This window comes from Protomyctophum bolini (genome assembly GCF_963924005.1).
Source record: "Protomyctophum bolini genome assembly, chromosome: 14".
Lineage (NCBI taxonomy): Eukaryota > Metazoa > Chordata > Actinopteri > Myctophiformes > Myctophidae > Protomyctophum > Protomyctophum bolini.
In genome coordinates, this window is record NC_137875.1 from 28,006,001 (window position 1) to 28,150,179 (window position 144,179).

The window sequence follows — 144,179 nt, forward strand, 5'->3', positions numbered from 1 at the left end:
CTGTGGGTGCCTAGAAGTTGAGAACCACTGAAGAAGTTGTTATTATATGATAAAGCTGATTATTTTAACACAATTCTGACCTTGGACGTGTCTTTAGGTCTTTTTTTATTTTAACAGTACTCCTTGCTGATTTGCGCATGCGCACTGCCGTTCAACTTCCTTGTTTGCGGCTCCAACAGAATCGCTCGTATCTCCTAGGGAACTCTCTGTGGTTTTGACCAGATGGGCAATATTCTGTCTTAATTTATCACTTCATGATGCCTCTTGTTTGGAATATAAACGCTTCTAGAGAGACTTTAGCGTGACCACCGTGAGGTAAGAATGAAATATTATGCTTCCCGGTTTTGGTGGGGAAAAGAAGGCAGGGCTTTTCAGAGGAAAATCTGACATATCTGCTGGCACTCGCTTAGTGTGAAAGATGCTGGCAGCATCCGATGTGTTAATAAATACATAGACTATGTTAATACAATATATTTAGGCATATGTGGCTGGAGGTGGCCTCCCAACTCTTCTACTGAGAAATATAGACCCTGGTGACGAGTAGGACACCTGCTGGTTGACAAGTAATAATGTTTAAAAATCATAAGTGCTTAGTGCAATATCACCTTTGGACAAGCAGGGGTTCGCTCTTGGAAGAGTGCTAGAAGTTGGGTCTCCCACACAGAAGACCCAGGTTCAAATCCCAGGCAAGGACATTAACCTTACAGATTGCAACTTTAACTTGAATCATAAGCATACACATATGTGAATTATTTTCCTATGAATTATTAAGCCTCTTAATTAAAACCTAAATGCACATGAGCTGGTATGTCATGTGGAACTGCTGAGCACTGTGCTGAGGCATTATGAATATCAGAGAGTCTGAGAGATAATTATCAGACAAAAGCTTGACTGTCCCCACTCAGCACACACACACAATTGCACACGCATGAGTACTAGTACTTCCTAGAGTTTGTGACTTTTGTTTTATTATGTAGGTTTTCTTTTGTTATAACTTATAAGGGCTTTAGTGTGCTCAAAGAACAGTTTAACACACATCCCCCTATCAACTAACGCCACCCTTGGCCCTCTCTCTCTCTCTCGCTGCCTTGCTCTCTCCCACACCTATTTCCTGTTAATAACCTGGGTAAAATGTGCGGCATTGAGAGTAATGGCTGTGCACGATATAGAACAGTCCCAAACTATTTGTATCAATACGGCTGTATCAACAGAATATGTGATAGATGGGGCCTCATATTTGATCTTGAAACGGGCCTCCAGATTCCTAAGGGTCCCTTAGTGTCCTGTCCCTGGTCCTTGGTTTCATTACAGATATAGATGAGTGTAGGGTGGGCGCCATAGTTACATGTTGTGGTGTAGATAGGTTAGGTGTGTGTGGTGAGTGTGAATGGAAACTGAAATATGTAATGTATTGAGAAACCATTCCCTCATTCCTCCTTGATTTTGATTTTTGCGGGAGTGAATTGTCAAGAATGTGTTCACATACTCAATCACCCTGTTTCATTACAGCTCAAGACCTGATTCACAGTGCTGAAGCTGCCAGAGCAGCAAAATGATTCATCAAGTGCTGGGCATATAGTTAAATTTAGTCAATAAGATTGCTTACTCACCAGGTTTGATGCAAAGCTAGGCACAATCAGTGGCTGCTTTCTCTCACCAGCATATACCTGTCACAACAGAGGAGCACTCCATCAAAGCAACTTCTTAAAAACCAATAACCTCATATTATAGCAAGAATTCTTGAGGGGTGCTAGCCCCTCCTATATACAGCTTTTCGTCAACTCATGTCACATTTGCCATTGATAATGAAAGGAGAATTTACGTCATGTGTCTGAACAAATCGGCTTTTTGTGTCAACACAAACATTAAATGCCATTGGCAATGAAAGGATAATTTACGTCATACGACACCGGTATGTCTGAGCAAATCAGATTTGTTAAACACAGTGCGCTCCTCACTTCACACCGGTGTGATTTTTCCCCCTTGAACTCCCCTTGTTGGCTTGGGGAGGGTGTACACATCCACATGCCTCCTCTGATACACATGGTACACACCAGCCCCTTCTTTTCGCCTGACAGCAAGGTGTTTCCAGTGTACGGTCCAGTGTTGTTTTTGGCAGCAAATTTCTATTTTAGTTTTAGTCATAGTCTCTTGAATAGTTTTCACTTAGTTTTAGTCACATTTTAGTCACCTGGAATGTTCTAGTGTTTAGTCTAGTTTTAGTCGACTAAATGTCATATGATTTTAGTTGACTAAATATACAGTAGATATAGTCGACTAAAATGTGTTTTGACAGGCCTTGATGTCGTTGTAATGACATATTTTACACTTTGGTTGCATGCTGAAAATAGCAGATATACAATCTCTTGTGAGATTGTATATCTGCTATTTTCAGCATGCAACACAGCATAAAACTGGATCTCTTGTCCACTAGTCCCTTCCTAACATTTTAGTCTAGTTTTTATTTGTTGACGAAATTTTCAGTATATTTAGTCTTAGTTTTAGTCATCAGAGATTCATTTTTATTTAGTTTAAGTCAGTGAAAAAAGGTAGTCGACGAACATTTTTCGTCTTAGTTTTAGTCGACGAAAACAACACTGGTACGGTCTACTGTAATAAACCGTTTATATGTTGCATACAACTTACAATGTTCCTGGTGTCAACGCCCAGGCATCTGAGTAGAGTCCTGTTACTATGGGAACCACCCCACTGGAACTTGAGGGCCAGAGCGCTATGGATGTCCTGATGTTGACACACGCCCGATTGTGCCCTGGGAAATGAAGGAATTGGGTTAATTCCTTCATTTAAGGTTAATAAACAAGTGTTTAATGTTAAATGGGCACTCAGGCATAGTTGTGGCTGCACTGTGACTGCATAGATTTTGATTGAATGTCAATTTCGCTCAGATCTTAATTAATACTCAGACTGCTGCTGTGTGTGTCCCCTGACCTGCTCCGCTGAGTCTGCTCCTCATCTTCAGGCTGGCTGTCATGGGTCTGCAGCAGGATGCTGAGGCTGGGAACATCCTCCACACCCCCACCCTCCTCTCCCACCAGGTCCAGTGACTCTGGGAAACTGGCCTGTAGAAGTTTCTGTACACGACTGGACAGAGAGCCCTTGGTAGAGATCAGACAAGAGCAGCAGTAGTACAAAATAATAATAATAATGAAAGGTTTGGATAGTAGTGCAGTACACAATTAGTAGCAATAGTCATAGGGCTGTATTTTGCGTGTATTAAGTACCAGGTCTTATTACCTAACTTGAGTAAACTAAATACCTGGAGGCGTGATCAATGCTCTTTGGCCACTCAGAATAGCCAAATGGTATTGATCACGCCTCCAGGTCTTTAGTTTACTCAAGTTAGGTAATAAGACCTGGTACTTAAGACACTCAAAATACAGCCCATAGACTCATAGTTAGCATGATGTAGCATCAGTATTACTGACATTTCCCAGACAAGCTTTTCCCACCTGCAAGCTATTCCTCCTAGAGGAGTCCCCTCCTCCCGGTCCATCCTGCTCCAACTCAGTGGTCCTCTCCGACAGCCTGGGGCTGCCAACCTCCCCAAAGTGTGCCCACGTCGTCCCCTCCGTCTGAGCCCTCGGGTCTCTGAACTCTGCCCAGCATGACTCTCCATCGTCATCTATGGGTGCAGAGCAGAAGTCTGCAAAGCTGTCGCTTGGCGGGAGGTTTGCCTGAATCTGTTTCCCTGCACCAGTTATTTCCATACACTCCTGGTCCATGCAACCCCCAGAAGAGCCCTCTTTGTCAGTTATGACTGCCTCCTCATCTGGCCCAGTCTCTGATTGGTTGGGGTTGGCAGGGGTCTCCTGTCCCATGGATTCTGATTGTTCCAAATGAGAAAGATCCTTCACTGCCTCTGACTGGCTGGGTTTTGATGATCCGTGGCTGGAAAAGGATTTAATGTTTCTTGCATCTTCGTCGTCATCATCTTCATTTTCACCTTCTTCTCCATCAGTCTCCTGTGCGAGTGCCTCACTCACCTGGAGAACACAATCGGGGGACGAGAGGCCTGGGTGAAAATCATCCGGAAGACCCTCAGGTGACACAACATCACAGAACGAGGCAAAGTCTTCACTAACCGACTCAGACAGGCTGGCTGCGGGAGGAAGGGTAGAGACACTCTCCTCTTCCTCCCCTGACTCAGTCTCTCCCTCCTCCTCCTGTGGACGACTTGCAGTTAGGCTGTGGCTAGGCCTCCTCTCTCTGCTACTATCTCCTGGTTCACCTAGCTCCTCCTCTTCCATGGGTGGCGTGAGAACGGCAGTGGGGTCCAGAGGCTGGTGATCCTGAGATGATTGAATGGGCACGATATCCCTTTGCTCACAGTGCTTGGCCTTAGTGCAATCTTCTTCTTCCCTTCCTTCTTCTGTACCCGCACAAAGAGACCCAGGGTCCTTTGCGACCTCCTGTCCTGTGCTCCTTGGCAACTCACCACCCACGTCTCCAGTGAGGTTTGTCCCTCCTGACCTGCTGTCCCAAGGCTCTGTGCCACCAGCAGGAGAGAAGCCACAGCACCAGGGGTTCACCGCTTGCTCAGCAAAAGCAGTGAAGTCAGCGAAACCCGGATCTCCCTCCCCAGAGGAGCAGCCGTCTGGGAAAGAAGCTGTATCGCTCCCACCGGTTGAGTCGTCAGAGGAGCAGTCCCTCTCAGGATGAGGATACCCGTTAGCGAGGCAGGGAGGAGGCTCTGCACAGTGCTGCACTCCAGTCCCCATCTGACCCCTGCCAATCGCTGAGACCACCGTGGATGCAGGTTGCGATTGTTCGACTGGGTGATTAAAGCTAGCATTGGGTGGATGGGTAGCTGGGATTGTGGTCGATGGGCGAGGTTGGCTGAGGCTGGAGGGAGAATTGGGTGAATCAACGAAGCAGGAAACCCCCAGAGAGAACCCCCCAAAGTCCCCAAACTCGTCCTCCTCTGCCCCAACATTCTCATCCTCGCCATTCAGTGGAGGGGGAGAAGTGGAGTGCAGGGGCATGACATCAGGCTCCATGGGCTTTCCTCGCAGGGCACTGGGGCTTCAAGCACCTGGCAGAAGAAAACAACAGTCAAAAAGACACAATCAGAATGCTACAGTAACTTCCCATAACAGCTGCTAAGGAATGCAGACCAATTGTCATGAATGGAATGAAAGGAAGTGAAGATTCAAAAAAGGAAAGAAAAAAAGATTTTATATATATATATATATATATATATATATATATATATATATATATATATACACACACATACATACACACGGGTAGTTAGCACTGGACTGGATAGTGAGGCACCTTGGAATGGAAAAAGGGCCCGGCGCTGCCCTACACGGTACACCCCCAGTAAACCGATCCAAGAAACATTATCTGCCCGCATTGTGCAGTTCAGGTAGAGAACCCAGCAAAGTCCAAGCCATTTAAGAAGACACTAGAATAACAGAACACCAACCAGTGACAAATGACGCATTGGATGCTGTCAATCCGCATGTGTAGATATGATTATTCATGCATTATTACACAACAAAGCTGCATATTTCATGACATGATCAATCGGCAAGACTGTCAAACACAACAGCTCAGCTGAGGTCATGATCGCAGGTGACATGCTGGAATGTAAAGTAGAGTTCAGCCTTGTCTTTTGGTTTTTTTAGACTCCCGAGTCCACGCCAGCCGATAAAGTAAACACGTCAACGGCAACGTGACATTCAACCTGGCTACCTATAAGAGTAGTTTAAGTTGATTCATGATCATTAAAAAACAATACGTTATCTTGCGTTTTTTTAGAGCACTTGGATAACGTTAGCTAATGGTATTAGCTACTATGGCTAGCTAGCTAAAATAGCAGCACACATACATTATAGGCGATTATTCTTCAACGGAAAAAAGGTCATTTAAAAAGGGCTGGCAAAACTTTACTAACACACATTGAGCTCGGCCGGCCGTCACCTCTTTGTCACCACCGCTACAGTAGCTGGTCTTGCTTTCCATCACCTCACCTCATCCTCCAGCTGGCGTTGGTACAGTTAGGGTTGACAAACAGCAGCAAGCACGTCACTAGGTTACAGCAAGCTACTTACATCCCATAGGCCGGCCGGAAGAACAGTCACGCTGCGATTGTTGTCTGTTGGTATGCTGGGCGTGCGACACAGTCACAGTGAGTCACTGCGTGTACGCGTACATTTATTTTATTTTATTTACTTATTTATTTTTGTTAAACTAAATGTTAAATAAATCTATATAATATTCTATTAGCATTGCAATCAAGCAGCCAGTGGTTCTCTCAGGGTTCCTCACAGTCCCTGGGGTGGTTCTAATCTAAATGGACTGTAGGTTTGTAATCGTAACAGTGTTATTTATGGCATTTCTTTAATTAAAAAAGAGAAACCACTAAAGGGTTTGTTCAGTAATAGTAATACATATGATTTTCAGGTCAGGATTCCAATACATTTTAATTTGATCCAATCAGGACAGAAAACTCATATTAGGCCTACATGATACATTAAATAGATGAAATAGGAAATTATGTAACAAAAAGAAAAAAATAAGACAAAATTGGAAATGGTAACTGGTAAGCCGATAATATTGTCCTGACGAGAAAATGTAAATGTACTGTAACAAAGACAAACATGTACTTTTGGTCTAAGGAAGGTCAGATGAGGCCAGCTGTGGATGTAGTATGTGGCTCACTATGATATTGGTGCGTTATTAAAGTAAGTAAAGCTAGGAAAGTGTAATACATTTGTTATGTAAATGTTTACCTGGTTGGGAAAGTGTTAACTGTTATTAACAGTTAACACTTTCCCAACCAGGTAAACATTTACAAAAAAATTACAAAAAATTACAAAAAATAAAGGGAGAAATCACATCAAGTAGGACTTAAAAGTCCTACTTGATGTGATTTCTCCCTTTATTTTTTTTAGAATTACGATCACTAACAGTTATATAATGAATAAACAATTTAGTTTATGATTTATTAATAACTTGTTAAATGTTAATAGTTTAAACTATGCATAAATAGAGAATAGATCTAACAACTATCTAACTAGTAACAACTTGCAGTAAGTAAAACCTCTTGCCTCCTTAACATCAGTAGTGGAACACCACTAGTGGAATACCAGGCAGAGCCCACTTTTCTCTAATCATTTTCATGTTGAGAATTTTCAAACCTTTAGAAAAATAGTGGAAATAGCCGATCTAAAAGCGTGTTGAGCTTGTAGATCCGCTAAGTATATAAAAAGTTATTAAATTATGTAAGTTATTTGTCCTATGTACGCAGTGCAACTTTTGTTTATGAAACCTAAAAGCAAACCAAAATGTACTAATTTCTATTCTTACAGTATGTTCAACATGCTAATTGCAATTATTTGAGCGACAATTAAACATCAAGTAAAATGTCATAATCGTGACAGCCCTAATAATGACATTACCGAAGTGCGATGCTAGAGCTAATGTGATTAAAGAGATTTCATTTTTTAATGTTAAAGATCATATTTTATTCGGCCAATTATTTAAATTGCAAGTACATAAGAATATCTTCCGCTTTAGATAACAACAGACTTTATATGTGGAGTCGGACATCGTAGATGACTGATGTCGTCAGTCGTCTTGGATGCATCGGTTTCAGCATGATCACAGACCTCATATAATATTCAAGTTAAATATTTCAAAAAGTTGTATATTTATGTTGCCAAATAATTTACGTGTGCTTTTTATGATTATTTTGTATTTGTTGTTAAATGAGGTGAGATTAACTTTATAAACCACACAATCTCACCTGCCAATATTATACTGTTGTTTCAAATGAGTTGAAGAAAAAAAAAGAAGAAATCTCACAAAGCCATTTGTGAGATTATCTCTAGCAGCGCGCGCACGCGCACACGCACACACACACACACACACACACACACACACACACAGCTGTACCCGTCCATTAGTTTAGTTTTCTTGTGTGTCCCCTCATGTGAACCTTAAGGTTTGAGGTGTTAGAAAAACATTTCCCACAGACAAGGCAAGGGTGAGGTTTGACACCTGTGTGCAATCGCATGTGAACATTGCGGTTTGAGCGATCAGAAAACAATTTTCCGCAAACAGGGCAGGAGTGAGGTTTGGCACCAGTGTGAATTTTCATGTGAGCAGTAAGGCTGTGGCTATGAGTAAACAATTTACCACAGACAGCACAAGAGTGGGGTTTTACGCCAGTGTGAATTCTATAGTGCACAGTCCACTGGTCTCTACGAGCAAATTCTCTGTCACATTTAGGACATTTGAAGGGTTTCTCTCCTATGTGACTCTCCTCCACATGCTTTTTCAGGTCTGAGTCTCTGTGAAACTGCTTTCGGCAAAAACGGCAAATCTTTTGCTCCATGCTGAAAATATCACCGTCAAATATCATCAAACTCCGTCCTTCACTCTCATTACTTTTGTGCGCAACATCATGGTTTGTGGCCATAGTTACATTGGTATAAGGCAGGAACCGCTCACTGTCACCGTTTGTTTCTGATCTAGGAAATCCATTTCTCACACAGTTGGAAAGACTGGCCACAAACTCTGGAATGATGCTGAAGTCCACCTGTTCCTCTTTTACTTGTGGGGACTGTTGAACAACCGTATCATCATCCTGACTGGACATCAGCTCCTGCCAAGGGTTGTTGAGCTGTTGTAAAGGAAGCAGCTCCTCAGCAACTGGCTGGGAATCTGACAGAGAGAGCAAACAATTACTGACAATGAAGATGTAATGTAACAATCAACAAAAACCTGAGAACGACATTATAATAGTTCAATGCACCAACTCATTTCAGTGATCTGTTAAAAAAATAAAAAAACTAGAACTGCACACTAGTAGGCCATTTATGGCCTACTAGTGCGCAAGCAGAGCGTACTTTCGACCGCTACAAACTGTCAAATCTCAGTTTCTCTGTGAAGGAACGTTTGAAATGTTGAATTATTAGGTTTAACTATTTGATACCTACCTACTTTATGCATGTAAAAGATTACTTTGCGCCACGTTTCATGCGCCGTATGCACCGTCCCAGCAAATGGCGTAATGACTAGTTGTGCCTGATAAAACCAATGGTTTTCGATGGTGGTGACGTAATGACGATATGTTTTAGTGCTGGGTGGATTAAAGGAACTGCCTCTATGTATATGTATATGTAATTTGTAAGTTGATTAGCGGTATACTGTGGTTACTTTGCGCTGTATGCACCGTCCCAGCATTTTCGATGCATATGCACCGTCCCAGCATTTTCGATGCGTATGCACCGTCCCAGCAAATGACGTAGTGACTAGTTGTGCCTGATAAAAAACAATGGTTTTCGATGGCGGTGACGTAATGACAATATGTTTTTGTGTCGGGAGGATTAAAGGTAATGCTCCTATGTATACATGTATGTAATCTGGCACCACTGCCATATCAGGCACAAGTAGTCATTACGTCATTTGCTGGGACGGTGCATACGCATCAAAAGTGCTGGGACAGTGCATACGCAACAAAAGTGCTGGGACGGTGCATACGCGCCCTGGGCGAAACTAGTACTTGCACGCTCTGCTTGCGCAAGTAATAAGAGAGAAATGCTTTAAATCGGCAATCCGTAACTTGTCAACCTACGGGTTGACCTATTAGTCCATAACACTAACAGGACCTAGACAAGTCTTCTAGTTTGCCAGAAAGTATCAGCAGCAAGTTGAGCCCCAACACGTTGTAATGATCGTGGTATTGATGATGATTTGTAATGTATTTTGTCTTGTATGTCCTGATTATGAATCGAATACATAAATAGGAACAAAGTGGAAACAAGCCCTCGTGGTTTTTTGTGTTATGCTTTTAGCATTACTTGTACTTGCTGACTGTACAGTTTGATAATAAAGTATTCAATCACTCAAACAATCAAACCACAACTCATTCCAGTGATCTGATAGGGAAAAGATGTGGCTGTTAAATGCTTGTTTTACCTGTTACCTGCTCCTCTTTAACCTGTTGTTGAAGAGCCTCGTCCTCATAACTGGGCATCAGCTGCTGCCTAGGGTTCAGCTGTTGTAAAGGATGCACGTCCACAGAGACGGGTGGAGACTGGATATCTGATGGAGAAAGAAAACATTACTGACTTTTATGTACTGTAATGCAGTAATTTACCAACAAAAAAGACAATAGACAAACATCCTATTATTAGTCCATGAAAAACAACTAATTCCAGTGATCTAGTAGAATTCCATATGTTAAACATCAAGCAAACTGACAAGGGTGTAACGATTACAATTAGAGAGCCTTCCTTAACACTTCTGGGTGGAAGCAAGGAAGTCTTTCATCTAACTGTCAATCTATCAGGCTACTGTCACAGATTCCTCATTTTAGGCATTTAGCAGATACTCTTAATCCAGAGCGATTTACAGTAAGCAAGAACAACGAAAACATGGTAATACATCAAATACATAAAAATAGTCATCATCATGAATCATACATAAACTAGCGCTGGTCCATAGCTCTAAGTCTAATGCCTTCATTAGAGCTATGGGACTTATGTGTTCCTGCCTTCGCATGAAATGCAGCCCAGCCTCTCCTCTGCTGCGGAAATATAAAGAACGTTTTACCTACTCACCATCACCAATGCAATGGCGGCTTGTGTTATTAGAAAGCCTACTTTCCTTAGTGGACGCACTCCACCACACATAAAATGCACTTTTTGGCCCGGAAGGAAAAATCTTGCCTAGAGATTTTCTCTTGGCAATATCTGTAGAGGGCGCAATGGAGTAACTAAAATATTAAATGGAGTAAAAGAAATCCCTTTCTGGCCCTTTCTGTGCATTTTATACGTGAGGTGGGGGGCTCTGAGGCCCCTTTTCCACCGGTTGGTTCCCAGTGGGAACCGGTTCAGTTCTTTTTGGTTTTTAGTCCATGAGCCAGAGCTCCAAAATTGAAACGTTAATTATGAATTGAGTGGGCAAAACCATACCTATATTAGATTGTTATCACCATTAAACTTCCCCAATTGTGTACTTACACGAACACAATGATTTATTGTATTACAATTTTTACATTTTTAAATATGCAAATGGAGCATTATGTAGGAAAATATGCAAAATAATCAAAAATATGAAAAAGCTACTACTGTGGAAGGGTTATCGTGTATTAATTTACTTGTATTGATCCTATAAACAATTAATATAGGGTATAGTTTGCCCACCAATTTTGGAGCTCTGGCCCATGGACTAAAAACCAAAAAGAACTGAACCGGTTCCCATTGGGAACCAACCGGTGGAAAAGGGGTCTGAGTGCGTCCACCAAGGAAAGTAGGTTTTTGAAACTATGCGTAGGCTATACAGCATAGAATTTCTGCATAAGGTGAGCCTATTTTCTTTTGGTATGTTCTGTATGGGTGTGTCACATATATTGTAAGTACATTATTTGATTTACTGTAGGCCTATACCCTGAAAACTTGAATAAACAAAAGATTTGAGGAAAAAAGGATTCCTCTGGGCCCTGGGAAACTGATTTTCAGTCTTTGTGAAATGTGTTACTACACACCATTACAAACACATGGTGAAGAAATGTAATGGATTAAAGAATTTATTCAAACAGATTTGTTTTTTATCCCTTGACTATGATATATTGAAGTCCTCTCTCTACCTAGCTCTGGGTCCATAGCTCTAAATGCAACGCATTAGAGCTATGGACCAGAGCTACTCTCTACCCTGAGCCATCCCAGATCCCATCCTAGCATAATTGATTGATTGAGTGAAATATTTATTAACAGTTTGCAGAATTACAGTACATTTCAAGCACAACTCAATACAAAGACTTAACTGTGAGTGAACGACCCAATTAAGCATTACACTTGTTTAGAAGAGGGTCCACCTTGTTTAGAAGAGGGTCCAAAACATTTAGACAAAGACACTTCTATAGTAAGGGAAAAAAAGAGAACAGGAATTCATCATAAAGGAGGTAAAAAGGGAAAAGGGAAAAGAAACATATACTGTATATGTATTTTTTCCCTTTTTGCTTCCTATATGATGAATTCCTGTTCTGTGTTTATTTGTTTGTCTCTAAATGTTTTGATGAATTGAACAATGTGGTCCCTGTTGTAAACAAGTGTAAGGCTTAATTGGGTCGTCCACTCACAGTTAACAGTCTTTGTATTGAGTTTGTGCTTGAAATGTACTGTAATTCTGCAAACTGTTAATAAATATTTCAATCAATCAATCAAAAGGGTGGTGGGGGGGGGGGCAGATTTTACGGGAGCCAGTTTCGAATTACAGCCGTCCGTAGGTGCCCTTTGAGAGCTGTTTTGAAGGAGTCAATGGATTCGCGTGTCTTAACTGTTGGTAGGGCGTTCCACATTTTGGTGGCATAGGAGCGAAAATAATTTAGTCCCTTGTTTGTGCCGAATAATGAGCAGTTTTAGGTGTGAACGGATGAATAATCATTCATACCTGTTCTGCATATCTGTACGTGAGGCTGTAATGTGCTCAACTGTTTTATCTCTTGTTTCAGCACGGCGACCTCCCTCTTCGACTGAACAACTTCGTCCTGATATTCAGAGATGGTTTTCTCAACCAGAACCAGAACCTCCTCAACGGCTGCTGTCAGTCGTTCCTCCATGAGCAACCTAAGCAGTTGTGTTCCTGACATCGCTCTCAAATCAAATCTCGATCGGTGTATTGCACACAAAACAACACAATATCGAAAACAAATAGACTGACACCTGAATAAGCCGGATGAATACTTTGAATTGTTTTTGCTTCCGGGGTATGCGAACCTAAAACGTTGTCGCTATCGCCATCTGCTGGAATAGATGATTGTTCCTGGGGGGAAGCATAGACCTTATACTCTAAGCTAAGGCATAGACGAAGCAGGGAAGAACCGAAGAAGAAGCTGTGGGGGAGGAGGAGGGGGAAGCTGTGGATCAAAAGGTCACCAGTTCGATTCCCTACCAGAACAGGTTCGCTGGCATGGGGGGTCAGATCAACATATAGGCCTATGGAATGAATGAATTCTGAACTGGTCATGGAGTGTGTCAGTACAGGTCAGCTCCATATATGGAGATCTGGTGGCAGCAAGGCAGTGTCCTGAGTGTACAGGGTTTGATGAGGTCTGGCCATATACAGTAGCCTATGGAGTGTCTTGAGTGTACAGGGATTGATGAGGAGGTGAGGTCGGATCAACAAATGGAACGTCAGAACAGGTCAGCTCCATATAGGCTATGGGTGGCAGCGGGTGGGGGCAGTGTCTTGAGTGTACAGGGTTTGATCAGGTCAGATGATCATATGGAATTAATTCTGTGTTGGCCATATATGGAGTGTGTCACGATCCGTGATGGACAGACTGATGGACGGACGGACTGACTGACATTTGCAGGTTTTCATAGTAGGTCGCAATAAAAGTGTCTTCCCAGGTGTCACGGTGTGACCAGCAGTGGTGGAAAATAACTAAGTACATTTACTTAGTACTGTACTTATTTATTTGTACTTTACTTGAGTATTTCCAATTTCCATTACTTTTATTTCTACTCCACTACATCTCAGATGCAAATGTGTTTTCTGGGAACCAATAATTCTATACAAATATTGTACTGGTGCACTACATGTATAGAAAAATGTAGTTACTAGTTACATTGTAGATTTGGATTATTATTACTTGTAAAACATACAGAAACCACTTCAGCGCTATACATTTCGGCCATTTGAAAATAGCCGAACGACAAGCTCACAATGCGTAACAATGCGACACATTGTGAGCTTGTAGATCAGCTATTTTCAAAATTTTGTACACATTTTGAACATTCAAAATGTGAGTACATTTTGAGGCCGATACTTTTGTACTTTTACTTGAGTACATTCTGAATACGGGACTTCTACTTGCGGAGTACATCTACAATGCAGTATTGATACCTCTACTTAAGTAAAACATTTGAGTACTGGACTGTTAGGCTGGCCTAGGCCAGTTCATGCCACTTCAGGCTTCTTCTGGCGTGGTGCTGGCCTCAGAGGGCCGGACCCCTGAAGCAAACATATTCAGGCGGGACATCCACTCCTCGGGGCCCATAGAGCACCGAAGTCTGACATCACTTTCAGTAGAGGGCGCCAATAATACACAGGTTCATGTATTTTTTTATTTGCATTGTAATCCCCATAGGGCGATTTTAGGTCGCTTCATATAAGAACTGTGTTTGAAAAATAATCTGACCTTCCTGTCAGAGTGGCTGTGCGTCGTTAATGATGTCCATTCATATTTGATACAGCCAGTTTCTGGATAAAATGGAATTAATGTGACCGCAAAAGCCTTGAAACTAAAAGATTAACATAATTAACATTCAGTTTCTGTTGTGCGATGGGCAGATGCAGCCACCCGCCCACCCGGAAATGTAGTCTCTGGGTTGTTTGACTCGATTCTAACGCTTATTTTGTTACTCTTTGGGTATATTTGTACATTTCCACCTTCAGTCGATGCTTCATATCCATATGAGTGAAAAGGCCGGGGTGATCGGTTTATTTTTCAAACACAGTTCTTATATGAGGCAATCTAAAATCCCCCCCTATGGAGATTACAATGCAAATAAAAAGTACACGAACATGTGGATTGACGCCCTCTACTGACAGTGACGTCAGGACTTCGGTGCTCTATAGTCTTGTACTTCTTTTGTTTGGAAGCCATCTGCCATAATAGAGACATTTACAACAAACCACACACACCCCTCCCAACTGGTACTCCAATCATCAGGTGCACCCCAGGCGATCCATACTTCCAGAATACACTGCTGGCTGCTGCACACATTTTTTTTTTCACACACATTTTTGAAGCAAATCCACGTAATTATGACGTCATCTTGACTTTGAGCTATAACCGTAAGTAATGGCTTATGTTATGTTGTTTGTCACCAAATATGAATGGACTGGGGGTGTTACATAATACAGGTTGATTCAATTGTGGCAATGACAATTTAGGGATCCTTTGTATAAAACCATGAAAACAAAACAATGAGCAATTAGCCTTATTTGTCTATGGCCCAAACACTAAACACCTATTGTAGACTAACCAAATGTTTTCATATTGCTTAAAAAGCAGACTTTTTGCCATAACTGTCAGCTTTAATTTGTGGTGTATACTGTTTCCGTCAAGGATCTTAAAACTGTCCATATTTTGTATATGGTTATTGTGTTGTACATTTTATTTTCTTGTTTTGATACAAAGCAGTCCCTGGCTGGCTGGGACTGTCTGTCTGAGTACGAAATAGCGTTTGGTTGGTTTTCACAACCAAATGTCACTGTTGCGCAGCCTAACACACACACACACATATGATTTGGGGTGTTGAAGTACAGTACAGTACAGTAGAGGGACCCCCGCACAGTAACTGTCATTTCTCAATCACTTAGGACGTGGGGCGGCTCGCCGGCGCCCCTGGGAACCACCACACAGTAACTCTGTCATTCCTCAATCACTTCAGACGCGGGGCAGCCCCCACACGGAGTTGCACCACTCACTTCACACAGGTGTGATTTTTACTCTTTGATTACTCTTTCTTGCACTTTTTTTCTATCTCTTTGTTTGCTGTGCTTGCTGTGTTTTTGTTTTGAATGTTATCTATGCTGCTGCATTGTCTGAAGGAAGCCAAACAAAATATGTTTTACACTTAAATATGGACCTGTACACAAGAAGTAAAGTTCAACATTATTTATTGGCAGAAATGTAAACGGTACCGACTCCAACAGAAATAAAGTTGAGTGAAAGGGTGGGGGGGTGATGATGGTGCTTGCCTTCAACTCAACTGTTTGGGTTGGATTGGAATTCTCAGGCCTGTTGAAAAAAAAATAGTGGTCCTCAAACATTTTCATGTCAAGTATTCTGCAGACCCCCACCTGAAATTGTAATCTGCTAGGGAAATGTTTTGAATATTTATCAAAATATTTCAGAAATAGCCGAGCTCAAAATGGGAAGTAATGGGACGTGTTGTGAGTTTGTAGATTGGCTATTTTCAATAATATAAAATGGGTTAAAGTGGTAAAATGTTTCATATTTTGCTGTGGACTGCCTTGAACTTCCTCAAACTTTGAGCATCATGCAGAGGGCGCTGTTTTTCCTTTGTTTTCATATTGAACAAAAAAGGCCCTCATTTATCACTTCAGTGTAAAATCTGCCCCAAATTCGAGCGTGGGTTTCGTAGTACAACCACGTCGCCACGGCATTTATAAAGTGATCGCAAACAGCTGATCCTTCCTTAATTTCATTCTGACGTTAATAAATGTGACAGCTGAAATCTATCTGGCACACCCTATGAAATCAAGCCTCAACCTCGTTTTTGCGACATGAACAACTGCCTATACGACCTGGAAACCGTGGTTACTGCCCGCCTCACCCCGCTCTCTCATACACACACAGACGCACACACGCACGCACACGCAACTTGCCCAACTAACTGGTGTATTGTTAAATAAATAAAGAACGAACACCTGCATGAATTAAATAAAGTTGTAGGCCTACCCTATCTGTTCCCCTCTCACCTCGCTTGCCTTGCTGTCATGTCCACGCACGCACGCACCTACATGACACATCGACATCGCAACGCCATGAATGGAATACGTTTGTAGGCTTACCCATTCTTGCGCAGTGCACGGCAAAGGCGTGAGACTGCGCACTGCTGTGATAAGTTCTGTGGGTGAGTGATGCCTGCATGAGAGATAGGCTATCATGTCGTCAAGGCAGTCATAATCAACGTTTATGTAGTGATTTGATCATTGATGAACGAATCATAAACATATGGATGATTTTAATTACTTGTAAATTTGGAAATCTCTCCTTTTCTTTTTCTTTTACATGTAGGCCTACACATAACGTTTTATATTAACATTTTAGGAGTGAAAACATATGTTTAGATGCCTGTGCAGCAGACAATGCTACTCCGCTTGTGTACGACAGAAAAACAGCCGAGGACAAAGCGTACGACAGCTCCCGACCAGACGTGACTTTTTGTCCTACTAAAGTTCAATTTCAAGCTTTGGTGGAAATGGTAAATGCCGAAAATGTTGGCGTACGCATGATAAGAACTTCATAAGAACGGTTGGCGCATGAGGCCCATTGTTCTCGCTCCCTCTAGTATTGTGGCTGTGGGTGTCACTCACTGAGGTAGTTAGTCAGGTATGCATGTACTGACTACTGAGGGCATAGAGGGCAAAGCTGCATTTACAATTTTAAATGTCAATCCCAATATCATTACTTCACTCTGTTTTCTACCCAGAGCCAACCTACACCATCAATGGGTTGCAAAGAGATGGGAGGTTTGGAGCTTAGTTTTTAGTGACATTGTCTCAATGTCTCTTTCTGTTCATACTAGTAGGTGACAGTGGCCGACAGGATGCTCTGAAATACAAGTCATAGCAGCTACAGCAGTAACCGTGACACATGGATAGCAGATAGGCAGGTATGTATTGGCACAGGTAAGAAGTAAGGTAAAGAAATAATATCAATATAACCTATAAAAGCAATGTTGTTCCACAATACCTCCAGCTACATGCCATTTCTACTTCTGTGCTCTTGCAAACAATTATTTGCACCTGCGCTTTTGCTATAACATTTACCACACACTGTACAACGATATGGCCTGTTTTCACCAGTGTGGATTCTCTTATGTATGGCAAGATATGAGCTTTGAGCAAATGATTTCCCACAGAAAGGACACCCAAAGGGCTTTTCTCCTGTGTGAACCCGTAGGTGCATAACCAAGTTGTCTCTGCGCAAAAATGCCTTGCCACATTCGTGGCACTGGAACGGTTTCTCCCCCTCATGTTTCCCCTCCATGTGTCTTATGAGCTCAACGTCCTTCATAAAACAAGCACAGCACACATGGCAGAACTTGACTTCTGGGTGTGTTTGTTGTAGATGACCAGTTAAAACATTTTTGGACCCACAACGCTTTCCACACACGTTACAAATGGTATCCACGGACACGTTGGCGGATATATGATATTCAAAAGACACAGGAACAGAACTGTCAGCTTCATAAGAGCCAGTTTGACTTTGATGCAGTGGACTCGAAACCAGCTGATATCCAAGTACAGTGTTGGAATAGTCTGAAGAGAGGGCCTGATTGTCAGCAGTTACTACTGACTGGTCATAATGAATATTCATGCTAGGGTATGCCTCATCTTCAATTCTTGAGATGGTGACTTCCTTTACTTCCTCTTTGATCTGTTCTTGGAGTATGTGACCTCTTACCACCTGATGCTCTTCCAAGCAGGAATTCCACTTATCGGCTTCTTTGTTAATAAGTGTGACGATGGGACAGGCCGAAGATGGTGCCTGATTGTCAGCAGTTACTACTGGTTGGTCATGAGGACTATGCATGCTATGTGATGCCTCATCCTCAAGTGTTGAGGTGATGACTTCCATTACATCTTCTTTGATCTGCGATTGGCATTGGTGACGTTTGCTCTTGTTTTGAAGTGGAAACAGGCCATCTGCGGTGCAGTCTTGCTTTGGCTCTGATAAGAAATAGAATTATTGGCATTAGTTTATCATCGTTTTTATTGGCATAATCTTGTCACCCTTAACCCTCATTTAAACTTTGTTGTGGGATTTCGTTGATTGGCAATTTGGCAAGAATAGCAGTTATTCAGAATAGCAGTTGTTCAACTAGCTTGGCATTGCATTTTTAGTTGCAAATGTGTGATTTTGGGTCTTATACGTTGTCATTTTTGGTCATGACAAAGTATAAATAAGGCTTCCGACTTCTGTCTCCTTACTTTTACACTATGTTTCTACCTCTTACCATAGGTAGTTTTTAATTACAATTTCCTCTTTGTGCCATTCTGAAACTAAATGTGTAGCCCCTCTCGGACCCCCCCGGTTGAGCTCTTTTCATCGCTAAATCGCTAACCCGTGGGGTCCCTTGCCATCAGTTGAAATCCTCAATTGAAATTATGGAATACCATTACCGACGAACATAAGCGGTATGTTCGTCGGTATGTCGGTATGTTCGTCGCCAGCTAGGCGGTACAATGGGATGTCAATAAGGAAGTCAAGGAAGGAAGGAAGAGAGAATTTCAGACCTAACAAAACGGTCAAACACAGATAAAAAATACTTAACGGCTTCTGCGCCAAAGGAAAATTCGCGGCCATTTGTTGTCTCCTATAGCTCCTATATGCTTATTTTGGACGATCGGACCCGCTAGCCCCACAAGCAGAACCCAATGGTAGTAAAGTTTCTGACATTTTTAAGACTTTATACCATGGGGTCCTGGTCCACCGCCGGCTGCCACCTGGTATGCACACATAAATACATGTACACACGTTCGGAGAAATGAATCTGCGCAGTTTTACGACGTTTTTTCCTGTGATGGCTTCTGAATGTGCGAACTATAAGTACCTATACATACCTCTGAGAATATCTCCTGTGTCGCGGAAGCCGTTAAGTATTTTTAATCTATGTTTGATTAAAAATGTTGCTTCTTCCTACCTTGTTTATTGACACCTCATTGTACCGCCTATCTGGCTAGTGGCGCTATAGCTATGACGGAGCAGATCAGAGGCAGGGACGTAGCCGGCAAAGCCAACCGCACATCGGGAGGCGGTACAATAAATGGTAAATAAACAAGAAGAATCAAAGTGACATTTTTAATCAAACATGGATTAAAAATACAAAGAGACACAGGAGATATTCTCAGAGGTATGTATAGGTACTTATAGTTCGCACATTCAGAAGCCATCACAAGAAAAAACATCGTCAGAGTGCGCAGATCGACTTAATGCGGAGTTTGTTTATGTCCGCGTTCCAACAATCGCATTCGAAAATGTAGTAATGTCTAGGAACCCTACATAAAGCTTAAAGTCCAAATTTCATAAAAGCTTTATGGAGGGTTCCGAGAGGGGCTACGGACCCGCGTGAGGAAACCTCAGGAAAGACGTTTCCGAAGTTATTTATGTCTGTGTACCATGTAGTAGGTTATTGCTGGGAGTCTGGGACAGGACCCTATGGGGTAAAGTTATCCAAATAAAGAAACTTTACGTACCATTGGGTTCTAACGGGGCTACTAAATGTGTAGCCCCTTTCGGAACCCTCCGAAAGCTTTTATGATTGGACCTAGCTTTGCGTAGGGTTCCTGGACATTACAACATTTTCTAATGCGATTGTTGGAACGCGGATTGTTGAAACTCCTCGTTTAGTCGATCTGCGCGGTATTACGACATTTTTTCCTGTTATGGCTAACGAATGTGCGAACTATAAGTACCTGACATACCTCTGAGAATATCTCCTGTGTCGCGGAAGCCGTTAAGTATTTTTAATCCATGTTTGATTAAAAATGTCGCTTTGATTTCTTCTTGTTTATTTACCGTTTATTGTACCGCCTCCCGTTGTGCGGTTGGCTTTGCGGGCTACGTCCCTGCCTCTGATATGCTCCGTCATAGCTGTAGCACCACTAGCTAGCCAGATAGGCGGTACAATGAGGTGTCAATAAACAAGGTAGGAAGAAGCGACATTTTTAATCAATCATGGATAAAAAATACTTAACGGCTTCCGCGACACAGGAGATGTGTCGGTATGGTATGTAAGGTACTTATAGTTCGCACATTCGTAAGTCAACACATGAAAAAACATCGTAAAAGCGCGCAGAAGCTTTTCTCATGGCGTGTTTACATTGTATTTGTGTGTGCGTAACTGGCGGCAGCCCAGCGTGAAACAGGACCCAATGGGTAAGTAATCAAAGTGTCAGAAACTTTACTACATTTGGGTTCTGCTTGCGGGGCTACTAAATGTGCTGCTGCTATCTTACCCACCCAGGTTTGCCTTGCAAAAATCCTTTGTCTGACAAGTAATGGTTGCTAGACTGAGAGGGATATGGGTTCAGTCTTTAGTCTTACAACTGAAATTTAATACATAGTATCCCAAAAAGTTATTTATGAATGTGTGTGTGTGTGTGTGTGTGTGTGTGTGTGTGTGTGTGTGTGTGTGTGTGTGTGTGTGTGTGAATACAAACCTGCTGTGCGCATATCAGTTTTCAGTGAATTCAGTTCCTCTCGTAACTCGATTATCTCACTCTTCGACCGAACAACTTCCTCTCGAAACTCCGCGATGGTTTGTTCAACAAGCCCAAAGATCTCATCAGCAGCCACGGCAAGTCGTTCAGTGACGAGCGCTCTTAGCAGCTGTATCTCAGACATTATATCTGGAGGATCAACTACTACACGCCAGAGTACAGACCTTTCTTCCCTGGTTGGAAGTGGTTGCTTCCAAGAAAAGGTGCTTTACCTCGTCCAAGTTGTAAATCAATGGCAGCATTTATATTCCAGATTGATTGCCGTTTCGGAATAACAGTTTGGAATGGATGAAAATCTTCTGCTTGCTTGCTTGCTTGGTTGTTTGTTCCATAGCCATACAAACAAAACAACCACATAACATCTGAGCCTCCTTCTTCTTCTGATCTCTTCCCTAGTGGCCTTTCCTTTTCCCACGTTGGACGTCCACCAATATTCCACCACTGACACCTGCTGGATAGGATGTCCACTGCTCAAGAAAAGTAATGAAATCGCAATAGAAAATATTAAATATACCGGTATTGTCAAATGCAACATTATTCTCACGACTTTTGGACCCTCTCCCACCTAGCCTAATCCTCCTTTGTCACCGCTGAGATCACTGGTTGAATTGGAACATTATTAAAATCTGCCTTTAAAGTGAAGGCCGTGTTTTTATTTTATTTTCTATATTCTATTTGGTTGATACCTTAAAATAGGCATAATTAAAGTAAACTCATCAAACTCAAACTCATCAAATCATTTGAATTGTCCATTGTTAATTGTTATCTCGACTACAAATGACCTGGCCACTTAATTTGTGTTGATGTAAGAGCATGCTTTAACTTTCATGCCAAGGATTTGGCATTGACAGGGTTTTCAGATGGAAAGGCGTTGAACACAAACCCATTCCAAGATGAAAAGTTTATTGGTCTGCAAAGTAGCCATACAAAAGCACAAGGATTAGAAAATGTTTTAGAATGGACTGCCTCACTGCCTTCATTTAAACATCACATTAGTCAATGAGACTAAAACTAAAAAAGTATAAGACTTTTCTCTCTTCACAGGATGCCTACAATTTGCAGTGATTGGAAAGAACTGTTAAAATAGACCCATCTCACACCAATGAAACCAATAGAACACAACATCTTTTTTTAAACTTTATTGTTTAAAGTTGGTACAAAACCCCCCAAAACATTTAGTCCTACTTGAAACATTCTCAGCTTTTTGCCTTTGAAAAGGAAACTGCAGCATCATGGGAGCGGAGCTCTAGAGGAGGAGGAAAGGTTAATTTATATTTCATCGTACAAATGTATCGCTTATCAAAAATCAGTTATTTAGGGCAAGCAACGTCATGACTGTATGATGAAGTATGAATTAAGCATCAATGTCTTTGTGAAGCAAGATCACATAGAGGCAACAAGAGTAAAGCCCTTTCTCACACTGTAGAGTGCTAGACATGCTTAAAAAATCTCTCTGGTTAGCTCAGAGTGGAGTTAAAACACACAAATTTAAAAGACAGACCTTTACTGGTGAGGTATTGTCAGAAGACCATAGCTGTGTGTGTGTGTGTGTGTGTGTGTGTGTGTGTGTGTGTGTGTGTGTGTGTGTGTGTGTGTGTGAACATAACAGGCTGATAGGTGGCTGTTTGTTTGCAAGTCTTTTTCTTTTGTCTCCCTGAGGTTTTAGTGTGTTGCAGACAGTCAGAACATTGGTGGGGTTATTATTTATTATCAATGATAATGTATGTGTATTTATTTAGTAGAGAGAACTCATAGACAGTAGAGATGGACGGTGAACACACACACACAGAATACTGTATACATTCATTTCATAGAGTAGGCTATACTTAAAAACTAAAAAAACACATAAATTAGAAAGATACATGTTACGCACAGCGCACACACACACACGCACACCTACAGTATAAGATTTAGAACCAAAACTCATACATGATCCTTGAACAATGCTTTCTCGAGTCGCTACTTGAACATCTGAACTGCATGGCTTTCAAAAGGTCATATCATATTTTGACTTACTTGGTTGTATATGTGGTCATTAGTGGATATACCATAACTATTGTGAAGAATATGTTGCGGGAATAGGGTAGCGGGACTCTGAATTCTGCACAAGACAAGATGACCAATTTAACCACAGTCTGTGCACAGTAAAATCCCAAGTGCTCTTTTGAATTCAACATTCAGGATTTTGCAGTCTTATTTATTGCTGCTATATGGATGGTGTTACCAAGTCCCCCTCCCTACATACAGTACAGAATGAGGTGCCATTTCATAGTTATAGTGTTTTATACTTAAATCATTTTCTGTTCCGTTTCCATTGCTTCTTGTAGTTTTAGTTGTAGTTTATTTTTCTGTGTGCACTTTATTTACCATACTAGCGCTTTTGAAAATATATTAGTCTCCACACAACACTACACTGAAAACAAGACAAGAAAATCACAGTACTTTATTGAAGTTTAGATCTCTTTTAGGTGTTTGTCAGAAACAAAATGTTACGTGGACCCTGATATATTTTCACCCATTGTTGCACTGCAGGTGTGCATTTAATGTTTGTGTTAAACACACTTTGGAATAACTGACATGTTTTCCTCTTGTACAATATATTCATATCTAAACTGTCTTTAAATAGTTTTAATGGTGAATGCTTTTTGGTGTGCCAATAAAAATAAATGGAAATGTGAGTACCTTGTCCCCCGCTTGTTTAATTTTTGGATGTGCTATTATTATTATTATTTAATTCCTATTTTTTGATTTGGGTTTGGCACTCCACTGAAAACCATTGATAATGCGCAGCCTCTTTCTCATTTAGTTTTAATGGGGTTAGTATGTTTCATGGGTAGGGTTTCAAGTTTTCCTCTTCTGAATGTCACATCTTCATGCCAGATATGGATTTAATATGTGAGGGCAAAGAGCTTGACTTAGGTCAGTATAATTCCCAGAAACAAAATGCAGGGGAAATACTGTAGAAGCAATTGGCCATGAAATCACAAAATTAAATAAGCATATTGGACATTCAACAAATCAACAGCCTGCATGTTATGAGTATGAATTAACAATTGTCCACACATATTTGTTTGTACTTGACTGTGTTTTAACCTTCCGGGAGAACCAAATGGGTGAGGTCTGTCGTTATGGGGTCCGTCAGTTCAGACAGTTAGCCATGAAGTAAATCACAATTCACAATAATAATAATTATATTTTGAATTTGTTATTCTTTCCTGCTTTCGTCTAAACATTCTGGAATTAATTGTACTATAGCACTGCATCTCACATCCCTACCTGTCTGAAACCTTAGAAGGCTAAAATAAACACACACTTGGAAGTACAACTGAAGAGTGCATTTTGTACAAAGGTATAACTTACAAGCCACAGGTTGGGTGAACTCCAAGATACACATTACACATTATCATAGGAACAGAACCTAGCCACGCAGGACTGTGGAGTGTGTTGCAAGGACATTTACTATCCAACCGAGGTCTGTGTGTGTGTGTTTGTGTGACATTAGGTGCAAATCTAATCTTAGAGCTGAGAGAAAGTAAGCTGCACGTCCACACAAACCTCATACTTGGCCTTGTAGGTGTCAGACATGCACCTAAATGGAGGGAACATACTCCCAATTTCCCATGCCAGAGGGCATCTCCTTTTTAAATTCTATTGCTTTGAATGTGTGAGGTTGATTTCCCATAATGAGAGGGCATCTCCTTTTTAAATTCTATTGCTTTGAATGTGTGAGGTTGATTTCCCATAATGAGAGGGCATCTCCTTTTTAAATTCTATTGCTTTGAATGTGTGAGGATGCAGTAATGCGTTATGGAGAGAAAAGAGTGGAACTTGTTAATACACACATTACAGCTACGCAAAGTGAGAGCACACCAGACAGTTTCTAGGATTTAGAAACAACAGCTATTAAACTACTTCCCACAAATGTCTGTTTAGTGCTGGTAGCATAGGAAATAGGTGCCAAGTAGACACAGAACCCGAGAGTATTAGGCATATTTGAATGACAAAGATGGGAAAAATAAAGGATGAGACGATGATTTAATTTGTGGGCCATAAATAAACATAATTGTTTAAGTTAGCTCTTATTAGATGAACTGTATACACAGTATATTGCAACAATAAGGGTGAATAAAACCGTAGTTTTGTATTACGGTATATGTTAGTAGTATAGATAAATACTGTTTGTCAAATGTCCGTTGTCAACAACACAAAAAAACAACAAAATCTTCACCCAGTCAGCAGTGTTCTTTGTATTTTGTTGAAGCCTTTTTTTTGTGTCTCTGGTTTTCACATGAAAATATAGAAATCTTTTGTTCTTTTCATTTGTGAAAAAACAATATAAAGGTCACTTAAAAATGAGAATCAGAAAGAGAGAGAACAGTAAAAAATAATGCTTACAAAAGAACAGAAAAGTAAAAGGGAGAGAATAATCAAAATAAAACTGGGAGCGACATTCCTCTGCTTGGTCATGACCATCCCCCCTCCCCACCCAAAGTTGTTCCCCTCCCCTCCTGGACCTGTCCTAGTCCTAGTCTAGGGGTCCCTGGAAGATGAGTCTGACAAAGCCCTGCTCCCCACTCAGCTGCTGGGCACAGAAGGGGCAGGCTGCATGGAAGGTGTGCGTGCCATGCGGCAGAGGGATCTGGCTCCAGAAGCCCGCCGTCTTCTCTGAGCACACGTGGCCGCATGGGCTGAAGGCGTGTGTGGGTGGCGCGGCGTCCAGGTAGAAGCCGGCCTCGCAGCCCAGCCACAGCGGCACATACGGTCCCTTGGTGCGACACATGGGGCACTCGCGGTGGCGGCCCTCGCGGCCCTCCCGCTCCTCCCTGTGGTTGCCCCAGTTGTGGTAGCCGTGCACGTGGCCACAGTACAGGTACACCCAGGGCTGCTTCTCGTCGGGCGTGTCCTTGCGGCGCATGGAGGGGAAGGCCAGCGTGTTGAAGCCCACGGGGCACTGGGGCCGGGCCGCGTTGATCTCCTGGCGCAGGGCCTCCAGGTGCTTCAGGGTGGGCGTGCGGGACAGGCCCTCGGCCGTGCGCCACAGCAGCGTGGCCCCGCACAGGTCGATGAGCGAGCCGTCCACCAGCTCCTGGCTCTCCGCCTCCACCTGGACAGACAGAGAGAGATAAAGAGACTTGTTAGAAGGATGGTTTTGCAGTAGCTAGGCGATTAGATAGATATTAGCGATATATACACAGCATAAAACAAGAATAAATGTAATTGAACTGAACAACAATGAGTTCTTAGAACAACCACAGCCCAGTTAATCAGAATCTTGTAAAAAATTAAGAAATAAAAAAGGTCTCTTTTGGATATGCACTATGCAGCTCACATTCCTTTGTACTATTACTATAGATGATATACTTACTGCTAGTTTGTGCATGGCCATGTCTCCCTATGACAGTGATGCATTATCCACTTTTTCCCAGTAGGTGGCAGTCTAAGTCATAGAATAAAGGCTGAGCACAGAGAGTGTACTTCATTGCGTGTGTGTGTGTGTGTGTGTGTGTGTGTGTGTGTGCGTGTGTGTGTGTGTGTGTGTGTGTGTGTGTGTGTGTGTGTGTGTGTGTAAATCAGAGACATTTTAGCAGCAATGGGAAACTCCGGTATTGTGGCGTGGCAGTAGCGTGAACCCCAGCCTTGTCACCATGCACTCAGAATGAGTTTAAAAGAGGAGCAAAGACAGAGAGAGATAAAAGGAAGACAACAAAGAAAATATTATACTGAAGGTACTTTGTTGTTGTTGGTACAGTGCCGACAACAAACAGGACATGACAATGTATATACACACTAGCTGGTACCCACACTAACTACTGGACTACTGTAAGCTTTTAACAGTTACACAATGACGGGGGGGACAGGTTAGATCAGCAACTGTTATTTGTAGAGCACTTGTCAAAACTGAATTACAATGTGAGTTTTACAACCAGTAAAAGACTAATAAACTGCAGGCTTACTCCCTTATTGGGATTACTCATGGTTAGAGCTGAGGTCACTGATGCTGGGGGGGGGGGCACGCACACACACACACACACACACACACACACACACACACACACACACACACACGGCGCAGCGACGCAGCACAGGCATTGCCGCACGGCAACGCCTGGAAAATAACGGAGACGGCTGTTTTGACGCATGGTGTTCGCAGACGGTGTGTGTAGGGCTTCTGTCTCTCGAGACAGTCTGTTGACTAACATCAAATTCAAAGGAAAAGAGGGCACTGTTTTTCATTTGTTTTGTCGATGGGTTCTCAGATTGCCTCTATATTAACCCATTAAGACCTGAGGCCGATTTTACAAATGCCTTCTAAATCCTAACCTAAGAGTTTTATTAAAAACGTATATTGCTACAGTAACAGTGGTTCTCAATCTTTTTCATGTCATGGATCCCCAAAATGATAGGTATTTGTCCATGGACCCCATCTCAAAATATTTTGTTCCAGAGACCCAGAAGCAAAGATTTGAGTTAAACATATTTGCTTATCGATCATAGTGTTTTGCCAATTATTTGGGGGCCCACTTGCAATATGCTCACGGCCCACAGGTTGAGAATCACTGCAGTGTTGTTGTTGTTGTTGTTGTATGTGATCGATAAGATTTGCACAAATTTTTTTTCTCCCAAAAAAATTGCAGATTTACAAGCTTGCAGTGCAGTGATGCTTTCCCAGTTTTAATGACTTAACCGTCTCAGTGAGGAACGAGACTTCAATCACAAGCCAATGCTCAACGTGTTACACCCAGGCCCAGCATACTGATCCATCATGCTCCATAGCCCTGCTTAATAGGAAATAGGTGCTCTTCCATTAACGGCCATTTAAATGGCCAACCAACAGTGAAATATGGAGCCGTCTAATGTCGGCTACTGCAGAGGCAGTTAACCCACAGATATTAAAGGCCAGGTGGAGATAAGAGCAAGGCTAATTGTGTGCTGCGCTGGGAGACTTGGAGAGATAGAGAGACAGAGAGAGAGAGACACTTGTAATTACTTAGCATCAAGCAGAAACCTACTGTCTCCATATTTCAACTTCTTATGATTTTCATTAATGAATGCCCTACTTCGTCATACAAGAGCGTCACATAAGAGTAGTGAAACGAGCAGACCTGCAAGCTTGTAGATAGGCTATTCTCACTATTTTTCCTTTTTTCATTAATGGAATAAAAGGAATGGTTTTGGACATACAAGGATTTCACCCCGGCAGCGACAAAATGCTGATGTAAAGACTATGCATGTGTGCTTTACTGATGGGAGACTAGAACAGGATAGAATAGAAATAAAATACTGTGATGCTGCTCACACACACACATGCTCTCAGGCACATGCACATACACACACACATACTACAAATCCTACAGTAGATGTCAGGACTAGAGGCTCCGATTGGACGGTGTGTGAATGTGGGCTATGATTGGTAGACAAGTCCTGACGTCAGTTGGAGGATCCTTTTACTAGGTCCTGTTTCACACAGATCAACACCCGGACCCGTTCCCATGGAGACGGCATCCCCCTAACCCCAGGTGGCAATGGGTGTAAAGAACTGACTGAACTTCAAGCCTGGGTGAGAGGACTGGTGTGTGAGTGTGTGTGTGTGTGTGTGTGTGTGTGTGTGTGTGTGTGTGTGTGTGTGTGTGTGTGTGTGTGTGTGTGTGTGTGTGTGTGTGCGTGTGTAAGAGGGTGTGCAATTGATTGGTACTAGAGAGAAAGATGGAAAGAAACCACAGGCAAATTGGCAACCTACATTAACACTAAATGCCGGTAAATGGTGCATTTACATTCACCCATTCACACACCAATGCCTGAGGAAACCATGCAAGGCACCAACCTGCACATCGGGAGCAATTTCAGAGTCTTGCTCAAGGACACGACACTAACTCTGGGGGAGCCCGGGTTTGAACTGGGAACCTTGCGGTTCCTGGCATCCGGTCACTCTACCCCTGTGCCACTGCCGCCTACATCACTGATAGTTATTACATGGCTATATGTGAGAACAAAATCAATGATTTCAAATGAAATTATTGATACAAAATTATAATAATTAAGATTTGCTTAAACTGCCAAAAGTATTTCATTAGATTCCATGGTTAGAACTGCAGATTGGCCAACTAGCATGTTCAACAAATCCATGTAATCAATAGATTTGCACGTGCATGGTGTCTGTGTGTGTGTGTGTGTGTGTGTGTGTGTGTGTGTGTGTGTGTGTGTGTACTGCATTCTGTAGGTAGATGCTGTGTTGAGTGTAGGTAGATAAGACGAGACAGATGGACGACAGACCGACAGACAGACAGACAGACAGACCGACAGACAGACAGACAGACCGACAGACACCCCATTTCAGGTCTGTTGTACTGTGTACTGTGTACGGTGTACTGCAGCTGTCAATGCAATCCCTATGAGAGGCATCAAAAATACCCTTATTTCACTGGTTCATTACTGAGGCTGTAGCGATTTATTTTGTGTTCTAATAAAGTGTCCCTGCTGTGCCATATGTTTGATTTATTTGTCCTTTTCAATGTTACATACCTGCCATCTCAATATACAGCCCACAATGTACTATAATATACTCCATCAGTGTCTCAAAACTGCTAGCATTGTAAAAATTAAAAGTTAAAGTACATCACGGTCGCATCCCTTGAGGTTTTCAATACCTTCAATTTGTTGTCTCCACCAGGCCGAAGGCATAGGGAGAGAGTATGTTTTGCGCTCCGTCCGTGTGTGCGTGTGTCCGTCCGTGTTGGCTAACATTGGCTTTCAAAGTTTGCAGGATTGGCCCGTTTTTAACAAAAAGCCTCAAATGATGAACGCAGAGTGCAATTTACGTGAAATCTTTCACAGACTTTCCTACTAGGCTGAGGAATATATCCCACCCTTTTCACATTGGCCTGTTATAGCACCACCAACATGTGGATTTAGCAAAACACATTTTTGGAACAAAATGCCTCAAATCATCCGATTGCCATCCAATGTGTAAGAAGAAATGGCACCCTTTTCACATTGGCCTATTATAGCGCCACCAGGAGGCCACAACCTGATCTGCCCTGGTGGAGACCTGTGCCCCGAGGGGCACTTTTCTAGTTTAGTATTATTTTAAAAGTAGGCTAACTACAGTTGAATTTCAATGGCCAGAGTTAGTGTCGAAGTGTCCTTGAGCAAGACACTAAACCCCTAATTGCTCCTGATGTGCTGGTTGGTTTCCGGCACCATCGGTGTATGAATGTGTGCGTGAATGGGTGAATGTAATGCACAATGTATGTAAAGCGCCTTGGATAAAGGCGCTATATAAATGCACCATTTACCAATGCTCGATTCTGATTGGTCAATCACTGCATTAATGGCATGTTATTTCTTGCTATGAAGAATATCCTCACCTGATCGGTCAATCAATCAATCCGCCAAGCTTGTTTTATACTGTATGCAACATGGCACTGGCAGCCATGTAAAACAAACACATTGTCATTTTACAGCTAAACGGTACACCCAAAGAATATTTTCTTTTAAACATTTGAGGCAAAAAAATGAAAAAAAGGTAAGCAGTAACAGAATATGAAATCATATTTGGTGAGCCAGTCATGGTTGAGAACTAAACCACTCCAGGATGCTAATGAACTCGGTGTCTAATCACCGCGTCGGAGTTAATTTCTCAACAGTGGCCGGCTCACGACTCGTTATCCCTGGCATCATGTACACCCGGTCGGTGTCTTACCATCTTGCCTCGCTGCTGCGCCGAGCGGGTCTCCCGCAGTGTGAAGACGTTGCCACAGACCGAGATCTCCCTCCACACACCAGGCTTTGAGTCCTGCATGAAGCCATTCCTTGGGTGCATCACCAGAACGCCGTTGGTGGTGAGCCCGTCCATCTGCCCATCCGACGTCTTCCACTTAGCGGCTTTCTCCTGTGGAAGGGAGGGGGACAGTTATTTGTGACAGTTAATTTTATTATTCAAAAGGCTTCGTTTTTTCTATTATATCGCTGTTGTCGGACAGAAACAACCTATCCTCGTCTCCGACAGACACTGAGGACCTTTGTGCCAAGTTCCGCGCCAAAGAAAGACCCAAATTCCAAAAGATAAATAACTGATCTAAGAGCAATTGATTAAGGATGGTAGGTCCATGCCCATTGTAATGCTGTCGGGTGGAAACCAAAACAAGAGTCAAATAAAAATGCAAGCTAAAGTAGCAGATCTTTCTTCAAGCTCAAAATATGTCACTTTGCAGGTATGCTACTTCTTGTGTGACGCTGTAGTATGATCAAGTAGAAATAATACAGAGTGTAAAGTTGGCCGATGGTCAAGGCTCCAAGAACAGTTCAAAGTCCAGGAATACAGGGTTTTTTATGTTTATTTCCCTCCACAAACACCTAATAAATAGCAGTGCAGCATATACACAGTGGGCCTAGGCAGACAATGACAATAACACAAATAAGGCTGGCCAAAAATAACTTCAAAATCTAAAATGAACACTTGAAAAGCTAAACTAAATAAACAAAACAAACTAAACTCAGTCTCAGTCAATTAACTAATCTCCATATATCTGACATCCTATAAAACATCCTATAAAACAGCAATACCAAAAACTTGTACACCACATACACATCATATTTTACACTTTAGATACCAATAATACACATAATATACCAAATACATTTTAAAATAATATTGCAAACAGCTACACCCACACAGACACTTCCAAGCCGGCCGGCATGATGCTCATCAAATGGAAGCAGCTATAAATTGTGTGCAATGTCTCTACTATTGTCTATAGGGCACAGGCTGCCCCATGACTCAATGTCTCTACTATTGTCTATAGGGCACAGGCTGCCCCATGACTCAATGTCTCTACTATTGTCTATAGGGCACAGGCTGCCCCATGACTCAATGTCTCTACTATTGTCTATAGGGCACAGGCTGCCCCATGACTCAATGTCTCTACTATTGTCTATAGGGCACAGGCTGCCCCATGACACGGAGAATGGGAGGTTTCTGCCTGACAGTAATGATAATGTCCATACGTATGACACAAGTCAGACACGCGCACGTGCACACGCACGCACACACACACACACACACACACACACACACACACACACACACACACACACACACACACACACACACACACACACACACACACACACACACACACACACACACACACACACACACACACACACACACACACACACACACACACACACACACACACACACACACACACACACACACACACAGTCACACACTCTCTCACCCCCAGGAAGATGTTCTTGGAGGAGTCAAAGCCGGCTGCGAATATGCGTGCCGTGTAGGGAGGCGTGCGCCCGCACATGATGCGGCACGCAAAGCGCGAAATAGTGCTCTGGACAGACTGGGTGTCGGAGTTACTCTGACTGCCTGCCACCGTGTCCGTCACCACGTAGTCTATAGGACTCTCTGTGGATCGACCGATCTGGCAGAGGGAGAGAGAGGGGGGGACGACGACGTGATAGAGGGAGAAAGAAAGACAGGTGGAGCAGAGTTCTTGGTCACAACTCATTATTAACCCAACACTTTATGGTACACACTTGTTTCAAATCAGATGAGTTGTTTTCCTCAATGCGCGACAATCCGTCAGCCTGTATGGTTGATGAATACACATCTGTATCAGACAGATAGACTGATAACTGCTTGGTTCATCTCAAGGGATTGTTCCTAATAAAGAATTTCAGACAGACACCTAATATCCTAATAGCAACATGCGCTGCAATGTGACGCATTGCAAGCTTGTACAGTATATTGAATATTACCAGCGAAGAGATTTGGTGTAGAGGGAGCAGAGATAATGTACAACCCTGGGGGATACAGCAGGTCAACAAATGTGGTTTAAGTGGATAAACTGGTGGGTTACCTGGAACATGTCTGTATTGACGTCATGGGTGTACTCAACCACCACTGTCTGAACACGAGACAGAGTATAAGAGATGCTGTGCTGGTCTTTGTTGCTTATGGCCTGGAGAAGGAGGTAGAGAGACAGAGTATAAGAGATGCTGTGCTTTGTTACTTGTAGAGGAGGAAGCAGGGAGAGGAGATAGGGAAAGAAGGGAGCCATGGCAGGAGGAATGAAGAAGAAAAAGGAAACGACAGCGTTAAGAGTAGGGTGACAGGGAGTAATTTGATGTTCTTTTTCCATCATCTGAACAACAATCATCTAAACGACAAACATGTTAATTAAACATTCTCTTGGTCTTGTAGTTTGATTGTCTCTTCTGTCAACACACTATAAAATGTATTAAAAACGTTGTAATGGTAGGACAGGCAACTGAGGCAAGGAGAAGAATAACCTCCACACACACACACACACGAGAGAGAGAGAGAGAGAGAGAGAGAGAGAGAGAGAGAGAGAGAGAGAGAGAGAGAGAGAGAGAGAGAGAGAGAGAGAGAGAGAGAGAGAGAGAGAGAGAGAGAGAGAGAGAGACACAGACAGATGGAGATAAAAGACATGAGTCAGTCTCTGCTGCTAGCTAGGCCCAACATCAGTCTAAAATGGTATTGTCCAAACAAACCACATACACAGTTTTGTAAACCTTTTATGAGATTGCATGGACTTGCATTCATGCCATATCGCCCACCCTAACCACAACCTTATCACACTTAACGTCCAATCAGGGACACCAAATTTGACATGCCGACCCCAATCAACTGGTTTCATGTCTACCATTTGTCACCAAATGTGGCCTATGTCAGGAATACACACTCACAGGACAGCCAAGGGCAATCACTCTTCCAGACACTTTCAATTACAGCAGCTAAAAGCCTGGCCTGTGTGTGTGTGTGTGTGTGTGTGTGTGTGTGTGTGTGTGTTTGAGTGAGAGAGAGAGAGAATCTATTGGATACAGATGTTAGAACAAAGAACCAATAGTGGACACACCCATAACATGTGAACACAGTATGTACTATGATGTACGCACTCACACACACACACACACACACACACACACACACACACACACACACACACACACACACACACACACACACACACACACACACACACACACACACACACACACACACACACACACACACACACACACACACACACACACACACACACACACACACACACACACACTAACCTGTCCAATTTAACAGGCCTTCAAAGTACAGATGGAAACAGACTTCCAAGGACATGAAGGACTTTTGGTGAGAAGCTGCTCCATTACCTTTAACTGTATCACATTGTTCGAATACCCTTTTAAAATCCTGTACAAGGCCATATGCCGACATATTTGGTTACTTTATTAAATTGTATTTATTTTATTAATACTTTATAGATTTTTCAGAAAGAAACACAAAGACTAAGGAGAGCAAAATAAAGTCAAACAAAATCACACCCATGTGAAGAGAGTGGTGCAACTCCGTGTGGGGGTCCCCGGAAGTTCCAGACCCACAGGAACGCAGCCAGGGTTCCGGCCCGGTTCCGGCGAGCCACCCCGCGTCCGAAACGGTCGAGAAATGACAGTTACCGTGTGGGGGTCCCCGGGGGGTCCCTGGGGCGTCCCTGGAACATCCAAACCCACAGGAACGCGCACAGTGTGTGTGTTGGGCTCCGCAACAGTGACACTTGATTGTGAAAACCAACAAAAAGCTATTTTCGTGCACACATAGCGGTCTAGACTATAGGAGTGGTTGCACCACTAAATAAAAGAGGAATAAGCGGGGGGACAAAACACATTATCAAATCCTTTGTTTACTTAGGGGGAAGCAAGGTTTGCAGAGCATGCTAGCTTATTGCCCTGCCCCTGTTTGCCAATTACATAACGCTCATAAAACATGTTCTTACAATAGGCTCTAGTGGAGCAGTGCACTGTACCTTTGGCTGGGTTTTGACAGTGGCTGTGCATGTGCGTGCCTGTGTGTGTATGATATGCCATCTTGTGCACGTACTGTATCTTCATTTCGGATACGTGCACTATATGCATCCCTGCGTGTGTGCGTGCTTGCAACAGTGCGACAGTGCGTGCGACAGTGCGTGCGTGCGTGCAGATTAGCACATTTTGCTAGTACTGTAGTATAGTGACACAGATGTGACTGTGTGTGTGTGTGTGTGTGTGTGTGTGTGTGTGTGTGTGTGTGTGTGTGTGTGTCTCACCTTGGCTGCCTGTGGAGTGCAGGCAACGTGTACAGTGCTAGGTTTGACCCCGTTGGCCTTCGGTCTTTTACACAGTCCAAAACGACTCTTACGCCTGCCTCGGTCCCCATTAGGCAGTGAGCCATTGTACCTATACACACGCACACACACGCACACACACACACACACACACACACACACACACACACACACACACACACACACACACACACACACACAATACATAAGTTCGATTTGTATATAACGGACTACGAACGTGCACGGAAACACAAGCACTCACACACACACACACAGCGATACAAAAGCAAACAAAAGACAATGGGGCATTATTGTCTGAGCAGTTGTATAATACAGTGGAAAACAGTCATTGTGGACTTGTGGTATTCTATTGTACTCCCCACCCCTCTCTCTCTCTCTCTCCTTGTCATACAGTGCATGCTGGTAACAACAAAGGGCTGTGTAGTTGAAAGGCTGAAAAAATAAACAAGAGACTCATTTCGGTCTGATCGACGACCAACCAAAGGAGAATAAACAGTAGCTTACACAGGGATAGAATAGGCCTTCTGTGACTCCCAACAACACTCTGCTCTTTGTGTGCGTGCGACCGTGCGTGTGTGTGTTTTTGGTCAGTAGTACTAGTAACCAATCACCAGAAGTGAAATGTGCTGTAAAGTCCCAGTGGTCATTGAACAGTGTACAACAAACATTTCATTCCACTTGTACAGTATATTGGCATAGTTGAATTAAGGATAAAATTTTACTGTGTGGGATCGGGTCGAGTCGTACCGGCTTCTCTGAGTTTATACGAAGTGTGAGTCTCAGAGGCTCATAATGTGTTGTTTACTTGAAGACATTTTTGGCTTCATGTAGGCAGAGACAGGAGAGAGAAAGGAACACAAGGGGAAATCCTAAGATTATACATTCAGATGTTAACTGGGTTGCAAGAAAATAGCAGATCTTCTGCTATGTCTGCTATTTTTTCAAGATTTTGAAAGTGAGAGAGTGGTTAAGTCTGTCCGTCTGTGAGTTTTATTAATATCGAATCAATGAAAAGTATTAACAAGAGTGTGACCATATAAATACATTTTTATTTTCCATTTCCTGGTTTGGACATGAGGTTTCCACGACGATATGGGGATATCGATATAATATGGATATCGTTGCAGAAACCTTGCATCGCCATATTTCAACTTTATATGTTTATTTTCTGTGAATTTAGGTCCTACTGTATGTCCATCATACAAGAGTACAAGGTGCTGTAATTGGTTCTCAAAGTGGGGTCCTTGGTGGGGTTCCACGGGTCCATGTAAACGTTGGCAATTCCAAAAATAGCAATAACAGTGCGTCACTTCGTGCCCAAGTGTTTGAAAAATGTTGAACAATTTCACATTTCTTATATCTCAAATCTTCTGGGGGTCCCTGGCACACACAATTTCGGATGGAAGTCCACGGCCACATTTATATCAATTTGCTAAACCAAAAATCATTTGAGAACCGCTGGCAGTAAAGCGTGTGTGCAGGACTGTGTCCCAGACAGCCCAGGCTACGCTGTGAGTGTTTGTGTTCGCTGAGTGGAGAGAGCATATCCATGGAGAGCAAACAACCCTGGAAGAGTTTGCTGGGTAACCATGGCGAGAGAGCAGCCTCCCAGTAACATTTAGCTGGAGTAACCATGGCAAGAGAGTGTAAACCAGGCAGAGACGGAGCAGGGTGTCGTTGGCCGAGGGTCCCATGAGCACGGCAACAACTTGTGTTTATGAGTATGAGTGTGTGTGCGTGTGTGTGTGTGTGTGTGTGTGTGTGTTTGTGTGACTGCGTGAGACTCACGCAGGCCCTGCAAGCTGTGGGCCCTGGAGCTTAAGCTCCACTAAATTCCATTGTTAATCCGGGCCTGGCGTGAGTGGGTGTATAAATATTCTCTCATATTAAGATCCAGTGTTAGGCAATATATTTGTGCTCATAGTAACTTTCTTGGTATCTGTAAAGATAAAGTTTCAATGAAGTCGTACCCCCTCAAAAATAATCTCTCAGGTCTAAAATAAACATTTAGTTGCTTTAATTTGTACCACTTCGTTAATTACTGAGGCTCATTATTCCACAAACAACACAACAAATCTACGCGGTAATCAATTTGTAGTTAATGTATCCTCTCATGAACACTGAGGATGTGACCGTGTGCCTCATCAATTACAATACTTCACTGAGATACAAATATATAAACGGCCAAGACTTTCCATGACACACTATCAAAAATACCAAGTAGGATGTTGAAATTCATCTCACAGAGCATCTAAAAATACACGATTAGTATGGGAATCTATGAGTGGGAGGCTAGCGGGGGGGAAGGGTGTGTGTGTGTGTGTGTGTGTGTGTGTGTGTGTGTGTGTGTGTGTGTGTGTGTGTGTGTGTGTATGCCTGCATGTTATTGCTTGATATTGGACCAGGACTCGGTATGTGGATTCAGATCATTCTGGGAGTCCTTGACATGAACAGGTTTGAGAACCACTGATATAGAAACATAGGTTTTTCAGAAAACTGTGATGATTTAGAAGATATTTTGTAGACAAAGGGTCACCATGCAACTCCTTGGGTCCAAAAGGAGTTAACGCTAAAACTGTCTTGGTTTGGGCCATTGAATTCCATGCGTTGAATCCATAGACTGTAAAAAATATGGACAAAGCGTTCTCCGGGTCTAACATGAACGTAAAATGAAGCCTGTCAGTCCTTGTATTGTAAGTCGCCATCTTTCTAGATCCGTTTTGGCCCAGCTGGCCATTGGCTGGCCCAGACAACGAGGCGGGACTTCCCCCCTTCTTCTCTGTTGGTTTTTATTTTGACTCGAGTGGGAGGGGAATCCCGATCATAGACTGTAACGGTAGCCACGCCCCTCAGAACATACACGACTTTATGGTAATTTTTTTAATAAATGGGACCATAATTTTCCAAAAAGAATATTATGACATTAGAAATGAGACTTTAAACTAGTGACTGGAAGCAGAAAGTATTCATGACCATGTTTATTAAGGTAATACAGTCTAGGTGAAGTTGGGCCCAAATACATGGACTTCTATGGGGCTATGGGTTTTTCTGGGTCCAATGACAGCGCCGCAACAGGCCATTATATGAACTTTCAGGAAATCCCGATTTCCTCAGTGGCTTCACAAAATATCTGTCTGACTGCCCCCCTGGTTGAATATCTGTCTGACTGCCCCCCTGGTTAAATATCTGTCTGACTGCCCCCCTGGTTAAATATCTGTCTGACTGCCCCCCTGGTTAAATATCTGTCTGACTGCCCCCCTGGTTAAATATCTGTCTGACTGCCCCCCTGGTTGAATATCTGTCTGACTGCCCCCCTGGTTAAATATCTGTCTGACTGCCCCCCTGGTTGAATCACTAGGGACGACGGGCGTCAACGTGCAACAGGGACAACGCTAAAACCATCTCGACCCTTTGGTGTGGTTAGGGCTTTGGTGAGGAAATAGCCAGCACACAATGAATGTCCTTTTCACACATTTATATTTACCTCCGTCCCATGGACAGAAGGGACGCGTTTCGACCTGATAGGTGTTCCTCTGCGTGTAATAAATAACACACACACACACACACACACACACACACACACACACACACACACACACACACACACACACACACACACACACACACACACACACACACACACACACACACACACACACACACACACACACACACACACACACTCATGCATGCACGCACGCACATATCTGAAAATGGCCAGGGATGTTGGCAGCATGGCATATTCAGACCCATGAGAAGCAGAGCTGTTTAAAAATCCACAGAGATGTTCCCCAGTGCAGCAAACACATTCATCTCCAGAGACTATACAGCATTCCTATGGATTAGGCCATTAGCAACGCTACGAGCATGCCAATGTTGGAACCACATCAGGCAGGAGAACCCACCAGGCTGCACGTTGATGGGTCCTACACAGCACTGCGTGCTAAGCATGACGTTAAATGTTTTAGGCCGACCAGCTGAACACATCTTGACATTTCTAAGACCTTTCATGTTTCTGGAAGATGCTTCCTAAATTCTATTGCTAGTTTGATCACTTCAAATACCCTTTCATCTTAAAATAACTAACGACCAAAAATAGCTGATCTACGAGTTGTGAGCTTGTAGATCAGCTATTTTCCGTGCGCAGCATGCTTTCAATGAAGACACACTGGCTTCTATGGAAATTACTGAAATCATCATCATCAGACTGTAAATAAAATGGTTATTAAGATTAACCATAATTAAAATGATTTGAATATCTAGAAGCTTGCAATTCATCACGATGCGACACCTTGTCAGCTTGTACAGTGTGTGCTATTTACATTATTTATACTATAATGTCTTAAGTATACTTAAGCACAAATAAATAACTTTAGTAATGTTGTTTTGTTATGACTTCTTGAAGAGTCCCATTGACCTTGGGGTGGCATGGCCTGACCTTGAACTCAAACATGCGAGTGGAAAACGGAAAACTGTGTTCTTCCTTGTAAACGTATGGACTTTACTGCCTGCTGAGTTTCCACATAGGAAAGTTTCCACTATCATCTCCCAGACAATACTGCTCCAGCACATACAACTCAGAGCAACAAACAGTGAGTCAGCTGGGAAGCCAACTTAGCCAAGAGTGTGCGTGTGTGTGTGTGTGTGTGTGTGTGTGTGTGCGCGCGCGCGCGCGCGTGTGTGTGTGCGTGTGTGTGTGGTCGAAAGAGGGTCTATGTCTGTATGACAGTTGTGTGATATCTGTGTGCTGTTTTTCTGCGCATTCCAAAAGGTGTGCACGGCGTGCACGCGCGCGAGAGAGAGCGAGAGACAGACTGACAGAGTGTGAACCTTATACTCCATCGTGCAAGGGTGTCACTTGCCAAAAAGAACATACCTACCGTATAAGCTTGTTAAGTTCTTTTTGGCAAGCGAGTAAGCGACTACTGAGTAAGTGAAAGTGTGTATACATTTAGCTTGTGCTGGTGACTAGGGTGCTGGAGCTAACCCTAAAGGAATGGAACAGTCCTTCCAGGACAATACAGGAGCTAACCCTAAAGGAATGGAACAGTCCTTCCAGGACAATACAGGACCTAACCCTAAAGGAATGGAACAGTCCTTCCAGGACAATACAGGACCTAACCCTAAAGGAATGGAACAGTCCTTCCAGGACAATACAGGACCTAACCCTAAAGGAATGGAACAGTCCTTCCAGGACAATACAGGACCTAACCCTAAACAAAGGAATGGAACAGTCCTTCCAGGACAATACAGGACGCACAGGGAGCGATGGAGGAAGTCCTTCACTGTCCACCGACACTAGGGAACGTGTGCGTGCGTGGCTGCGTGCGTGTGTAGATGTTTGCATTTGCACACAAGCAGCACGTACACGTCCTCGCTCTGTATGTGCGTCCCTGTACACGTGTAATGTGCAGTGTGCCCCGCAATGGCCCGCATGCAGGATTGCTTTTTTCTGTGTGCCTGCATGCCTGCGTTCATGTGCATGTGCATGTGCATGCGTGCATGCGTGCTACACTCAGGCCAAGCAGAAGGGAGTGGTGGAGGTTTTTCCTACAGCTGAGCGTGGGGTATGCAGTCAAAACAAATCTCCCTCTCCCTCACACTGAGCAGACAGTTCTGGGGGAAGGGAAGGGCAGGGCGAGTGCTTGAAGCAAACAAGTTTTCTGCTATGAATAATGTTTGCCATTAGCAGGATTTCTTTTGGCCATGTCACTAGAAGCAAAAAATATATTTTTTGTATTTTCACTATTTTTGCACAACGCTGTCGTACAACAAAGTATAAAAAGGGGCTTAAGCTCCTCAGATTTTATCGTCAAATATTTAGCGTCCTCTTACTTCCTACTAGGGACAGTTTTCCAGTTGTTCTCACTGTGTCCCAACAAGCCAACAACGTCATCCTCCCAGGCCCGTACTGTGACCAGCACCAATGATTGTGAGTGGTTGTGTTGGGCTGGGATACAGGCTGTGACTAATACATACAGCTATGACCAACACATCTGTGACCAATCAGGCCAACAGTAGAAGGCTGTTGTTGTTACTGGGCAGCTCCCAGGTGTAAACAAGTATGACTGAATGAATCCGAAGCAGAAAGAGCATAATGTGCTTTTAGCGAAACCCTTCCCTGGAGTTGAAAACTAAAGAATAATCTATGACCAGGTTCCCACATGGAACATTGAGTACAAATTGTTATACACATAACCAAAATAACTCTGGAAGAATTAAAAGACAGACTAACTGAGTTTTATAATCTCAGTAAGGGCTATATTATTTTTTGTGGTGCGCTAGCCCCTCCTATGCCCAGCTTTGTAACTTGATGATTTGATTGGCTGATCACCCCTTAGTGATGATTTGATTGGCTGAGCAAAGTACATATTCAAGATGAAAAGTGAGGGCAGAAAATGAAGACGCCAATAGTGATTGGCCAGAATGACATTTGTGATGATTGGCTGAGCACAAGTGTGATTTTTTTTTGCCCACTCAATAATTTAGCGATTCTAGCCAGACATCAAAATTATTCATGAAGACAGAAAGACTGTTCTGAACATCGGGAGGATTTGTCTCACCCATCTATTGTGTGAGTGACACCTACGGGTGAGCACTGTGTGAAATGACACAACCCCGTTTTCTTCCCCACGAAGGGAGGGGCTGCCCCACGGAGGGAGGGTCTGGAAAGAGCGCCGCGGCTTGTGATTGGGTGAGTCAGTGGGGTAGGGAGGTCTCTGCTGTGTTCATTGTAGGAGGGGGTCGCAACTCCAACGGGGCTGAGTCGCCTCAAGCGAACTGCGTTCTATGTTCGACACGGCATCTTGCTCACTTTAGCTCGCTCGGTGGCGTCTCCGCGGCTAAAGTTGGCTCGAGACGGCGCCCCTCCGTCACAGTCTAAAACTATACAGTGAAAGTCCATCCCTTCGTGGGGCAGAAAACTCTGACACTTACTGCTGACCCCAACTCAATGACCTCTTCCTTCTTGACTGGCACTTGACTGGTGGAGTCTTGAGAATGGGACTGTGTTCTGCAAGGTGTATGTAGGCCCTGCATGGATTCATAAGTATGATTTTCTAGCCCTGTATTTATCATTAATCATTCAATGTAGGCCATAACTATAAACTAGCCACAATGTGCTACCATCAGAAGTCCAGTCATGCAACGCCACATTTTAACACACATTTACACTATCCTACAACTTAAGGCTTGAAGCAGGAAACTTTAGAATGAAATCAATCACCTCCTTCTATGAGGAATAGCTCAGTGGTTATGTACTGTACGACAATGTGTCAACCATAATTGACCTTCTTCACCTTGATAGGTCAAACTGCACCACACTGTATGTCAAATACTGAATTATATACGGTAGCTTAATGGTCTTATAAGTTGACGATGTCATGTGTGTAACTGCGAATATTGAGCCATTGCGGACAGAGTGACACTGCACGCGCACACACGCACACACAGGATAGTGACAACAGTTTGAGTGCGAGTCTGGTTACAGGTGCTTACCCCAGCACAATGAGCTCTCCATACTTGACTGGCACTTTGGTGGAGGCTGTAGTGGAGATGTTTTCCTGCTCGGGGGAGTACATTGGGCACGGCTGGCTGAGGTTACAGGAGGAGGCGGTGGATGGGAGATGGTGAGGTTCAACCCCCGGAGGAGGGCGAGAAGAGACGGGAAGGAGAGAGGAGGGAAAACAGTCGCTGGTTACTGGAAGACAGGGGAGGAAGAGGAGGAAGGGGAAGAGGAAGGGTCAGCTGAGCCTCAGCTCCGCCCTCTCATCCTTCATGCGTCCGTCGTTGGCAGCACCCACTGCCCTGTCCTGCCCTGGAGAGAGAGAGAGAGAGAGAGAGAGAGAGAGAGAGATTCAGTTCCTATTACATACTGTGAACATTTTGTGTACATCTGGTACATTTTGTTAGGTCAAGGCTCCTAAGCTGGTACCAGATCCCCAAATTGTATTAGCTCTGAATAATAATAATAATAATAACTATATCTAAAACAAACATTCATCATTTGTCATTTGTCAATTTCTATGAACACAAATATGCATTTCTTCAGGGAGGTAAGAGCGAGAAAGAAAGCAAAGGTAGATCAAAGATAAGAACTCAACTGTACGCTCAAACAAAGCAGACTGCAGATAATCCCTGCCTGACACAGTTCTTAGTCACTCACAGGCCAGGGCAAACAAGGTCACCAAAGAAAACCATCATCATAATGGTGTTCCTCTACAGCAGACAGCAGTGGTTCTCAAAGATGTATATGTCGAGGGACGGGAGAGTGTGTGAGCACAGAGACAGATGAGGTGACAGTGAGTGCAACATTAACCTGAGATCAGATTCTAAAAATGCCTTCTACATCCTGACGGTTTTCTGAAAAAGCTACGTTTCTATGTCAGTCGTTCTTCGATTTTTCAAAAAATAGCAGACCTACAAGCTTGTAGATCTGCTATTTTTCAATAGCTAAAGCAAGGGGTTCCCGCCCAGAATGGCTTAATTTCAAGCTGGGAATGGAACCCGGGATGTTGTGGTGGCTGGGCCTCCATGGCACCAGTTGGATGTTGTGGTGGCTGGGCCTCCATGGCACCAGTTGGATGTTGTGGTGGCTGGGCCTCCATGGCACCAGTTGGATGTTGTGGTGGCTGGGCCTCCATGGCACCAGTTGGATGTTGTGGTGGCTGGGCCTCCATGGCACCAGTTGGATGTTGTGGTGGCTGGGCCTCCATGGCACCAGTTGGATGTTGTGGTGGCTGGGCCTCCATGGCACCAGTTGGATGTTGTGGTGGCTGGGCCTCCATGGCACCAGTTGGATGTTGTGGTGGCTGGGCCTCCATGGCACCAGTTGGATGTTGTGGTGGCTGGGCCTCCATGGCACCAGTTGGATGTTGTGGTGGCTGGGCCTCCATGGCACCAGTTGACACGCGTGCGTGTGGTCTTACGGCAGGTCTCTTTGTTGCAAACACGCTTAGCAAAGTCAAATGTCAAACCCAGCTGGCTGGAAATAGGGAAATACTTTCATATCTTAATAAGTCATGGAAAAAAGATAATAGGAGTGAGATTGACAGTTGGTGAGAAAACTAAGTTTGGATAGTGTGTGTGTGTGTGTGTGTGTGTGTGTGTGTGTGTGTGTGTGTGTGTGTGTGTGTGTGTGTGTGTGTGTGTGTGTGTGTGTGTGTGTGTTTGATTGATTTAAATATTTATTAACAGTTTGCAGAATTACAGTACATTTCAAGCACAAACTCAATACAAAGACTGTTAACTGTGAGTGGACGACCCAATTAAGCATTACACTTGTTTACAACAGGGTCCACTTTGTTCAATTCATCAAAACATTTAGAGACGTACAAATAGACACTTCTATATAGTTAAAGAACAGAACAGGAATTCATCATAAAGGAGGCAAAAATGGAAAAGAAACATATACAGTGAGGGGAAAGGCGGTGGGGGGGGATTCACATTTTACAGAGGCCAGTTTCGAATTGCAGCCGTCCGTATAGGTGCCCTTTGAGAGTGGTTTTGAAGGAGTCAAGGGATTCACATGTCTTAATGATGGTAGGGCGTTCCACATTTTGGTGGCATAGGAGCGAAAATAATTTAGTCCCTTGTTTGTGCCGAATCTGGGTTGTACATGGTTTGTTGCACTCCCTCTGGTGTTGTGGGTGTGGACTTCGTTAACATTAAGGAAGTATTCTAGACAGGTACATGGGTATCTTGGTGGTGTATCGAATCTTGTGGACCAAACCCATTGCAAGATGCTGTACTCTGTCGTCGACCCTAAGCCATCCCAGCCTGTCAAAGTGGGCAGGGGTGAGGTGTGTGTGTGTGTGTGTGCACGAGGTTCATACATAATCCCAAGAAAGGCACAGCCCTTACCAATGCACGTAATGTGCTCACTGTACTGTAGCTCACAAAGGTTACATACACAAATGAAAATGTGGACCATGTCCTTGAGCAAGTGCCCTTGAGCAAGGCACTGAATCCCCAACTGCTCCCCTTGGAGCTGCTTAGTGGCCAACAGTATAAGACTGTGGTTGTACTGGTCAGCTCCCAGGTTTTAATGTGTGTGTGTGTGTGTGTGTGTGTGTGTGTGTGTGTGTGTGTGTGTGTGTGTGTGTGTGTGTGTGTGTGTTTCTATGTGCAGGGCGTTGCTGAAAATGAGTATCTGTGCTCAGCTACTTCCCTGGGTAAATAAAGAATAATACAAAAAAATTAACTACCCATTGTTTTGTTATGGACTTGTCACTTTGGCTTTATGCTCAGTTTTTGTGTGTTATGTTTTTATGTTTTTGTTTACTTTAGTTATTCTATTTTGGTTACAGTTAGGCAATGTTACTGTGCTTTGCGTTTGGCATGGCTCCTTTGGTTGGGGTTAGTTTAAGTGTTTAGGTTTGTTTCATGCCAAAATACCACCAGACTGAGTCCACATTCTCCACAACACATGGTCAGTATTTGACTTAATTTGGAAAAAAAAGTCAGAGCACACACACACGCACACGCACACACACACACACACACACACACACACACACACGCACACACACACACACACACACACACACACGCGCACAATTTTGTTCGTCACGACTCTGTTGCAGGATAGATTAGCCTGGTGTAGTCCCACTAGCCTGAACAGAGAGGGTCAAGCAGAGGCCTTCCAACTAAACATCTTATACTCCAAGTCGTTCCAGCATTCAAAGTCACATCATCCTTTCAACCTGAGGTCTCTATTTTGGGTATGCCGTTATAGGCCAAAATATCATATTTACCATCACGACACAAAGTAAGGCTTAGTGCGTTGAAAAGAATAAATAATACAGAAACCTACAGTAGTTTGGGCAAAGGGTCAAGGTTATAGACCTAACACTGAATGGCAGGAAACTGAGTTGGTGTTGGTTAATAATATGCTGTTTTTCTGTCTCACCTCAAATATATAAATCTGTTTTTAATGCAATGTTTAAAACAGTTCCGCAATATATGGATAACTTTCTTCAACAATTTGAAGTGCACCTTTTCCGCTAAATGTCATGGGAAATCACCTCCCTGTGGCTTCGGCTTTAGGTTTGACCTCACGGTACCTTTTAGAGCAGGAGCAAGTCAGGTCTTGTGTGGAATAACCTCTCTTAATATACGGTAATCTATGATCATATCCTAGGATTGTACTTTGATCCTCCTAGCTAGGACATGTCAGAAATAAATTCCATTCCATCTAAAACAAATGGTTTGAGTGATGAAGATGATATATCGGCACAGAGCGAAGAGTGTCCCGGTTATGATGACACCAGCTAGCTCCACACTTGCGTCAGGCCAGCTGCGCGGTGTAACTCACTCTCGACGCATTTTGAGCTTGTAGATCTAGTAAAAGTACAATATTTGGATCCCAGATGTAGTGGAGTAGAAGTACTCAAGTAAAGTACAAATACCTCAAAAGTGTACTTAAGTACAGTACTTATAGTACTTTATAGTAGAAAATATACTTAGTTACTTTACACCACTGGAAACAACCACTTCGGCTAGCTTGTGTAGGCTGTACAAAAATGTCACGAAATCAACTCTGTGGCAACGTTTCTCAATTCTCACGGTATTATGCACGCACACACACACGCACACACACACACACACACACACACACACAGTTGACAGGAAACGGGAGTTTTCACATGCACTGACAGGGTTCAGAACATATGGTGTCCATCATCTTCAGAAGTCTGTCAATCACAGCTCCACCACACACGCTCAATGGAATCCCACAAAGGAAATCACCTCTCTAAACTAGAACAGTGCACAGCGCACACACACACACACACACACACACACACACACACACATACATAATGCACACGCACGTACGCACGCACGCACGCACACACACTTACTTTCTACCTAAGACACAGGAAATTATTCTGAGTGAGAGAAAAGATGATGCCTTTGTACAAAGTGTACCAGTCGTTTCCATTAAGTTTCCACAGAATAAGCACTCTGGACATCAATATCGTTGGTGTCAGGAGGAAACCTTGTATGTCCAAAACCAAAACCGTTACATTTCAGGAAACTGAGAGAAAAAAAGAACCTGTGTTGCAATGAATGCAATGTAGTTATTATTTAGTCACAAGCTCGTTACTTTATATTGGTTAAATATTTATAAATATTTCACTTTCAAAATCATTCAAAATCATTTCAAAAAAACGTATTGCGCTGCGCTGTGAGCTTGTAGTTCGTTTCTTTGCTAACTTTGCGCGACACAAAGTAGGGCATTCATTTATGGGGGTAATTCTATGCTCATGCATAGAAGGATTTCTGCCCGACAACAACAAAGAGTGGTAAACAGAGGCCTCTCATAGCAGAACAGGAAAGGTAACTCATTATTTTTAATCATCGACGTCCCCTCCCCACTCGTAGACTTCAATATATCTCAGAACTCAATCAGCACCTCTCACAGCTGTGGAGGAGTCTCCTCACACCGACCGGGTGTTTCTTTGAGCAGCACTGTTGTTTTTGGCAGCAAATTTCTATTTTAGTTTTAGTCACAGTCTCTTGAATAGTTTTCATTTAGTTTTAGTCACATTTTAGTCACCCGGAATGTTTTAGTGTTTAGTCTAGTTTTAGTTGACTAAATATGATATTTTAGTTGACTAAATCTACAGTTGATTTAGTCAACTTAAATGTATTTTGCCTTGATGCCGTCATAGTGGCTGATTTTACACTGATTTGAAAATAGCCGATCTACAAGCTCACACCGCATCGCAGCGTGACACGTTGTGAGCTTGTACATCTGCTATTTTTCAGCATGCAACAAAGTGTAAAATGACTTGTCCTTTACTTATACTGGATCTCTTGTCCACTATAGCCCCTTCCTAACATTTTAGTCTAGTTTTTATTTGTTGACATTTAGTCATAGTTTTAGTCATCATGGCTTAGTTTTTATGTCGTTTTTGTCAGTGAAAAAAGGTAGTCGACGAAAAAATGTCGTCATAGTATTAGTCGACTAAAACAACACTGTTGTTGCGTCCTACAGTTACAGGCCACAGGTTTGATCACAAATAATGTTATAACCATCAACTCTCACAGAACGTCCTCAAGCAACCCCTGACAACCATAACGTAATACCTGCCTCAGTCACTGGAATTGGTTTAGATTAACACCTGAACATTTTTAAATAAATAAATGTTGACACTGAAGGGTGGGACAAAAACAGAAATGGTATACAGCTCTCGTTCCATGAACTCAGAAATGGCGCACACAGTGAAAGCATGAGAGCGAGCCTCACATCTGGAACTTATCCTGACAGGTTCCCTCAACAACGCCAACAGCTCTATATAATATGCTGCAGTTATTCTACAGTCTTGCTTCCCTAAGCAAGCAACAACACACATGCAGCGAGAGAGAGTGGAGAATAGATCTTTACCCAGCCCCGAGGAGAATGTATCTTTGCACACAAGGAGAGCCAGCTTTACAGCGTTAAGCCAGGCAGTGTACAGACAGATGGATTACACAAATATTGCACCTTTGCTATTTGTTTTCCTGAAAGGAGAGCAAGCAGGCCACTCGTAATATTAGTACGATTTAGCTCTTTTTCAGTAGGAAAGCTAAGAGGGACACAGCGTGGGAGAGGCACAGAAGAGGGTTTGATCCTAGGCTATTTGTATTTTTTCTCCAATCAAATAATTTTTTTCCGGAACATGCGCCACCCATTGGCACCCCACAGTGGATGCCGATGGGTGAACAGTTTTCTGTCAGTGGTGCACTGGTGCTCAAACGGTTTCATGGCGAGGACCCTCAGAATGATAATATATACTATATAAATAAATATATGCATATATTTATTTCAATAGCTAAAGTACCGTAAGTAAGAATAAGAGTTAAAGTGGTGAAAAGCTAAGGTGACAAAAGCTAAGCGTTCCGGGTTAAGCACCCAGGGCCAATGATGTGGCTTGTATCATGTCGTCCTGCTGAGCATATCATCACCATTACACCACCACTATAGCCTGCAAGCTACTGGTTGAGCCTTTCACTTCATAAAGCAACAGAAACACTCACTATAGTACAGCAGTCAAAGCCAATACAAACGAGGCGACAATTCCATTAACATTATTATTATTAGTTTTACTTGCGGAGGCCCGGTTATGTCAGCTTACACACTAGAATACCCTGTGGAGAGAGACACAAAGCAAGAAGGGAGTTGTGGAATGGTGTGAAATGCGAGGGAGTAGGAAGAGTGTGTCCACCTGCTACGCTAACACAGGGAGGTTAATCTTAGGGTTGCATGTGTGTGCGTGTGTGTTTGATTGAGTAAGTGAGGTAGTGTGTGTGTGACAGAGAGAGAGAGAAAGAGAGAGAGAGAGACCAACACCAGACCAACCCCTACCCCTTTACCCTATTGTTATTTTTATGTGCAAAATTATTCATTGTGTGAACATTTTAGTCTCAGTGTATGTACAATACACCCACGTTTTGCTTAGAAATTAGAATATATATTGTGTATGTATATATTTTATAGCTTTTATAGTATTTGAGTCATTTTGTTCTGCTGTACACTTGTCCGCAACGCCATCTGAGAAGCATACAATGATTTGTTAAAAAACATTATGTATGTTAATTACAACACATGCACATACTGTACACTGCACAAACACATTGTTGAAAGAGTGATACATGAAAGAGTGATACATGAGGTTGAGGAACCATGCAAACTCTCTCTCACTCTTATGTGCACACGCACGTGCATGTCCAGAACTTCTGGGCATGTGGAGGCCGGAGGCCCCGTGAGGCACAGCGCAGACGGCAGCACAAAATGAATCCGACCTCCGTTTACATACAAGTTTATCGACATGAAGAAAGTTCCCACTCCCTCCCCACACAGTGACAACGCTCCATGTTTACGCACAGACGGACTGAATATTCTGTACACTACAGTGTTTTTTATGTGTTTCCTTAAGCAATTGATTAATGTACTCATCCTCATATTTCAATGAGGGCTTCAGTCTCCTTATTTACCTACGTCTATCCACGGTTAAACGGGACATCTTTGCGCTGCGTGAAATGAATATCCCTTCTCCGTCTCCAACTGCGTTTAGCTTCATTTCCTTTATTTGCTGCGGATTCCCACCTGCACCGAATCGAAATCAAATGCGATTGGAAGCAAAGCGAAACCCCAGTTTTTTGGCGGAGTAGAATGCGGTTATTTGATGCGCATTACGATTCTAATGAGGCCTCACACCTGCCAACCGAAGGGCACTTTCCGACAATGTGCAGCAGGATTCGTTTTATCGCAGTAAAGCTTTCTGGTGTGAAGGCGACCTAAGTCATCTTAAAGAAAGATGCACTATCAGTGATCAGTCACTACGGCACACTAAGAAGGTTAGAAACAACATGCTGGTAAAGTGCCTCACGTGAACAGTGAACACACATAGTGTACACAGTATAGTGTCAGGGGAGCAGTTAGCTGGTGCGAGTGATTGATTTTTACCCTATGGATCCTGGGATCAAATGAAGGATGTGCGTGTGGGCATTTTGTGACAATATACTGTAATTGCGATTAACAATTTAATTGTGTTTTTGGCATTGAACATTGGAACATATGAATACAACTTTAATTTCAGTTTTATATATACGGTATATACTTTTTGATCAGCTATTTCTGCTGTTTTGGCCCCGGAGGCAGTGCGGTCTGTTTGGAATCCGTAGGTTCCAGCTTCAATCTCCTCTTGGCTGTTTTGAAGTGTCCTTGGGCAAGACAGTGAACCCCTAAAACTGTTCTGATGAGCACGAGCAGGTTGGTGCCTTGCATGGTTTCCTCCTCCATCGGTGTGAGTGAGTGAATGTGAAGTGAATTGTCTCCGTCAGGTGGAAACCTCATATCGAAACTTACTTTTCAGGATTCAAATTCAACAACAAAAGTAGCAGATCAGCAGGCTCAAAGTGTGTCCACTTCGCTTTTGATGGTTTCGTGTGACACTGCAGTAAATTTTGTTTGACGAAATGTAACACGCTTTGAGTGGTCGGCAAGACTGGAAAGACGCTACATAAATGCAGTCCATTCACCATTTAAAAGCATAATAAGTATTGGTCCGATTTTATACGTGTGTTGCAAGTGTTGCTACTTATCTCAAGTCAGGCATATGTGAAAAGCTTAACCAATTTTGTACAAACTGTTGGACAAAAATGGGAATGTATCTGCCTCAAAACGTCATATTGGTTGCATCACTAGACAGATGTGTGCACTTATGGTAGTGCAACACACAATTCTCTCTACCCTCTACATCTCTCCCAGGTGTGGTCAGTCACTTCTATAATCTGTTGCCCTGATGATGAGCTGTCCGTTCTTCCTTCCTTCCGTTCCTCCCTCGCTCATTTCCTGCACTTTCGCCCCCTCCACACCATTCCTCGTTCGTTCCAGCTTGTTGCCATGGGTGACAAACAGTTTACAAGTGTGTGTGTGTGTGTGTGTGTGTGTGTGTACTTGTGAGGTCTAAATGCCCCCAGAAGTATAGCAGAATTTGAGAAATAGACATTGTCAGAACAATTTTCCCGGTCCTCACAAGAGAAATTGTAAAAATATTTGGGGAGTTAGGGTTACATTTATGAAAGGATTCAGGGTAGAGTTGTGGATAGAATTAGACCTTAAGAGGTTAGGCTAAGGGTTGGGGTCAGAATTATGCCCCTTTAAAACCCATTAAAACAAGGAAAGCATTGTGTTTTTAACGTAAAAAAACTGCAGATCTACAAACAGATCTGCAAGCTTGTGTACATGTTATTTGATCTGATCTAAATAGGTTAAAAATTGGCTGCATCTTGGTGATGCTAGCATGCTGAAAGTAGCCAATCTACAACAACGTGTGTGTGTGTGTGTGTGTGTGTGTGTGTGTGTGTGTGTGTGTGTGTGTGTGCACGTGCATGCGTGCGTGTGTGTGTGTGTGTGTGTGTGTGTGTGTGTGTGTGAAATGCAGAAAAACAAATAGTTTCACAAGCTGTAAGCATGCTCTCCCATCAGCATAACACAGGCATATTATGTCTCTGAGCATTGTGTGTGTACATAGATGCGTGTCTCTGTTTATGGTGGGTGTGCATGTTGTGTAAGCACGGAGCATATTGTATATTCTCCGTGGGTGCACACATTGTAAGTGCATTGTTTAAGTGTGTGTGTGTGTGTGTGTGTGTGTGTGTGTGTGTGTGTGTGTGTGTGTGTGTGTGTGTGTGTGTGTCCATGTGTCTGAGTGTGACTCCTGACTAAGCTCTCAGATTCAGCAACTCGGCTACGGCAAGCCCTTTTCGCTGGCCGCGCGCCACCGGCTGCTTAGCTACCGACACACACAGCCTGACAACAGACAGGCGGCCCCGTGACCACGGCCGGCGGGACGGCTGGGGTCGTTGGTCGGAGACGGACGCGGTGCTGACAAGAGGAACAGGAACTTCACGCGTTACAGGGAGTGCTCGTAAAGTTTAAGCACTTCACTCGAGCACACTGAACACCCTGCCTTCCACAATGGTGCCAACATGACACGACAGGTGATACAGACGCCAGTATGTCACAGTATGTGTAAGTGCACGCACGCACACACACAGAGTTAAGAACAGACAGACAGTGCATGCACTTAAGTAGTATAGTATGCGCGCACACACACACACACACACACACACACACACACACACACACACACACAAGCTGCCTTTCTGCTTTTAACTGCCATTACCAGCCACTGCTTCAGCACCAGTCAAACATGCTATTTTAGCAAGCCATCTCCACAATGGCCTTATGCTGCAGTGGAGCAGTTGGTTCGGGGAGTCACAAGATGTGCGGAAAAGGAGAACCGCGAATGTGTTTGAACGAGTTCAGACACTGGAGGAAGTGTGAACATCAAACGCCTGCTCCGCTGTGTGCCCTGCATGTGTCAGCCGACCAAAATGGCCCAACTCCTGATCATATTTTATTCTTAGTGGCAGTAGCAGTAGGCTCAACAGGAATACAAATCTGTAATCAATACATGTTTTCGCCATTTTCATGTAGTATTGCCCATTGTGTGCATGTATTGTGGTTTATCCTTTCATGCGGTCCTGTTCAATCAATCAATTTTATGAAGTTCCCCCTGGAACTTTTCAACAAAACATAAAAGTTCCAGGCAAACTTGCATACAAAACAGCATACTGTACATGAACAAAAGCGCATCTGTGAAATAACAGAGCAAAATGTAAGCACGATGTCTACCCAAGATACGTTTTGACACTTAACCCACATCAGACAGTACAGCCCATTCTCTCTCACACACACACACACACACACACACACACACACACACACACTTTCAGTCTCAGGTCAGAAGCGGTGGGTTGGAACAGCTGATTAGGCTAAAAAGAACACCACTTTGGTTGTGGGCTTTACTGCGAGCAGTGACCTTCTCATCTCTGTGTGTGTGTGTGTGTGTGTGTGTGTGTGTGTGTGTGTGTGTGTGTGTGTGTGTGTGTGTGTGTGTGTGTGTGTGTGTGTGTGTGTCTCCCGCTCTGTATACAATATCTCGTGATGTCTCTTGTGTATGTGTGTGCATGTCTGTGTGTGTGCATGCAAGCTATCCATCTTCCCTTGGGCTATTTGAGCATCTCCTGGACAGTGACAGTGATACCTCCCTGATAAAGTGGGTCATTAGATCAATAAATAATAGGCACCTGGCATAGCGAGAGAGGAACAGCCCTGCGGCTCAGCCAGGCAGCAGTGGTTTCCAGGCATGTATTGAGCACACTGTAAGTGGAAAGAAAGTGCATGTAATGCAATTGCAAACTAACATTAATGGGGGGGCTTCCACTCAGCTGAAGACATCAATTCAATTCTGATGTCAAATAAGTACGTGAACGAGGAAGCCAATGGAGGAAGAAAACCCTGCTTTTATTCTGAAAGGGACTAGAGCAGGAAATTCAGTTTATGTGAACAGAGCAGCAGAGAACCAGTCATTAAGTGTAAAGAGACCCTTTACCAAGAGACGAACTACCAAGGACAAAACAGACATGGAGCAGCTGCAGGATGATGTGAGCTCACTGCTACCGACATTAGAGAAACCAGCACTCATCCATGTGTGTGAGCAACGAAAGAGCAGTGCATCAGCAGATGGGGGATTCCAGGACAAAACCAGACGAGCCCTGCCTGCCTGCAACAGCCAGAATATAAAGAAAAGACCAGCGAGATAGAAACATTGGAGAATAGGAGAAAAGCCCAAGACCAGCGTCCCAGCAAGGAATGAACGGAAGGCAACAGCCATACCAACATCATTATTTAGGGTGGGGAAAAAATCACGGCACTCCATCTTTAATGTTGTCATTAAAAGTACTTCCTTGAGTATGGTGAACTTGCCAGAGGCAGAGGTTCCTACCTAGCAATCTGGAAGAGGTCTGACTCTGTTATATTCTGTTATATTCCGGTTGGCAAGGAGTTTGACTAGGGATGCTCCGATCAGGTTTTTGGGGACCGATCTCATGATCGGCCGATACCGATCTTGTGTGTAAGAGGCAAATTTTAATATTACCAAAGTTATGTCAAAAATGCTGTATTGTTGTAGTTATGTCAAGCTGTTTTTTTTTATGGGATCCATATTTATGTTTGATTTCTGTTCATTCATTCATTATTTGTTGCAAAGAAATGTTTTTCAAATAAAAACAAAGTTACAAAATATATATGTATATATTATATGTCAAATACCACTAAAATGGTGTAAAAGATCAGTTTCTCCAGGGAAAATAGCTGATCACCGATCTGTGGCCGATTATCGTAGCATCTCCAAGTTTGACATGGCGTTCACTCTCAAACAAGAGAGAACAATTGAATGTAAGAAACCCAAAAATCTATAATGTATTATATTGCTGCTGTTGTACATTGTATTATATTGCTGCTGTTGTACATCCCATGACCTCTTGTTTTTTTGTTTCTGTTTTGTATTTTGTTTTTACTCAGTTTTGTTTTATTTACTGTTGAGGTTTCTGTCCTATTGTATGTCTTGTTTGTCTTTTTGTATGTCTTGCATATTCAAAAATCCTAAAATAAAGAGTTTTAAAAAAACAAACAAGAGAGAACAATGCATGTATCAGAGACACCCGACACCTGGATAAAGGCAGGCCACCTACTGAAACTGTAGCAATAATCATGCAGCAGTGATGGCAAAGCCTCCGTAGTGGCTTATATAACTTAAACAGAATTAAACATCAGATTGAAATTTGCCTGGTGTAATCCTGGGTTTGGGTCAATCTGGGTTTGCGTGGTTCCTCCAGGGACGGCACTGCCGGAGAAGCACACAGCACAGCAGATTTGCGTCCGTCAGTCTGGCACATGGACCATGCCAGGTGCTGTGAGACAGTAAATATGACCCACCCAAAGCCGCTATATTAACTATTACAAGACTGCCGCAGTGCAGCCAGCCATTAGAATATGCTTTGTAAAATGGCTGCTTCGCTCCAGATGGGACAAGGAACCATCCCATTTTGGGGTGGGGGTAGTTTGGGGCAGGGGGATTTCCTGCCGGAATTATCCTTATGTAACACAATGTAGAAAAACGCACACATATATAGTAACAAAGCCTGGAAGATATAGAAGTAGCGTGAACTCACTCTCTTTCCACTATTCATCGAGTAGAGGTGCTAAGCTTGGCTTTAGGAAACAGGATTGTACTGTGCTACATGAGCAACTAGATTTTGGTTTTACCCAACTTAAAAACAACTGTGATGTCTGTTATATGGACAGTTTTCGTGTACACACTGTCTACCATCTACTGGCCGCCTATATATTCTCTTCCCTGGTACTGTCTCAAAGAAGAATAAAATAGGTTTGAATCCTACGGTTGGCCAGGCTGGAACCGCCTACAGGTTGGTCAGGGTGCCTGTTCAGTGTTCAGTGGGGTGTGGACTGTGGAACTAGTTCAGTGCCTGTTCAGTGTTCAGTGGGGTGTGGACTGTGGAACTAGGATGAACAGTGGCCTCCAGACCACATGCATTACATCCTCCTGTTGAAACTCATCACTATCAGGTGGAAAGAAGCGACCTTGACATCACACGAATTGGAGGAATCACATGGTTGCCTGTGCTCTACATAGGACCAAAGGAATTAAGTCTGGGCCTGGGGCGCCCGCTGGGCTGACAGTCTGGGCCTGGGGCGCCCTCTGGGCTGACAGTCTGGGCCTGGGGCGCCCGCTGGGCTGACAGTCTGGGCCTGGGGCGCCCTCTGGGCTGACAGTCTGGGCCTGGGGCGCCCGCTGGGCTGACAGTCTGGGCCTGGGGCGCCCGCTGGGCTGACGGCATGTCGCGTGTTCCAGTCCCGTTCATGACCACCTTTGCTACGTGTCTCTTCTCTCCTTCCTGTCCATCTTCACTTCAATTTAACTATCAATAAAGGCAAAAAATATATATCTTAAAAAAGAAAAGAAAATGAGGGCCTGTCCCTCAACTGTATTTCCGAGCATAAATAAAGGTTATGATGATGATGAGTCAGCAGTGACAAGGGACTATAGAATACGTAATCGGGAATTTCGAATGACTCATTTGAGAGAAAAAGATGAAAAGAAAAAGAGAAAAATGCCTACACCACCTCTACATTTCTTGTGTTCTACATCTCTTGGATCCTGACTCTGAGATATGACCATTTTAATGTTGAACGTGTTAACCTTTATCGTCACCGTTTTGATTCACAGGTGTGTCATCTCTTTGGGGTAGACTACTAGCTACTACTACCACCAAGTTTCATGAACAAGTGGTCAAGTGTTCTCGTTATTTTATTATACTAGACCTGTGCCCATCGGGGCCCATGCAACTTGGGAACCTAATAATACCCGTCGTCATAGCACCTGTTTTAACTGTCTGTGTCTGAAGAGTACAAACTGATTGTGAAAAGTGGACAAATGGTTCTCGAGTTACGTGGATTACAACCGTATACAGGCAGGCAGGCAGGCAGGCAGGCAGGCAGGCAGGCAGGCAGGCAGACAGACAGACAGACAGACAGACAGACAGACAGACAGACAGACAGACAGACAGACAGACGGTGCATTTATAGTTAGATTTAGTATTGCTACTGGCAGGGTTAACAATATAAAGTGATGTTCTTCTTATAAAAAAATAACATGGTTGGGTGGAAAAGATGTATTTGTGGTTCTGTGGTTTGTTTTTCGGAGAGAAGGCAATTTTCTATATTATTTTTAGAAACTATTACATAAATGACTCTCTCTCTCTCCCCATCTCCACCAATCTAGTTCAATGGCACATATTTTCATTACCGGTATTTGCATGTGTTGGTAAACTGACACATTAAAAGCACGTCCCAGTGCGAATAAAGTAATCACAAAATCCACAGCCACCCTGTAGTCAGATTAACTTCGGAAGCACGAAGACACCAGACGACTTGTTGCTAACAGCACAGGCAACCAAAGACATTATTACTTTACAATGGATGATTGTTTACGATTACGTGCTCACAAGGCAAGCAATCCCAGACACGACGCCCCAATGTCTCGTTAATGGCTCAGTAGAGGATCATCATTTGACTGCACATATACCTGTAGCTGTTAGTATAATTACGCTTAAAGAAAAAGTTTAAAAAAAAACTTTGCTGCTGGCCACACCCTCGGCCACACCATCAGCCGATGTCTCTTCACCAGTCTAATTACCCTGCAATTTGTGTCAAGTTCAAGACCTCTCTCTTGATTTTGTGTTTAGGCCTATCCCACTTGTCGCTCCGTATGCCATGATCGATAATAAATCTAATCAAAATATTATACATTCACACAGACTATGCAGTACAGTACAACTTGACAACATGATTGTACAAGGTATAACTCAGCAGCTAGAGGATTGGCAATGATTTCAGGGTCACCTACGCTATAAGAATGTATTTAATCACAGTTCCTGTGATCAGAGTTCTTGGACAGCACACATACACAACCACGTTATGTCACAAGGCATTCCAGCAGGTACAGAAATATACTGTACAAAAGGCAAAGATATGAAATGCAGGGAAGTCGCAGAAAGTGAGACAGCAGGGGGCTGAGCGCTCAGCTGAGCTAGCCCATGGTCAAAATCATGCTGACCTCACCTCTTTCGACAAACGGTCCCTTTGTAAAAGCTTCCCACCCAAAGAGGAACTCAAAGCACTTAACCTCCTTTTCCAAACAGGACACAGGCTTAAAGTCTCAGAGTTCAACACGAGAGAAATGGCAGCTTGTATCCTTGACACTGATCAGGTTCAGTGAGCAGCTCGATCATTGCTGAGGTCAGTCAGTCAAATCCCCATTGGAATAACAGTGAAAGTCTCTTGGGATATGACCCGGGGTCCTGGTGAGTGTGACGAGGGGGTGCTTTGGTTTTTCGCTATACACGCTGCCGGCTAAAATCCACGGCTTACCTGGGAAGATCTGCGAAGGGACAGGAGAATTAAATGACAAACATCCTCCCTTCCCTCTGCATTTACCATTGAGGCGCCCTTGGGCAAGGCTCTTATATTGCTCAATCAACAGGCTTGTCTGTGGTTGCACTGGGCAGCTCCAAGGTATGAATATATGCAGTGGACGAATGGATGTAAAGCAAGGTGTTATGGTAAAAGAGCGTCTGTGCTCAGGCAACATTCCCTGGATAAATATAGGTGAAAAAAACTAGACACGGACTGCACATTCATTCACTCAAACAGACTGCAGAGAAGCTGCAGTGCACAGGGAGCCACTGTTCACAGCCCAACAAACTCCACATTTAAAGGCCTCTAATCTGCGAGGGTTGAGGGCACCCACTCTCCGGGCCAAAGGTCTATCTTGACATAATAAAAAGAGCCTCTCGGCACCAGAACCCGTTTCAAACGACCACAATGCAACCTCAGTCAGAGGCCATGCCTTGCTGTAAGGGTGGAGCGACGTGTTTGTGATTAAAGAGGCAAATTAAGAGCTCGGAAAAGTCCGATCACACTCATTTAAGAAGTGTTTGACTCTCAGTTAGGGGATGAAAGGGGAAACAAAATCATGGCAGAAAAATGGGAGGAAAAAGACGTTGTGCCAGGGGTGGTTGAGCTAGCCAGCAGTTTCTGCTTCAGACATAAATAGAACCCTGTCACTGAATGCAGCATCATGGGGGAGGACAGAGAGGGGGGAGGACAGAGAGAGAGAGAGAGAGAGATACTATGAGTGAGTTAGGAGAGAGAAAAGCGAAAGCCACGTCAGTGGCCCCAATCAGACTGCCCTGCTTCCTGAGACAAACACCAGCTGCTTGGTAGGAAAGCCAACCGACCCACACATCTTCAGCAAGACAGGCAAAGAAAGTCTTCAGCCAGCCAGGCAGCTATCCAGCTGACAAATTATTCAGCAGGACATCCAACTTATTAGGCAACCATTAGGCAAGAAACAGCCAGCAAGTCTCCAGCTAACTGGTCAGCCAAAGGACCAGCCAGCCTCTGCTTAGCAGAGACAGACCACAGGTTCCTCAGCTCAAAATGACAGACTAGACTACCACGTCCACTTATTTGGAAAAACGAGCACTGCACTGCAAGCAACCTATATGCTAGATGCCAGTGAGAGCCAATCACTCAGTGTCAAACTATTACTCTCCCCATTCACAAGAGTGGCTATAATTACTAACTCTTGACCTCCAGTGAGAGCTGGCACGATATCTGCATAAATAAGAGATTTGCATAAACTGTGAGGTCTGTAAAGAGTGAGAGGAACGCCAGTTTAAATAACCAACTATATATGAAGATGCTCTGCTAATTGGCGAACTCTGCAGTGTCACACGACATTGACAGACTCAACTGGAGGGCCGTGAGGTGTGGCACTTAGGTGAACCGCACTGCGAGTCTGCAACGTTAATTAATAAATAGGCTACGTGTCAGGGCAATGTCACAAAATAACAATGATCAAAACCCACCATCCTTTCAAAATTCATCCGTTTAATGGTTTGACAAAAAGAGGGGGAGACAGGGGAGAGGGAAATGGTTGGGCAATTGGGAAAATTGGGAAATTTCTTGGAATGCCTTTCATGGCTTTTCCAAAGTAACTGTCTCTAAATTGGAGCGTTATGCAGCACATCACGCTGGAGGTTTAATGGTTGGACGGAAAAGGGAGCGGACAGCCTGTAAACAGCCCACACTCATCCTCATCACAGAGCTAAAAAACAACATTCACTTTAATAGACATAGCACAGTAACAAGTTAAGTGTGTGTCTCTGTGTGTGTGTGTGTGTGTGTGTGTGTGTGTGTGTGTGTGTGTGTGTGTGTGTGAGTCTCAGTCTATAGTCCATCTGTTTTTGTTCTTCCTTTTCAGACAATGCATGATACCGATCCATATACTGTATGTGTTATTGTGTGTGTGTGTGTGTGTGTGTGTGTGTGTGTGTGTGTGTGTGTGTGTGTGTGTGTGTGTGTGTGTGTGTGTGTGTGTGTGTGTGTGGTGTGCCCGTCCACATGCAAGGTTGCTTACCGACGCCCCTGGTCCAGTCTTCACTCTCCAGTGTGTCAGGTTGCATGGAGGGATCAGTGGAGGGGGATTGGTTTGCATGTGGAGAAGATTAGATGCCCAATGACTCGAAAATTGATCTGTGTGGTCGTGGATGGATGGAAGGTGGGGTGAATGGAAGGATAAATGGAGGGTGGGCACAGGGATAGATGGTAAGGATGTGCATTTGACCTGATTTCTCTCTTCGAGTATTCTCATAAAATTAATAATTTACTTATATGATGTATTGTACTCTTGTTTACCCAAGAAGGCACACATCTGTCCTGGTAATGCTTTTCACTAAAGGGTGTAATTCATTATAATAACTAATAAGGTTAAACAGAATATCTAACATACGACTGATCAATGAGTTTGACCAAACTATGGTCGCGATGGTGTTGAGCTACGTATGTCATGATGAGCTGTCTTGCAATCACAAATAGTGATATTTAAAATGAATGCTAAATATTTATTCAATATCTGCACAGAGAAATAGCGTTGTATTAGCATTGAAATGTACTGCATGTGTTAGTAGTTATTAATAACATAACATTCACTGTATATTCATCATCATTTAAAACATTTAATCTGTCTCAAAATTGTGCCACGGTTCCGAATGACCCGAGTGCCACCACCCTTCCATTATAGATGGACGGATAGATGGAGGGTGCTGGGGTGGAGGAATAGCTGGAGCACAGGGCGGATAGATAGATGGAGGGTGGGGTGGACGGATACTGAGGTGGGGTGGAGTGGATGGATACTGTAGATGAAGATTGGTGTAAAAGGGTGGATGGTTGAAAGTAGGCCTGTCACAATTATTACATAATCGCCTAATCGCAATTATTTGAGCATGCGTAATAGTCAATCGTTTCCATGTTGAAAAATGTCCATGATACTTTTTATTTGTATTTTTCTTTAAGAAGAAATAGCAGATCTACAAGCTTACAACACGTCACAAAGTGATGTGTTGTAAGCCAATTCCGCTACGTTGTAATTTTTTGGGAAATAAAGAATATATTAAGTGTGTGTGTCAGTGATTTCTTTGTATATTTATATACAAATTATAACAATTAATCGTCAGCTTAAATGTGTAATCGTGACAGCACTGGCTGCAAGAGGGCTCAGGACAGAGTATACCAGTATGTTAAACTGGATGGTAAAATTCCTTCTTCTACAGAGCCATTTCCTTCCATCTTCTATTAAACTCCTTTGAGTATCTCTCTCCATTGTGTGTGTGTGTGTGTGTGTGTGTGTGTGTGTGTGTGTGTGTGTGTGTGTGTGCACGCGTGCGTGTGTGTGTGTGTGTGTGTGTGTGTGTGTGTGTGTGTGTGTGTGTGTGTGTGTGTGTGTGAGTAAGTGATCTTCGTCTTGTGCGGGATGGAAGTTAATATTCTATGCAAAAAAAAAAATCACGTATCCCATAATCCCATTGTGACAATAAATCCTGGAAATACAGAATAGGAACATTCTTAAGCTTGCACAATCTTCCTCCACCCACAGCAGAATCACATAGAATCTGACTGTAAAATAGAGAATGAACTTAGACCCCATCCCACATCTTTTAATCTACTACTTAACCCATTTAAGCCGGGAAAGCACCTGTGTCATTTTAAATTTGAACCACTTTAAACACAGTTATGGGCCCCCATGTCTTACGGGATAAAAGCCCTCACACAAACACAAGCTGCTCCCAGCTGCCAGACTGCAGGCCATAATGCCAACTACAGTAACTAAAGGAAGCGGGTACCTTTGATCCAGGTTTCCATGTGGCGTGGGAGTCTGGGAGCTCTGGGAAACCCGAGCAGATGTGTGTACATTTACTAAAGTACTGTACATTTTGAGGTATTTGTACTTGTTCAGTACTTCGATACTTAAGCAGTCTCACGTGCACATGTGCCATTCTACAGTACATGAGCACTAGAACAGTGATTCCCAAAGTGGGGTCCGGGGACCCCCAGGGGTCCTTGAGGGAGTTCCAGGGGGTCCCCAGGTAAATGATAGTTTGGAACCAAATGGACCATTATGGGTCTGTAACTCTGAGAGTGTACAAATAGATATACAAAACTCTCAGAGTTAAATTAACATTGGTTTTACAATATAAATTGGGGGTCCCAGAGATAGAAATTCCATTAAATGGGGGTCCGTGCATGTCAAACTGGGGGTCCTTGAAATTAAACGGGTTGAGAATCACTGCTAGAGCCGTAAAAATCTTCTCTTATGGGGGTCTCTGCCATATCTTTTCAAATGGGGGTCCAGTGTCAATTTGGGAGTCTTTGACATGAACAAATTTGGGAACCACTGCACTAGAGGCCACATGGGCACACTGTAGCCCTGACGCCATGTCTGCCCATCTATCTCCAGAGCAGCAGCTTTGCAACGACTTCTTGGAAAAGGTCAGAGCCGTCATGCAGATGATCTACAATCCAGCCAACCGTGTCAACAATGAGATTAATTGATTCGGGAGCACCTTGTCATAACCTGCTCCTTTCTATTTCGATAGCTGAGACTGGGGTGCGAAATCTGCGAATTCAAGCACGGTCTCTCAGATTGGTGGTAGCACGTCCTTTCCAAAACAAACCCACAGCACATAGTTGCATAGCGCGCACACACGCACGCACGCACAGGTTATATTTTGCACACAGTTTCATTAACACAGAGGAGTTCACTGTGTATGCATGGAGGACTTTATGATGGGTAAATTCACAGCTGATGCGGCGATAGAGGGGGATTAATGTGCCGTGAATGGAGGCCCATAAAGCAGAGGTGGGATGCGGACTCACTGTGTGTACACAGACAGATAAGACGGCATTATCAATAGGTAGCCGAGCGTGAATTCCCGGAATACACCATTGAGAGAAGATATCAGACAACGACTGTGTGTGTGTGTGTGTGTGTGTGTGTGTGTGTGTGTGTGTGTGTTGTGAGAGAGAGGGAGAAAGAAAGAGAGATAGTTTGATAAGAGTGTGTGTTTGTGTGGTGGTTTAGTGGTTATGTTTGTGAGAAAGCCCGGAGGGGCGAAACGTTGTTATATTTAGGTTGAAATACGGGGAGCAGAACTTCCATTCCACTTTTATCTTCATTCAGTCATTTTTTGGGTCCAGCACCGTATTCTGAAACTGGGGTGTGCATATCGTTTTCCTTATTTACATACGTTTGTGTACAGTACACACTTTATAGTGTGCTTGTATTTGATAGTGTACTGTATCTGTGTGAGACTATTTAAAGTCACGCACACCACATGTGCATGTGTTGTGCTTTTTTGTATACCGTATGTGTATGTGCATGTGTACTTTGGTAAGGCAAATACTTATCCGTTATGTAAAAGTTAAAGTCATGATGCGATGCATCCCGGGGGAACAAAAAGCAATTTGTGTTGGTCTCACTCTCACTCAGAGAAGGACCTGTGCGCTAGCATACTTTATCTCATCACACCAAATCAGAGGATTATGCCGTTCAGGTCATGGGCGGGTGCCGTAAGAGCCGTAAACAGGGGTCGTTACCCGTCGCAAGACGGGCATGGCAGGTAAGAGATAACCTTTTGAACTTGTCAGAAGACGGGCATGGCAGGTAAGAGATAACCTTTTGAACTTGTCAGAAGACGGGCATGGCAGGTAAGAGATAACCTTTTGAACTTGTCAGAAGACGGGCATGGCAGGTAAGAGATAACCTTTTGAACTTGTCAGAAGACGGGTGTGGCAGGAAATGTTAACGACGCCCTAAAAGCCAAACAAAACATATTTTTGCGTCCCAATGTTCAATGCCTAAAAAACACAATTAAATCGTTAATCACAATTCTTTTGTATGACAATAAAACTTAAATGTTGTAATGGTGACAGTCCTACACACACACACACACACACACACACACACTCTATTCCAGTGAGATCTAAATAGAGCTAAGATATGTGGACGCAGACAGGATGTCCCAGAGCCCCAGATCACAGCCAGGCCTACCCTCACTCTCCTCGTGTTCCTAGTCCCTGGAGGTGACCATCACTATGTGTGTGGTCTAGCCGATAATATATACCACTCAATGGATGGAAACATTAGCCCCAAGCACATGTTAGTCTACACTAGATAGACCCGAGAAACTAGAGACAACGACAACAACAAAAAGGAGACGGACAGGAAATACTAATGATCCCATTCCATTCATTTCTCTGTTTGTGGGGTTCATTGGAAATCATTCAAGTCGATTCAGTTTTACGGGTGTAACAGTTACTGGAAATAATTGATTTCATCGATCAATAATTAATAATGGAATAATCCACAATAGAATATCTTTTTGGGGGGGACCATTTGAAAATGTTTTAAATCTACAGCCGATCTACAACAATCAGTTGATGGAACCAAAAATCCACTCACACAAGTTTATCATCATTAATGCAAATTCTTCACTCAAGTAAGAATATTTCAACTTTCAACGAATACGTCTTTCATGTGACCCGATTTGAATTTGCGACTTTCCAGCAAATTCAGACTCATCGCACCTCAAGAAACATTTTCACAACATGGCTATGATACAAGGGAGGTGTAACATCATGTATAGCCAGAGGAAACATGCACATTGGTCAGTACAGTAGCCTTATGTATGTGAATGCCACCAAATAAAATGCCTGCCCAATAAGATCCTGTGTTAATTTAACTCTAATGCCAATGAATGTAGACGGTGTACCCAACGTAGCCAATATCAAGTCTTAGTGAGTGGCCATAAAAGGAACTTCAACTTTGTAATTGTGACGTGGAAAGGAAAGCTGTCGATATCTGGCTCTATTAGAATGATTTGCCCGGGCCCCGGGCCAAGCACTTGACCTGAGGAGGGGTTGCAATGTAACTAAGGCGCACACTCAGCGGCTATAAACGGGAAGACATGAAATATCTGAAGCAGGTCAGGAAAAGGACTTGAGGATATGAAGGGTCGGTGAACTGGAGCTGAATATTTAACGGATATAGAATATAGCAGTAGAAGGCCCGATAATTGCATCTTAGTCAATTTCTTTACAGAGTGCACCATGGCTGCAGTGTTGGTAGCATGCAGGGTTTGCATCTCATTGTAGATTGACTAGATTCTTTAAAGAACTAAACAAAAATACATCGTATTGCACACAAACAGAACATACACACACATTTTACAACGTCAACCTTCGTGCTACCACCACTTCCCTAATGTTATGCCTCTACACTTTCTCAAAGGCAGACTGGAGACTTCACTGTCAAATTCCTGCTGAGAATTAGATTAGCTCAATTTAACAGGTTGCCAGTTGCCGTGGACGACATGATACTGGCATTGGCATACCATCCAGGAGCGCCAAGTGTCGTTCCCACGACAACGAGAGTCATCATTCAGAGCCAAAGGCAGCGCATAACTGGATCCCAGCCCAAGAGATGACTGGTTTGCACTGGTTGGTGGCCCGCTGAGACTCAGACTTTCAGTGCACCTGTATTTGGCAATATAACACAATTGCATCAGTGAAGTCGTTTGCACAGTGCACACTGCATTGTGCATTATGGGTTCGAATCCTTGTGTACAGTGTCACACATGATCCTCGCTTTCTCTCAGACAAATGTTCTTGGCTCTCTAAGCACTACAGCATTGTTTAACAAAGCAGAGACGGCTTCCTTACAGTACATGATCCATTTTTGGAGATATGGGCCTTGGCCAATAGAGGGCTGGCATGCTGTGTTCAGTTGTTCACACCAGAACCACAACGAGTGATTGTAACATCCACACCTCCATGTTGGAAGAGTCAAAGTCTCTCTGTCTTCTATACTATAAGTCACAGTTACAGGTCCATTTGAGGGCGATATTTTAATCTCTTTTTAAGGATTAATAGGGTTACTGTGTAGAATTGGCTTTTTGATTTTTAAGAGGATAAACATGGCAGCGTCACCCAAGAAACCACTGGTAACCAGTGCCACTGTCACAACATTCCCCGACAGGACTGAAGCCACTGTGACAGCTAAGAACAGAATGCACAGAGCATAAGAGTATCACATTTGGTTTCCAATACAAAGGGTTGTGCGGTGCTGTGCTGTGCCGTCTCTGCAGACTGCTGGACTGCTGGTTTTCCGGTAAGCTAGGGCATGGGCTAGGCGGCTAACCCATGACAGATGGGGAGACAGGAAGGAGAGAAGAGGGGTTGCGTTTAAAATTACAGCCTCATCAATGATGCAGTGGGACGAATACTGGCTGGCGTGTGCACACATACCAATTATGTAGGTTACACATACACTACACACCTTCTCAGTAAGCCATAGTCGGCTATTGTTATAACTGGTCGAAAAGTGAAAGCATAGGCTCCGTCTAGGCTTAGCTAAGATGTTGATTAGCAGTTTTTTAGGCGTCTAAATATAAATATGTTAAATATAGCCATTGAAATGTCACTAAAACGTTCACTTTTAAGCCGGTTTTAGCCTAGCCATGTAGACGTATTTTAGACGTCCAATAGCCTGAAAAATGCTTAGCTCAGTGGGTTTACTGGGTTATTACAGCAACAGTCTCACACACACACACGCACACACACACACGTGTGGACATGTGTAATACACCCGCAGCCAGGAATGCAATGGAGACATGAAAGCAAAGCATACGTCATGTGGCCATTCATGCACACAAGTATATACACCCACACACACACACACACACACACACAGTCACACGCACACACACACACGATACTTTCAATGGTGTGACGTCATGATGCCAATGTATCCCGACAATGACATTTGACCTCACCTTGCTTATTGACAGGACCTTTGACCTCGCCTTGCTTATTGACAGGTAGGCCAAAAATATGCAACAAACACACCTAAGGGCAGTCTCTGCCTCTCTGGATATGTTACAAACTGGTTTCAGACTGTGTGTGTGCCTGTAAACTTATTCAACACAGGAAGGCGTCTAATGTGAAGCAGGAAATGGCAATCATGCATGATTGGGGGGAAAATGGCTTCATAGGCCTGTCTGAAATTGTGTGCGTGTTTGCGTGTGTAAGAATATGAGGCCAGTCAGACCACTTTCAGGTGCACCTCACAAACAGACACTGCATAGTAGTTCAGCAGTGTTATCTATTCTAGATAGACAGATAATAAACACAGATAGACACACTTCCTCCAAACGTCTTTGGTAACACAACAAAACTTCCAGCAAGCATTAAGTACTGAACAAGGGAAAGTGTGAAACGCCATGGTTTGTTTCACTTTCATGTTTAACCTCAATAGTTCCATATGTTCCTTGGAAAGACATCTACAGTAGCAGTAAGCTTAAATAAAGGGAACTTAGTGGCCTGGCAGCAGAATGCTGAGAGCAGCCATGCACAATGGAAGGGTGAAACTTACAGACTTCAAACTTTTGTCTTCTGGGGGTGTATTTTTTTCAGGTGACAGGCCCGTTTTTATTAGCGACCTAGTCATGATTGACTGCCCCTACTAAGCCAATGGTATAGTCTGAAACGTCGCCTAAGCCAATGGGAGTCTCCACCACTCGTGTAGCCAATCACGTAGTACAGACCTAGTCATGGTTGGCTGCCTCCTAAGCCCTGACCCGCACCCAAGCCCCCAGTGAGGCTCTCCAACGTTGAAGCACTGGGCCCTAGTGGTAAGATGTGGGACTGCAGGCGGACCCCTGGAGTTATGACGAGGAATCCCTGTGGAGCTGGGGTTTAACATTAAGCGTTCGTTTGCACTTCCGCATTTTGGACACCACATTTTGGTGTCCAACGCAGCCAATCTAAGACCGCAGTTCGAAGCGACAACAGCTGCTAATGAGCTAACTGCATGGCAGCAGGAAAGCCACAATAAAAGACATTGATTGAACCACGAACAGAACGTCGGAAATGAACACAAACAACGGCCGCGAGGTTGTGACACAGAAACATATATATATATAACATATACACGTTACAAAAAAATAATAGTAATAATAATAATAATAATAATAATATTGGGTGGATGGAGACAGTGCTTGTTTCACCAGACAAATCTGACTGTCATCATTTCTTGTTTTTAGGTTCCAAGCCCTATTGTCAGACTGGGTGGGAATGCTGAGACGTTAACAAAGGTCACCATGCAAATTCTGGTATACCTTTAAGCTGCCCTTCTAGAACGTTTGTCAGCTCCACCTGCCTCTTCAACAGGTGACCGTCTGTCAGCTGGAGGTCATATTCTACTTGAAAACCTCGTTTTCAGAAAAACTTTGCCGGTGTCAATGCATTTATGTTAGCTGACACCATTTATTTTTATTTTTTTCACACCCAACTCTAAATACTCCAAATAAGGTTCTATTCATGAAATCGTCTGACTTACCGTTAAAGTCATAAACACGCCAAGTAGAGCAATGGAACTCCCTAACAACTTTTCAGGGAGATGAACGGACTCACTGTATATACCAGTTTTTTCCTCTCTGGTTGTCCAACCTAGGTACAGGCAGGACAAACTCTCCAGTGTACTTTGAAACACTGTAACTGAAGAAGGGAACAAACCAAGAAGGATAGAGTGATAGAGACGGAGGAAGACGGAGATTAATGCCTGTCTCGCTCTTTAACTGTGTTCTCCTTTTTTCTCCCCTACTCTCACAAATCAGATTGTTTGTGTTCATCTGAAATATATAAAGCTTGTTGTTACCCAGATAAACAATAGCCTTAGGGCTTATATCAATTCCTTATTATTATCATGTGGGTGCACTGGGTGCTAGGGCATAGCAGTGGTGTCCATTTTGTTGTTCCACAAAAAAAGGAATAAAAATGCCAAAAACATGACCATAAAACCTTTCATTCTGTGAAGAAAGAAAAAAATAGAAAAACCACAAAACAAAGGGTATTTATTAAATATAATATATCATATATAATTAAATATATAAAAAGAAAATCACAGAATCAAAGGTTATAAGGTGATGATTCATCATAACTCTGGATGGATGGCTTGACTCTATGCTTCAGAACAAACAAAACCGGTAGGAGCGCACACCAATAGGCTAAGGAGGAGGTGCTGCTGTACGTCAGAGTGTGTGTGTGTGTGTGTGTGTGTGTGTGTGTGTGTGTGTGTGTGTGTGTGTGTTGTGTGCGTGTTCTTTTGGTGCAAAATGATCCAAAGTTTATCTGTACTCCCATTGATGATCCGATCATCATATAGCATTATTATGCATATGTTATGTTAGCTATACAGTTTATAGATCATGCTGAGCTAAACATATGTTTATTTATTTTTGTATAAGTTTAAGTATTTTATATTTAAACAAAATGAGTCTCCACTCAGATCCCCACACACAGTGACAGGCAGACAGGCAGACAGACAGACAGACAGAATATTATGTAGGCTACACTGCAGTGTCTAATGTGTTTCCTTAAGCAATTGATTAATGTGCTCGTCTAACCATATTTTGATGAGGGCTACAGTCTCCTCATTTGACCACGTCTATTCACAGTAACGGGACATCTTTGCGCTGTGTAAAATATCCCTTCTTTCAGTCACCCAGAAAAAGGACCTGCAGGTCATGACATACTTTTTATTTGTGTTTTATCCATTCATTTGGTCATTAAGGTCCACAGAATGAGAGGTCTGCTCTGCCGGAAACATCGGGAAAAAAGGTTATGGCCATTTTTGTATACCACACCTAGAAATTTCATCATGCTTTAAGTAGCAATGTGACATGTCAAACTAGGGGCTTTTCATGATTCTGAATCCATTCCAAACATTACTTTTGCACAAAAAACACTCCTTGGCCTAAAAACGGCCATAGCCGTCATCACAAATGTGATGAGGTCAGAACATTTGGGCAAGTGAATATGGCCGAATGTAGGCCAAGACATGTTTTTCATGCAAAACTAATGCTTGGAATAGATTCAGAATCATGAAAAACCCCTAGTTTGACATGTCACATGCTACTTAAATTATGAAGAAATGTTGCCTTATATTGGTTGTCCATGGTGTGGTATACAAAAATGGCAATAACTTTTTTTCGCGATGTTTCCGGAAAGCAGAACTGGTTCTAATGACCAAGTGAATAGAAAAAACACAAATAAAAAGTATGTCATGACATCACTGTGGCTCACTGTAGCTCCCCGGGCTATGGGTGACATACTGAAGCATGTGGATATTTACATATCATCATCATAATATAATTAACTGATCATATCATCATATCATACTATAATTCACTCAGATGATTCACTCAATGTCTGAATGAATGTCTGTCTGTCTGACACTGTCGTAGCTCCTCACTGCCTACACCAATCCCTCCGACTTTTCACACAGGCATTGACCATAATATTACGGAGGTCTTAACGAAGCCCTTTTTTCACAAATTATTGATTCATAATTAATGTATTAGTGCATTAGTATAAAGTTAGTGGGAGGGGCCTGTTTTACAACAAATCACCAACGGAATGTCCAATCCACCCCAAATTCCATTCACATGTCGAGGGTGGTTTAACCAACGGGGAGCCCAAAGCAATTACATTTTCATCCATAGGGGGCGCCGCAAATGCAGAATTTTAAAATGTTTATTGCAAAAACATGCTTTTTGGGGGATAAATCCACGTTGTTTGCGATAGCGTAGCCTATGTGCGCTATAGTGAGACAGGCCAATTCCCTCCCAATCAGTAATGTGGTCTATTACCCACACTGTACATCATTTGGTGTTCATATATTCAGAACGGGTAAAGTCTAGTGGTTTTAATTGAATACTGGACAACTCACCCCGGTGCTTGCCCGTTTTCCCTCCCGGAACTTTCACCAGTGAGGGGGATAACTTTGTAATATGGTATTGGCGGTTTGTATTATTTTTGGAAAAAGATACTCCTGTGGAAAGGCTATATTATTTTACTTATATTGACCATATAAACAATTTAGTATTATTTAGTATATTATGTAAGGTTTTGCCCACTCCACCTCGTCAGATAATCCCCACATATCCTACAATAACTTCTGTGAACAGACTTCACTGTAGTAGCTTTTCATAAATTATATTTGTACTTACGCTGTCTGCTGTCATGAAAGTTTATAGTTAGAGAAATTCAAAGTCCAGCCTATACCACCCCTCACTGGGGAAGATTCTGGGTTGTCTTGTTACCTTTTAATTTTGTATTACACAAATCTAACAAAAAAAAGAAACGTGTCTGGATGCTGATGCTGATTAAACATTTCTATCTAGACTAGACACGTCATGTTCATGTAGACATTACAAGACAGTCAACATAATGAATGAATCTACTCAATCTAGTAGCACTATTACCTGTCATTTGTATTAGTGTACAATCACTGCACAGGCTAATGAAGGGCTGCTGAATGTCACAGTGATGTGAGTGCTGTGAAAGCATTGTCCTCAGCCCACCCCACTCCACTCAACTCCACCCGCAGTAGCACTGTGGAAAAACTCAGCGGCTTTAATGCCTCTTTTCTTCCCCCTACCTCACAGAAACAGGCCATAAAAACGTGTCCAACTGTCTGACCCACTTTCCATGACAAACGCAATCTCTCCCTCTACAAACTGTAGTGTAGGCCATTTACCAGACCAGGGTAGACTAAAAAGCTAAGCTGGAGGGCTGGGTGGACTGGGAGGAGGCCGGGCGAGCTCACAATGGGGCGGAGGGCTTATAGCTCAGCACAGAGCTCGCTGGTGCCTCCCTCCCTGATGAAACAAACCCACGCCACGTGCACAACGTCTAAGACAAAACGCACAAGTTCCCACACACTGCCGAGTGCCGATGGTGAAACATGCAAAAAAAATCATGAATGGCAGCATGCGCTCTTGACGAACACGAATCAGACGTGTGCGCTCAATCACACACACTTACAGTATGCACAACATAATGAATATCACCACTGGCAGCATGCTGTTGGTGTGAATTCAGCTCGCTGGTGGCCTGCATCCTTGAGCCATTCACACACGTAAAGTTTAAAGCAACAACAATGCATACATGCTCCAATATGTTAATCAACTCATGTAACAACAACATAGGGAAAACAAGAGCATGGAGTAAGGCCTGGGCCATGGCTCAGTGGTCCAGGCACCTTGCCGTGGGTTTGACTCCCGATCCCGACGACCTTTACTGCATGTCTTCCCCCCATCTCTCTCCCCATTTCCTGTCAGCCTACTGTCTGTCCCTCTATAAAAAATAAAAAATAAAGGCGAAAGCCACAACAAAAATAAACATAAAAAAAAGGAGCATGGAGTAAAATCTTTTGTTAAGATAATACCCATATTATATGGTTTGTTTTCTGACTTTAGCGCTCAATTGATTCGTTTCCCTGGCACAAAAATATAGGTAGTGAAAAACAAAAACAAAACTACAAAACTACAAATAGTTATTTTAAACATCAGTATCGGATCGGCCCAGAATTTCCCAATCTGTGCATTGCTAATATGTCAGAATGTTTAGACAGGCAGAGTTGAAAATGCTTTGCTTGAGCACATTCAGTATCTCTACTAAAAGCAAATGCAGGAATATAGCATATTATGCCACATGCATGGCTCAAGGGAGCCATAGCTTCCAATGTCCCCATGTGCATTAGAAAAATAATTTAAGAAAATGCTCACATTGCAGCCTTTTGTGATATAGATATTGCCCTTTCATGTAAAATTGACACAAATTCAATACTACTTCCTGACTAATGAAAATGTGTATTCATTAGGCAATCTTTGTTTGAGCTTTTTTCTTTTTTTTAAGGCCAACATGTGTTGCTGTGATTTCCGCTGTGATTGCTGGGGAGGTGTTCATCACAAAACACCACAAAAGTACCTTGTAAAGCTTAATATCTAGCAAAAAAAGTAAGTAATCACACACTCGATTTGTTAAGCCACACAGCAGCAATACATAGTTTTAGCTGAGGTTTCAGAAAGGTCTTATGTAAAACGTTTAAAACATGAAAACATTTACCTCACCATTACCTGGGGCTTTTCCCCATCCCCTATGATTGGTTAGTACAGTAAAATGTGAAGTGTTATTTGAACTCTGACTTGTGAGGATCGAATTATACACTCAAAGTCAGAGGCAATTTGCTTTGCTCTATATTCTATAAGATTACTAGCAGAGCAAAAACACTTCAGTTCACAGACAAAAATAACCAAATCAGTTTGGTTTCAGTTTCAGGAACAGCAGACTGTAAAATCATGGGGTGTACATTTCATTTAACTGTAAGATAATACAAAATGTAACCATATTTGTACACTCTGTTACCAATGGATGAATTAACACTGAGGATTTTACTGTGTACCAGTTTGCCCTTCAGTTTGCCCTTGGTATTTCTTTGTGCCCACTGCCCACAAACCTACAGTATAGAAAAGGGCCACATAGACTGCACCAACTTTAAATGGTTAAAATATATTATGAGGTTTTTCCACTTCATCAAGAGATAATACAGCTAAGCCATACAGTAGCTGAGGTTTAGAGGCTTTTTGCTGTTTCTCCACAGTGTTACTGACTGAGGAGATGTCCTGTTCTGTCCATGCATGAAGACATAAGAGACCTCCGCTCCCCGGCGTCTGAGCCCAGTAGCTCCGATTTCCTGCCTGAAACTGAGACGAGACAAAACACACACACACGCAATGCATGGTATAAAGGCATACAGTGAACACAAGCAAATTCACTGTACTGTATACACATGCAGAGGTGGAGAATATGTTTTTGCCCATGTCATTGTCTGTGCGTGTGCACGGCGTGTGTGTCCATCTATCTGTGCATAGCTAATCTCAGACTGATCTCTGGTGGATCGATCAAAACTCGTCGAACTTTTCATGCACATGCAGTCCCAGTATAGGTCAAGGAAGAACAGGTTGCTTTTTGTGTTTGTCTATAACTCTTGGCCTGTAGGTCATACAATAAAAATGTCCCTGGGTTTCTTGGATCATGACACAACTCCCTGTAACACCCAAATAGAAAAGGTATACAGATGCTAAATAGTCTCTGGAAAGTACACTCACATTTTATTTTGAATTTCAAAAATCAGCAAAACTACGAGTTTTTGATTTTATTGGCTAAAATGATGATCACAGTGACTCAGTAATCAGAAATCAGTGACTACAACATGACGTAAATTACCATCCGCTCCCGACCGGATCATAAACCCGTAAAGGAATGCTTCCCAGGCTAGCTAACTAGTAGCCTATAGTGGGTGTCAGATGTTCTGTCTGAAGCAGTCAACCGAGTTGGATAACAATGGGCGATGGATTCATTAACTTTTGCAAGGTAAATGCATAATTATGACAACACTAAAACCTCCCCATTATGCAAGCAAATAGAATAAAATGATATAAATAGGCCTACATATTAAATAGTTTATTTCAATCGGCGATCGCTTGCTAGCGCGTGCACAAAAATGCCATTATCTCATGAATGAAAAATCCAATCAACCCCAGATTTGAATCACATGTTGAGGGGCCTCGATAGAGTGCTCCTCCAAAAGCACTTCTAACTTCTGACAAAAACACAAAACAATGGTGCCATGTCATACAAAAGATGTCCCTCTGCAGCTTCATCAAGTCTTGCCAGCTGCACCCTACATCTGATAAAACCCTAGGTACAGTAGGCCAGTGGCCTACTATCTGTGCTCCGAGGTGCACCCTTTTCTAATTTATCTTCCTCTGCCCTGAATAAGGCCATTATAGGAGGTAGTAGTGTTATAACCAGGTAGGCTGATACAGGAATTTCCCTATTAAAACTAGTCAAACAATCTCTGCCAGACATCTCCATGTGGTGACGAATATCCTACTGATGAAGTCTAATCACAGATCATCATCATCAGTGCAGGACACTACCTTTTGTCCACTACAAACATGGCTGCTTCAACCAAGTATAATTTCGCAAATATAATCTTATGAATAGAAATTAGAATAATAGGCAACACTATACTGGTGTGGTGTCTGTGGACAAGACAAACGTATTAACCACAGGTCATAGTTTAACAGAATTTAGCCAGATTGAGTAACAATTTGGAAGTAAAACAGTCTAACCTTAGCAATACTGGTGGCTGTAATGCTTATCTTCTCAGCCAGCCAATGTGTAAAGAAACCAGCCCAATGTTACCATTGCTGGGCTGATGACTGGTGTTAATTTCCCACTCTGATCATGTTAGTGATGGAGTCCTCCATACTGACAGGCCTGTGGTCTCCCTGTGAGTAATCACAGTGAGGCGGAGATTGAGTTAATGGGTCTCTGCTTTCATCATGACATTTCCAACAGGGGCAAAGGAAGTCTGACTGAGATCACTATCAGCATGGCTTATCACATCAGCGCGGGACTGAACAAGAGACATTGAGACAAAGTCGCAGAGAGAGAGAGAGCTAGAGACAGAGAGGGAGACAGAGACAGAATTTGGATGAGAAACAGAGAGAGACAAAGATGCTATCGCTGCAACAGTTAATGGAATGGAACTAATAGATTTAAAACCCTTTTTTTCTGGTGAAAGTTACCAGGAGTGCATGGGGTGTGAATCAGTGTGATATAAAAGAAATCTAAGTATAAGTGAAATGTAAGTGCATCATAAACAGACATTTAACATCCATGGGCTTATAGAGAAACAAAAACATGTTAGTTGCTCAACTTGCTCATCACTTCAGGGGAGGAAGAGCTAGTCCATTATTAAACACATTAGGGAGTCCGACTATTACTGACTATTGACTACAGTACTTGTGACAATCCAATGACTTGGCTGAAACAGTTAAACTAAAACAGTTAACTTATGACAAATCAATTAGGTTTATTTTTATATTACACACATGTAGGTGAGCAACAGACAGAGATAGAAAGATAATCTGGGTGAGAAATAGGAGAAAATGAAGGACAGACAGAGGCAGGAAAGGGAAGCATGAATTGGCAATCAAGTAATGGCAAGAGTCTCTGCATTTGCTTTGCTAGTTAATTCCTTATCAGGCAATGTTCCGTTTCACAACCCACCCCAGGTCAACAGACACAAAGACTGAAACTAGTGTACATGTAAACTAATACCTGCATCTATCTATCTCTCTCTCTCTCTCTCTCTCTCTCTCTCTCTCTCACACACACACACACACACACACACACACACACACACGTTGCTCGGAGTCATTCTCTTTTGATTTCTAAAGAGATTAGAGAAGGTTAAGAAATTAGCCTTGTATATGTGTGTGTGTGTGTGTGTGTGTGTGTGTGTGTGTGTGTGTGTGTGGTGAGAGAGAGACACGCTCAGCAGCACTGTTACTTATGACTGATCACTGATGACTTATCTTCCGAGGGTTAGACATTGACATAATGCATTGCTGTAGTAAAATAGACCATAGCCAGAATATATGTGTACTGTACATCACAGCACATGATGATTTCTCGTCGTCGCAAAGGCACATGTTGGGGACAAAGGTGACGTTGGGAACAATACACCGCTGATGAAGTGCTGTCTGGCTAGCGGCTGCCTGCTACACACACATTTAGTAGTATTGCTATTATTGGGCAGAGTGGACTGGGCTTGTAGCGTGTAGTCACAGCGGTAGTGTATACTCACAGTCACAGCAGGGATGGAAGGATGAGCTCTTCTTTCTCCTATCCGATATGTGGCTCAAACAGCAATTGTCTCCTCAATGCAACCAATTGAACCCAGCAGCTGGCTTTCCAACTTGGCGAGGCTAGCAGGCTCTCGCGAACACACACTCGTTTACACATAGACCCCCACACACACAAAGGCAAATTTGTGAAGAATTTCCAACCTTCAACCTTGGTTTACAAAAACGACACACACGCAGAGAACGCAAGCGGAGGGTTGCTGATAGTCCTGTCCTCCCCCTGTCAAGTTGTGAATTTGCACCATCTGGTAAAAAATATATAAATATCCACAGTTTTTTTTGTTTGTTTGATTTTTTTTGTTGGTCAAACGGGACAGTCTCTATGTTCTCAATCTCCGCTGTCCTTTGTTGAAAGCATCTGAACATAAACACAGCTCACTCGTTCTGGCCGCTGGAGGAGTGTACACTGGATACAACACACACACACACACACACGCACACACACACACGCACACACAGGCTGACGTCGCCGCAAAGGATTCTGGACGCTGGAGTCTCGATACGCAGCCATCGACCAGTGGCAGTGAACTACGCTCGGACGAGCGGTCGAGCGCACTCGCAAGCGCAGGCACACACGCACCCACACGCGCGCACGTTTACTTTATTTGAGCATTTCCATATTTTATCATTCTATGCCACGCCCACTAGGCTACGTCTCAGAGGCAAACGTTTAATACACTAACATATTTAAGTTTTGTAAACTGCTATGTGTGTGTGTGTATGAAATAAACAAACAAACGTTTACATTAGTGGCACTGCTGCTATTTTTACTTAAAGTAAAATAATTAAATAAAAAGTCTTTCCACCACTGCATGTGTGTCATGTGCAAGACACACATGCATTCACACATACAAAAATGTTTGATAAAAAAAAGCCAAAGGAAATGTATTATGTAACAATATGTTTTATTTGCATTGCTCACTGCTTTCACCCCAGAGTCAGCGCTGTGGTAAATCTGTGGAATTCATTCACAGAGTGGCGTTCTTTCATAACTTTGTGGGTTGAAAGATCAGAGCAGTGCATATTACTGTGCACATGCATTTACACTGCTTGCTGGTGAGAATGGAACCCATGCACGGTGACAGCTGTAATGATATGGTCTGTCCATTTAGCTATACAGACCTCTCTCTCTCTCCCTCTTGCTCCTCCCTCTCTCTCTCTCTAAAATTGATATCCAGCTTGCTTGTAAATTGTAACCTGTCCGTCTCATTCTTATTAATCACAACAGTGTGTGCGTGTGTACGTTTGTGTACGTGTGTGTGTGTGTGTGTGTGTGTGTGTGTGTGTGTGTGTGTGTGTGTGTGTGTGTGTGTGTACGTGTGTGTGTGTGTGTGTGTGTGTGTGTGTGTGTGTGTGTGTGTGTGTGTGTGTGTGTGTGTGTGTGTGTGTGTGTGTGTGTGTGAGTGTGAAAGAGAGATTAGGTTACCAGCTTGCCCACAGGTTAAAGTTAACTTTTTATTTAATATGCTCTTGGCTCCACTTGGATTTTCCACTCAATGTCATCAGGAAGAAGTCTCATCTCCCACTACATACATACACACACACACACCCGCACGCACGCACGCACACACACGCGCGCGCACACACACACACACACACACACACACACACACACACACACATACATACACACACACACACACACACACACACACACACACACACACACACACACACACACACACACACACACACACACACACACACACACACACACACACACACAGAGAGAGAGAAAGAGGATTCTTTTTGCACTGCTGTGATGTCGTAAATGAAACACTTTCGCTTGGTCATAAAACACTGGCCTGCTGACATACTGGAACGCTACAGTAGTTTGTGGTTCAGACTTACTGTGGATGTTTATGTTTTTCAGGACGCCTCACAGGTTATTGAATGAACGTCTTACTTTATCGTTGTGATAATACTCAGCGGTGGACAAAGGTATACTCAACCCCAGACCTTAAGTCAAACTATACTCCTGGTGACCTATGGTCAAATATGACTTGACTATACAAATGAGTAAAGGACAGTTACTCTGTCAAATGTGTACTTGAGTTGAAGTACTGCAGTGCTTGTTATTAAAAAGTCAGTGCATGGCATTGCTTAGAGTACCAATTAGAAAGTAGCATTAGTAAAAATAGCGATGAGCTTTTAGATTGGCAATTTTCACTATTTGAAATGGGGCTTGAGTGGTTAATTCATGATGTACTTTTTCCCTTACTAGAAATGTAGTGAAGACAAAAGTAGGCTACAATATTTGTCTTTGAAATTAGTGTAGTAACTCAAATAAATGTCCTTAAACCGGTAATTACTGTCCACCACTGGTTGCATGGGTGTGTGATCTGTGTATACAAACAACACATACCCATTACCCACATGCACACACAGAATAGTAGGTGACTAGGTGTGTGCACACAAGCACAAACCAATTTGCAAAGCATGCGCACACACACACACACACACACACACACACACACACACACACACACAACGCAACCCTTACCTAATCCTCACACACGCCACACATTTTATGTAATCTACACTTGAATCGAGGTTGTTCCCCCTGTTTATGTCGCTATGGTTACAACACCAACAGCTCTGCTGGATGTCTCCAGGGTTGGAAGTCGTAGACACGCCTTCCTTTGATTCCAGAGGCCAAAAACGCGCCAGCCCCTCCACTTCATGATGGATGTTTTGACAAAACGCTCCTCTTTCCAAGAGCCAATGGGCTGCACTTCTGTGTGAAGAGTCAGGAAATTATGACAAATGCAACTCAGGAGACATGTGGTCCAAGTGGTCAAATTACATTTCTCTGCAGCCATATTTTAGAGCGGTTCTTCAGGTACATGGCTACTCAAAGCACATGCCTGTGTGTGTGCGCATGTGAGTCATTGAATGAAATGTACAAATAAGTGTACGATTCTGTGAACCTGGATTTATATTGTAACTGCGTGCAGTGTTGGAAGGTAACTAGTACATTTACTCAAGTACTGTACTTAAGTACAATTCTCAAGTACTTGATCATTCATACTTCTACATGTCAGAGGCAAATAATGCACTACAATTATTTGAAAACTTTAGTTACTAATTATAATTACTTTTCAGAATTACATTCTTATTAACAAACAGACATTAACCACTTGAACCCTGTTTTACACTTTTGTTGTGACGTTTTTGAGCTTTCAGATTTTTGACAAATTCTCTAGAAATGTTGAAATATAATATAATTATATTTTGATGTCTCAAGCAGAATATATGCTTGGAACATATTCTGCATAATGAGCACCTTTACGTTTGGTAATTTAAGTATATTTTGATGCCAATATTGTGGTACATTTACTCAAGTAAATGTGAATACAGGACTTTTACTTGTAAAAGAGTATTTAAAAAATGTGTTGTTACTTTTACTTAAGTAAAAAAATCAGAATACTTTTTCCACCACTGACTGTGCTACCGTACCACTTTGTCATGTCTTTCTGTTACTATGTTTGAGGTTTGTGTGCAGTGAATGTGAGTGTGATTTGTCATCTGTGCCGAGCCTGGCTGTTTGGCAGAAAACGGATCTTGAACTTGAACTAGATGTACCCTGGAGAGCAGCTTCAATAACAACTTAATGGTAGGCCTACATCAAACCTGCTCTATTTGAAGTGTTTCAAAACAACGTTTTCTTCCAAAGAAATTGTGATCGTTCGTTGTTCAGTGTTTATCTTTATATTTCAGGCATTTAGGTGAAGTAGAGTCTACATTGCCTGCAGGAGCTTTTAGATATCTTTCTATTCATTGTTGCGGTGTGGTAGCCTGGCATTTTATTTTTTGCACTGGCAGATTTGTCTGGTTTCCAGGCTAGTGGTCTGGCACCATGACCCTGCAGGCATGCAGGTGTTGATCAATTCAGTGAACAGCATGACCCTGTACAAGTTCAATGACTTGCTAAGGGAGTACGTTGACTGGAATGGCTGTCGATAAGAAAATATACTGTGTTGTTGGTAACGGTTGTGTACACAGTAAAATCCTTAGCATTCATTTCACTCTGACATTTGCACACTCTCAGACTTAAAGTAAATCTCAGGAGTTTACATTGTAGTAAATGTTTTGTCAGAATTATAATTAGACTGCAATATGAAAACCTGCAATATCCCTGTGACAGGCACCGTTATACTTTAAAGCCATTGATACCTTGATCAATCATGCTAAGTGTCACACTTTTAAACTGGTCATACTGGCTATCAAATGTTGGAGTTGTGCCCCATGTGTCCTGCATTTGACCTGACCCCCTCAACCTCTACTCGTGACTTGATGAATTTGCTTGACGCAATGGGAAGGCCCGTTAATCTCACCAATCATCTGATCTGGTCTCTCCCCTTCGCCCATGTGATGTGAACAAGTGGACAGCATGAACTGTGTGGAATTGTGCTAAGGGCAGACTGTTCTAGGGAGAATTCTATCCTCCTGTTGTTGTTGTGCGATAACACCAAAACATAGCAACAGCTGGGTTCGCGCTCCTCCGGGTTGTGCGCAAGGCGCGTTGAGAGCGCAGAGAGGAGAGGCTAGAAACATGCGCTGCTCATGCTTAACCAAACATTAAATAACGTCCCAGGGTTGAGGGGGCCCGGGCCGAGTGCTGTTGTCATGCTGCCATGGTGATGGTAACCATGCACCGTGTAATGTTTACAGAATGTTTAGCATATCACAAACCGTGCTGCCGGGCACAACGGGACCGACTGCACCAGATGAATCACATGTGTGTTCAAAGTGTGTGTGTGTGTGTGTGTGTGTGTGTGTGTGTGTGTGTGTGTGTGTGTGTGTGTGTGTGTGTGTAGGCCTTAGTTGTGGACATAGCATATTTAACTGACAGGTGTTGAAAAAATGCTGATCATGTCTTGCGTAAATTAGGCAATTCAGTCTTCTGCAGGCAGACATTTGTATAGCTTTAAGTTAGCAAAAGCATTAGAATTTTAGAATATAAAATATCATTGCATATGCTGAGTCTAACGCAATGTTCCATTATAATTCTATAATTGGATTCATACAGTACATGGACTGTAGGCCTATACAAAGGCCTATATTTCTTGATAGACTGCACATGAATTCAGACACATTGCAGATATTTAAGATGAATATTTTGTATTTATGATTGGTTTCCCATATCCCCATGTTTCAGCCTTGTTGCTGTTGCTGCTATGACACCTGAATTGCCCTCCGGGGATCAATGAAGGTTAATTTTATTAACTTACATGCATGCATGCACGCAGCGCGAGCGAGCATACACACATTCAAAATAAACACACACTGCAAGCATCACTCATAAATCCCAAGTGGTTATTTGAAGACTTGTTTTTCGGCGTCTTCAGTGTTTCAGGTCAGGTGCCGTGAGTAAACATAGCCATGCTCCCTTACTTAGTGGCTGACTGTGCAGTGGCAGAGGAAGTACTCCCATTTCTTTGACTTGTAATGTACAAATACATGTTACAAGATGTAGAAGTTTACAACGCATCGCAGTGTGTGTCACATTGTGAGCTTGTAGAATGTAGATCATCAGTAGGCTACCAAACGTAAGTACGGTAGGCCTACTTGAGTAAATGTATTTAGTTACTTTAATTTACATAGCTGAGTGGCCTGTTTGAAATGTTAATAGTGTTTTTTAAATGAATACACACAACTCCTCAGTGTTAATTTGTCTGTGTGTAACTCTGAGAATAGACTAAATAAACACTGAGGCGATTACTGTACGTGTAGTCACTGTGTGGATATGGGAGAGTACACTGCAACTGCAAGCAGATTCAAGGTAGTTACCTGTTTGAAACAAGCTGGCAGCCATGTGTGATCTTTGGATGCACCCCAGATCTATGGACTTTTCTAATCTATAAGCCCTCTGACACAGACGCACGCACACGTGAACACACGCACATACACACACGTGCACGCACGCACGCACGCACGCACACACACACACACACACACACGTGCACTGCACATGTGCACCCCCCCCTACACACGTACATTTCACATTTACTTTATATACAGTAAAACATTTTATTTGCACCTCTCCGCAACCCCCTCCCCCCCCCCCCCCACACACACACACACACACACACACGTGTCGTTGCCCCCCCCCCCACCACACACACACACAACTTCTCCATTTGCTGTTGAGACAGCTACTCAACGCTGCGATGTCATCGTCGCCATGGTGATGAGCAATACAGTAGGGTTTGCAAGGATGTGAGCTAGCATGATGTCATTCAATAAATCTGTCTCTCATGCCCTTAGAGGATTTGCCTTTTTCCTTTTATTTTTTCATTCTTTATTCCTGGGTGTTTTTCATAATCACTGCTGTGTCCTGTGGGATTTTACGTGCACATGTCGAGCAAAACTCTGACGTTACGCAACACTTTTATTATTTGTCCAACAGTCATTAGACCGACAACCTATACCTCAAACCCTAACCTAACCATAACCGCAAGCACGGGAGCAGCGCATGTTCCATCTGTCTAACGAGTCTTCCTTAACAGTTTATGTGGCGAGCAAGTCTTTTTCTGCCAGTTTTCCTGTTTTGTGGACAAATTTTGTACAGTTACACTAGAAAATGACAGGGTATATAGAATCAGAGGGAATGACAGGTGACACAGATCATCTGATTAAATATCTGGTATGTGCACTGACTGGTTGAGCTACTGTACTGTAAAAGGAGGACAAAACAATTCACTACGAAGTCCAGAGTGTTCAACTCGGGACTTTACTGTGTATCTTTAAGAAACGAGGTAAAGAAACATTTCACCATGAGGGTTTATTGTTTCAAAAGACAATACAGTCATCAAAGCGTACAGTATGTGCTATCACAGTGCATACATTTTACAATACAGGTGTTTTAATATACAGATACAGTATATATGCTTTGACGTGCCCTTTGGGGGATTATGGACAAGGAGGTAGATTGGAGTTAAAGACTTCATCCCAGGAGATTGGGGAGATTGGGCACTAAACTTCCTGGTACAGTAACTTGTATTGAAGACTATTTTAATTCACAACATTTAATCATCTCACGCCAACAAGTTCATGGCAATGTCATGAATGCTGTCCAAAGGGTTCAACAGTACTATATTGTTTACCAGCCATTGTCCATCTTTTGAATCGAGAGTTATTTTTACCGGTGATTGTCCTTCTCTTTGCAATTATCCATTCATTCAGTTAATGCTAGCCTGCACTGTCCATACCTTATACATATACTGTATGACCAGAAATAAATAAATAAAGGCTTAGGCACAGAGCTGATTCCCTCGGTAAGAATCTATTTCCTACAGTTTGTCAGGCTAATGAAAAACCAAACAATCACCGATGTCCATTCTGGGCGGGAATCCCTTTTGGTGGTTTAAGCATTATGTTATGCTTTAGCTGTTGAAAAATAGCAGATCTACAAGCTCATAGCGCGGCACTCGGTCTGCTATTTTTTTAAAAATCATGAAAATGTTCAAGGCAAATCTTTGAATATAGGCCTATATTCTTTCAGAGTGAATTCTATATTTTTTATGGAGGGACAGACAGTAGGCTGACAGTTAGTGGGGAGAGAGATGGGGGAAGAGCCGTCGGGATAGGGAGTCGAACCCACGGCACACTGCCAGACTGGATTACCAGCCAAGGTGCCTAGTTTGAATATATATTGTTTCAGAGCGAACGTTTTTAACTAAAACCCTTGCTTCTGGGGGGTCCCTGGAACAACATATTTTCAGATGGGGTCGGCGGCCAAATGCAGATAATTCTAGGGGTCCTTGACATGAAATAGTTTGAGAACCACTGACATAGAAACAGGTTTTTCAGAAAACGGTCAGGATTTAGAAGGCATTTGTAGAAACGTCCTCAGGTCTAAATGGGTTAAAATGTGTGGCAATATCAACAAAGACAAATGTCCAAGCAATACAACATAAGTAATTTGTTGATTGATGCTCGATTATTATATTATAATAGAGCAAAATGCAGTTTAATCTTTTGTGAAAATATTGAAAATTACTGTACCATGGTGGCCAATTGTCTATAACATATATTATTATGGCTCTTGGACCAGCCATGAAAGAACTTTCAAAGTCTAGCTACTTCTTATTGACAACAATTAACCCCAAATAACATGTTTTATACAGTACAGTATGTGCGTAGTTCCCCATATACAATTGTCTGCAGTATGAAAAAACTAAAAGCTGCTTTTTTTCCCCTTCCAAATGCATGTACATCTTTAGAAATCCCAACTGGGACTGAATGGCACAATATGAAAGCTGGACAGATTAGTGATCTAAGGACTCTCAACATCTATAGTACTGTCTGTCTGTCAATCACTCCCATTAACAATAGAAGCCTGGAAAACTGACCATGTGTTGTCAGTTAAGAGAGCTGGGTGCCCTATATAGAACCATAGGCTATTTCATAATTAAAAAAATACAAAATAAAGACAAAAATAAATAAAGGCATCTTTCTCATAGAAAAGAATGATGCTGTAAGAGCGATATGAGCCATGTTGTTTCTCATGATGACGTCACTAGATGGCATGGTCAAGGCCAAAGTTGACCGGGTTACAGGGTATGCAGGTGTTGCTGATGCAGGCGAGGAGAGGATTTAGACTGTGTTTCATGAGAGCTGGTGGTCTGTATCCTGTGCATTTGGCTGTTTATTTATTTACGTATTTATTGTATGCTGAAGTGAAGTGACAGTTCGGCTGCAGATAATACATCTTTTGTTCATGAACTCCACAAACGGACGCGCTTTAGACGAGTCTGAACTTTCGGCCGTCGGCAACCAGTATTGCCTAAAGTATAGGACTTTGGCATTACTTTGGCTATATTGAATCTTTCAACTTTAATGTATTTTTGTATGAGAATTAAGGCCTTGTATTTATTTTCTATGTTATAAACATATCAATCTCGAACAACAATGTTCCATGATATGCTGAAGCTACAGCACAGGCCCATTTATACAGTACTGAACAGTACTGTACACACAATCACAATGTATATGTTTAGAATGCAATCGCCATTGCTCATGGACTTAGTTTGTCAGCCTGCATCTTCTGGGTTAAATGATCATACTGTTCACCTCACCAGAACTATAGCTATTGAATGAATTCTGCGTTACTATCCAGTGTAAAACTAGCATTTGGACATCTTGAAGAGCGTGATAACATTTTTAATCTGTCCCTAGAATCTACCCAGCTGGCTTCCCGCTCTGTCCAGCACAGTGGGGGGTACAAATGGGGAGTCCAGAGGAATAACAAGCTTATAATCTTAACAAGCAATACAAGAGCAGAAGAACTGAAACATTTGACACATGACAAAATAAAAGACCCCACATCAATGAAGTCAACAACCCCTTACCCCTCTCCCTCAGCACCCACAGGAGATATAGGCACAGGCACACACATCACCCGTTACAGAGAATAACATCACTACAACCAGAAGCAACAAGCTACTCCGCAAGCTAATACAGTTTGGTATACAGCACCTGGTAACCAATCGTGACACGGTTACCACTTCCTGCAAAGGAGTAAACAGGAGGTACAAATAAAGTACAGATTATGGTTACATCTCAATTCTCAAGTCTCTAATTAGATATTTCCTCACTTCTCGATCCTTCAAACAATTAAGGGTGGAGGAGCGAAGAGGGATCTCTGAGATGCTATGAGCGTGGGTACGCAAGAGCAGCTTAAGAGCAGTCTATACTTTCAGCGGAACGCCATTATGTGAATTACTCCGCCCCTACAACAGGCAAATTTAAATGAAATGGCAGAGAAACAGTATAAGCAAGTGCTCGTTATTTTAGGCTTTTTGATATACAGTATAGTATAACAATGAATGTTCAAAACGGAATTATGAATGCAGGGTGCGGGCCGGGGACTACTGTTTGTGTATAACAGTAATGACAGACACTGGCGGCAGATACAGCTGTGTAATCAGAAATGGACGTCGACGCCTCATTTCTCTAAAAACATATTTCCTTGTTTCCTCTCTCGCACGGAAAGAAAAGTGAGGGGAAAGGGGATGCAATTTAAAATACGTGGGATGCAACCGACAACAAGCAGGCAGCTATAAGTAGGAGTCCAGAGAAACAAGAGATCTGGCTGGGTGGAGTACTGAGGCACGAAACACCTTGGGAGGATTTTCTGACAGTCAACTTGTTAATTCATACAAACTGTAGTGTTGTGCTGAGGTCTGACAGCACTGTACACTCTCCTCATTATCTTCCTTCTAGGCAGCAGGCAACAGGGAAATGCGGAAGAGTGTCAAAAAAGTCATATCTTTTCTTACCGACGAGCATTCTTCTTCCTGCGTTTATATACGAAAACGCTAAACTTTGTAACTCTTGCATATAATTCACAACTACATAACATTATTTCATTTACATTACAGCTTTCTACAAATCAAATATATACGGTAATGTAGAATAGATGATAATCCAGGGACCACCAATGAACCCATACTGGCAAAGTTCTGAATTGTTCTTCTTTACAGGCTATTGGAACTAAAAGTGACCCCTGAGTTTGGTGCACAGCCTATTCAGGAGAGGGTCAAAGCTTTCAACACGCTGCAGATAGAAATGCTACACGGCTCAGGTGCTATTCTTGGTGTCGATTCTGTCTCATGCACTTCTACATGCAGTGTTTTGAAAGTTTCTCTGGCAAGAATAGGCCAACGCAACTGTCGCAGGGTCAGGCAGCTGGTGTGTGTGTGTGTGTGTGTGTGTGTGTGTGTGTGTGCACATCTTATCATTCAGCAGAGACTGAGATGCATCAGTCCATCAGGGTACAGGGATCTTCCTCCACACCAATTACATCCAGAGATGACAGCAAGGCGCAGGGCAAAATGTGAAGCCTGGGCCTCGCCCTGGTAGCCTTGGCCCCGGTTCGAGGAGCGGTCTCTGGTGCGAGACTATCACGTTCTCAGCTTGAGGATGACAGTGGCCAGGACGAGGAAGAAGGTGTTCCATCCCAGTGTGACGGCGAAGCCTCGCCACACCATCATCCGCGTCAGACCCCAACCTGTGGGAGAGAAGGGACATCAATTCTCACTGCACTTACTGGAGGCCTATAGAGCACCGCAGTCCCGCCCCCTCTCAGAAAAACGAGTGGCCCAGAAAATGAAACCCCAATGCATTCTCCCATCGGCACTTCTAATATAATTTATTTAAAGACGGTTACGCCGCGGACAAAGCCAACTCGGATCGTGACAAATCATGACAATGAACACAATGTTTTGAGCCGATCAAATAATTTACAAGACGAAAAACAAAACAAATAGTGTTGTCTCCTGACTTTCTTTTCTTCTTTCTAATGATTTGATCGTCCCAAAACATTGTGTTCATTGTCATGATTTGTCACGATCCGACTTGGCTTTGTCCGCGGCGTAACCGTCTATAAATAAATTATATTAGAAGTGCCGATGGGAGAATGCATTGGGGTTTCATTTCCTGGGCCACTCGTTGGGGGCGGGACTGAGGCGCTCTATACTGCCCTACTATACTGCCCTACTATACTGCCCTACAAAGCCAAACCAAATAACTACATTATTTTTTAACATACATCACAGCTGTCACCCGATCCTGCAGGTTTACACTCTATAACATACGACGAATTAGACCGTTCCTCACCCAGGAGTCAGCCCAGCTCCTAATCCAGACAACAGTCTTGTCAAAACTTGACTATTGTAACTCCCTCCTTACTGGCCTACCGGCATGTGCACTTAAGCCTCTCCAACTGATGCAAAATGCTGCAGCTCGCTTGGTCTTCAACCAGCCAAAATTCTCACATGTCTCCCCCCTTCTCCGCTCCCTCCATTGGCTCCCGGTTGCTGCCCGCACAGAATACAAAACTCTGATGCTGACATTCAAAGCAACCAAAGGTATGGCTCTCCCATATCTTGCAAGTATGATGGAACCCTACAAACCCTCCCGCGCACTCAGATCAGCCAACGCAGGGAAACTGGAAGTACCTTCACTAAAAACACAGGGACAACGCTCCACACGTCCCAAACTCTTCTCCCTTTTGGCTCCAAAACTATGGAATGCACTTCCCATCACAATCTTCTGTCGTAGTCTGAAAACCCACCTTTTCAGACTCCATCATGGCCCGTAGCACTTATGTAGACTTAGATAGCATTTTATACAGACTTATAGCATGTTACGTAGACAGCACTAGAATAGCATTTTATGTAGTCATCATAGCACTTTATAGTATAGTATGTATAGTTTAATTATATAGATATTTCACTGTTACGTTCTTAGCTTAATGTTTCATGATAACTACTTCTTATGTATGTGATGTATTGCCATGCTTTTTTTCTTTCTTATTGTAAATCGCTCTGGATTAAGAGCGTCTGCTAAATGCCTAAATTGTAAATTGTTATCCCAATGGTCAAATTAGTCTTCGTGATTTTGGGGGATAAACAGTTAGCTCAAGAACATCTATCTATAAATGCGCCCGCTGCCTAATCTCTGTATGTCTGTAATCTGTAATCCACATAACTCGAGAACAGGGAGTGCAGTGCCTGGTGTCGAGTCCGTCTGACCCACGGTGGTTCAGAAGCAGCACAAAAGTCTCTGCCCGGGCTCTGGACAGGGCCCCTGTCAAGACAGATCTCCATATATGGAGTTGGCCTGTTCTGACATCACACCTGAGCACCCCCCAATGATGCGCGACCTCGCCCTTTGTTTTTGCCTTTATTGATAGGTAGACAGTAGTGTGACAGGAAATGGGGAGAGAGATAAGGGGTGACACGCAGAAAAGGTCGTCGGGATAGGGACTCGAACCCACGACACGCTATCAGGCTGGATTACCAGCCTAGGTGCCCGGACCGCTAGGCCGGCTCGGGCCACACTTTTAATCCCAGTGACTTTTAGTCCCATTATTGGCCAATTTCCTAAAGAAAACCTACGTTTTCTGATAAACTTCATTTTCTTTTTAATTATGTTATTACATAATATTATGTTATTATATTCTAACAACTAACATGACACAGATGCTGTCCTAGATTGAAAGGTGCATATAGGTTTAATGGGTCTAAATTAGGATGGATCTTTCTTGACTTTATGGTCAATGCAAAATTAGGTCCCAGTGTGAAACAGGTTTGTTTGTTGTGCCAGGCTCTGGATTGTTTTGATAAATGACCTACTTTCAACCTTGCAGTTGAATATGGACACTGCCAACAGCTACATCTGTTTCACCTTCTGTTGTACTGCTGGCTGTATGAGGTCCTCAGCAGGAAATATACCTGCCATGATTTCATGTTTGACACTGTGTCAAGTGACATGGGAGGAGGCTTAAGGATGCTGTCAGCCCTTATTATCATGAAGAAATGATGAGACAGAGATAGAGAGAGCAAGGAAGGGAGGGAGATAACAGAGAAAGTGGATAGAGAAAGGTAACATTACAACTGATGGTAGACAAAGAGATGGTGTGTGAGAGAGAGAGAGAGAGAGAGAGAGAGAGAGAGAGAGAGAGAGAGAGAGAGGGGAAGGAAGGAAGGAAGGAAGGAAGAGAGATTAAGAGACAAAGGAGAAAGAATGGGAGGTGGCAAGAGAAACCAGTATCTCTCCATCCAGTCCACTGAGCTGATCTTCAGTGTATCTGGGGCTTCTGAATGATTTAGAGCTGCTTTGACAAAAGGCCACCCAGAGTCTAGAGTGTGTGTGTGTGTGTGTGTGCACACGTGCGTTATTTTATTGCATCACTGTGTGCTGGTACATTTTCCAGTACATGTTTGTATACAGTACATATACATACTGTGTGTGTATGTGGGCACAGTCCCCTGTGTAAATGTTTGTGTGTGTGGATCATGTGAGCAAAGCACATGGTGGCTGGCGTACCGACAGGATATAGTTTCTCATATTGTGTAACCGAGGGTTGTGTAACGTGTGAATGTGTTTTGCTGTGTGTGTGTGTGTGTGTGTGTGTGTGTGTGTGTGTGTTACCTCGGTACATGATACAGCGCAGGGCTTCAGAGGCGTAGGTCTGAGGGAGAGCCAGGCTGAGGTAACGGAGAGGATAAGGGATACACTCCACAGGCCAGATAATACCTAGAGGGGGCAGGGAGAAAGATGGCTGGCTTGTCTTGACTGATATTCTTTATCAAAAGGACCATACCAGTGGTATTGTTATTTTTTATTTTTGCCCTTTGGCTAACACTAACAGTATATTTTACATTACTGGTTACAACATCCCCATACACATTAGTTTTAATTCAAACTTTCAGGTCAATTCAGGTCAATACATATTACGTATTGTATTACTTACTGTATCATAGTAAGTTCGTTTTCGAATTTCTGCGCTACAGTAATGAGGTATATCGATCAGAGAGCAGGTTGATGGTGCGATATTGACATTCTTTTGCTGATATCCGATATTCTGATATTGTCCAACTCCTACTTTCCGATACCGATATCAACCAATACCGATATATGCAGGCTTTTTCACCAAAAGTCAACTAATTGTCAGCTAACAAGATCACATGTTGGCCAATTTGACAGTGCAGAAGCATATTTGCCATGATGCCTATATCATTACGAGCACCAACAAGTGTCAGCTGAACCCACACACCTGTCCTCTGCAAATGCTCTTCAAAAGCTATTGAAATTACTGTGATTATGGTAAGCTCATATTTCATATCACAAACACACAGTAAGAACTCCTGTAACTTATTTAAAACATTGTTATGTATTTATCGGACGATAAGATCTGGAGGCTGATAATATCAGACATCCCTACCAAAAATACTTAGCGGAAACCCTGGTATAGTCATAGTATAACATTTAGTTGTACCACTAATGATGAGGTTGGGGTAGAAGATGCCCAGTGCTGCCTGGTTGGCGTTCTGCTCATCATCGATGGCAGCAGAGATGACCAGGCCAAAGGAGATCCCCGTTACTCCTTGCAGCACAATCAAAGCTATCACCAGCACTATGGAGCCTTCGTTGGGAATCTACAGGGAGGAAGAGAAAGGCCAGGGAATAGAGGTGGGATAGGAGAAATAAAGGAAGTATGGTAAATGGACAGCATTTACAGTATATAGTGCTTTTTTCATCTTTAACTTCTCCAACCAGTCAATTTAAAATGTACTGTACTTCACGGTCACTCGTTAGTCGTTACAGGTAATCATTGTGCGGTACACATTTGCACACTGAGGCGACCATGCGTGCTCTTCGGGAGGGGGTTTAGTGTCATGCTCAAGGATACAGTGATACTTTGACACGCAGCCAGGAGGAGCTGGGGATGGAACAGGGAACCTTCCGGCTCTGAGGTGGCTACTCTACCTCCTGAGCCACTGTCACCCATTGAGGGAGAGATAACGGTATGAAGAAAGGTGTAAAAAGTTTTAAGGGAACAAGAGAATGAAAGACAGAAGTAGAGAAGACAGGAGTAAAGAGGAGGAAGAGAGTAAGAGGCAGGAGAGATAATTTATCATCATTTAATGCCAGTAAATCACTGCGGTACACTTTAAAAGTGAGAGAAAAAAGTATTCACAGATCTTCCGCCAAAAACACCACAGGAAATGAAAAGCCCTCCTCACATGTGTCGATAATCTCTACAGATAGTGAGAGGTGAATTGAGGTCATGACGACTCATAGGAACACTCTGCACAATTTATTTACACAGTCAAATCCATTGAGTTAAATAAATATTCAGTTTTTTAGTTTTTGCATTCTTCAGGTAAACCAGTGAAAGCGTTTGTAAGTGTCGCTGAGTGGATTTGTGAGTGTTTGTATTTGAGTAGGTTCTGGTTTGTGTGCATGTCTGAGTGTCTGTGGTGTGTGTGTGTGTGTGTGTGTGTATGTGTGTGTGTGTAAGAGGCACTATCCGTCTCCCTTGACAACGTGCAAAAATAGAGCGGCACTGGGAGGCCACATGACCACTTGGTTGCCACAGCAATCATGGGCTGTTGTCGTGGCGATCCCAGAGTGATCCTTGGATACGGGAGACTCAGGAAGTGATTTATGGTACAAGGTCTCTTTGGACTTCAGCACCTTAATTAACTCACACCTACCTCTACCTCTCGCACGCACGCACGCACACACACACACACACACACACACACACACACACACACACACACACACACAAGTTTCTGCTACTGTTTGCATATATACAGTACGTGTCTATTGGTAATCAATACAGTTGAACGTATACCAGTGTTTTCCACCTGCAGATTGTAACCCTGACCCCAATGACCTCTAATTAAGCATTTTAAGACGTCACTGACACCACAAGCGTGCTTGGGAGACAAGGTACCATAGTGCAGTGGTGTTCAATCATGTGCTGAGTTTCTAGTAACTAGTCACGTTCTTTAACTATAGTTCCTTCTTCTGTTGTTGAAGGTGTGCCAGTTAACAAAAAGTAGGACTTGTGTTTTGACCTGAGGTCCTCCACATTACACATGACATTACAGGTGTGGCGGTTGTAGAAGTCATGTCTCCATCTATACATGTACCCTTCATGTCTCCATCTATACATGTACCCTTCATGTCTCCATCTATACATGTACCCTTGTTGTAGAAGTCATGTCTCCATCTATACATGTACCCTTGTTGTAGAAGTCATGTCTCCATCTATACATGTACCCTTGGTTGTAGAATAATTGTAAATAATTGTAAAAACAAGAATCAGCCAAAATTAACTAATCACCCTATATGGGCAATGGGCATGGTTAAGAATATTAGGACCACAATAGAAAATGTGTGTGTGTGTGTGTGTGTGTGTGTGTGTGTGTGTGTGTGTGTGTGTGTGTGTGTGTGTGTGTGTGTGTGTGTGTGTGTGTGTGAGAGAGTGCGTGCGTGCGTGACACCTTGAAGACGAGAAGGATGAAGAGGAGCAGCAGAATTATCTGCACGCTGATGACAAACAGCTGAGAGAAGAGGTGAGCCAACATCGTCTCCATAGAACTCACACCTGACACACACACACACACACACACACACACACACACACACACACGCGTCGCACGCAGGAAGAAAAGAGATGTAGGGTAAACAGAGAGAGGGCAAGTTATATAGAACACACAGGGGAGAGAGAGGGGGAGAGAGATAATATAAAATAAATTGAGAGAATATAATTCCAGATCATTGCATCAAATAGAGAAACTGTACAGCGGCGTACACTGCAGACACTCATCGCCTTCATCGGTAATACCAAAGTAGAGTATCTGAGTATTTCATGAACAATTAAGAGTTGTGGTGCTGTGGTCCTAGCACTCCCCCTAGTGGAGATTCCTAAAAACAGCCCTCATGCTGCCTCATGGAGAGGTCTTGTGACAGAATGCTCAGAGAGGCCAACACATTGGATACACATGGTCAAACGCATCACATTGGAAGAGTGGCAGGATTTGCAGTACCGGATTTGGCAATTTGGCATCCTTGCTTCAAAAATCTCCCTAGGGCCAATAGGTGACACTAGGCAATTTGGGATGCACTCTGAACTTTGACCTCACTCACCTGCGACCCAGCACCTGTCGAGAAGCCCCTCCTTCCTCTCCAGGACAAAGGAGAGCGCTGTCAGTCCAACAGCCAGATAGAAGGTAATACTGGTTTGGGAGAGGGAACAGATAGAGGCAGTGAAACAAAATGGAAATAAAAGAGATGTATGAGAGAGACATCAGTCTATCTATTAAATTCTATAACACTAGCCATCTATGACATAATTATGACTCCAAATGTGGGCAAGGTTGCAGCACAATCATTATTAAATTAAAGTTAAATATTTCCAGTATGAAGCATAGCCTACGTGAAAACAAATTAGTAGAGGCATTTTTTTGGCCTGTGGTGTGGTGAAATGTGGTGCTGATCGTTTCTTTTTTTCCCCCCAAATCAAGGATTAATGGTGGCTTTACATTTAGTTGCATGCCGATGCTGTGCACCAGAAAGAGCTGATCTACAATTAGTGAGCTTTCAAACACACGACAAGGCACCGCAACCAAGGCTTTAAGACACACGACAAGGCACCGCAACCAAGGCTTTAAGACACACGACAAGGCACCGCAACCAAGGCTTTAAGACACACGACAAGGCACCGCAACCAAGGCTTTAAGACACACGACAAGGCACCGCAACCAAGGCTTTAAGACACACGACAAGGCACCGCAACCAAGGCTTTAAGACACACGACAAGGCACCGCAACCAAGGCTTTAAGACACACGACAAGGCACCGCAACCAAGGCTTTAAGACACATGACAAGGCACCGCAACCAAGGCTTTAAGACACATGACAAGGCACCGCAACCAAGGCTTTAAGACACATGACAAGGCACCGCAACCAAGGCTTTAAGACACATGACAAGGCACCGCAACCAAGGCTTTAAGGGGATAAATCAGCCCATATACTGACCTGAGCACAGCTCCTGGCGTCACAAATAAAGTGAAGTCAGTCTTCTGGCTGCCATAGATAGGCTCCTCAAACTGGAATAATATATATATAGCCTTAGCATGAATATGAACAAACTATCACTTAAACTGTAGTATAAAAAAATATATAGAATAAATAAATTTTGTTTTTTTTACCAGAATAGGAAGTGCAACAAGGTAGGCCATACTGCCCAACTTATTATCCACAAAATCCTGCGGGTAAGATATAGAATGACACAGAGAATACAACAATATATTGTGTGCATAGAAATGTGTGTAGCATACAGGTTGAAGCCACAGAGAATACAACAACATATTGTGTACATATAAATGTGTGTAGCATACAGGTTGAAGCCTTATGTAAGTTGAGCTAACAAAGAACACAGCCGAAAGCATTTCTGTACCTGAAAAGCGTCGTGGAGTTTCTTCTGGAGCATAATGGCAATTTGTTGATCTATAAAAAAACAGTTAATGATCACTAGCAGCATCAGTTTCTCACAACCACCACACTAAAGCAAAGAGATTTGAAACTTTTTTTGAAACTTTTTTTAGATACAAGTCTGTAAATCTGACAGTATACAAATGGAACCTAACGCGTCCATGTTGTTTGGTGGAGTTAATTTTGGAGACCTTGAAATGTAAAAGTTTGAAAAACAGTGTTCAAATAAAATTGGCCCTTGGGCGGCTCTTTTTTCAAAGACATTAGATGCTGGCATAGGACATAATGAATGGCTTGAGGTCATATGACCCAGGCCTACTCTGTCCTGAAGTATAATGGAACAGCAGTAGAAGAATGCTTGAAAGTTGAAACCATAACAATGTCAGTCGTAGTACTTACTGGTGTGGTCTAACCACACGTGTACTGATCCTCCTTCCACTATGTCTCTGGAGACCTGCTTCTGCATCATTCTGTGCAACACAAACATATGGCTCAGAAACACGGTTCTCTGTTCACAAGTCACATTCAAACACATTCATTCATGTGTACATCTTGAATTCTGTTATTAGTTTATTCAAGTTTTGTAACATATAGTTATTTGCAATTATCTTTGTTGCTATTTTTCTTTTATTATTAATATCTTCTATTTTTAGAGCAGCCATAGCTGAGTGAGTAAAAAGATGCACATTCCATGTACTGTATGTGCAATTGTACAGTGATAAATAATGTACCGCCCAAAAACAATATTGTTATTCATTGTCAACACACTTTTGCGGAGAGAGCAACAGTACTTACTACTGCAGGTACAAGAATATCACTGCCTGCAGTATTGCCACAGCTGTATTGTAAGTGCAAGCATGTGACAATACAAAACCTTGAAAACAATGGCTACAAATACAGGTTTTTACAATTTTCAACCACTTCATCAAAAAACACTGGTGAGTGGACCTTCAAATGAACACTCATGAAGGAAACTGGTGACCATCAATTCATTTTTGGAAGCATGACAGACACTTTCAATAGTACTGCTTGTGTTTATAGGTCTTCTTTTTATTGATTAAAGTGGCCCAAATGTTGACACATACAGCAGAGGAAGTTGTGTGCGTGTGTGGGGGGAATAGCCCTGGTACAGTGCGTTAGCGAGAGATTTGCTAACGCACTGGACCAGGTCTATGGGGGCTGGGGGAGACAACACTACATACTGTGTACATTGAAATAAATAAATGGAATGTAGGCAAAGTGTCACAAGAAAGACACATGATTACGCCAGAGGGAACATGTGATTGTTGGGTGGTGATGAGCCAGAATCTGCCCAGGTGAGTTAGGGACAGGCAGGACCAGACTTTCTACCCGACAAATCCCAGCGCACACACACACACACACACACACACACACACACACACACACACAAGCAAAGACATCAAAAGAGATTGACGCCGTGATAGAAAGAATAAGAAAAGCAAAATAGATTCTTAGAAACACACACACAAGAATAAGAAAAACTAAATAGAAATACACACAAACGTATGGCCCAAGCGCTCCATCTATGGCGCACGAGCGTCGCGCGCACACGTGCACGCACACACACACGCACGCACGCACACACACACACACACACACACACACACACACAAAACAAGACCTGTCAAAGGTATACTGGAGGCTACAAGCAGAGAGTAGCAGATACAGTATCTCTATCAGATACACAGATAATCAGCAAACCAAATCTAAACATGAGGTTTTGTGCTTTATTTTGTTTGTTTTTGTTTTGCACTCTTGGCTTGTCAACAGACTAAAATAGATAAGAACTGATTATGTTGCAATGCTGATGGTGATATCAATCAGCTAGTTAACTGGTACACTGTCTGTCCGCATCTGAACGATGTATGACGATAACGTAACGATTTAAGTTTTGAATATACCATTTATAATATTTATTTTATAACAGCTCCCATATTGTGATACAAAATGCAGACTGCTTTGCCATTCATCCTTTATATAAGATGGCAATCACTGGGAAACATGGGTTCAATCATGCTGCTATGTGACCCATTTATATATTGAGCCACGCAAAGTGATGTTAAAACAATTGCAATGAGTCTAGCCATTTGTCTGTTGGCGTATCATTATGTAACCTAGGTGGCCTTGTTTTACATTTACGGTAACAGATCATCATACAAAGCAGAGGAGACATTCTCTCACCTCTTAGTAAGGTAGCTGGTGAAGTTCTTGCCAAAGCCGATGACACCCCAGTATTCTCCATTATAAACCCCTGCGAAAGCCTCAGAATGGGACAAATGCACCTGGAACGCAGATGTACAAACAGTCAAAAGTTGCCATAGCTAGATTGTACACAGCGAAATCCATAGTGTCAATGTAACTCTGATAACAAAAACATTGAGTCAATCTTAGTGTATTTTATGTGTACAGCAGTGTGATATATTGACATGTATTACATGATATCATAATCATAAGATACATTTCAAATGCATAAGGTGCATACACACAAAAAACGCACGCACGCACACACATTGTCAAATAACATAAGAAAGAGACAACTTTTTTGAAAATAGCCTATCTACAAGCTCACAACGCCTTTGCACGGCCTGAAAAGGTTGAGAACGTTCGGTTACTTTGTAACCTTTGTTCTCTGAGTGAAGAGACTATCTCTCCACCCAACATATTTCATATGTATGGGGAATGTCCCCACCTGTTCCACATTACCTGTTCCACACTGGAGTTATCCAGGAAGGAGAGGAGCTTGTGGCTGTAGGAAGAGGTGGAGGTTTCATTATTAACCACGGCCACCTGGATCCCCCTGGGGTCTCCACCGATACACAGACACATCAGAGAGATCTGGATGACTGGCAGCAAGAACTGGAAAGCCAAGGACCTGCACAATACATTAAAGGACATTTACAACAAAATACATAGTGCACAACATCACCGAACATACTCTCGCCTCTGCGCCATTACATATTCCATCCGTTCTCTGTAAGACACACGGCGAGGAGTACAAATATATATAGCAGCCCTCAGAGAGCCTGTGTCCCCGAGTAACCAAATGCCACCACCATGCCTCTGGGGGTGGTGCTAATTGTTGGATATCTCTGTTCGTCATTGTGAGGGGGGTGATTCTGTGAGTCTCGCACAATGCCAGAAGCACCATACAACAGTACAGTATACTGCCAGTCCAGTGTGACTCAAGTCACGCTGTCATAGAAAGAACAGAAACGGAAGATCGGCAGTTCTGGTGTTCCTGTGAATGAGCGCCCCTCACTTCACACGGGTGTGATTTTTTTATCTGAAAAGTACCAAACCAACTGTACATTTTGTGAAACATTACACCGCTACTGCTGATCGTCCCATTGTCAGGCCCAGATCCTGGGGAACTGACGGAAAAGGTGGAACAGTGACTCGGCCGCCTGACACAGCAGGCCTCTCCTATCATGACTGGACGCTCCCACGTTTTTTGTAGTCTGTATGTTTAGGGCATGAAACTAGGACTAATAAAAACTGCTTTGACTGCTTCTCATTTATTTTGTCTTTGTCTATTTATTAGACTGCTATTCTTCATTAAACTGCTCACAAGTTTGTCAAAAGTAAACGCATTCAGGCTGGATACTCACTGGATTACCCAATCTTATTCTGGAGGATCAAACCTAATCAAAGATGATGGAATACTAAATAATGGTGATGGAATACTAAATCAAGCTAAAGATAGAACAAAGAATGATGTACTGTAAAGCTCCTTTAGGGGCGTTTATGGGGTGAGATACTTAAACAGAAATAATTGTTCTGATGCGTTTAAAGTAAACCATACCCGGGGGACATGTGTACAAGGAATTTAAAGTAAATATCCACATGACCTGACCGAAGGGGGTGGTCATTCATCATTCCCCATATACATACAGAATTTGTTATGGAGTGCATACATAGGAATGTTGCTTGAACAAGTTTCTTTCTAGCCTAAAACAAAACATATCGCCATCCTCACCCTGGCATCCTCTTCATCCGCACCAAGGTTTTGATCATCAAGGCTGAGATGTTCCTCCATTTTGGCAGCACGTGTCTGACTCGAACCTTCCAGTCGGCTGTACACAAACACACAGGCAAAAGTTAAGAAGAACACAGTAGAATACAGCATCCCCAGGTGCCCGGTTCCAATCAGGCATTGTGTCTTACAGTATGTCCGTCTATCTATCGCCCACTCGACTGTAGGGCACCATTACAAATTACAAAAAATAATTGCGATTATATCAAATAATGATTAGGCAATTATGAAATAATATTGTGACAGGCCTACTTGACTGTCTAATCAAGTACATAATGTAGTACTCTAGGCCAGTGGTTCCCAAACTGTGGTGCGTGCACCCCTTGTGGTGCGCAAGAACCTTCTAGGGGGTGTGCGACATGAAAGGCTAATGGTGGTGCTATGGTTTTATTTTAAATATATACTGGCCAATATACTGTATGGCAAGTATATGCAGAATATAGCCTATGCTGCATATATAAGCCATATTCAGGTTCATATATGTGCATATATGTGGATAAATTGGAAATGTATGTCCCTATATAGCTTATGCAATTTATATTTCCATGTGAGGGGGTGCGTCAGCTAGGTCAGGAGGTAACAGGGGGTGCATGGCCAAAAAGGTTTGGGAACCGCTGCTCTAGGCTATTTACCCTCAAACTAAGAGTAACACATTACCTAGTTAATTTGTAGCACATACAATAATGGCCAACTAACCCAATTAGAAACAATTTGTCTTCTTTACCGCCATTCCCCATACAGTAGGTAAACAAACTTCCTTGCATGTCCACCAGACATGTCCAGACATGTCCACCAGACAGGACAGGCCTGATAAACCTTTTTGTTGCATTGATCTACCTTGAAACTGAAAGACAAGTGCATTTGACCTTTTACCACCTGAAGTGAAAATTATGAAGAATGCTGCACACTAATTATGAAGAATGCTGCACACAAATCCAGTTTAAACACATTTAGCCTTCTTAGACCTACAATTATGCCAACTAACCCAATGAGAAACAATTTGTCTTCTTTACTGTCATTCCCCATACTAGTTTTTTGTTTTTTTTTATGAAGAATGCTGCACACAGCATCCATCACTCATCCATATTAATCCAAATTAATGCCATTGAAAGGACTACAGTGTATATTATGGCGGGTCTCCGTCGCGTGCGTCAAAAAACGAACCAGGGCAATTTTAATGCAGTCACGCAACGCAACGCGGGCAGTGGAGCCACCCTTCATTGATTAAAAAGGGAACATTCCCTTTGCATATTTAAATGTACAATTTCAGAAAACTTGTAATACAATAAATCATTGTCTTCGTATAAGTAATCAACTGGGGAAGTTTCATGGTTTGGTGATAACTATTAATTACAATTTTACCTATTCACCTATCATAAACTGTAGGTGAAAATAACAAAATGTGTGATAAATATGAAAAAGCTAAGGGTTATCATCCTATTGACAATTTAATGTGGTTAGTATGGTTTTGCACACTCAATTTGTAATTAATGTTTTTTTGGGGCTCTGGTTCATGGACTAAGGGCCGATTCATACTCCCGAATAAAAGTCGGTTCGGCTCTGTAGAGCCTACAATTTGACGTCATTTGAGGTTCGGGGGGGGGCGGGTACCGCTATTCGGTGCTACTGAAAATGTCTGACTAGCCGAAATCATTTCGGCACTACAGCGCCGAAACAGCGTTAAAATAGGAGTATGAATCGGCCCTAAGAACCGGGTGGAAAGGGGGCCAGTGTGACCTGTGACTGATTGTTCGTTGAAATAACCTACCTGAATATTTTGGCTCTTCCTCCACTGCCACCGTCCCAATCCCCAGGATTGGCCGACTCTCGTCACGCCCACTTTCAAATGACAGGCTGTTCTCTATTACCGTGCCCAGGTTGGGTCCCGGGGGACTGGAGCCGTGTTTGGAAAGGACCTGGTCACTGGTCTCACACAGCTGCAGGAAGGCATGCTCCAGTGTCTACAACAAGTGTTAACATCGACCAACTTGATTAGTAGCATGATAATGTGGGCTTTGTCTATGGGGGGGAAACATTTAAAAAAAAAAAGCTTCATGACAAAAGGAGATCTTTTTCAAGCGGTACTCACTGATGCATTGTGCAGCTTCATCAAAGCATCTGGAGGTCCCTCTGCCAACAAATGTCCATTGCGCATGAGTCCCACCTGCAGGAATAACAGCAGGATCAGATGCAATGAGCTGCTATAGAAGCTGTTTGGTATGCCTATACAATGGATGCCTGATAATCTTCAACCACTTAACAAAACAATCTACAGGTTTGCAATGCATTTGTGATTCAACGTACTGTGAGATTAATAACACAGAGATACTGTGTTATTTTAGCTATTTAACATTTCTGAACATAAGATGTTATGTTTGGAGATTTATTTTGCTGATGATCAAAAAATCACACCCGTGTGAAGTGAGTGGTGCAACTCCGTGTGTGTGTGTGTGTGTGTGTGTGTGTGTGTGTGTGTGGGGGGGGGGGGTTCCAGACCCACAGGAACGCACCCAGGGTGCCGGCCAGATTCTGGCGAGCAGCCCGCGTCCGAAACAGTTGAGAAATGACAGAGTTACCGTGTGGGGGTCCCTCTACTGTACCCTCTACTGTACTGTACTGTCACTGTACTGTACTGGCACACCCGAAATCAACATATATACAGTTAATATATACAGTGTGTGTTTGTGTATGTTAGGTTGCACACAGGTGGTGAAAAACAACCATGCTGTTTTCGTGCTCAGAAGCACCCACCCAGCCACACACATAGCTCCAAAATGATGTGGTTATTCCTCAGCAGTATTGTTGTGCCCTACGTTAAACCAAGACACGGTTGGCATGTGTTGTATAGTCTCAAGTGCAACAAAACCAAACACACAGATGAAGCAAGCTTACTCAGCCTTCAGTTGTTCCCTCCACACCTGAATGATTGTCATGTTATTATAGTAGTACATAAATGGTTACCTAACCCATCATTTGGTCCCTAATTGGGAACATCATTTAGTCAGCTGAATGTAAGACACCTGTAAGACGAGTTTTACTTTGACACAGGAGGAGTAGATCTGCTATGTCCGGATTCCAGTGCACAACACTCACTGGCACACAAGTTCACAACCAAGATGTGTGAACCTTGTTTTGAACAGTGGAGTCACGAGGTTGCACAGACAAGAGGCTGGTTTCAGAAGGATATGTGTCACTGTGTCTTTGTCACATGGTCACCGTCTATTGTCTGCTGGCAAGTAGCCTCCCTGCACCTGAACCCTCATGTTCCCTAGGGCTATATAATCCCATGCCTTATTGGTCTTGCTCTCGCCACCAGGAAGGCATTTTGGTTTTGGGCCGCATTTTGGTTCGGGCAGTACACTGCGGATTTGACTTGACGTTACTAAATTTATGCCAACGGTGGCGAATCAGAAGCATTATTGTCATGTCACACACAAAGTAAAAAAGTGGGTGAAATTCGTTTTTTGTGGATCATGTCCTTTTTCCAAGAAAAACAAAGAAAGGAAAGAAGACTTACAAGTAAAGGGTCTCAGATATTTCAAACCTTGTTTCACAAACGGCACAGCATTTGGGTCTCTGTTAGCTTATAAGGGGTTTCAGATATTTACAAGCTTGTTTCACAATTGGCTTGTGTTAACAAGTGCTCGCAAATGCATTTAAAATGTTAAGCACTCTGGGTTATTGACCAGCTCAGTGGCCTTGTGGTTAGAGTGTCCGCCCTGGGACTGGGAGTTTGGGGTTCGATCCCCGGCCGGGTCATACCCAGTGCCTCCCTGCTTGGCACTCAGCATCAAGGGTTGGATTGAGGGTAAGTCCCTGCGACATACTAGCAGGGACCAGGGGGTGTACTTGTACATCATATCCAGGGGGTGTACTGTACTTGTACATCAAGCTGCCTCACGCTACAGAAACAGGAGATGACTCTGACTCAAGGCTTACTTTACTTACTCTTGGTTCTGCTTGCGTCATTTGTAGCTTGACAGAGGGTTGATTTATTTTCAAAGTCACAAGAACACACACACACACACACACACACACACACACACACACACACACACACACACCCCACCGGTACACTGTAGGAAAACACACAAACTGTCTGGTGTCTTGTTTTCCACAAAAGAGATAATCATAATCATAAACATGCAGGAAGAGGGACAGCATCTGTTATGACAGGTTGAATGTCTGCCTTTTGTCTTGTGTTTCATCTGTAGCTAATACATCTAGTACCACAGCTTGGCAAGCAGCATTGTGCAATTCTGTATAGCGTCCATTAAATAAAGATAATACGTTTTGTTCCAAAGCCTGGTCTGCCCGTCTCTCCAACTATTGAGAGTTACATAGTCATATGTAGTCATATGTAAGAATCATACAGTTACATAGTCATATGTAAGAATCATACAGTTACATAGTCATATGTAGTCATATGTAAGAATCGAGATTAGGCCAATACAAACATATCCGTCTGTATACACGTTGGTTGTTGATAGACTAGTATACTGTACATATGCTCTGCTGTCGGGCAGAAACCAGCTATTTCCAAAATATTAACTTTTCAGGAAATAAAAAAATATATATATGTTTTAGAACAACACAATACTGCCTCATCAAAGTTGTATGGTGACTTTATATAAATTGTCCGATACTTGAATGTGTCTTATCAAACTATCTCCAAGTTGGTTTGACAGACAGTTTTGAGGATCCAATGGAGTTAGGAATAGGTCATTGGTTCAATATTTCTAAAACCCACACACAGATGTAAAGGGTGTTCAATTGCATTCATTAAAAAAAGAAAAAATATACATAAAGAGAGAGAGAGTGAGATAACGTGGGGTTTCTTCCCGACAGTGACAATATGGTATATTCATGGACAATAGAATAGAGAAAAGGTTAATTAGTGCCTTAATCACTTCTTTGGCCGTTAATGTACGGAATCGCCTCAGGGAAGCGAGTGGCAGCGCACATTAAAGTGAGAAAGTATTGATAACCCGACTTCGTTTTGAGAAGTGGGCCAACGCAATCAATGATAATGTGTTCAAATGGTTCCCCCATAACCGGAATAGGCACTAGCAGAGCGGGAGGAATAGTTTGGTTCGGTTTGCCCATGATTTGGCAAACATGACATGAACGGCAGAATTTAGCCACACCAGATTTCAATCCTGGCCAATGAAAATAGCGCAGGATCATGCGAGAGTACATTTTGCGTATGCCTAAATGACCAGCCAAATCGTCATGAGCAAGACTCAAAATTTGAGAACGAAAAGGTTGCGGAACAACAACCTGCTGCACCGAATTCAACCCGAGATTGCCGACGGCAGGTGGAAACCAAGTGCGCGTCAAAAAGCCATCCACAACACTGTACACACCCGGCACCTCCTGCGCTCGAGCACCCCCCCAGCAAACAGTGAGAGATGGATCATTTTGCTGCGCCGAAACGAAAGCCTCTTTATCAACATCAAACACAAAATCAGTCGTAACATGCAGTACACCATCATCCTTCTGTCTAGGCTTAGCGGCAGAACGAATCACTGGTTGATCAAAGCACATGAATGTGTCACTCAAGACAGACTCATCATTCTATTCAGTTACACACTACAGTATCTCTATAGTCATGTGTTCAAGACGGTTCTGTCCGATTCCATCCACATTGGCTTTCAAAGTTTGCAGGATTGGCCTGTTTTGAACAAAAAGCCTCAAATCATGAACGCAGCGTGCAATTTACGTGAAATCTTTCACAGACTTTCGTACTAGGCTGAGTAATATATCCCACCCTTTTCACATTGTCCTGTTATAATGCCACCAACAGGTGGATTTTTGCAAAACACATTTTTGGAACAAAAAGCCTCAAATCATGAACGCAGCATGCAATTTACGTGAAATATTTCACAGACTTTCCTACTAGGCTGAGGAATGTATCCCACCCTTTTCACATTGGCCTGTTATAGCGCCACCAGGAGGCCACAACCTGACCTGCCCTGGTGGAGACCTGTGCCCAGAGGGGCACTTTATCTAGTTTGGTTTGCTTTGGTTTGTTTGGTTCTTGATACTCAGTCTATATTATAGTCTATAAGTCTATAAGCTGCCCTGTGTAGATCACTCTCACTACTGTTGCTGCTATGACACCTCCATTGACACCTCCTTGCTTTCCCTCCAGGGATCACTAAAGGTTGACCTTGACCTTGTATTGTAACTTCATCATAATTACAGCACTTTCTGTGCTGAATTCTTAACTCCTCCCAAGTAATCAACTAACTGCAGGCTTATGTTTAACTATGTTAATTCCCATTAGGACTAATAGGACACTTAACTCAGAACTGACCCGCAGGCACTGTATTACTGTGTGGATGTGTAAAAATGAATTAAAGAAATGTGCAAATGTACTGTGACAGAAAATACCCAAAAGGAGTGGGGGCTAAATTATATGATTATTAACAATGCTTAAGTAACAAGCAGATAATACAATGAGCCATAATTGTAAAATTGTGTAAAATTGTTATGCAAATAAAACCAAAAGTGTTGAAGCTTCTACATTTTTCAGTTTAACTTATGAATGACTTTTCTGAAAATACAAATGTGGCTCAGAGAGGCCTAATCTTCAACATAATATAATAAGTCAGTCGTTAGTGGGTTTAAAACATAAAGCAGTTAGGCACACTAAATCATCTAGGAAGGAGATTACTACTGAAAGAATGTGGAATCCAACATATGTAAAAGTATGTTAAGACTCATGTTAAGGCAGCTACTAAGCTTTCTGCTGAATGTACTTCTGTAAGATGTGGCTATAATATTGATAGATACATAGTTTGTAACATGTCTTTGTCTGCAAAACCGTCCACGAGGGTTGCTGAAAACAACAAACTAAAACACACTACCAGATCCCAGATGAAAGGCGATGAGCCACATGGCTCAACTATGCATTCCACTAGGTTGCCTTGTTTTAAGTACAGTGGTAGCACGAGTGTCAGTGCAAGTTGGCAATATTTCTCTATGTGGTGTCAGTCTTTGATCCACAACATTGTTTTCTAAAATACTGTTACATCAGTGCCAAAAATATGCATCGCAGTGAGTTGTCCACACAAAGCATCTACTGTAGCAGTATTCCAACTCTATCTCTTTCAGTGTGACTCAGTTTGAGCTTTTGTCCAGAATGTCAAATCTAATAATTTGACAGGGACAATGCTCATTAATCAACATTTCAGTTTTCACTTCCATTTGATAAACAATGGCATGGGGAAGTTGTCAAATGATTTCAGTTTTCACTTCCATTTAATAAACAATGGCATGGGAAAGTTGTCAAATGACCCATTGTTTGTAGGGGACCTCAACGTTGTGGTGATTCCCTGTGGAAGTCACTGTGTATGACTGTTTACTTTTGTGTGTGTGGGAGTCTGGGAGATGAGGCATCTGTGAGCCTGTGTGCTTGAAGTCGAAATTGAGCCTAATCCTTTTCATTTATTTTCAATGATTTTTTTAAAACATATTACAGACAGTTGGTGTTTCTTTGGCCTACTGGCTGCATACACAGGGCTTAAAACCAAAAACAATCCCAAGACTGAAATTGTTTTTTTGCAAATCTGCACTGATCTCATTAAATGACCCCTATGAGATCCTCAGGACTGAAATCAGTCCCCAGGACTGAGAACTTTAAGCCCTGCATACACTGAGAGACAGACACAGACAGGATCCTTTCATAGAGGGCTAGACCAAATCTATCTAGCAGTTGTTTTCGGCAAGTGTCGTACAACAAGGTATAAATTAGGCGCAAGTCTACACGTTTTCTTATGAATGTGTGCATACAGTAAGTACACACTAACTAGTGTGCAGCTCACCACATTGGCTTGTCTGGCCTCCTCTATGTAATGCGTGGTGATGATGACGGACACCTTTCCTGTCTTCACAATCTCCACCAGATGCTGCCAGATCCTACAAACACACAAAACAGTACTGGGTCACAATGCCATTATATGCCAATTTGTGGACAATTTAATAGAGGGATCGTGAGTGTCTATACTATAGAATGGGAATTGCTGGATTGGATTGGACTGACCCACAGGAGCATTTGTAGAAAAGATAAAGGACCTTTATAAAAGGGGCAAATTATAGTACATTATTAAATTAAATAATTAAATAGTATAAATTAAGTATAAAGCAGCCAAGTAGGTCATTTGACTGGGCTTTGTTCCACTGTGGTCCTAAAACTCAAAGGGATTGGATCAAATGCTGCGTTTGTGTCTAAGTGCAGGATGACTAAGTATTAAGGATTATATACCGGTACTCATAATAATAATAATAATAATTAGAAGCACACATAATGTTTAGCTCCTTAGTGTGTAGTTATTTAGCTGATTAGCATGAATCAGAATTAGTTCAAACTAAGAGTAGGACCAAATGTACTGTATAATTTTGTATTGTGATGATGATGACCGACTCTGTGTGTGTGTGTGTGTGTGTGTGTGTGTGTGTGTGTGTGTGTGTGTGTGTGTGTGTGTGTGTGTGTGTGTGTGTACATACCTGGACCTGAGCACAGGGTCCACTCCCACTGTGGGCTCATCAAGAATGAGTAGTTGTGGATTCTGCAGCAAGGCAGCTCCCAGAGAAACCCTCCGTTTCTGACCCCCACTGTAGAACGTACACACACACACACACACACACACACACACACACACACACACACACACACACACACACACACACACACACACACACACACACACACACACACACACACACACACACACATGTATGTCTATGTACAGTATTCCAGGTGTACAGTACTGACTCTGCATGTTGTTCATAGATGCATGTGGAGTTGTAGACACATTCATACCACAACAGAAAGCAGGGTCAGCCATCCACCCAGAGGCTACACAGGGGTGAATATCTCCCATGCTTCTGTAATAATTGGTCTCCATAACAGAGACAAAACCGGCAAGACGAACCTGCCTGACAACAACGCCACGCGTAGTAGTGGCACATGGTGCTGTTGTCAGGCAGTACTGTTAGTATTATTGACTGTTAGACAGACATGATGAATGCTCACATGAGCACTCTCAGTGGGAACAGAAAGGCCTTTGTGAGCAGATGGGACACAGCCTGAGGGAACTGCACTCTGTGGGGCTCAGCCTGAGTGAACTGCACTCTGTGGGGCTCAGCGTGAGGATTTAAGGCTGACATTTTGCACAGATTTAGCTGATAAGGCATAATATTGACAGGCATATAATGTATTCTCCTCAACGTTTAACTTAAGGTATATAACAAAACGACTTGTCACTATAGGGGTGCAACAGTTAACTGAGCTAATCGATTTTTAATAAGCGATCATATAAGAAAATCTACTGTAAAATAAGTTTGCAAATAATAATAATTTTAATAATAATTTTGGGGGTAAAGACTCAAATGTGACACCTTGTGAATAAATGTGCTATTTTTGTTATTTCTGTGAAACACTGTTGCATATAGTCGATTACTAAAACAATCTATTCGAATTTTTGCATCGATATGTTGTTGTTGTATACGCACACACACATCTATATATATATATATATATATACATATATACACACACACACACACACACACACACACATACAGACTGTTAAAAGGAAAAAGGAGGCTGCAGTTTTTCCTTTGATTTGCCAATGGGCTTCTTGAAAACCCAGCTTGCGAGTTATGTCCACATCATTTAGATAGTTTTGTGGATCTCTCAGAAATATGCCAATATGACTAGAGAAGAGAAGAGCAAGTTTGTGTGTGTGTCTGCGTGCTATATATATATATATTTACAAATTATTTAAAAAACATGTGTCTTGCTTATTCGATTAATGGAAAAAGTAACCAAAAGAATAAAATAATATCTGCAGGCCCTACATGTCACTGAAAAATGTGTTGTAACACTGGCTAGAACGTGAGGCAGACAACTTCACACATCACAGTAATTCCACAGTTCCTGCGTTGGTTCTGAAGATTCACAGTATTTTAGTAATACCGGTAATCACATTTGATGCAACTGTAACTTATTTCTATGACATTTCCTAAATTATCATTTTCCAGGGCCTGGAAATTGTATTTGCAACCCTGACATTAACCAAGACACAGAGTCATGTTCCTGCTGTGTGTGAGTATTTGTAGTCTGATCATGATTCTGAAGTTCACAGAATTAAACATTTCTGTCAGAAACTAAATGTATGGCTTCTGTGGTAGCTCAAACAGGTCATGTGCTAGCCATGTGACTGCGATATCCTGGGTTTGCATTTGACATGGTACAGTACACTTGCTCTCTTTCATTTCGTAGTTCTATTTCCTGATTTGATTGAATTGAAAGTGAACTTATGACACACCTGGACGAAAGGCAACAGTAGCACTGAACACGATAACAGTGTACCGGTAAGCCATATAGATAAAGTCTGTTTAGTCAAGTGAAATGTCAGATTAGTGATTTTGACAGAACCTTGCATAACCCTTAACTGTCACTTTGACAGGACAAATGTTTCCTTGCCCCTCTCGTTTGTAATGCGGGAGCTGTCGAAAACTTCTGGGAACTGGGAAGATAACAATGTTTAGAAACGACAATGCCTAGAATGTCTTGCATAGCTGGCATGAGATTTGAAGAAATGAGTAGAGGCTCTATATTTTGTAAAGTTCTTGGTAGTGTCTCGAGACAGACTGTTAAAAGGAAAAAGGAGGCCGCAGTTTTTCCTTTGATCTGTCAATGGGCTTCTTGAAAACCCAGCTTGCGAGTTATGTCCACATAATTTAGATAGTTTTGTGGATCTCTCAGAAATATGCCAGTTTGACTAGAGAAGAGCAAGTTTGTGTGTGTCTGCGTGCATGTGTGCGTGCGAGCGTGCGTGCGTGTGTGTGTGTGTGTGAGAAGCTTTAATTGACAGCAACACTAATATGACCATATGGTTCACTGCCCCTGTATGTCACCATGTCCTGGGAAAACAGTGGCTGACCTATACCACAAATGATTCACAGCACACAATACAAAGAAATGTTGTTCCAGTCCATGCAGCTATTCATACATCAGAGAGATGCTGGGGCTCCTTTCATCGTCATATTACAGTATCTGTTTTAAACTGCTCAACAAGACACTGTCCAACTAAGTAAAACAGCATCAACTACAGTAAATACCTCAAATTGACAGATGTAACTCACTCCTTCAGGAACTCTATAAGGTTGGATGTTCAGTCCAGGTGCGTTACCTGAGATTTCGGACCAGCCTGTTCTTCTGAGGTAGATCCAGGAAGTCGATGAGGAAATCCATGCGTGCCCGCGTGTCCTTGGACGTCAGGCCGTGGATACGGCCAAAGAAGGTCAAAGTGTCACTGATGGTGAATTCGTTGTACAGCGCCAGGTCCTACACAACACAGTAGTGGCGTTTCAATAGAGAGATACTGTATTGAAACACACAGTGGAGTTTTGTGAGTGGGGCGAGTGTGGGTGAAGGGTTTGAAACATTCAGATCTGTGTCACAAATCACATCTTATCACCTCTGCGAGGTATCAAAATCAGAGAGAAGTGAGACCTATAAGGAAATACTTTACAAAAACTATACAGCTGCAAATCAGGTACGCCCTGAGAACAGGTGACGAGTCAGCCATGTGTGTTATCATCAACACTCGATATCCAGTCGGACAGGACAGGGAAAACATGATGCTGGAGGGGTGCCGATAGCTGAGTGGGTAAGGTGCACAACACATGGGCTCTGATTCCTGACAGTGAGTCGCGGGTTCGATTCCCGCGCCCGGTGGGGTGGACCCTTGATGCACGTCACTCACCAATTCTCTCTTCACTGTGGACAATCAATAAAGCCATAAAAAGCCCAAAAGATATCTAATGACATGACGGCACTGGTTGCAAGAAGGATTGAAATTGAGGAGCTCCTGAGCAAGGCACTTGGTGACACATTGCTCTAGTAGTCTAATGTATCTACTTCAGGGACAACTTTAGAAAGCTGTTGCAGGCAGCATGTTTTAAACTGTAAACAGGCCTGAGAAACAGTAAGTGTGCAACACACAGCATACTACATAAAAAGTACACACATCTCAGCATTCATAAGATGGGAATACCATGTGATAGTAGCACAATTGGACCACTTCAGCCATTTTAAATCTATCTTCTCATATAAATGTTCCCCACTAATGTTCATTATAAGATGGCACCATTTCTGTCTACTCACTGTGTCTCTGAGGAGGGCTATGAACAGGTCAGATACCTGCCTACCAGTGATATTGGTCATTTCAAAGAAGATATCAACTTTCATCTTCTTCTTCTTTACTAATGCAAGATCAATGCCTTAAAGGTGTAGGGAAACGGAAATGGTGGACATTTTATTTTGAAGTTTCAGCCTGAAACGTTGGATCTGAAGTTTCTGAATCAATCAGAGCGCCGCATCCCTCCAGGCTATGGGGTCTCAAAGTCTGTGACTTCCTGCATGTGAATTTAATTTGTAAACAAAAGTGTCAGGGAGCTGTGGAATAGCACAACGAAGCATGGGAGCGATCACTGGTGAGCTTCATTTTTATTGGCTTTTATCGATGTGTATCGCTACACGTCATCATGCAGCACGTTTTCAGGAAGTAATTTAAAAAATATTTTTATGGACTTTTGATATAAAAACACACAGAAATGAGAATTGTGATGCTAGGTATGTAATAGAGGGTATGCGAGTGACATCATCATCAAACCAGGAAGTTATGCGGGAACGCCTACTGAGTGGCAAAAAACAACTTTCTGGACTTGACAGCCCATACATCCACACAGAAAAGTCCAACCTGATTGCATTAAATGACTTTAAACAACATTAAATTCACTTTGTCACTCACTTTGCCACTCGATGTGCCATTCACTTTAAGCATGCGCATACCCTCTCTAAGTAATTCAGTGGTGGATGAAGTACTCTGTTACTTACTATTATTCACTATTTGTTACTTAATATGTGTTGCTTACTTGCGGCATATATCCCACCATCTTCCCTGGAACCTCATGACCTGGAAACGCAGGCGGCTTCCCCAACACAGTGATGCGACCGTGTGAGATCTTCAGAGTTCCCACAATGCATTTCAGCAGTGTCGTCTTCCCACATCCGCTTGGGCCCAGCAGACCATAGCTGCAAAAAAACAGATAAAAGCATTCGGTTAAACAAATAGTACAAAAGAAAATAGTTTGAAATCATAGTTGAAGCCATTCATCCAACATTTACACTCAAAAGTGCATAAGATGCTCATTTCTGCAATGCATTAAAGCTGCTATACCCGGTATATTGCATGCATTTAATGTTGGCTTCATTGTCTCCTATTGTTGAGTATACAAACTGAATGATAAAGATACTGGCATTAGTGTAGGCCTATAATAGGCCTGGGCAAATTGGGCAATTAACCAAAGATATATCAAGGCCGATATAACTGACTTAATGAAGGGTAATCGAATAATCAAGAAGCAGGTTTTTGTTTTGTTAAAGGACCACTTCACCACTTTTCAACGTACACTTCATATAATCACTAATGAATGATAAAAATAAAAAAAACACAATTTATTTTATCATCGGAGGGCTGTGGGCAGTTCAGAAACTCGTCCACCAGTGACATCATCGTTAGGCAGATTTAAAAAGAAAAAAAATTATAATTGTATTATCGTGAGAACGATGGCTTCCACTATCTCATTGCAACTTTTTAGGAATAGAAAGCCTGCAGTTTCTATTAGCTTGGATTCCCCATTGATGTTGTCACTGGTGTACAGGTTTCTGAACTGCCCACAGCCCCATGCATGAGACACAGACCGAGTAGAAACAAATTGTGGCATTTTATCATGAACATTAGTGAGGACCAATTATATGAAGACAGGTTGAAAAGTGGTGAAGTGGTCCTTTAATGATTTGTATGTTTTATATAATATCAAAGGATAATAATTAGAATATATATATTAAAAATAGTTGTTAACCTTGTATCATACTTCATTCAGTTCATCACGATTTAAAAAGAATAATCATTCATTAATCATAATCGAGGCAAAAGTTTGAATTCATTGTCAGATTGATTTGAAGTCATATTGCCCAGCCCTTGCCTACAATAACACATGAGCTGAAAATAGACTCCACTCCCATAGACAACAAGGAACAAGGAACAAGAGATAACAGATGAAAATGGTAGCTAGCTAGAAGCTAATGTATACTATAACCGGTAGTCTGGACAAGATAGCAACACTTGAAATATAGACACTTGAAAGACAGCCTGAAAAAGAGTTAAGCGATGAGGTGGTGGTTAAAACCTACAGTACTTCTTTGGACTCACATCTAGACCTTGCTGCTCTACAACAAAATCCAAACAGAGCCATGTTGTCCATGCTCTCTCTCTCTCTCTCTCTCTCTCTCTCTCAGCTTTCCAGCTGACTTGGAATAAAGTCAATTATAAAACGGATAGTAGCAGGCTTTATGACTATGCCTCCATGTCTCCAACAAATTAACTGCCACGTATTAATTCATGAATTCTTCCGCCACTGACAGTGTTTTTCAGTGAAGACCCTTATTTTGAAGGCCCACGGAACCCGAGACGTGAACAAACAAATGCCGTGTTGAGTGACTTACGATCGTCTTTTCTTTTACCAGGAAAATACATTTCCTTAGTTATGGGCCATTAAATAGAGCTTGTTTTGACCAAAAACATGATCTGAAACTTTCACTTCCGGTTAATTTTTGGTTGTATCGCTTAGCAACCTAGAACCATTCATAGGTTGACGAAGAGCGCAATCTAAAATAAACCACTGAAAAAACCACAATCTCCGTCATCTGCAATGAAGTGTTGGATTAGACCTTGGTGTAGATCTCAGCCAACAGAAGGGAATGTGTTAAGTTAAGACCTGGTACTGTACGTGAAAAATAGGGCCCATGGTGTTAGTTGAACTGTGAAGCAATAGATTCATATCGGAGGAAATTCCAGGTCTGTCTGTCTGTCTGTACAACATCAAATCACAATATATCTTTTCGAATTGTGAAAGGTCAAATGTCATGGTGTTTCACTTTCCTTGTTTCAGTTCCAGGATTACATCACAGATGTGAAAGATACATATACAGTAAATAATAGGACCCTATGTGTTCACAGCCACCTACTTTGCTGTTGCACCCATGTCGCTTAACGCAGTGGATATTGCAACTGATGCAATATCACATGGTGACACAGGGTGGAGGGCCCCATGGATTGATATAGTCTACTTTCTCTTGCATGTTTGACACACGAGCATGGCATTGTTTTGACAGGAAAGGTCCGTTCTATACAGTACATATATTAGTATGCATAATATGATGTTGTAAATAAAAAACATTGATGCTTCAGTTTGTCCTTGTGAGGCTCAGCAATGCACACCTCTACGTTGTCAGGATGTTGTAACACTGAAGGGTCAGTGCCCTTCATGAATAAGATAAGAAAGGCAGCTAAATTCCTGAGCTCTGAAGCAAAATAAGTCATATTGTAATCATGTTCATACCTAGAATTCTTACAAACTGTGTTCCTAGTGGGCAGACAAGGACAGAGTAAAGGCCTTTATATACTTTGTTGTAATAGCCAATCTACAAGCTCAAAGGTTTGGAGCTGCTATTTTTGGTGAGCGACACAAGTGTGATCGATCAATCCATGGGTGAACACATGACAGAGCAAAAGAGACAAGAGACCAACAGATGGTCTTTGAGTTTGAGTATGTGTAAACCGGTGCTTAAGGAAAGCACTAAGCAGATGTTGGAGGTGGGTAAACACCTCATGTAATTGTATATGCTCGCATCCAGTGACAAAGTAGTTAGATTCTCGAAGCACTTAAACAGATGATGCAAGGTGGGGGTGGATCATGGATGGGGTAGAAAAGTGTAGAAATGGAGAGAAACAGAGAGATTGAGACGAGAGAAAGACAGAGACAGAGAAAGAGACAGTCAGAGACATAGAAAAAGCACTTGATAATAATGTACTAAAATATAGAAACAGAAAGGAGAAGCGTAACCTGAGAATGTTGAGGTCACTTTTTCACATCACTTTTTCATGCAACATACAGTAGATGTGCGTGCGTGCGTGCGTGCATGCTGAATTGAGGGGGGAAAGGGTTCCAATGGTGGGTTGAGGTTCTGGTTGGTATTGCATTCTTTTTGTTACACCACATAATATAAATCAATGATTATACCAAACTAAACACATTTTTAACTAGGCCCGAGGGAATCATTTTGGAGGTGTGTTCTGCCGTGCGTGGGTTATATCCGCTCTGGACCAGATCAGTAAACTGTAAAAGGAGTTGATCCCAGGCTACTTGTATTGGATCGCCCATAAACTGCGAACTGAGGCCTGTTCTTCTGCTACACTAGTGTTGCACTCATTTATGAATCTCACTGGCTAAAATGTAATGTTTAATAGATTAACGTATAAAGTCTGAACCACTGCTTCAGGCTTTGTTTTGTTTCCCTAACTCACAGTTGCCCGAGGCTTGTCTTGTTTTATCTTGTTTTCAGACCTGGGCCAGCAGGTATGTGTGAGTGTGTCAAAAGTGAAATCTGTGAAATGCTGCTGAGCGTACTGTAAATCACCTGTCACTCACTCACTCACTCACGCACGCACGCACGCACGCACGCACGCACGCACGCATGAACCTACCCACGCACACACATGCGCGCACAAGGCTTAAAGCCAAAAACAATCCCAAGACTGAAAATGTTTTTTTGCAAATCTGCACTGATCTCATTAAATGACCACTATGAGATCCTCAGGACTGAAATCAGTCCCCAGGGCTGAGAACTTTAAGCCATGCGCGCACACATGCAAACTACTTAGTTTGCATGTGTGCTCTACCTGGGGATCCAGGGGTTTGTCTGGATAGTAAAACCAGACAAAGTCTTATTGAGAAATATTTCTGGTCCCTTTGAGGGACGTTTTATGGCTAAAAAGTATTTTGTAAGATAACAATTAGTAGCCTAAATGTTTCTGGTTTAGGTCATTGTTAGCATTAGGCAGGGGGTAGCGTCGACTCACACTGCGGTGGGCATATGCGCGCACAAGCAAGTGTGTGTGTGTGTGTGTGTGTGCCAATGGAGCAGTGCTCCACTGACACACATTCAATGGAATGAAAGACCAATATGGAATGTAATGAGAGAGAGAGAGCGCCATGAGAAAAGAGTGTTGGCACATAGCCACAACTCCCGGATCTCCAAAACAAAACCAGGACTGAGCTGCCAGCCATGCAGGACCTCTACACTGAGAGGATCATAAAAGACCCCAGTCGAACCAATAATGTTCACTCTGCTACTGTCTAGCAATGTTGCTACAAGTTGTATTGTATGTGTATAAGACAATAAACACCCTTTACCTTGAGATAGGTTTGTCTATAAATGCAAATACAAAATACAGCAAGGCAAGACAGACAGACAGACAGACAGACAGACAGACAGACAGACAGACAGACAGACAGACAGACAGACAGACACACACACACTCACATGTGTCCCTGTGGCACGGTCAAGTTGAGGTTGCTGATGACCTTCCGTTTACCGTATGACCGGCACACATCTCGGCACCGGATTGCCGAACCCTCCAGTCCAGGGGACGGAATTGGCGGATCCTCCAAATCTGTCTTCATGTCCCCCTGTAACTGGCAGAGGAGAAATATGTTTTTTGTACATGATGATCATGATCATAAGTGATGAACGATACCTTTGCACAACTGAGCATTGTTGCTAAAATGACTTCACTCAGAGACTGCAAAGGGGCAATTATTAGACTCGGAGTTCAATTAACACCCAGGATTTTGCAGTGTAGGAGATGGCCTTCCGTTTATAGAATGTGGAAAATAATTGCTTACACACTGTCGTTTAATTTAAATATTGACAATATGTTATTGTAAATACAATGCTTTGGAAATAGTCAGGAATCGTAAGGAATAACATTTTAACTTTTGGTAAATTACTTCTAATGCAAACGCATTGGTGGACAATTCTACACAGCGAAAATATTGTGTTCATCAGTGATGTAAATAGGTTTTCAATGTAATATCCGGGGATGCAGGGATGGTCTTTTAGATGAGTCCCAGGGACATTTTATGAGTCCCACTTCAACAACGTTAGGAGTCATATTTTGCCATTTTTACAAATTTTACAAATAACTCCCATTTCATTTTATATGGTTATAATTCAATTCAATTCAATTTTATTAAAGTGTCAAATCACAACAAGTTGTCTCAAGACACTTTACATATAGAGCATGATGTGGTTATATTCATGTAGAAAACAGAAGAATAAATGATTATTATAACTAAAGCAAGCAAAATAACTCTTATATAAGAAGTCAATTTCACATGAATATGCTGTATAGCTCAGATGTTCAACACAGGTGTAGTGGATTAAAAATGCATTGATGTGTGTAGCTGAAGCGACACATTAAAGTAGTCACCAGTGGTGGCCACTACTATGACGGGAGACTATAACTGGATGTGATTTGTCACAGGTGTCAATGGCGTGTCAGCCATCCTTTCCCCTCGAAAGGTTTTTACATTATGTTCACCATCAGATAACTGCACCAGAAAGGAATCTGGGTCAGAAAACAACCCATTGACCTGTAATCTCTAATCTCAGGCTCCTTGCACAGGCTTCTCTGCTCTCCGCCTCCATCTCTCTTAATCTGGCATCTTTTATTTCCCAAGCGGGAGATTTGAGGGGAAACTTCAAGTAAATCTGGCCCCGTTATCTGGGCTTTGGCACTACCGCACTGCCGCCCATTGTCATGCCATATTAAAACTAAAACAAACTCAGCATCTTGTGTATGGATTTGTGTAAGATATTCAAATACAATTTATTTTATGTTTGCAAAAGGAGGATAAACCATCACATATTGATTTTAGTCCTGTATCTTCTTTGTTACCTTTTGAGGATTTGTACTATAAATGTACTGTAGACATTTACCTTTTACTACAATTTCATTTCATTTTCATTTCCCCTTCAAAGTACTTGCTACATTGCCATCCCATGAGAATCTATTTGAAAAGAACATTTGTGTGTAAGTTATTAATTGCTGTCAGCATGTTCACCCTGGTCAGTCAGTATGTTATTTATATCAAGGAAGATGTCAGCAGCAAATGCAACAATCATCACCAATAGCCATATAAGAAATAATGTAATGTACTATGAGAATTCTTATTGGCTGAGCCACTGAAATGATCTCAGCTAGACCTAGAAAGCCTGTGATCATTTAATTAACTTCGTAAATTTTCATGTACTGTACATACTGTATGAAACAAGAGCCGTTCTAGGGCTAGATCACAGCATTCTCAAATTTGCCCTAAACTATGTGGCACATTGTCATAAAAAAAGCATTTTTGTTCATTTGAATTTGAACACATTTGTAGGATGGACCATACGGTATAAACGTCATAGAGGTTAACAGCATTTATTTTTTGTTTCAATACTCAAGTATATTTCATATCAAAATGATAACTTGTGATATTTTAGTACAGATATTGCATAGCCTATAGTAGCCTACTTTACCAGAGTCGTTTTCTGGTGAGATACTATATCTTTACTCAAGTGTGGCTTTCAGGCAGGCTATCCAACTTATTTTGAGTGACAGATAGGATATCTATTAATCACCTCAGATAAAATCTTTAATAAAAAAAAAGATTGCACAGCCGTGGTGCACGTCTGCTCTGTCGAGTCTGTCCTAGCCTTTGATATACAAGACTGTCATATGATGACCGTCTTGTGATCCAACTCCAAGGCTAGTGTTCCCAGATCTGACGATGCTCATTGCTAATAGCCTATAGAGAGACTGAGAGAGAAATAGAGAGACCATGGCATGGCCCTGGGAATAACTTGAATACTTGATGGACCAAAACTTACCTGCAAAGGCGATTTGGTCGAGAAGATTCTGAGGGATGGATGTGTAGAGTGTTGTGTAGACTAGACTCACTAGAGTGTGTACTCGTGGGTCTAAGGTAAAGAACTAACCTGCTCGGGACCATCGGCTGACTATTATTTAACCAGTGCAGTAGAGAAGTGGTAGAACAGGTTCAGTCCCTAGGCATTAAATCGGACGCGCAAATTCGCAATGTGAAGGGATCGATCCCTCTGCATGCCGTAGATATGCACCTGTCTGCACAACCGACCCGCCTCCTTCTGCCTATGCATCTGTCTGCTAAACTTCATACGCCAGAATCAGACAGATTATGGTCTTTCTTACCTCAGGCTCTTAACTAGCAACAACACCGTGACCGGCGTAAACAGAATGCGCCTCCGGTTACGTATATGTCAACATCTTAGAGTATAATAACTCTATGGTCAACATCTACACCTTGTAAACCGAAAGCTCCGTCAAACGGTAGTTTCAGTACTAGTGCTGAAATTAACGAGGCAAAACCATCTATGGACAAAACCAGTGTCAAGTCAAACAAGCATAAGCATATGACTTCCTGTCGACGGATTTCATAATAAAAGGAAATAATATTTTTACATTGTTATGTTATAAACAATACGTTGGTCTAGTAAAAAAGGTATTGGGCACAACATTTTAGTACTAATATACTACTACTTAAAAGTTTAAAATATGTAGGCACTGACTGTAGGCCTACAGTGTACATTTTAAAGCTTTAACCTCGTATAGCGAACGAAAATAAAAGCCTGGGTACCGAACTTTACCTGACATTCATGTTGGGACCAACACGGCCAATCAGACAAATTGAAACACCTGTGTTTTACAGTGTTGTGTTATCCAAGCTATCATAAAATACATTACAGCATTTATTTTCCTGTGAAGCATTCTGAAATTGAAGCCATTGTTGTTGCCTTGAAGGAAAAAAATGAAATGTCCAAACGCCTACACTCATGAGCAGGTTTCTGAACTGCTTAAAGCCCATGCACCGTCCAATACACAGATAGTAGACAGAAATAGTGCCAACGGCTATAAGCATTAGTGGGGAATGAGGACCAATTAGCCTTTCAAGAGGTTGAAAATGAAAGGGTTAGACGTTAGACTATTGCTCGAAACTGGTCAATGTAAAAAGTAAAAAATCTATCAACTCAACTTTTATTTTAAGACCGGAAGATACACTCGACAATGTCCTTATTTGCGCTGCTTGACATGGACGGTGGACCATGGTAAACGCTTGCTTTTACAGGTAAACCGAGCAAGTCTGCTCCAATGACACTGACAGTCAGTGTCTGCTGACAGGCTGCCAAGTTGCCAAGTGCCAATTTGCGTCACTGGCTGCCGTTGAAACGAGGGCCGCTCACAATCTAGAAAATCGATTCGGCAAGGGATGAAATGAAACGGGGCTATAGTAGCGGAGTAGCAGTAACAGTTGTGAGCTATTTATAATCTATTCTAGACTAGGCTGTGCCAATGATCACCACCCTGCTGCCACTGAACAGCTGTCATTATGAATGATATTGCTTGCAGCCATGATGATCTGCTTGCTAGTGGTGCTATGTTCGGTGTGCGACACGCCGACACCCGCGCGTAACTACATTATAAGTAACGAAGCCTAAACATTTATCTTTTTCAATTATTGATGCCGTTCCATATAGTAGGCTATTCATCAAATGCTGCAATGCGTGCATGCATATATGCATGGCTAAATGCGCGCGCTCTTGCAGAAAATCTTTGTGATCATCATCTAGCTCGAAAAAAAATAATAATAACAATATCCCAATTTCTTGCTTTCCCTGTCCTGTGATAGAGAAATTACTGAAATTACTTTCTACTGGTGCATTCTTCTCGTGCGCCCGGCCTCCATCCCCGTCGTAACGTTTGCTGCAGCACCAGCATCGTTCAGCCCACCCTCCAGTCCAGCCCATCAAAATAGACACCATACTCCACAAGCATCCCTTTTGCTCTTACCCGTTCCTCCATCTCCGTGCTTTCAAGAGGTGCTGTTGTCACATCATGACCAACTGCGTCCGCCGCCATGGCTGCGGAGGGGACGGGACGGCAGTCTGACGCTGTGCTCGGTGCAGACGCAGTGATGGAAGATGCGCACGTAAATGGCCACTGAACTCGGTCAATCTCTACATTACATTGGGATAGAGCGCGGTGCCCTGCCTGTATGCATTCGTCTGTGCATGGGGATTGTTGTAAACTCTAATTGGACCCTCGTCTGGTTCCGACAGACAGGTAGTGTGTGCAGGCTGGGGTGGGGTGTTGATAAGTATTCCTTTGGTACGACTACGACTGCGGCGGCGTGCCCGGGAGAACAAATAACGGGACACGAGACAGTATCACGCGAAAGGTTCACAAAGTTTATTACACAACAGGGAACATATATAGTGCTGGATCATAAATTATAAAGACGTGACAATATAAAAATAACGTGCCTATAAGCAAGGCTGACTTTGCTGCCGCCGAGATGTCTCTCTCTCGTAGCCTATAGTGCTACAGTTCAGGCAGTACACAATATCCACATTCCACAAATGCGAACACGTGCCACTGCCTATATGTATTAACCTGTGGCTGTAGGGCCAACGGTCTACTAACTCAGTGGTTCCCAACCTGTGGGTCGGAACTCAGTGGTTCCCAACCTGTGGGTCGGGACCCCCAGGGGGGTCCCCAGATGACAGTGAAGTGACAATTTAAGGATTCTAAGACCATTTTAATGGGTCTATCAACAAAGGGGGGGGAGAAAGAAAAGAAAAAGACCAATTATTTCATAAAAAGTAAACAAACTGGTTAAACATTGGCCAAATTTTCAATACAGAGGCAACATTTTTTTAAATAGAAGATCTACAAGCTCACAGCGGCTCGCATTGTGAGGCCTTGTGATCTTGTAGATGTTCCATTTGCACACAGCCTGAATAGGTTGAGATTTGAGAACTGTAAGTACTGTAACTCTGAACTCACCTGATAGGCAAGAAAGAGGCTGATTGCTCAATGCTGTCCTTTAGCTAAGTGGCTCGGGCTTCCTCATCCTCACTTTGTGTCTAGTCTTGTTCTGCAGGTTACATTTCCTTATCCCTGCATGATAGACACAATCAATCATCCTGTGCGACAGGCTACATTAGACGTCTGAACTGGTCATTAAGAATGGATGCATTGGTTAATTAAATTAATCTTGAGGGGGAAAAATAAATGAAAAAATTCTGAAAAGTATGTCTAGAAGCAGAAATAATAATTTGATGAGATTAGGAATAGCATAGATATAGCATGATCATCTTTTCTCCTGGCTGTGCCCAACTGCTCTTCAAAACTTGGCTATAGTGGAGATCTCGTTGTTAGGAGTATTATGAGTATTATAGGAGATGTATATGCACATATACATATATGCTTTGGATATTGTATCAATCATTCATCAATAAATCAATCAGTCAGTCAGTTTTACTGTGCAAAGTAAAATTGTTCAAAGAAATTTTAACAGAACTTATTTTTAGTGGTTCTAGAACGAACTTTTTAATGTCCCAGTTCTTTCTCTTCTTTAAAATAGCCTTTTAACAGATAGAAATTGATGCTTGCGTGGTATTGCTACATGAACTGCTGTGATTTCCATAGCCACCACTAGATGGAGGCCCAGGATAATCTACAATACATTTGTAGATAATTATTATACATAACCTTATAATTATTATATAATATATAAATATTGGTTGTTATAAATATAATATAAATTATGTTATTGTTTCAACAATAATAATTAAATTATAAATGTTGCCTTTCTACACGCACACGCACGCACACACACACACACACACACACACACACACACACACACACTATGCTACTACGCTATCACTCTGTAGCCGTCAGATTGAGATTGCAGATGTTCAGTCATCATGCCTGCATGTCCCTCTTTCCAACAGGAGTCACCCTGTTCTTGTTTTGGATCTGGTGGTGGCTGGTGTTTTCTCTCAATCTTAACTCTCTCCAGGGAAAAGCCCAGCCTCCTCTTCCATGATGTAGAAGTCCCCTCCTCCTCTCTCCCTGGAGGTCTCTCTCTGCTAAAGCTTCTTATGCAGTCAGGCGTCAGCATTATAGAGCTGCTCCTCTCTTCTTCTTTTTTCTTTCTGTTTCTTTTTAAAGATTTGTTTTAGGCTTTTTTGCCTTCATTGATATATCAAGTGAAGAGAGACAGAGAGAAGGGGAGAGAGAGACATGCAGCAAAGGTTGTCATGAACGGAACACGAACACGCAACATGCTGTCATGCCAAAGCACCTGGACCACTTGCCCCCCCTGTTCCTCTCTTCTAAGCCTTCCTCTTCCAACAGTCTTTCAAATTTGGTTATAGATGTTTTTTGTAGGGGTGCACGATTATGAAATTATGACCCATATCCGATCTTCGATTAGACATTAGTCATATCCATCATGGTCCTCCAACTTCACCCTTTTTGCAAAAATATACATGTTAATGACGTTTAGAAGATATCGATCACTTTCCTGGGGGTCTTTATGTGTGAAATATGTGGTTTTAGATATTTTAGATTTTAACAGTGAGCCCAGTGTCTCTGATGTCATGGATACTGGGCCCACTTACTTCCTGGACTACATGTTGTCTCAGTAAGACAGCCCTCCCGGCTCCCCCTATCCACAAGGAGGAGCAGTGCACCAAAGCATTATGGGAATTGTAGTCCAGGTAGTCAAGGAAGTGAGCCCAGTGTCGATGACATCAGAGACACATTTAAATTACTCCTAAACATTTTGCCAAACATCACACACACTAATTCCTGGTCGAGACCTGTGCACAGAAGGGCCCTTTTTCTAGTTGGTTATTGTACTTGTGAGTTCCCACAGCATGACATCTCATTGCTAATGAAGTGTAAATTCTCAAGCAAAATTGTCAAGCAAAATTGAGTATCTTGACAGTTATGCTACTGGAGAAAGATGTTCCACAATAACTTGGCCCATGGACATGCATGCAGTAAAATAAGCAATATGTTCTCATTTCCATGTAAAAATGAAAAGGGCCATGGATGTTGGGCAGGAAAAGGGCACTTTGAGGCAAAGGGGCCCAAGCCCCAAAAGCACCCCCTTCCCCCCAATGTGGACAGAATAGCCCTGTGAGTGCCATAGCTATTTCCTAATTATTGTAAGAAGTCATGACAGCGACGTTCTGTTGGAATACTTTCATTCATCCCAAGCAACTCAAACACTGAACACAGATGCTCCCTGGCCTTCAATTACCCCACCTGTCACAGTTTCCCCTAAATTAACAAACTAAATGAAAGTTAAATCAGGAATAAATTATATAACAAAACGACATAACACATTATTCCCCAGGGACAAATTACAACAAAATGTGTGCGCCCTGCAGCAATGCTGAGCATTTCCTGTCCAGTGCACAGTGCACACCCTGTGATGATACACAGCAGCTCCCACCGGATGGGTCTGTCAGCAATCCATGCATGCACTCAACTCAAACTCTCCACGAATCATTACAATTACAAGCACTTTCATGTGTCGCCGGGCCTGGTCCATGCTCTGTTCTGGGACGTGTAAGCCAGTGAAGTATAGCCTATTCCATTGCCACTATTATTATGCTGCTTCCACGGGGAAACTCTTCTCACATGCAGGGTTTCATTAATGTGTTGAAGCATATAGGTATAGGAACTATACCCCTCAGCTTCCTCATGTCCTCATGACTACAGCCCTGCAGGGTTAGCCTGGCTCAGTGGCGGAAGGTTCCTATAACGACAGTGGGTGCCCACCTTAGAGTAGCCTATATATTTTAAGGTGCCCAACCGCCCCGCAACTTATTATTATTGGCTTATTATTTTGCCAGTGGGTGCTTCTGCTCCTGAGCACCCACGGAGTTGACGCCACTGGCCTGGCTAATAAGCAAGACTCATATCAACGGCTGATTCGCGTCTGGTTTATTAGCCAGGCTACTGCAGGGTATAGGCCACCCAGTCTGGTGAAGACCTGCCACCCTTTGGTATAGTTTGCTCTCTTGTCACTTATGTGATGCTGAAGGGCTATTGTCACTGAGCCCACAGGTGTCAGGGTTAACAATAAGTTTAGGGTGAGGAATAATTTTATTGGGGTTAAGTTTAGGTATAGGGTTATAGGTTTAAGCATAGTTTTACTGAGGTTAAGGTTAGGAATAAGGTTAGGTTTAAGCATAATTTATACTTAGGTTACTTTAGGAATACCAGGCCACGCAGTTCTTCCGGCTGTACACCCGGGGTGAGTTGGTAAAGGGCAGACTCGTTTGGTATTCAGCCCACATCCACAATGACTCCCCATCATTCAAGTATAGCCCTACATCAACCCTGCACTCGTCCTGGATGTCGACCTGCCTTCCAGAGCAGGGCTACCGTAATTCAGTGGGAGGAGGGAAGGAGAGATATGGGATAGAGATTTCCTCATGCTTACAACTGTCTGGATGGAAAGGGCTATAGATTGTCAGTGTCACCTCTAATAATGCCCATTGCGTGGGTTAAATCAACTAGATAAAGTGCCCCTCAGGGCACTTTAGGTCTCCACCAGGGCAGGTCAGGTTGTGGCCTCCATGGTGGCACTATAATAGGCCAATGTGAAAAGGGTGGGATATATTCCTCAGCCTAGTAGGAAAGTCTGTGAAAGATTTCACATAAATGTCACGCTGCGTTCATGATTTGAGGCTTTTTGTTAAAAACGGGCCAATCCTGCAAACTTTGAAAGCCAACATTAGCCAATTCGAATGGAATATGAAATATCGGACAGATTCAGTAACTGAATAGAATGAATAATCTATTCTATTGCCCATGAATATACCATATCATCACTGTCGGGAAGAAACCCGACGTTATCTCACTCTCTCTCTCTTTATGTATTTTATATAGAGATACTGTGTAATGATTTGCGGGACTTGGGGAATCTGGAGGAGTAGGCTATATCCAAAAATGTGTTTTTCAAAAGTCGGCCTCCTGGTGGCGCTATAACAGGCCGTTCTGGAACATTTGGGGGCAGAGGTTCATGTTGGCATCCAAAGAGTGTCGTGTGTGTGTAAAATTTGGCATTGACTGGGTTTTAATGGTGCCGGAGATTAGCTGGTAACAGACGGACGCACACACACACACACACACACACACACACACACACACAGTCCCACACACCACACGGATGGACTCGTCTCTCTCTCAGTGAGAGAGAGACGAGTGGAGAGTCTCACACACACACACACACACACACACACACACCCACACGGACGGAGTGCAACATGCCTTTAAGTTATGCCTTGGGCATTTAATTAAGACATTTAATTAAGTATTAACTTGACTTAGGCTACTGAATGGAATGCATGCTTATTTGAATGTTATAAGAATATATTGACCACCACCTGCTGAATCGTTTTGAAATTATTGAGTCAACCCAGCAAACTGGACTATGATGCCCATGTGTGATGTGCCCCCCGCTGGCCCCTCAGTATCAAACGGACACAACAGAGCTTTGCCTTATTGGATGAGGTGGTGAACAAGATGTGTCTGATTAGGCAGCTCCAACAGACGGGGATTAAGCTTTTTAGCTCCGTAATTAATATGCCCTATGAGCATACGTCAGCACTGGCAGCAACACACGGGAGAAGCACGCTCCGTGGGTGATTCAACTTGCCGCCGGCATTCCTGTAGTGTAGTCTCTACATCTGAACGTGGAAGAGCGGAGCCCCCTGTCAGACTCAGTGCCACGACACATTCCACGGCAGGACAGCCCCGTCTGATAAGCATCCTATGGTATTCTGTTCAAGATGGCGGTGCAGGCTGCGGAAAGGGACGGAATAGTGAGTATTTTATTTATTATGTATTGGAACAAAACCGCCGGTTTTTAATTTAATTTATTATAGTGATGTTTTTGGCGTGCCGTAACCGTGGTCTCGCGATGGATTCGATCCGTTACATTAGCAAATGTTGCGCGCATCCAGGTTTATTGCAAATGTGAGCCAGCAGACAGGCGCACGCCGAGCCGATGCGTACCCTTTCATCTGGGCGAGGAGGAAATTCAATAGCTCTGTTTCTGGTCGAATATAGGCTACACGCACTGTTTTGTCGGCTAATGCCGATCAGATCATTGGATCAATCATGTGCGTGTGCGTTTTTACACGTGGAGCCACTGCATGAAAAGGTCTGGTTTGAACCTATAGGATAATTTCATTTAAAGGCGTACCGCTTATTCAGAAGAATTAACACCGGGTCTTTTGCCAATCTCCTGTTCGAATCTAGCCCATTGTGCCACACGTGAGGCGGCTGAGGCCAGGCCACTGTTGTTGTTATAAACAAATAGGCTACACAATCTAATTGTGGTAATATCTGCGTGTTATGTTATTATTAGCTACCGGTGATATTTGACTAATACATGATCAATTACGTTCATTCATGTCCCCTTTTCTCACTGGTTTTGAAGAATGTAAAATCTGATGAGAATCTCAACGACTCCCTCGGCCCTGGCCTTATCTCACCTGACAAGGAAATTTCGCGTCTCCTGGTAAGACTTGATTAAAGATGTGATATTCAGTGTTCAGAGCTTGATTTATATGTTTTAAACCGGTCTGTGCATCATGGCCAAATTTTGCATTCCGCTAGACGGTGCCATTCAGCGGACGCATCCGTGGAGGCCTGCGGCCAGGAAAAAAGATCATTGTCATGGGCATTGTTGACCTGGAGCCAACCAGGTAGGCAATGGTATATGCCCTTCACAGCATCAACTGACATTATATGACCTGCCTGTGGCTAATTTAAAGTAGGCCTAGACAATGAGCCTTTTTTGATTTGTACAGATGATTTGCAAAAGCCTATTGCTTCAGATTTGAGTTATTATAATTATGCATAGGATATATGACATCTGCCACTGCCAGGGCAGGCCAGGGCCATTAATAGCTCTAGAAGAGTCTGAGCCAACCCCTAGGCAGAGTTCAACAACACATCTGCTCAGCTGGAACTGGAGCACAGACTGAGCAAAGCAAGGCGTGGGCGTTGAGGAAGAATGGTGGCTTTTTGCATAAGCAGGGCGTTCCCTCTTGCCAACAGCCCAAAAGGACCCAGTCAACTAGATTTGTTTTGGGTGTGTCCTGAGTCCTGGCCACCCTAAATGGAAACTTTTGTGGCCGACTTGGAAGAAGCCTCCCCCATGACCTCACCAACTGTATGTTTTGTGCCAGAGACCTCCAAAAGAGAAGATTTGTAACAAGAAATGTTCAAAAATAGCAGATGTATGCATACAAGCTTGCAGCGTGGACACAAAGTGAGGCACTGTGAACTGCAATTTTTGAGGGGCGCTGAATGGCCAGTTTTGAGTATTTGTGTAAACACAAACGTTGCGTAAACACAAACATTGAAGACGAAGGTGAGAACGCAAATTGTGATTGGCTGGAATGAGATGATGTATGATGATAAGAGCGCCCCTCACTTCAAACGGGTGTGATTGTTTTGAGAATCACTGTTCTAAACCAATATTTTAAATCCTTAGCTAAAATCTAAAATGAGCTTTCCAGCTTTTAATGGGTTGAAAATAATTACTGATCTATAAGTGCAAGACGTGTCACAGTGTGAAGTGAACCGTGAGCTTGTAGATCAGCTATATGTTCAATATTGTCATACAAGGAAGTAATAGAGTAATAGACAGTAAGTGGTTAAGCAAAAGTTCCCTGCCTATGGTCCGATTATTCATAATTATCCAGCAAATGCTTTGCTCTTACACAGCAGAAGGAGAATTATGTGTCTGATTTATCCTGGATTAGCTATTGCTCATTTACACATGCATGTTTCTCAGCAGGTGGGTCAGGAGTAGGACCCAAAAGTGGGTCGCGAAGTTGTTGTGGCAGATTCATAGGCAAAGGTCATAGAAGAACATTTGTCATTTCTTATTCTTGACTTTGTAGTTGGTGTAAAATAGTTTGAGCCCACCAGTTAAGAACCACAGTTCTGCATCTTGATGATGATGATGTTATGTGTGAGTGTGTTCTCCCCTCGTATGCGTGCCATCATATGCATGCCAATACTGCCCTCACTCATTTGGGTCCTTCCTCACTCAGCTTTGATGTAAGCCTGACGTGTGGGCGTGGCACGGAGAAGGAGGAGGAGCCTCTGCATGACGTGGCACTGAAACTCACTGCGCGATTTGCTGGTCGCCAGTTTGTGCGCAACGCCCGCGTCTCAGGGAAATGGACACAGGAGGAAGCCTCCACCGATTACTTCCCCTTCATTCCTGATCAGCCCTTCAGGGTAAACCTGTCCTTTCTTATGTTCTGGATTTATTTTTAAGATGTTAAACATGCACTCTTTGTGTTCCCATTTACATGTCAGGTATTTGTATGATTTTCTTATCCGAAATGTCAGTGAGTAACAGAGAGTTAATGGTCAGAAAGACATTCATATATGTTCAGTAATCTAATATTCACATATTGCATTACACTTGACTTATGTTGTCAGATTCCTCTGAAGTTGTTCTAGTTTTACATGGGGTCAGATACTAAAAGTATACCAGTACAGAAAGCATGGTTGTTAATGGAAATGCTTGTTAAATGCTGAGATGGATAGAAGGGATGCTGATAATAGGACACATGTGGAATTTGATCCTATAGGTTGGTTAAGCATACAAGAGAGAGCCAAAAGGCGCATGTCTCACCACAGTGTGAATATATATATTTTCATTACAATTTTACATTTCACGCCTTTAGCAAAAGCTTACTACAGAGTAAAGTAGCCTGTGGTCTACAACTATTGCACAGGATATAATAGATAGATGACTGAACACTCTTGAGGTTTAAACCTCAGATTATGGATTCTCAACCATCCACTAGGGTGTTTTTCTACACAACTAGCACAAGGTTTCAGATCCATAGTGCCTGGACAATATTATGTAGCATGCTCCTGCACCCTATGATGCTCTTGCAGCCCAGAAATATTTACTGTATTTGCAATATTGGCAAGTCAAGTGCAAGTCAAATATTATGAGTCTTACAAAGAAAGCTGTTCTTAACCCAGCATTTGTTTACAACAATGCCTGATGCATAATTTGCATCAGACACCGAGGACATTTTTGCGCTGAATTCATATTATGAATTTCAGAGATGAAAGGATCTGTCAAACTGGTTGACTATAAATATACTATGGTTTTGTCCCAGAAAGGGATATCCTACATTTGAATTTGTGGCTTTTAATGTATGCTCTTTCAATGATGTCATTTCTCTAGTCACCACTTGACAGGAACATACATGTAAAAAAAGATTATACACACACACACACACACACACACACACACACACACACACACACACACACACACACACACACACACACACACACACACACACACACACACACACACACACACACACACACACACACACACACTGTATATGAAATACATACACTATTTTCAAAAGTGGATATACATAATTCTTTTTAGTTGATATTACATACATACAAACAGTTTTTGACAGTCAACACAAAGGATAAGCTGATGACTGACCCCCTGACACGTGTGTCACATTCTTTGTGCAGGAAAAGAATGGAGGTTAAAGGATTAGAATAGACTGAACAATAGTCTCCAAGCACAGTGATGGCTGAAAACCTGTTCTTAGCCATCACAAGCATCTACACACACCTGTCTAGTGTCTACCCACCCACACATGGCATGTACTGTACTGTACTGTAGGCTACTGTAATTTAGGGATTTGGCAGACGCAAATAAATCATGGAATATAACAGTGGAATATTTATATAATGAAACTATGCATACATACTATACTATATAGTGCTATGTCTACATAAAATGTTAGATGTTAGATAAGTTGAGCCTTTGCATGCGCCTCTAAGGTGGTTGGGGCTACAGCAAGTGATAGGGCAAGTGCTACGGGCCAAGATGAAGTCTGAAGAGGTGGCTCTTCAGATTCAGACTGGTGGAAGATTGGGAGTGAGTCTACCATTCTGATTACAATGGAAAGTGCATTCCATAGTTTTGGAGCCAGACGGGAGAAGAGTTTGGGACACGTGGAGCGTTGTCCCAGCGTTTTTACTGAAGGTACTTCCAGCTTCCCTGCGTTGGCTGATCTGAGGCTGGTTTGTAGGGTTCAATCAGACTTGCAAGATATGGGGGTGCCATACCTTTGGTTGCTTTGATGTACAGTACAGTACAGTACAGTACAGTACACACGTGTGCTGTATTTTGAAGCATGATCAGCCCAGTCATGATTGTATCACAGAGTTGTGGATGGGGTGTTATGAGAGATTAAGGCTGTGGTCAAGTAGATTAAACCAAGTGCCTCTTATAGTCTGATCCCTGTAATATAATAATGCACAATTTAGCTTTTGTCTTTTTTCTTTGCCGTCAGAAACCTGAATGATCTTACAAAGAATACCAGAATCATAGGCAGGATGCCCATTTGGGATGGGCTAAATGTCGAGCACACCAATAATGTTCAGACAATATATGTTGCAAATGTACGTGGCATGGTAACTGTTGGATGAAAACCGTGGAGAAAAGGCAGGATAATGTTGAATTTTACATGCTTTTTCGCTGGCCTGATCTGTCCAAATATTGTTTCAAGTGGTGCTGGATGCTTGTGAATTGTTAATGTGTTTACAGTATACATTAAACTTATGTCTCTCTCACACTCCCTCCTTCCAGATTGAGATCCACTGCGAGCACCAGAGGTTTCGAATATTTGTTGACGGACACCAGCTCTTTGACTTTTATCATAAAGTAAAATCATTGGTGTCTATCGACACGATATGGATAGACGGAGGATTACACATCACCAAGCTTGGTTAACCCCTTCATCCAGCTGCCGCTGTGGCTGTGTGTGAGTCTGTGTTTCCATGCGCAAAACGGCCGACAGCCGCGGACAGAAGAAGCTGTCTGCAGCTTCTTTTCCGAGTTTTTAGACAGCTGGTGGATGGAAAAGAAGCTCCACCTCCGCGGACGACTGCCGCGGAGGAGAGCGTTTCCGGGAATCTGGCCGCCGTGGCAGTCGTCCGCGGAGTTGGAGCTTCTTTTCCATCCACCAGCTGTCTAAAAACCCGGGAAAAGAAGCTGCGGACAGCCGAGAACGTCCGCAGCTCTTTCGATAGTGTGGCAGCACCTTGTGTGTCTGTGTGTGAAAAAGAAGCAAGGACTTAACCACAGTTGGAACACACTCACTCACACATAACATCATCATCATCATCCACTACCTATCACTCAACACAACGACAAAGAATCGTACAAAGCCCATTGGGTCACCCGTTTAAATACTTTTTTCTCTCTTTCCCTATTTTTTCTTTCATGCTCCATTCTATTACGTATATAACCAGGGTCTGATTTAGTTTCTCTCTTTTTTTATTTGAATTGATTTATTGCAGCGCAAGCCACAAAATCTTGCTTGGAAGTTTCTTTGTCTAGTTCCAGTTTTGTTGGACCAGGGAGCTCATGATATAATAATAGCAGGCTATTTTTATTTTTTTATCTAGGGGATTTTTACTGAGACAAAGGCTGTAATTCACAGTAGTATTACAGCAGTAATAGTCTAAGCGTGGGAAATACTTTTGAAATTGCAAAAAAGCTATTTGGAGTATTTAGCAGTCAGTGTGAAACATAAAAGCAAGCATACTGTATAACCTGCAACTACAGTATGTTCTCCAGAAACCCTTATAAATGTAACAGGCTCTGCATTTGCCTTTAGATGTCTCTTAACTGCACCCAGTACTGCTTCAGGTGCTATTTGATTTTCCCCCTCTTCTCTATATGCTGGGGCATCGCCATGTCTCTCAGTAGACCCCATGCATCCCTTGCTTAGATTTATAGTTGTCATAGTAACACGTTTCAGACTCCACAGCTTAAATACAAATAATGGCGATTGTGAAATCATCATTGCAGTCTTGTGCAGTATACTGTACAGTGTGCAAGTCATTTGCACAACATTTACTGTCCATTGCAACCATTCCCTTGTAGCTAGTTAGGTGTTGTGCACTGACTTAAGAAGAGCTAGTAAATAGAATGTAAGATGTACGTTTTGAGATTTGTTTACAAAAGGTCTGAATAAAAATAGTTTTTTACAGGTTTGCCCATTTCACATTCCATTTTAAACTAATCTGAACTGTATAGAAAATGCACTACTTATTAAAAGATGGCTATCTAGACGTGTGTATAGTTGAGCCGTGTGGCTCATCATGTTTCATTTAGAGTGTTGTTTCTGGCCAAGTTTGTTTTGCTGTTTTCAGAAGTCTCTGGTGGACAAAGTAAGATAACGCAAAGATAACACAAACCAACCAACCATTATAGTTTACATATGGACAGCCTCACTAGTTTCACGAATGCTTCATGGCTAACAAGAAAGAAACACTGTTACTCTTACAACAGTACTAGCTGTTGAGGCCCAGATGGTACTTTGAATTTACATTGATGTTTTTTGATTTAGGAGACTCAGTGATGCACAAAGATATTCTGTCTCAATATTTGGTTGCACAGCTGTTTCTGTTGTAGTCCAGTCTCAGTCCTGTTATTCATGTGTACTGTATGTTCTTCATGTTTTTAGATACATAGCCATTACACACAAATGTATCTCTAGACCAAGCTGAGGTAGCAATTAGGGTTAAAATGTGTCTAGAAAGAGAATGTGACATCACCCCATTGAAAGTAATAGTGAAAACTTCTCAAGATTTAACTCAATTGAACGGTTCCTCAAGCTACACAAATTGTTAAGGTGATCTATCGAAACTTGTGTCAGGTTTTCTATCTAGTTTATTGATACACAGCACCAGCAGTTGCAGTCTAGTATAGGTTGAGTGTCTGTGAGCTCAAGTAAAAAAGGACAAACAAGTTGAAACAATTCGGGTGCTGCTACACAGCCAAGTGTTAATTTAACTTGTGACTGAGTGTAAGAATCTGATTTGAATGAACGAGTAGCAGTGAGTAACAATACCCCAGAACATGACTTAGCAAACCCGCCACCTCCAAAGGTCAGTCTCATATGCCAACATCAGACACTGTCTCGTGTCTTCTGCCCACTTAAAAATCTCACGCTGGAACCACAGAAGCTGGGCTCACTGAACAAAGCGCTGTAGCAGGAGCAGGGCTATTGTGACCCATGAAAGACCTCCGTTGTGTTCGGGGCAGGCTTGATTACGGGTGCCCACTGCCTTTCCATTCCCAGTCACTGCAAATTAAGAGGCAAATAGTCGGGCTGAAACTATATAGAAGATAGAGCCAATGTTATCATGACTGCCTTTTGAAACAGTTGCATTGAATTTATGAAGCATCAAGTAATCTTTTTTGAAAACGGGAGCAAATGGTATAGTGCATGTTTAAGCCTGCTTATCTTCAGTGTTACACCAGTATTGCCTCCGTACTGATCATAATGTGACTGGTGAAAGTTGCTCAGCACTTGGTATAGCTGCTGCTGCTGCACATTTGGATTAAGCCATTTCCGTTGAGAGTCAGGCTTTGCCTGTGAACTTGACTCTGTAAGCTCCTCAGTACTGACAAGAACAGACGGTGCTGTAACTCATGTTAACGAATTCTGCCTTTGATATCTGAGCACAATAGTACAGAGAACCTTGTTTTTTTATCATCCTGTTACATGATACATGTTAACAGAACAGAGAAGGAAAAGTGTTTTTTTGTTTAATTGTTTAATTGTTACTGTTGACATATCAATATAGTGGTCTTGACTGTTGGTACAGTTTTTTCTTGGCTGGTCAAACAGGGTCTTTCTAAACTAAAGAGTGCTCCTTTTTCCATAACTGGCACTCGTTTACTGAAAGTTTGAACACAAACGGAGAGGATGCAGTCGAGCATTTGTGGACTAATGCAATCTCTTGTGCTGCCGTTCTTGCAATTGACAGTTTAACAACATACTTGAGTTTGTTGCCATTGTATGATATAACTCTATGCCAGGGGGTTCACAAACATTTCTATGACCCCCAAATACGGTTCACAATGTGTCTCGATTTTTCTTTTTTTTAATGCTTTTACTTTTTTACAATAATGACATGCTTAAAATAGAGACCCCAGGTTTAAAATGGTTAAACTTAACTGGCACAATCATCTTGTGAATTTAATTAGAATTTTTTATATACTCATATCTTTTTATACTTTCCTTGGGGCCCGCACTTTGAAAACCTGTATCCAATTCCCCCCATGCATCAGTGGAAATGAAAACCTGTACTCAATTCCCCCCATGCATCAGTGGAAATGAAAACCTGTATTCAATTCCCCCCATGCATCAGTGGAAATTGCATTGACAATGATACAATTTCTGTGTCACATGTCATGAAGAATCATGTTTTGGGTTTCCGTTTGTGAGACATTTAAATACTGGCTGACAGTGGTTAATAGGTCAAACCATATGGTGTTGCTCTCGTGCTGTTGTTATGTTGTTAGGAAGAATGGGGGAGGGAGATTACACATGACAACTTCCTAAAAGGCTCAAAATGTAGAATGGAGAGAATTGTGTGTGTGCATGTGTGGTGTATTTTCTTCCATTGTGCACATAACTGTGCTGTACTGTACCTACACAGTATGGCATATCTATGCACTATTTCTGGTTACAATTCCGTGTGGTACAGTTCCATAGAAGCGTAATGAAAGGGGGAAAGCAATCTAATGATTTCTAGTTGTGTGACTGCGTCGCACACTGAAAATAGATGATCTATATACAAGCTCACAGCATGTTGTAGATCTGCGATATATGGTGCATGGCACCAGCCTTTTACTGTTTTGCATCGATCAATATGCTTATGGTCACAAATTGATGAAAAAACATCCGCAATGATGGTGGAGAATTATATTAAGAAAATGATGTATGACTCCAATATTAATCTTACCCATAGTAATCCTAGTAGTATAAGTACAGTATGGCATTTGTGAAATGGAAAACCTCTTCAGATGTAATTATTTTTTAGATTATGTAAAAACAGCCCCTGATCTGCCCATGATCCCATTTCCAGGACAGAGATTCTAATATTGGTGGATGTAATTTCCCCAGACATCTTCATTGTTCTCTTATTTAAACCTTTTTACATCCCTTTATAATGGAACTGAAAAACTGAATGTTATCTCAATTGTAAGTTGATATTTAAAACGACTGAAATTGAGATCTCTTCATTCTCTGTTCATTTGGATACACTTCCTTCTTCCCACCTGTTGTGTTGGACTTGGAAACATCTTTTGCACTGGTGAGATTAAATTCTAGGGTGGACTGGAACAGTATTCTAAATTGTTTTTGTGATGTTGACCATTATTTTGACCTAGAACATTACACGACCCACTGGGCTTCCAACCGACTAGTGAGGATGTACATATTTATAAACAAAGTTTTTACATGGGGTGGGTGGGGTGTAATACAAACAGAAAGCATTTTGTTATCATGCATGTGTTATGAAACTAAGCTACTACTAACTGGACATTTTGTAAAATCAAACATTTTGTATTCAGTCAAGCATGTGCTTTTCCCTTATTTCAACAGCAATGTTTCTTTGTGGTTAGGTTTTATTCTCCTATACAGTATGTACAGTATGTACAAATGTAATACAGATTAGTAGTATACTTACGGTACCACATTTTTACTAATTAACCTGTGTAAATTATTTGAATATTGCTGCACTGACATAAGCATTAGGATGCACAAAACCAGTGGACAACTACATTAATAATTATTAAAAGTGCTTACTCGCACTGTTATTGCGGGTACACCATGATGTCTTTGTAAAGAAAACTATTAAGTGTCCTCTGTGTAGATGTAGCTGACTGCTTTGGAATGTGTAATGTGTTGTATCATTTCTATACTCATTTAAACAGTAGGTCTGGGTTTGGAAAAATTAGGAATCGTATTGGTAGTATTTTAAAATGTGGGCATTGGATTTGCGGTGAATGAATGAAACATAATCAAAGCTTATTAGGAAGTTGGTTCTGCTATCTGTTTTTTCTTTAGTAAAACAGATGGAATGTGCAATTCAATTGGAAACCCATCAAATATTTTCATAATGAAATGCTTTCATTATGTTTTTCCCAGGCCAAGGCTTTATCCATTAGAAATGTATTATTATCTTTGATGTATTTACAAACTTTACAATGCCAAAACCTTAAACAAAGACCAGCAGTTTTATAATATCCTCTCTTAAAAGACAGTGCCTCCTTTGTTTTGGCCAACATTTCACTTGCCAAATTGACTTACTCATTTTGATCAGTATATGAATTGACTTATATGAGTAGCCCACGGTTGTGACTTCTGTAAAATACTTTTGTCTATTTCCCCCCCCCATTCACAAAATACTGAAAATAGCTTAATTTAATTTCTTATTTTTAAATTCAGAGTTTGACCATATCTAGTTGGTCCACAAGGGCCCCAGTTCTGTTACTTTGACATTGTTTTAGCCTCATTGACTGTGCACTAATGAAGGCAGTCCATTCTACGATTGTGTTTTCTTTGTTGCGTTTTTCCCCTCCTTGTGGTTTTGTAAAAACGGCTACTTTGCAGACCAATAAACTTCTCATCTTGGAATGGGTTTGTGTTCAATGACTTTCCTTCTGAAAACCCTGTGAATGCCAAATCCGGCTATGAGCATTGAGGCTATGAGATGCTGACGGCTGTCAGGAAATTATGTATTTGATCTGTGTGTCTAGGTGTGAGCTTAACATGACTGTGTAGAACAGCACCACCTGCTGCAGGTCCTATGTTAAGCAGGCAGCACCAGTTCAAATGGTGTCACAATATATGAATATGCATTATTAAAGAATATCAAGCCAGTACTACAGTATAATGCTGCATACAAGGTGCCATGTAGGTAAATTGTCAGTCCATTATAGACCAAGCCCATTACAATCAATGAAAATATCCACAAGGAAATACAAGGACAAATAGGCTAGGCTGTGTGAAAACAAAGTGAGGAGCATAGTAATGTCATACTAGGAGAAAAAGTAGAAGTGTGAAGCAATCCCTGATGACACAGACATAGATTACCTGCTTTAGTTACCGTAGTTTGAGAAGGTCCATCCCCACCAACTCAAACAGTTGTTCCACCCAAAAGACATTTTTTCATGAATATGAGGTAACCATTTTTGGGTTTATACATGAGCACTTAGGTGTCACAAAACATATAATAGCACCTTTATAGGATTATACTGGCATTAGGCCTTCAGGTTGAATCTGAAGGAAAAGAGTGCACAGTCCAATAAAGTGAAGCAGTGACTGTAAATATGAGTTGACTGTAGTTCCCTACCAATTCTCGGATGTCGGTTGCATCACAGGCCAGTAACAGCGAGAGATGCATGTTGGGTTTTTTCAACACCGCAGTCACGCAGTGGGCACCAAGATCACTGCTGTTGAACTCCTGGAAGATCTGATCTGCCTCCTTCGCCGTTTTGACTGCCCAGTGTTGATTCAGCTGCCTCCTCCTACATAAATACCACACAATTCTCCATCTGGGACAGAGGGTAAAGCTCATGAGTTGAAGAGAACACATGGGATAAAGCTGGACTTTATTGTATTGTATACAATTGCTTACCTATAACTTTATAGGAGGTGGCTCTTCTTTTTAGGGGGTACTTCTGCCAGAAGGGTACACATTGTGGACCAGAAAACGCTTTCATTTGACTGGGATCCATACCTAAACTATAAACTATCTATCCCTGCTGACTATAGCTATCTATTTCTCTCAGACTATCCATCACTGACTACCGGTATCTCTAACTATCTTTAGCTACCTAGCAACTATACTTATGTATAGCTACTCTGATCAATTTCAATATGTACTCTCTTTCAAAACCTCTCCAACACTTGAGCCCTCAGTTGAGCTACATTTTATAAACTCACTTACATCTTCATTAGGCACACCTGACACCTCTCAATATATTGACCAATCCTGTGGCAACACCTGATGCAGACTATGCACCATAGTCCAAATATTGGTCAAAACATTTTCACAGTGTTGTTAACAATGCCATGTATGACTGGATAGTAAACCATGTTTAAACAGTATTAATACACAACTGAAGAGGTGTGTAGTAGAGCCCAGGTTTATGGACTTGATAATTATTTTATATATGCATAGTAATTAGTAATATTATAAATAATATATTGAGACTGAGACACCATTTGAACTGGTGCTGCCTGCTTAACATAGGTCCTACAGCAGGTGGTGCTGTTCTACACACATAGCAGCAACAGTTCTCAGATTGCATCCATACTCACTCAGAAACAACTTCTGAAATCTAAGGGTTACACACTGATATAGCCTCACCCTGGCACTGGATTTGGTGACAACATAACCAGGATAATATTGAACTTGTTATAACAAACAACAACACACATCACTGTTTTCACCTGGAGCCAGTTGCACCCATGCAACACCTCAAACTTAGCCTAGTCTGGCTATGGACCAGAGCTAGTCTAGTTATAGCTGAAATGGCTTGACTTAAAAGCGATTTAAATTATAACTAGGGCTAAGTTTGAACTTAGTGTGAGGGGTTGCAACCTGAGTATATAGGTTGCAACTGGCTCCTGTTTCTTTCACTCTCACTCAGACTGTCTCTCTTCCTCCTTTTGTAGTCCCACCCCCTCTCAGAACCTTTACAGTTGAGTTGATTGACACCTGGCTCCCCTATGGCATTGTGTCCATGAGCTCGAGTAAGATGTAGTTAGATGTACCAGTCTGTGATACGCCAACTGCTTAGTGAGGCAAGAGAAAAGGAAAGGACTTTTCTCAATAATAGCTTTGTATTACTAGTTTGAGACTTCACCATTGTTTTAATGAGTCACTTAATTTTTATTTTACTTGACCTTGAATTGATTTAGACGGATAATGAAAATGTGACAATAAGTTAAATTATTATTATTATTGTAAATGAATGCCCTACTTGATCATAGTCACACAAAAGCATCAAAGGTTTTGAGCTTGTAGATCGGCTGCTTTTGAAAGTAATTGGTGAATTATTATTATTATTAACTGTACTTTTACATACAGTATACTGTTGTGTCCACAAGGTGTAGCTGTTCATTTGAGACTTGGGCTGTTGACATTGCTTATCATCAAATAATGCACTTAAAGTATAAGGTATTGTAAAACTAGCCATGGTTCATGACTCTCGTATTACAAGAGTCATGAACCATGGCACTCATCATGGCAGTCATGTTTCAGGGCTATTGTAACACTTGTTATAAATGTTTATAATTATACATAACAATTTATAATAAGGTTTATTAAGTATTATAACTAATAATATAATTTAGTGCTGGCCATAATGCATTATAAACTTTATAACTACCAGGTAATAATTTACTTAAAAGGTCATATCTATAATGTTTTAAAACCCATTTATGTCTATGACATTAGGGCATAGGGCAACTCTAATCCATTGTTGAACATTCCTTAGATTGTGTCATCAGCCATAAAGGGGAACTACAGAGCTGAACAAGGAAATTATTTGCTTAACTGTCTGGCGCGAAGGTGAAAGCTGACATATCATTTCTCTCTTTGCGAAATCATGACTGGCAGAGGGAGACCGCACAAGGCAAGAAGCCTGGATGTGTGTAAGCCTGTGGAGACTAAACGAGCATCCAGAAGATGTTCGGGAAAAGGCGACATGGAGGAAAAGAAGAGCCAAGTCCTGAAGGATGAAAATAAACCAAAACAGAGGGAGAAGAAAGCCATTGATGAGGAGAAGCCAGCAGGGAGTGCCAAAAGAGAGACGTGTGCTCTACCAGAAACAGTCCCAGTAGTGGCTTGTGCTACACCAAAGACAGCAACATGTGCTGGCAAGAGCAAAAAATCACCAAAGGAGACATCCAATTGCAAGGAGCAAAAGCCACCCAGGACCCTCAGACAGGATTCTGTGACACGTTTAATTTCTAAAGAGAAATCTGTTGAAGTCCTTCTCCGGAAGACCCTGGAAAAACTGAAGCTCAAAACGGTGCAGAGGGCCGAGGCAGCAAGCAGCATCAATGGCATCATAAAGAACATAATGGATCATCTGAAAAAGAACACACAGTGTTTCAAAGACATAAGTAAACTGCCCACTGGAAGCTACTACGAGAACTTGAAGGTGAGTCACGGGGGGGCATACCCCTCCCACAGACATGTCATCTTCTGTCATTTACTGAGCACTAAACATGGAATTTATTATGCTTAATTGCTGCTATATCTGTAAGTCATCGGGCATGTCCTACACCATTTTCTGCATTGCTTAATGGCTTGTGGGGCCACCCTTATTAGAAATATAGGCACTGTATGGTGGTAGTAGGATATACTGTGAAGGACTTTGGATTCCACATGGATAATTACAGTGATTTTAACGTGTGTCTCTAGATCTCCAATCCGGATGAATTTGATGTGATGATGACCGTTCCCCTTGAACGAGTGGACCTCCAACCTTTTGGAGATGATGGGGCGTTTTATAGTGTGGCATTAAAACGCGGAGAGAGCTCCCTGAAACGCTTCATGCAAGAAGACAATGACACCTTATCTGCCTATGGAATGCTCAAGGAGTTCAGGGAAGAAGTGAAGAAATGTGTGAAGATGATGAAAGGTGAGTAACTATCGAACCATCAAATATATTTACAAATATTCAAACACCTTAAAAAATTTAGAGTAAAGGCAGTGTTTTACTGTTTCCCACTCAGTTACTGCACCATCATCACATTTTTGAGCAGGGAAGAATGTAACAACTGAATAGTACCAACACATCTTAAACAAATGTGACAAATGTGTACATTGACTGCACGGCACTGGAACCCTATGTGCATGTCAATGTTCCTATCAAATAATCCAATCATGAAAAAGCATCACAAATAGTTGTCAAAGAGCTCAGCGTTTGTTCAGTCCACTCTATAGAAGAGTAATGTAGTACTGTAAGTCAGTGTTTCCCAACATTTTTTCTGCCAGGGCACACTTTATTTTTTTTTGTATCTTTTTACACACACACACACACACACACACACACACACACACACACACACACAACACTTACAGTGCAAGTGATGCTGCATCCTCATTCAACCAGCAGCTTACATTGTAGACTAGGCTAGAGGCAAGCATCTTAACTATCCATTATGTAATTAACAGAATGCTTCTAATCTCGTCACTTCTTCTAATTCTTGTCACTTCTTTATTTGTGCAGATGTGGAGATTGAAAAGAAAAAGATAGGATGCCCAGCAGTAACTTTAACGATAAAAGGAGTCGGACCGGTCCCCATTTCCTTAGATGTTGTCCTTGGGATTGAAGTGCAAACAAGCTGGCCAGCAGAATTCACCAAGGATGGGTTTCAAATAGACGGCTGGCTCGGGAAAAAAGTGAAGCAACAACTCAAGCTAAAGCCATACTACCTCGTCCCAAAGCATGAAGGCAGGGGTATGGCTGAACGTGACGGGGTACTTGCTAAAGGTACGCCGCTAAGGCTACTCCCTCAGAAGGCATTCCAATGAATAGTTACTTCTATTTTAGCCACATTATCTAAGCAATAGATACTGTATATGTGGTAGTAGTTATGTAGTAGTAGTTCCGTTTCCTGCACACTTGATGTACGATGATTAGAGCGCTGCTCACTTCACACAGGTGTGATTTATTTATTTATTATTTGTGATATTTGTGCTGTATACAATTCGTGTTTACTGGGAAAGCTTTCAAAAGGGTAAGCAAGTAAAATATTACAGTTTAAGTTGTTTGAACTAATGTGCACCGTTAAGCCTAATAAATTCGTTAAGAATGGATAGTTCTTTTAGAAGTCTGCATCTGCATTCTGCACACAGAATCAGTTACTGTAGGTATGGTAAACCGTACCGGAATGTATACATATATGAATATCCTAAAGGCGTACTGTATAAGCCTAAAATACTCTTCTTTTTCCATTAATGACACAGATGTTTGGCGGATCTCCTTTTCGCATGTGGAAAAGGAAATTGTCAAAAATCATGGGTCTGAAAAGACATGTTGTGAGGATGGCAAAATACGCTGCTGCAGGTAAGATTTTGTTTAGGAACTCTCAGAATTAAATTAACACACTATTTTAAGGCACTATTTCGTGCCAGAGTGTATATAAGCAGCCATAAGCGCTACCATGTGGATACTTTCACAAGGATGGTCAGAAATGAAACACTTGACCTTCCGGTTAACAGGACAATGTGTGGAATTATAGGTTGAAGGGATGGAGTTATCACTTCATAATGCTAGAAGTTGTAAAGACTGTTTGAATAGAACAGTCAAATTACTTATTTTTCTCTGTTTCAGGAAGGGCTGTTTGAAGCTTCTGAAACACCTGCTGGGACTGCTGAAAGAGGAGGATTCCTCCTTCGCCAAGTTCTGCTCCTACCACGCCAA

At 42.4% G+C, this 144,179-nt stretch overlaps 6 protein-coding genes across 10 annotated transcripts in view; 2 read left to right on the forward strand and 4 right to left on the reverse strand.

Annotated features, from left to right (window-relative positions):
• LOC308328408 (uncharacterized protein) overlaps positions 1-6,047 on the reverse strand; it is a 15,490-nt gene extending 9,443 nt beyond the window's left edge. Inside the window, exons 1-5 of one of the 5 annotated variants that reach the window (XM_080782213.1) lie at positions 5,950-6,047; positions 3,471-5,053; positions 2,950-3,116; positions 2,647-2,770; positions 1,611-1,667 (exon numbers count right to left, since the gene is read on the reverse strand). In XM_080782213.1, the coding sequence (XP_080638339.1) occupies positions 1,611-1,667; positions 2,647-2,770; positions 2,950-3,116; positions 3,471-5,018 (1,896 nt within the window). In that variant the 5' untranslated portion in view covers positions 5,019-5,053; positions 5,950-6,047. Of the gene's footprint in view, positions 1-1,610; positions 1,668-2,646; positions 2,771-2,949; positions 3,117-3,446; positions 5,054-5,923 lie in introns of all 5 variants that reach the window. The other 4 variants (XM_080782209.1, XM_080782212.1, XM_080782210.1 and 1 more) reach the window with 4 other exon arrangements.
• A 1,410-nt stretch (positions 6,048-7,457) lies between these two features.
• On the reverse strand, positions 7,458-12,682 carry LOC308328066 (uncharacterized protein). The gene is made up of 3 exons (XM_080781752.1): positions 12,430-12,682; positions 9,955-10,080; positions 7,458-8,697 (listed from the first exon to the last, which is right to left on the reverse strand). Exons 1-3 carry the CDS (start codon positions 12,626-12,628, stop codon positions 7,934-7,936), a joined length of 1,089 nt encoding a protein of 362 aa, XP_080637878.1. The 5' UTR covers positions 12,629-12,682; the 3' UTR covers positions 7,458-7,933.
• A 9,466-nt stretch (positions 12,683-22,148) lies between these two features.
• LOC308327878 (E3 ubiquitin-protein ligase pellino homolog 1) lies at positions 22,149-77,527 on the reverse strand. The gene is made up of 7 exons (XM_080781484.1): positions 77,066-77,527; positions 42,681-42,999; positions 35,145-35,274; positions 32,901-33,002; positions 32,265-32,462; positions 30,725-30,913; positions 22,149-26,128 (listed from the first exon to the last, which is right to left on the reverse strand). Exons 2-7 carry the CDS (start codon positions 42,761-42,763, stop codon positions 25,550-25,552), a joined length of 1,281 nt encoding a protein of 426 aa, XP_080637610.1. The 5' UTR covers positions 42,764-42,999; positions 77,066-77,527; the 3' UTR covers positions 22,149-25,549.
• A 6,411-nt stretch (positions 77,528-83,938) lies between these two features.
• Positions 83,939-119,968, reverse strand: abch1 (ATP-binding cassette, sub-family H, member 1). Its single transcript, XM_080781550.1, has 20 exons — positions 119,836-119,968; positions 117,445-117,596; positions 112,932-113,091; positions 111,185-111,339; positions 108,492-108,599; positions 107,810-107,903; positions 102,070-102,144; positions 101,749-101,941; positions 99,924-100,020; positions 98,651-98,819; positions 98,129-98,229; positions 96,326-96,396; positions 95,892-95,941; positions 95,644-95,700; positions 95,471-95,541; positions 94,581-94,669; positions 93,935-94,038; positions 91,915-92,074; positions 91,068-91,172; positions 83,939-88,140 (listed from the first exon to the last, which is right to left on the reverse strand). The coding sequence occupies exons 2-20, from the start codon at positions 117,582-117,584 to the stop codon at positions 88,034-88,036; spliced, it is 2,106 nt and encodes a 701-aa protein (XP_080637676.1). The 5' UTR covers positions 117,585-117,596; positions 119,836-119,968; the 3' UTR covers positions 83,939-88,033.
• Positions 119,969-127,369: 7,401 nt separating this feature from the next.
• lgalslb (lectin, galactoside-binding-like b) lies at positions 127,370-133,927 on the forward strand. The gene is made up of 5 exons (XM_080782012.1): positions 127,370-127,674; positions 128,295-128,375; positions 128,474-128,562; positions 129,922-130,111; positions 132,519-133,927. Exons 1-5 carry the CDS (start codon positions 127,642-127,644, stop codon positions 132,660-132,662), a joined length of 537 nt encoding a protein of 178 aa, XP_080638138.1. The 5' UTR covers positions 127,370-127,641; the 3' UTR covers positions 132,663-133,927.
• Positions 133,928-141,358: 7,431 nt separating this feature from the next.
• The window catches only part of cgasa (cyclic GMP-AMP synthase a), a 3,283-nt gene continuing 462 nt past the window's right edge, over positions 141,359-144,179 (forward strand). The window contains exons 1-5 of the mRNA XM_080781712.1: positions 141,359-141,908; positions 142,172-142,391; positions 142,983-143,246; positions 143,723-143,822; positions 144,090-144,179. The exon at positions 144,090-144,179 is cut by the window's right edge and continues 462 nt beyond it. Coding sequence (XP_080637838.1) covers positions 141,450-141,908; positions 142,172-142,391; positions 142,983-143,246; positions 143,723-143,822; positions 144,090-144,179 — 1,133 coding nt within the window. The 5' untranslated portion in view covers positions 141,359-141,449. The remainder of the gene's footprint in view (positions 141,909-142,171; positions 142,392-142,982; positions 143,247-143,722; positions 143,823-144,089) is intronic.

Excerpts from the sequence above, each read along its gene's own strand:
- LOC308328066 (XM_080781752.1), bottom strand. The coding sequence starts at position 12,628 with ATGTCAGGAACACAACTGCTTAGGTTGCTCATGGAGGAACGACTGACA. Across the intron at positions 10,081-12,429 it reads CGTACAGATATGCAGAACAG|ATATCCAGTCTCCACCCGTC; the intron begins GTATGAATGATT and ends TTTCTCCATCAG. Across the intron at positions 8,698-9,954 it reads TAAAGAGGAGCAGGTAACAG|ATTCCCAGCCAGTTGCTGAG; the intron begins GTAAAACAAGCA and ends TCTCTCTGTCAG.
- LOC308327878 (XM_080781484.1), bottom strand. The coding sequence starts at position 42,763 with ATGTACTCCCCCGAGCAGGAAAACATCTCCACTACAGCCTCCACCAAA. Across the intron at positions 35,275-42,680 it reads GGAGAGCTCATTGTGCTGGG|GTACAATGGCTCACTGCCTA; the intron begins GTAAGCACCTGT and ends GCGTGTGTATAG. Across the intron at positions 30,914-32,264 it reads CCAAGAACATCTTCCTGGGG|GAGAAAGCCGCTAAGTGGAA; the intron begins GTGAGAGAGTGT and ends TCCCTTCCACAG.
- abch1 (XM_080781550.1), bottom strand. The coding sequence starts at position 117,584 with ATGAAGACAGATTTGGAGGATCCGCCAATTCCGTCCCCTGGACTGGAG. Across the intron at positions 96,397-98,128 it reads ACCAGCTACCTTACTAAGAG|AATGATGCAGAAGCAGGTCT; the intron begins GTGAGAGAATGT and ends TGTGTTGCACAG. Across the intron at positions 94,039-94,580 it reads CGACAGGTGCTGGGTCGCAG|GTGTGAGTTCTATGGAGACG; the intron begins GTGAGTGAGGTC and ends TGTGTGTGTCAG.
- lgalslb (XM_080782012.1), top strand. The coding sequence starts at position 127,642 with ATGGCGGTGCAGGCTGCGGAAAGGGACGGAATA. Across the intron at positions 128,376-128,473 it reads AGGAAATTTCGCGTCTCCTG|ACGGTGCCATTCAGCGGACG; the intron begins GTAAGACTTGAT and ends GCATTCCGCTAG. Across the intron at positions 130,112-132,518 it reads TTCCTGATCAGCCCTTCAGG|ATTGAGATCCACTGCGAGCA; the intron begins GTAAACCTGTCC and ends CCCTCCTTCCAG.